The sequence below is a fragment of the Adiantum capillus-veneris genome, chromosome 7 (genome assembly GCF_014529385.1).
Source record: "Adiantum capillus-veneris isolate H3 chromosome 7, ASM1452938v2, whole genome shotgun sequence".
NCBI classification, from domain to species: Eukaryota; Viridiplantae; Streptophyta; class Polypodiopsida; order Polypodiales; family Pteridaceae; genus Adiantum; species Adiantum capillus-veneris.
The window spans coordinates 46898527-47042705 of NC_140937.1; the positions used below are offsets into that span (position 1 = coordinate 46898527).

The 144179-nt window shown below is 43.4% G+C and overlaps 2 protein-coding genes across 2 annotated transcripts; both read left to right on the forward strand.

The window, feature by feature from the left end:
* Window positions 1-4890: 4890 nt before the first annotated feature.
* On the forward strand, window positions 4891-5662 carry LOC147453791 (uncharacterized). The gene is made up of 3 exons (XM_086515891.1): window positions 4891-5242; window positions 5386-5492; window positions 5599-5662. The coding sequence occupies exons 1-3, from the start codon at window positions 5156-5158 to the stop codon at window positions 5660-5662; spliced, it is 258 nt and encodes an 85-aa protein (XP_086372017.1). The 5' UTR covers window positions 4891-5155.
* On the forward strand, window positions 5254-99828 carry LOC147453792 (SPX domain-containing membrane protein At1g63010-like). The gene is made up of 12 exons (XM_086515890.1): window positions 5254-5792; window positions 5872-5995; window positions 37347-37504; window positions 37589-37763; window positions 96809-96943; window positions 97021-97194; window positions 97285-97547; window positions 97673-97829; window positions 97899-98288; window positions 98392-98480; window positions 99069-99208; window positions 99286-99828. Exons 1-12 carry the CDS (start codon window positions 5740-5742, stop codon window positions 99522-99524), a joined length of 2097 nt encoding a protein of 698 aa, XP_086372016.1. The 5' UTR covers window positions 5254-5739; the 3' UTR covers window positions 99525-99828.
* Window positions 99829-144179: the final 44351 nt, after the last annotated feature.

Here is a 144179-nt window from a genome sequence, read left to right on the forward strand (position 1 = left end):
CTCTAGGTCAGCTCCCCCTCTCTCTCTCTCTCCTATCGGCACCTTCCGCTTCTCTCTCTACTTGCTACCGCCGATCACGTTCCTCTACGACATGTCAGATTCTGTCCAGGCTTAGTTCTCACTAAGCCTCGCGTGACCAGGGCCTAAGCCTTCTCCTTCCCTTCGTGTGACCACAAATAAAACATAATTCTCAGGTAAAGTAACCGATAAGGGCATGGTCACGCGAGGCTTAGTTTTTGGTAATTCGCGATAGCATCTGACCGCGGCAGGTACGGTAGCTCAGAGGGTGACGGGAAGCAACCTGTAGTGAGAGGGAGTGTGAGGCGCAGTCAGGGGAGAGAGAGAGAACTCACCGGCACGCAACGGGCTTAGTTTGAAAACTATGCCAAAAAAGGCATAGTTACAAATTCTATGCCGGTGGAAAACTGCGTCCTGTCAAGCTTTGTCGACAGTTGTCTGTGGAAACTAAGCTTCGCGTGACCATAGCCTAACTATGCCTCGTGTGACCACCATTTTAAAGTACTATTTTCAATTCAAGTGGTGCTCTTTTCATTTAAGGACCTCCTTATACTTCCTTTCAAACTTTATGTTTAAAGATGCCAGCGTGGGCCCTTGGGCCTTCACCTTGTAAGGATTGGAATCTGGGATCCTTTGCAACGTGACCCTTCACCTTGTTAGGATCCTTTCAAATAAATGTGAGATATGAGGTACATGTCCTCAAGGAGAACCCACCCCAATCATACTCATGAGTCATACGTTCATAGCGTTCCCTTAAACGACTTTTTGCTGCTTTTCATGGCACCAAAAGCCACAAAGTGACATAGTTGAAACTTGAGACCAGGTCTCGGGAAACATTTTATGTGGACCCGGCTTTAGAACCTTTTCACATGCATATACTCTAACTTTGAGAGAGATAATCACACTAAAAATTTCATAATTTGAACTGGTTTGAGAACCTTCTTGTCCAAATTTGAGCCAACCATTTTTCGTTTTGAACAGGCTTTGGATACAGCAAATCTATCTTTTCCCAAGCTTTGCTTGAGACTCATCTCGCTCTTGTTGCCACCACATGCCAAGAGTTGGGTAGCATTGAGTCCAAAATATATTCCCCACAGCCTTTAGAGCCCGTAGCATCACCCTCTTTCTCAACCATGCTGCCTAGTCACCCGGTTAAAGGGAAACACAATGATTGGATAAAAATGGCGGGTCAATTTTTCAGAGGGAGGGTTGAAAAAAAAGAGAGTTTTGGGAGCGGGGCAACTCCTCTTGTTTAGTGAGAATCTCATTTATTTTAAAGTGATAATTGCATATCTTACAGGTTACGAAGCCCAAACACAACATTTGAGGCGATGTGATTGCATTCTCTCTCTATGACTTACTTGCTGATAATCGAGTAAGGCGGGCAGCACACGCGACCAGACTCTTAACGTTTGCTTTTTGGTAAATTAGATTAGGTGTTGATATTAGAAGAGTGCAATATTACTACATCAAGATTTCTTGCGAAGGAAACATCTCGCTATACACAATTATCTTTAATGGGTTAAAATTCCAAAATCACGTATAGATTTCAAGATTGTCTTGAGAAAAACCAACAAAATTTTATACATTGTAGTGTAAGAACTAGAATTGGTGCCTTTTGGACACAAAAATTGGAGAACTTTCATTGTGTCCTTTTTTTCACTATTTGAATATGTTTTTGATGTATGAAATTCGAGATTAATAATTGTCAATTTTACATAATGCATTGACACTTCATGGTCCTTCATATTGCCTATTGTAACTATTGTAAGCCTTCTTCATTTAATCGTATGCATACGGTGGAGGGTACCCATTGTAAATATCCTTTACGACTGGTACACTTATATATTTCTAAAGTATGGATCAAAATGAAAGTTTCCCCAAAATTTTAAAAACCTTCCCCTCGAGGAGGTCTACCACACAAGGTTGTCCCATAGCTCCTTTACTGTAATGCTATCTGTTTAGATGCTCTAGGATGGTCATTTTAGAATGTAATACTAAAGGGCCTCATCAAGGGCATCAACATCCCTCGTTCTGATAAGGATCTAGTACTTCAACAGTTTGTTGGTGACACTAACTCTATTATGTCTAATGATTCTCAACGTGTTGAACATTTTTGGCACTATTTAGATAGTTTCTGTATGGCCGGTGGATTTGTCATCAATCACTTTAAGATTGGTTACAGGTCCTTTGATGGCAAGATCCCCCAAATTATTACAGTTTCTAGATGCCAGCCAGTTACAGATGATCAGATTTTCAGATTGGTTAGCATATCGATGGGTTTCAAGGCCTCCTTTGGGCAAAGATGGGACTGGGTTGTTTCAAAGTTCATGCAAAAGATCATTAGATGGCAGTCTCATCAAGCACCGGTCTTTGCAAGAGCTTTCATTTTCAATCATTACCTGCTTCCCTCTCTAATTGATTTCTTGTCTTGTTGGAGTCCAGCTAATACCAACTTCAACAAACCATAGCCCTAGGTAGGAACTTCCTATGGGGAGGTGAAGTAGATCAATTCAAAATTCCTAAAGTAGCTTAGAGCACCTTAGATTTAAGCTTCAAAAGTATAAAGCATTGTCAGTTGGATCCAAACTTGTTTGCAGGATGTGGAATGCTTGGAACACTATCAAGCAGTCTTGGAAACCTTCAAAGGAGTTTTTAACTAACCACTTATCTTTTCTTTTTGACTCGTTTTGGTTTGGAGTTTTTGTAGTCAAAACTAAAAAGGGCTTATGTAGAAAATGCTTCAAAGTTGTCTTGGGGAGATTTACATCCAAGGGAAACTAAAGACTCCCCACTGTCTACAAACTGAGTTCTCACTATCTCTAGCTGATGCTACCTGGTGTCTGGAGAGAGCAAAACAATGTATGAAGGTTCCTACCGAAGCCAATCAGTCCACTAGCCAGACTTCATATGTGGCAAAGGAAATTTACAAACAGTTAAAGCCCAAAGACATTGCTGAAGATAGTTTAAAGAAGAAGCTCAACCACTAGCGGAAAATCAACTCAAGATGCAAGCAGTGGACCTATAGGCTTAGATGCCTATGGGCCTATCCACAGGCCAAAAAAGCATAGTACACTCATGTGGTTAGTCATCCATCAAGGTATTTGGAATGGTGCCAAAGCTGGCATCAACAATGATATATGTTCCAAATGTAACTCTCAAACTGAAGACTGCATTCATATTTGGTTCAACTGTAAAGACAATAAGACTATCGTAAACTTCCTACAATCTATCTTCTTTCAAGTTAGTGCTAGGCATGTGGAGTTCCAAGACCTTCTTCTTTGTAACAATAAAGGACTTGATGTGCCTTTGTGGAATTTGATTTCTGTGGATTTTGATGAGTGTTACAGTGTTCAATCATTCCCCATTTGGCATGACCTTCAAATCTCTGCTCTTAAACTCTATAATTTGATGTCAAAAGCCCCCTTTGAGGGTTCCTCACCCACTGACATACAAAGAACCTCTAGATGGTAGCAATGGAAGCTGATTGTACCAAATTCTATCATTCCTCTAGGCTTAGGATGAAGGACCTTGTATCCTAACTTTTCAATCTTGGGGCTATCCCACCCCCTACCTGTCCGATCTTGTACTCCTTATATTTTTCTACTTAATTTAATTTCCACTTTCCTATAAAAAAAGGAAAACCTTTATGTAGAAATTTCTTGAGATATAATGTGAAGTTTTTCACCTCCTAATTCAAACACGGCTAGAGAGATTGGTAAAGCAAACCAATCCTTCTTTACTCCACTCACAAAGTTTTGGTGTAGCTTTTAAGACTCACGCCCAAGAAGGCTCCTCCATGGTTCATACGTGACCAATTGTTGCAAATTCTAAGGTTGGGTTCATACGGAACTGGTGAAAGAAACAAGCCTTCACAAATCTGCCGCCGCCTAGTGTGAACAGTGTGGAGGAGGAAAAGTGAAAAAGTGAAGGGGGCTGAGAGAGGCCATCAACTCTTCCGACGAGGGGGCGAGAGGGGGGGGGGGGGGGGGGGGGTCGGAAGAACAATGGAGGGCTCGGCGGAAGAGTTCCTCAACTCCAACCAATCAAATTTCGCCATGGAAGATCGACGTCCCTTTGCATTTTTCTTCCGCCGCCTAGTCTGAACCCACCCTAAGCTAAGGATGTTCAGATTGCGCAAGGATCTTTGCTTCCATGCTTATTCGGCGTGCTGACTCACGCCCACTCTATGTGCTGGTCTACCTAGCTCGCTTGCAGCTTGTGCTTTGCAAGTCTGGTCAATCACATGAATCTACAACCTGCACATGCTTGCTTTTCCATGGTTGTGTGTGAACATTGCACTGGACAGTCCACTGGTGGCGGACTTTGTCATCCCGCCTTGCCTCAGCTATATCTAACACGAGCATGGGAGATGGGATCAAAAGCTCCCATCACTTTTGGGCCCCGACATTAGGCGCGCGCCATAGATCTTGTCGTAAAAGTAAACTCGGATATTTTTGTAAACTCGAGTACCCGAGTTTACAAAAATACCCGAGTTTACTTTTGCGAGCTCCGATACTTTTGCACGTCAAAACTCCATGGAAACGTGTACATTCCACAGTGACGTGCACGGACGTGGTGGATAGGCCACATGGCCCTCAAACCCTAGGTTGTGGGTTCAATCCCGTGGGACGGGGAGGGAGGGGCGAAGTAAACTCGGGTACTCGAGTTTACATTGTACCCGAGTTTACATTGTCCACGAAGGCTCGGGATCTGCGGTCTTCAATCATCCCACCGTAGATCCCATCTCCTCCCATGCCCATGTGAGATATAGGCCAGGCCTGCCTTGTGCTTTGCTGCAAACTGGCATTTTATGGCAGGGACAAATGTTCCAGGCTATAGCCTAGCCTATCATCGGCAATTTAAAATGATCTTTGGAAAGCGAAGTCCGACAGGTTCAATGGGCATGTGAAAGGCTCAGCGAATCAGCAGTACCAAAATAGAATTCTGTACACTTTGAAAAAGCAGTGAAAGCGAATGTAGCACAAAGCCACGAGTGACAAAGGCGAAGATAAAAGCAGCAGCACGAGGGGACATGGTGAAAGGCAACGACACAACTAGATTCCCGTCGTCGCCCTTGTAGGATTTCTTCAGAGCTGACTGCAGCCTTGCGTTTCTTTTGGGCTTGCCAAAGCTAATGTCGGTTTCCGTCAAATTTGACGAGAGCTTCCCCGCCATTGCCATTTTAAAGCCAGAAGCCACATTGCCAGTCGCGATTCTGCACGTGGGTCTGAGTTGAAAAGACCTAATTCTTATCCTAGCTGTTCACCCCGCCCCTTCATCAGCAATCGAGCTGCAAGCGAGCTGAATTGGCAGCTTTAATCACCTCTTTTTCTCTAAAAATCCGTATACACTTCTCGCAGATAGGCATTTGACAGGTTGCATGTCGCATTGCAAACTTATGCATTAGCTTTTTATTTCTTCCGAGGTCTTGCAGCGTTATCCTTTACACGCACGCACATCATCAGCCGCAGGTGATTTATCAAGGCTTTCTCTGTCTAATCATTCCAACTTCTCATCAAAAGGACATCGGACTTGTAGTTTAAGCCTACTTATCAAAGCTTACTCGGGTGTGCTTAGAAACTATCGAGAGTTGCCGATGCATGAGCAAGGAGTCTGCCAGTTGTCTGCTCAAAACACATGAGTCCCATGTGAGCAGTCTATGAAAATCCAAAGAACATGTAAATCTTCCTAGTTTCTACCGTTGCCATATTTAGCACAATGGTGCATTTTGGGCGCTACATCAAGTCACATCAAGTACCTGGGTGGGAGACGTAAGCTTCTACCTCATCCATGCTATATCACCTGTTTTCACCTGAGCTGTAGATCTTATAGAGGCGTCTAATTGTGCAGGTATTATATTCAATACAAGCAATTGAAGAAACGAATAAACGAATGTGCCATCCATGTAGTTGAAGGATCTGAAGAGGAGAGACAAGAGATTTTAAGGAGATTCTCAAAGCTGTTAGACTCACAGGTTTGTCTTGTTAATTCATTGACGTAGTATTTATTATCATTACAGATGTAGTATGCACATCATTGATGCATGAGAGTTTGCTACAAGAAAGTCTGTATAGCTACAGATGGAGACGTGGACTTTGATCTTGTCAAATTGTAAGGCAAGATGGGGACAGCTGATGAGTGGCAAGCTCCAGTTATTTTAGGAACTGGATGTGTAGCACATATCTCTACTTTTACAGTTGAGGAAAGCATTGCTTCAATGGTATTATCTAAGCATATTCGCCCATGTCCTTAAACATTGGAGAGGTTTAGGGACGGTGGCAGGATTTGTTCAGTTCTTCATGACAGACTATGAACTCACCACATCAAGCAATTTTTTCATGTCTACTAGGTCTTAGGTGACATGCTTGGATGGAAGAAGGATCGCTTCACATTCTTGATGACTAATGACTCATGGGCATGAACATTTCGCTAGTTGGCAGGTAGATGGAACAACAATGGCTAGTGCACATGTGCTGAACACCACTTCTCAGGGGTAAGACTTGGGCGAAGAGGGTGGTTTTGTAATCATGCATCAGCGAAACATGGTTAGTGTGACCTGTTCTGGTGCATTCAATTTGTTGTGTCCCAATCATTGCTACTAGTTTTGGGGAGGAGTTCATAAGAGTTGCTCTGACTGGGATCTGCAATCCAACTCTTAGTTGCATCTTTGCAGGCATCGTGCAACAAAGGAAGATTGTTGCTCATCAGAAACTTCATACTCAAGTCACCTGGGCTTGTTGATGTGCTTCACGATTCATCAGAAAAAATATTAAACGTTCATTGTAGGCCTAAGGCTAAAACAAACAGCTGAAATGGGAAATTGAACCTATATGAGGGAAACTTCAAGCCACATAAAATCTTAATATGTTCTCTTTGTTAGGAACTTTTTCAAGGTGAGACACCCGAAATATTCACCCCCCAATGATTTAGCAAACAAGCCGTTAGTGCCAGCAAGTACGTACTCGTGTGCGGTTGGAGACTAGAACACAATTGAGATAAGAGTGTCTGGTCCTACCATTGTAGCATTCGCCACAATAAATCTTTGCGTTGTTTGTGGGCTTTCTCCTTTTATGCATCATCATTCTTATTGTTTCCAAATTTTAAATTGATGTTTCCTTAATAGCTTTCAATATATTGCGTCTGCATATTTTTGTCTTTATCTCGAATACCACACCTTGCAACATCCATCACTTGAGCCTTTTTGTTCCTTGTGAGTGCTAGTTTTTTTTGATGATTCAGCAGTATTGTAATGCTTTCACAGAATAGACTAGGGATTTCTTTTCGCTGTGTCTTTCAAAGTCTGCCAATTGATCATCGCATTAAGCAGGCTCAAATGGCATGGCGGTCATGAAGGACATGCTCTTCTATTGTCACGTGCACATTCAACCCTATGTGTACGTGGACAAGCTACTTCATGACATGGGTTCAATTCAGTTTAGTTAGCCTAGCTTAGGAAGTGATCTGGCACTTTTGTGAGTGCTCGCAGAGCGTGCATGTCCAGATACTTAAGAGTAGATGCATATCCTCTGGTTGCACACAGCATGATCATCAGAACCCATTAGGAGCATTTTTACAGTGCATAGACCTATTCCCCTTATTTTTGACATTTTTCACTTATTATTTTTAAGTGACTTTTGTTGGGAACTGGGTAGGGCAAAATGAGCAAGCAAGTATATAAGCAAACCTAGCGCTAGCACTTTCTGGCAGAAGAGGCAGCAGGAGCACGACGTTCAACATGCACCTTCTCAACAAGACTTTCCCCCGCCACAACCTTAGCGTTTTCAACCTTCAGAAGCCCTTGCATTGCAGAATAGCCCCGGCAACCGCAATACACAGCAGATCAGCCCTAGTGTAGCAGATTTCCTTAGCAACTCAGATCAACCCTAGCGTTTTTGATCAGCAAGAGGCCTAGCGTTTTGCAGATCTTTAGCGACAGAACCCAAAAGAACGCCAAGGTTTTCAATTTTCAGCATAGACTCACAGCAGAGCAAGTCCCGAACCTTCAGACCTCACCTTCCCGCAACAAATCCTCGCCTCCTCGGTTAGATCCAACGAAGTTTGCAGATTCAACCCGAGGAAACGCAGACTTCGCATTTGCGTTTTCAGCGCGTCGTCGTCGCATCGTCGCCATCAACATCGTCACCGACTTAGAGCCAGAATTCGGCAGATAAAGATTTGCAGATTTCAGCCATTAGCGTCTTCAGATTTCAGCCCGTCTCGTCATCGTCCTCATTGCCGTTGACATCGTTGGCAAGTCCAAAGCATTTTAGAAATTTGTGCGATCAATAGTGGACCGCTCTTGCCATAGAGAGTGGAGCCTTCGGAGGAGGGTTTGACAACTTGTATGGTGTCGTATTCTTCTCTCTCTATCTCTCAGTCCCAGCACCTTCATTCACAGTGTTTATCCACTTTGTTTGTTGATCACTTGCACTCTCATAAAAAATGGAAGGCTCTCTTCTCTAAGTAAAAGGAATCTTGAGCACAGTTCAGAGCACTCATCTTGAGCAAAGTTCAACATTCACTTCCGCTGCACCTAACATCTACCTTCTTGACATAGCACAATTTTCAAGTTCCCTATAAGAAGCTTTTCGTGCTACAAAATAACGTTTCTGTAGTATTTTTTTGGTGCCATTGCATTCATTGATAGTTGCACCTCTTTACTTGGCTTTAAAGATTTGATTATCTAACCGTGAGTACGATTCTCCACTGTGGCATTCAAGCAGGAAAACTGTGAGGCTTAGAAGTAGGTAAGTGAATCGTTTCTTGTTGACTTATCTATTAATGGTGAATGTCAACTTGAGTTGGTGTCAGGTGAACTTCCTGGAGTTAGAAGAGTTCTGAAAGTTTTTTTTTCTGCTTTTTTTTGGAGGTACAATTAAAATTTGGAAGATGCCTCTACGTATCGAAGCTGGGTCTTTACACACCCGCACATTCACCTTAGCCACAAGCTCATGATCTCATTGGCTAGATATAGATGCCTCTAGGTATAGAAGCGGGGTCTTTACACACCCGCACATTCAGCTAGAAGATGCCTCTAGGTATCGAAGCTGGGTCTTTACACACCCGCACATTCACCTTAACCACAAGCTCACGATATCATTGGCTAGATATGGGGGTATTCTTCTTTTACGAAGGATCCGATCGCTTTTTCCGCAGCACACATGGATTCTGGCAGTGAATTCACCGGGGAGGAAATAGTTGTCCCTACTTGCCCGAGTGAGGATCTAGTGGGAGTCGCACTTCTTCTTTTGAGACTTCAGGAGAAGTGTATAGCCCTCTTTCGCCAAACGACACCGAGAAGATGGAAGCGCATGCAGCTTCAGGTTGACGTCTGTTGTCACAAAGTGATGACATGGCTACCTGAGAGCAGAAACTCTAACCCTAATTTCTGCCAAAAACCCTAACTGCTGAAACCCTAATTTCTGGAAACCCTAACTCTAAAACCTGCAAACCCTAAAATCTGCCAGAAACCCTAACCCTAAATTCTGCCCTGACCTAACCCTAAAAGGCAGCACGTCTGAATCCCGTGAAATGCACTGGCATACTGACGTGGCACCGTATGGCAGTGCGGCAGATTTTCAGCCTTTGCGGCAGTTGCTTTTCTCTACACAAGTATGAGAGAGAGAGAGAGAGAGAGAGAGAGAGAGAGAGAGAGAGAGAGAGAGAGAGAGAGAGAACGTTTTTGCTTTATTTTACAACTCAAGAGATCTTGAGAGAGGAAAGAGCCTTTGCTTTTATTTAGGCTTTTGATTTTGAAGCTTTTGGGGCTCTGCTTTTGGCAACCCTTGTAAACTTTAAATAAGTGGTGAGGGTTCATACTTTGCAGAGCATTTGGACGCAGAGTCTGAGAGTGAAACTTGAACCACTCTCTTGTACTTTGAACTGATTAATACATAAAGAAATACCGAAAGGTGCGCCGGTCTTTGGGGCCAATATCTCTAGGCATGGAACTCCTCCGGGCCAGTGCAAATCTATTGTGAACTGTGAACTGTTTTGAAGTGGTTATTTGGTGCTGACGTGATTGATTCTTAACTTGGAGTGTCCAAGTCTGTTACGGTGGTATCAGAGCACAACCGATTTCTCTTCTACGGGAAATCCGATCCCCATTTTTTTTTTCCGTGGCACCTATGGCTTCACGCAAGGATCAGTCGACTCCTTCTGCATCTGGAGATGCGGGCAGGGATCACAACGAAGATTCCGGCAGAGTATGGCCCGCCTCGGCCTACTCAGGCGGAGCAAAGAGAGATGAAGCGTCGTCAATTGATCGGCGATGCAACAAAGATGATGCTCAGTTTTGCGAAAGATCCGAAATTGGCGAAATATATGAGCGAGACTTCTTTTCAGGAAGTGCATACGCAGTGGTAGAAAACCACTACACCACCCTTGAAACCCGCTCTCAAGAAATCTTCTGATCACAAACTGTATTCATAGAAGGAATCACAAGAGGTGGTTGATGCACGGATTGCTCAGTTTTTTTGACGCGCAAAAGAAAGCCAAAAAGCACGGCAAAAAGCAGAAGAAAGGCACTGACTTCCTGGGATATTTGGGTCGTCTGTCGACATTCGACAAGGCAAAGAAACAAAAGAAGCGTGTTCGATTTGAAGGAGTATCCAGTTCTTCTTCTTCTTCTGACAATTCTTCTAGCTCTTCAGATTCGAGCGAAGAAGACAGAAAAGGTGAAAAGCGAAGCAAGAAACAAAGCTTCGGAAAGGGCAAGAAAAAGGCAAAGAAGGCTAAATCTCGCCCAGAGACTGACAGTTCTATTGAGGACTCGTCTACAGACGGCTCAGATTCCGATGACGGAAACTTTTATGCGAACAAGAAGAATTTTTACAAAGCCAACCAGTATGACTGTCTCAAAGATAAAAGCAAGAAAGTCCGAGAGTTTAAGGAAGGTGGCCACTCGATCAAGTTTGATACTTTTTCAGGATGCTCAGATGCCTCGAAGGCTTTGTCTTTTATACCGCAGTTTGACATTGCTTTCGCAGGAGGACGCTATTCAGAGCACTCCAAGATTCGGAGAGCTGCCTCTTATTTTAAGGGGAATGCTCGTACTTGGTGGTCCACGCTTCTTTTAAACATGACTGCGCTAGTTAAATGGCTGAAATTTAAGAAGCTTTTTATTTCTTCTCGGTTGACGCAAGAATATGAAACGAGATATACGAGCTGCTTGGAACCATCTTCTGATGACCAAGAAAGATGGTTGAAACCAAGAAAGAATATGAACGAGATATACGAGCTGCTTGGAACCCATCTTCGGATGACTATAAGAAACCTATGCTTTGGCGAACGCATCCCAAACCCGAGTTAGTTCTCCCTTCAAGTCAGTTTAAAAGAACTTGGATTCCTAAAGGTTCTTGTTCAGATCCACCTTCTATCCCTGAAATCAATCAAGTTGTCTTGCACAACACTATTTCTAGTAGAGTACAAGGTCTCCCTAGGGCTTCAATTTCTAGAATTGAGAGTGATGACCCTTCTAACCATAGAATTTTTGCTTTAAGGATCCTATTTTAAGCTCTTGTATACCCTTGAGAACTACTCTTATGAAGATTTGGAGCTAAGAGAGTCTCATAGCACTCAACTTCGAGTACTGTAAGGCAAATTTCTGAAGTCCAAGTGTCCTAGTTTGAAAAATCCCTTGGTTGGAAAGAAAGATTTGTTGATAACTATCTTTACCTCCCTTGACTTAGACAAGATTGGATTAAGCTCTATTTTGAGATCTCAAGAAGCTTTGGATGCTCTCCCTCCTTTGTGTGAGAAAGGTATGGAACCATCCCCGTAGCTTTCAAATATGTGAAAACTTTGGGAAAAAAATCTTTCAACTATGGTGACATAGGACGTAATCTAAAAAAGCAAGAAAGGCTAGCAATCTCAAGTGTTGATTGCCCTTGTAGTAAAATTGCCTTTACTTCTTACGTAAATGGAGCTTTGGGTCATGTAGTTACTGCCGATTGTTCTATCCTTCCTTTGGATTCCTTGAAAGACCTTTTCTCAAGAGGTACTAAATATAGGCTCCCTTCCTCAAACGACTCTTGCCTTCTCAAAGCCATAGAAAAAGGAATTTCTAGTTTCGTAGTAAAGTTTGAGGAGTCTTTAGGAGTTCAAGGTATTTTTACCCATTGGAAGTCTGTAGTCCTCAAGAAAGCTTCTTTGAAATTAGCATCTTGCTCTCGGAACGTTTCTTCAGGAAGGGATAGCTTATCTTCTTCTGATCGTGATGCTCTTAGGAACTTTCATCGTGATTTTGTAATCTCTTACGTAGATAAGTGCTCTAATAACTTTGTTGTTACGTGCAAAAAGTTCTATTTAGAATGTTTGTTAGGTGAAGTAAACTCTCAGACTTACAATGATTGTGATCTTTCAATTCAAGAGGTTATCTTGAAACATCAAGACTTTTGTAAGTCTTTTGGTTTCAAGTGCCAACCTAAATTACCTTTTTTATATACAGTTTGGAAGTTCCACAAGAACCCTATAAAGCTTAGATTTATAGCTGCTTCTTGTAACACCTCTTTGACTGAGGTTTCCAAATGGCTTAGTTATTGTTTCAAAGCTATTTTACCGAGCGTAAATGAATTGTGGAAAAATATGCTAAAGGAAGCAGACGTACCTACCGATTCAAGTTGGATTTTAAATGATTAAGTGGGTGTGATTCCTGTTTTAAAGTTTTTGAACTCTTCAAGAAGCCTTAAGGAGAAATCTTCTCATTTAGGTCTCCAAACTTTTGACTTTACTACGCTATACACGAAGCTAAATTTGGAGGACCTTAAATTTAGAGTCAAGTCTCTTATTTCAAAAGTTTTTGCGTACAAGCTTGAGAAGGATAGGTACAAGGCATTGCTAGTAGAAAAGTAAGCCTTGAACTTTGACTTCTTATGGTTGAAAAGTAAGAATGTAGATGTAGACAAAGGAAGAAAGAGATTCACCAGGATTGTAGATGACATTGACATCATATCTTGGTTAGATTTTCTTTTGGACAATTTATATATAACCATCGGCGACTCTCTTTTCAAGCAAACAATTGGTATCCCTATGGGCACTAATTGTGCTGTTTTTCTTGCTAATTTCTATCTTTTTACTTATGAGTTTGATTTTGTGGAGCGTCTTGTCCTTGCTAACAGTTGCCCAATATTTTTGCACAAGTTATGCAATGTAAGACGCTTTGTAGATGATCTTTTTGTCCCTGACGTTCCTTCTTTTCAAGATTTTATGTACTTGAATTCGAGTTCCGTAGGCGGAGGAATTTATCCCAAGGAGTTTTGTGAACTCAACTGTACCATAAATAGTGATTGTTGTGCCTTTTTAGACCTTAAGATTTTTTAGACTCCCTTAGGATTAGAAGTAGATATCTATGATAAGCACCTTGAACCAGAATATGCCAATCTAAATATTATCCGTATGCCTCACATTTCTTCGAACATTTCTCTTTTAGCTAAGTACGGTGTCATTTGCTCTCAACTATTCAGATTTTCTTGTCTTTGTTTTAGTAAATCTGCTTTTGTTGGTCAATCTTGCAATCTTATTTCTTTACTAGTTGAAAAAGGATACTCGTTCAAAAGAATCATGAAAAACGTTCGTTCTTTTTGCATCTTAGTAAGTTTATTTTTAATGTTTTTTTCTTCGGAATGTTCAAAATAATCAGTAGTAAATTCAATAGAAGTGGGGAGCTAAAAAGCCCACTTATTGTTTGACTTAATAACACCTTATGTTGTTGTTTTGATCTTTAGCGCTTCTAGTATTTTTACTATAGCTTGACAAATGCTAGCCTTTATCATGGCTAAATATGCCCATCACCTCTGGAGGGTGATAGAAACTCAGCTCGTTGGTTTTGTAGAGTACATTCAAAGCATGAATGACCTCTATATAAAACTGCACCTACTCTTGGGCACTGACGACGTGAGTAGGGATGTCATAGCTGTTGTCCAAGCTATGCATGATAAAGGTGATAATCTTATTCTTCCTGTTTGGACAAGCAGCGAAGTTGAGATCACATATTGTCAAGTTTGGTTCTTTGCTCTTTGTAGGTTTGTAGTAGTATTCATTTTTCGATTTCGTATTAGCTTACCTGAGGACTTAAGAATGTGTTCCGTTAGAAGTTGTTGTGTGAAGTTTGATTTCTAGGATTAAGTTTTTAAGATGTCTTATTCTTTTTTGCTTAAAGTTGAGTACTTGTTTTAAGCCAAGTAAGTTGCGTCAACTTATTTTACACATGCCTTTTCTAAAAACATTTTTAAGTTAATAATGTTTTGTTTTATTTAGTTTTGTTTCGTAGCAAACAAAGTGATTTAGTTAGTTTGTTTGTTTGTTTTTGTTTTTCTTTTCTTTTCTTGTGTCCCTTGCTTTTATAGTTCTATGAGTGCTTTATTCCCTCTTATAATTTGTGAGTTCAAACTTTTCTGAACTTATGAAGGTATGTATATATATATATATATATATATATATATATATATATATATATATATATATACACACACACACAATCAATGCTTACTGTGAAAGATTTTGGAGCTCTTTTCTACCCGCCTCTTCATTCAAGAAGATCTCGTTCAGAGAACAGATTGAGCGGTTTACCTTGGGTCTACCTACAGAGATCCAAGATCATTGCTTGGAACAAAAGTCAGCTTCTATTCAGAAGTTGATGAGTCATGCGAAATGGGGCTTTGCCATTCACTCTGGCAGTCTGAACTACCCCACCGATGAGGTCATGACACAACGAGCCGAACAGACTTCAGCAAATGAAAGTAGAAATAGAAAGAGCAACCCAGAAAAGAAGGATGCACGACCCAAGCTTACTCCTGAGGAGAGAGCTCGCTCATGAGGGAGGGGAAGTGCTTTGGATGCGGGGAACATGGACATATCTCCGCGAAGTGCCCTAACAAGGCACCGGATGAACAAGATGAAGAAAGGAGAGAAAGTTCTAAGGCAGCTGAGGAATGTGGCAGAAAAGGCAGATAGAAAAGCAGAACTAGTACCACATGGCGTGGGACCTGCACCGAATCAAATGAATGAACGTACAAACTTTGCCGCTTTTTGGGACAAAGTGAAGGATCAGGGAGCTCTTTTCAAGGAGCCAAGGCCAACTTCTTTTCACTTGGAATTGGCGGCTCGATTTGGAATTACGCCCGACAGACTGACGCCACAGGCGGAGGTAGTTCGACTGGCACCCGGACGGGATGTTGCCATTACATCGAGCATTGGTAAACTTCGTTTGCAATGACAGGGGTGTTCAGGGCACAAGAGCGACGTTCTACTTGGAATCCCTTGGTACCACCAGAACTACGCCGTGGTTGACTACCGGACCGAGAAAGCGACCTTGACAAATGAAGGGCTCAGAGATTGTACTTAATGAACTTCAGTTTTTTTACTCACTCTTTTGGGAGAGAACTGAACGATGGATAAAGGTTGAATCTGTTTTGACTTGAACAAAAGAACGCCAAGATTTTTCTCCACACTCATGCCGATTGCTTTTTAGAGGCCCTGAAGATTAGACCATTGACCTAATACCTGGAAGCACATCACCGAACCGGCCACCTTACCGTGTGAGCCGAGTACAGAATGAAAAGATTATGAACCCATTGAAAGTCCTCTTGGAAAAGGGTCTTGTCCAACATAGTACTTCACCGTATTGCTCTCCACTTTTGTTGGATTTGAAGAAAGACGAATCTTGGAGAATGTGCATTGATTATAGAGCTCTCAACAAAATCACCATCAAGAACAGATTTCCGATTCCTAGGATCGATGATATACTCGACAGGTTATAGGGATCCTCGTGCTTCAGCAGGATTGACCTGAAGAGTGGATATCATCATATCCGAATCGCGCCGGGAGACGTCTACAAGACAGCTTTTCGAATGACTTTTGGGTTATTTGAGTTTTTGGTGATGCCTTTTGGTTTAACCAATGCTCCTGCGACATTAAACCGGATGATGGACAAAATTTTTCGAGAGTACAGGCTATTTGTTGGCACTTTCTTTGATGATATCATTGTTTTCTCCAAGAATGAGGCAGAACACAGAGATCATCTGCTGCAGAGATAACACTTTTTGGGACACATTGTCTCAGCAGCAGGAGTGTAAATGGATCCAGCCAAGATAGATACTATCCGTGATTGGCACGATTTGAAGAATGTCCATGAAGTTGGAAGCTTCTTGGGATTGTGTTTGTACTACAGGCGGTTCATTCGAAAGTTTGCAGAGGCTGCTTCCCCTTTGCATATCTTGACACAGAAAGGAGTCCCTTTCTCGTGGGGATCCACAGAGGTGACTGCCTTTCAGACATTAAAAGAGAAATTGATTACAGGACCAGTTTTGACTTTGCCGGACTTGTAGAAGTCATTTGAAGTATATTGTGATGCTTGTGGTCGTAGTTTGGGTACGGTCTTAATGCAAGAAGGTCATGCCATTGCTTACGAGAGCCGATTGTTCTCAAGGCCGGAAATGTGTTCTCAAGGCCGGAAATGATAGCACAAATTTATGAGAAAGAGCTTTTGGCGGTTATCTATGCTCTTACTTAGTGGCGGCATTACCTACTTGGAGCAGATTTTATTGTCTTTACAGACCATCAGAGTTTGCGCTACTTCTTGTCACAGAAGCAGCTTTCGGAAAAGCAGATGCGGTGGGCGAACATCTTGTCACAGTTTCACTTCCAAATTGTCCATGTGCAGGGACAAAAGAATGTGGTGGCAGATGCTTTGTCTCGGAAGCCGTTGGTTTTGGCTATTTCCTCGATACATCGTAGGAGCTTCAAGGATATGGTCGACCAGTATGCCACATATACAGATTTTGCAGATATTTTCACACGGATACGGGATGGGGAGACAGTAGCAGGATACTCCATTCGGGAAGGCTACTTGATGAGAAAAACCATGAAGGTTATGACTGAATGCCACTGTCCACCTTTTACGGGTCACCACGGCATTGCTACCACCATGAAGGGGGTAGAGAGATACTTCTTTTGGCCGAGACTCAAAAAGGATGTGGAAGAGTTTGTGTGCAGTTGCTTAGTATGCTAGAAGGTCAAGTTTGACAGGCATAAGGCACAGGGATTGTTACAGCCTTTACCCATACCCACCCGCCCCTGGGAAAGTATTGCAATAGATTTCATTTTTGATCTCCCGAGAACACAGAATGATTACGATGATTTTCCGATTACATGGCATGCCTGAGACGATTGTCTCCGACAGAGACCCCAGATTTATGAGTTTGTTTTGGAAGGCAATTTGGGAGAACATTGGCACGCGATTGAGTTCTCGTCGTCATTCCACCCGCAGACTGATAGGCAATCTGAGATTGCAAATTCAGTGGTTCTAGATTTATTGAAGTCTTATATCTTAGATCAGAAGACTCAATGGGAAAAGTACTTACCTTTGGTGGAATTTGCCTACAATAACACGATACACTCTTCGACGGGGAAGGTGCTGTTTGAGATTGTTGAAGGTGCTGCGAAGGTTCCACCCTTCCTAAGCACGAAAGATAAGATTTTTGAAGCGGATGAATATATGCAAGACTTAGATACGGCTTTTGCCAAGGTTCGCGAGACTTTGCAGAAATCTCAAGAACGATAGAAAAAGGCAGCGGATCGCCATCGTCGCAACTTGAAATTGAAGGAGGGTGATTGGGTGCTCTTACATTTTGGGAAGGCACGCTTGAGAAAGAAAAAGGGAAAGAAGAGGCTTTTCCCAAAGCTTAGTATGCGATACTACGGACCTTTCCAGATCACTGAAAAGATAAATGATGTCTCCTTCCTATTGAAACTGCCAGATACTTGGAGGATTCACAATGCATTCCATGTGAGTCTCTTGAAACCTTTTAAGGGTGATGTGCTTGATGATGGGGAGCCTGATGAGCAACCCGAAGTGGAAGAAAACGAGGAGATCCTTGTTCCTGAACAGATTCTTGCACATAAGGATACGAAGAATAAAGGGAAAGTCCGAAGGCGGTTCTTGGTTAAGTTCATGAACTATCCTGCATTGGATGCGAAGTGGATGGAGTAGGAGGACCTAGCAGATATTGCTCAGATTGTGAAACTTTACCTCGATGCTTTTGGTTTAGCATAGTCTACTCCAAACGGAACCCATAATTTAGCTTGGCCGGAGATCTGGTGCAGTGGGATGCATAAGAGGGGAGTGACTCCGCTCCTTTATCAACAGATGCCTTGATTTTGATACTAAAGTCATTGATGTCTCTTTGAGCTTCAGGGATACTGAGAGCTGACAATATTCTGTTGGATGACTTTATGAAATGGAATTCATGATTATGATACTGATTTGTTCTTGACTTCTTTTAAGTGCAAGAACTGATAGACGAAATGACTGCAACATTTTGGTCTGATTGATCTCGAATAGCATGGTTGCAATAGGGGTTAGTCAATCGGACATCGATGAGGTCCCGATTGGATCTAGATGCGATTGCTAGCTACATTGCCGATAAATCATGGTCTAAGATACGAATGAATGTTGAATGTCATGTGATGTCTAGTGATGTTCTGTGATGTCGTGTGATGTGACTGTCGATTGGTACATGTGCTAGATGTGTGTTTCTAGTACGTAGGTACTAACAGTCGGTGTCTGCTAAGACGGTTTATGGCCTTTGTCTGTTTTGCAGGCGTAATCGAGGGCGATTACAATGCTTTCAAGAGGGGGGTATGTCACAAAGTGATGATGTGGCTACCCGAGAGCAGAAACCCTAACCCTAATTTCTGCCAGAAACCCTAACTGCTGAAACCCTAATTTTTGGAAACCCTAACCCTAAAACCTGCAAACCCTAAAATCTGCTAGAAACCTTAACCCTAAATTCTGCCCTGACCTAACCCTAACCCTAACCCTAAAAGGGAGCAGGGCTGAATCCCGTGAAATGCGTTGGCATACTGACGTGGCACCGTACGGCAGTGCGGCAGATTTTCAGCTTTTGCGGCAGATGCTTTTCTCTACGCAAGTATGAGAAAGAGAGAGAGAAAGAGAATGTTTTTGCTTTATTTTACAACTCAAGAGATCTTGAGAGAGGAAAGAGCCTTTGCTTTTATTTAGGCTTTTGTCATTCGGGATTGCAGGCGGCCATTCACTCACCTCTCAAGCCGGCCATGAATTAGAAATCGAAGCCGAGTGCAGACAAGCGACGACTATACTCACAAGATGAGTTTGACAGGGTTGTAGAGCAGCAGGTCAACCAAATTATGAAGTATTTGAACGACTCGTGAAAGAAATTGTGGAGTGGATTACCTCGGCTACATAGGTTGGAAATCCACATTCGAAGCAGTTAGCAGATCCAAGAAGCATGTACGCTTTGAATATGACCCCAATTCATCTTCATCGTCAGACAGCTCAGAGAGTTCCTCTTTCTCCGACGCTAGCAAGGAGGGCGGGAAGCACTGGAAGCGTTGAAGGACTCGAAAGAGCAAGAACGGTAAGGACAGACGATCCAAGAGAAACAAATCTGAAAAGGATATCGAAAGCACAAGAAGCATTCCGAGGATACCTCATCTTCATATAGTTTTGATTCGGATGAGTCAACGTTCAGAACAAGGCAGAGATGAGGCTACAGATTGAGTCAGTTTGACCGGCTTGAACAGAAGGGGGGGTAGACCAAGGATCTGAAAGAGGGTGGGAAAGCATTTAAATTTGACACCTTTACACAATATAAGGACACCCACGGCATTGTTTTCTCGGGAGGACGCTTTTCCAAACACTCTAAAGTACGACGAGCGCCTTCCTATCTGAAAGGCAGCGCCCAAACTTGGTGGTCTACCTTGCTTTTGCAAAAGGAAGCACCCACCATATGGTTAAAGTTCAAACGAGTTTTTACCACCGCATGGCTCTCCGAAGAGTACGATGTCACGTGCATACTGCACTTGCGCCACGTGGACAAGCTTCTGCTACAGTCTAGTGTCAGCCATAGTCTAGTTTAGGATCTAGCCTGGCACTTTGTGAGCCTCTAGCAGGACACGCATGCCTAGGTAGGTCGTAGTTGCATACCCTCTCTTGCACAGTACAGCCAGTTCAGCATGTGAATCACCTCTTGTCAGTAGGCTCTCAACTTATATTAGATGACTTTCTAGGCCATTTATACTAAGGTAGTGAGTGTCGTGTAAGGTGCAGCGGAAGTGAATGAACTTTGCTCAAGATGAGTGCTCCGAACTGTGCTCAAGGTTCCTTTTTCTTACTGAAGGGAGAGCATTCCGTTCCTTTTAGTGAGAGAGTGCAAATGATCACAAACAAAGTGGTAAACACTGTGAATGAAGGTATTGAGACTGAGAGATAGAGAGAGAAGAATATGACACCAGAATGTTGTCAAACCCTCCTCCGAGGGCCCCACTCTCTATTGCGAGAGCGGTCTACTCTTGATTGCACAAATCTCTACAATGCTTGGACTTGCCGACGATGTCGACGACGATGAGACGGGCTGAAATCTGAAAATGCAAATGGTTGAAATCTGCAAATCTTTATTTGCTGAATTTTGACTCTATGACGGCGATGACGACAATGCAACGATGATGCGCTGAAAATGCAGATGCTGAAATCTGCGTTTTCCGGGCTGAATCTGCAAACTACGTTGGATCTGACCGTGCGGCGAAGATCTGCTGCGGGAAGGTGAGATCTGCAAGGTTCGGGACTTGCTCTGCGGTGTCTATGTGCTGAAAACTGAAAACCCTGATGCTTCTTGGGGTTCCGTCGCAGTGAATTTGCAAAATGCTATGGTTGCTGCATGATCCAAAAACGCTAGGGTTGAATCTGTCTTCTGTTGCAAAAACGCTAGGGTTTCTGTTGTCTTGCTGCTTCCGGGGCTGATCTGCTGTGCAAAAACGCCAGGGCTGAGTTGATGTAAAAAACGCTAGGCTTACAGATGGCTGAAAGGACTAGGGTTGTTGTAGGTTGGAGTCTTGCTGAGACGGTGCCTGTTAAATGCTGTGTTTCCGCTGTCTCTTCTGCCAGAAAGTGCTAGCGCTAGGTTTTCTTATATCCTTGGCTATCAAAATCGCCCTACCTAGTTCCCAACAAAAGTCACTTAAAAATAATAAGTGAAAAATGGCTAAAATAGGGAAAATAGGTCTATGCACTGTAGAAATGCTCCTGATGGGTTCTGATGGAAATCTGATGATCATGTTGTGTGCAACCAGAGGATATGCATCTACTCTAAGTGTTTGGGCATGCACGGTCACCGGTGTGGAAAGAGACTCACAAAAGTGCCAGAACACTTCCTAAGCTCACTGAACTGAACCCATGTCATGAAGTAGCTTGTCCACGTACACATAGGGTTAGATGTGCATGTGACATGTCGAAATTGGCTGCTTGACCCAGCTTTGCTTGCATATATAGGTGGCTTGGGGGCGTTTCTCTTAAGGCATGGAAGAAGCAGAGGAACTAGAAGTCAGCTCCGCAGCACAAGTACCTCAGGTCCTCAGCGTTTTTAGCAATCAACAAATCGCCATGTAGCAGCCAACACTTAAACGTTTTCCACTTTACCTCAACGTTTCCACCCACTTCAGATCAGCGTTTCCAGCCCACAGTAGACCAGCATTTTGAATCATGAAGCCTCAGTACATTGAGCCAGCAGATCAGTATTGTCAGCCATGGAGATTTCAGTCTTCATCGCCAAGTAGCTTCCAGATTCCAACCTCATGACCACTAGCGTTTATAGCATTCAACACTTAGTTTCGTAGTACCAAGCATCTTCACCAAGTACCCACAAGCATCTATAGGAGTACCCTTCAACATCTTCGCCGTACCAAGCATCTCTAGCAAGTACCCATCGGCATCTCAATATCATCAGCATCTAGGATTATTGTATCAACATTTGTGCAAGTAATGAAAGCAAGTATTTGCTCTAGCAACAGAGCAAGGGGGCCCTTGAGGGTGGTTGGGACTCGAGATGCCGTGTTGTCTCTCTTTGTCTCTCTCCGTCATTGTCTTCAGTTCAGTTTCTCATTTCAAGTGAAGCAAAGTAACCTTGTGTTTGTGCGGAGTATTAGATCCAAATTAAATCCTTAAACACTTCCGTTGCACTGGACATTGGTATCAAAGCTCTGTGCGTGCTTCGGCTTCGTCAACTCAAGGTCAAGAACCCGAGAAGAACAAAGAACCAAAAAAACCTCTCTCAATTCTTTTTGTCAAAGAAGCTTCGCGTCCCTTCCTCGGACTTATTAGCCACTCCCACCCTTAGTCCATCGCGCATCGGGTGTGCTCCCGTCTTCATCGCTATGTCTTTGAACGAAGATTGACTGGATACACGAAAATCTAGATCTTGAGTACTAAGATCTACTTGCAGCGTATACGGATATGGAAGGAGTTAGTACAAGGATCCCTAACCCTCTTCTTCATTCGCATTTGCATGCACATTGCACAAGAAGAGGGGACAACTTAAACTCTCACCTCTTCTATTGTCCCCTTGATGTGTTTGTAGATGAATTTTCCCGTGACCTTCTTGCCTCTTGCTCCCGCATCAACCGCTTGCAAGAAGTAGGTGCCAAGAGGGCATGACACGAGTATGTTAATGATGCCCCTCTTCTTACAATCACTCCACCCATCGGAGAGAATGGAGCACCCATATAATTGTGAGTGCGCGTGTGCGGAACTGTGAGAGAGGAGAGGAGAGAGAGAGAGAATAGACACAAACGCAAGATATGGTGAAGAGGGGGCGATCAACTCCCCACTGACTACCAGAGCAGAAGCCCCTACAATCAGATGTGTGATCTCTGTGAGATGAGAGATGTGGAAGTGGGTACCCCTGGCACCATCAATAGGTGCCCAAGGGGAGGTAGGGCAAGGCCTGATAAAAATCCCCACGACCCAACAGAAAATGATATATGGGAATATATGTGGGCGCCCGGACAAAAGTGGACGGCCGGCCCCAAACTCGGGCGGCTGGACTAGTAGCAACCTAGGCTATGGGTGGCCAGCTTGGAGACATACTAGCCGTACAAGTATTCTCTTGTAAGGTGCAGCGCAAGTGAATGTTGAACTTTGCTCAAGATGAGTGCTCCGAGCTGTGCGAAAGGTTTCTTTTACTTACGGAAGGGAGAGCCTTCCGTTCCTTTAGTGAGAGAGTGCAAATTATCACAAACAAAGTGGGTAAACCTTGTGCATGAAAGTAATGAGACTGAGAGATAGAGAGAGAAGAATACGACACTAGAATGTTGTCCGAAGGCCCCACTCTCTATGGCGAGAGTGGTCTACTATTGATTGCACAAATCTCTAGACGGGCTGAAATCTGAAAATGCTAAGGGTTGAAATCTGCAAATTTTGTATCTGCTGAATTCTGACTCTTATGTCAGTGACGATGTCAATGGCAACGATGCGACGACGACACGCTGAAGACGCAGATGCTGAAGTCTGCGTTTTCTGGGCTGAAACTGTAAACGCTCGTTGATCTGACCATGCGGTGAGTATCTCCTGCAGGAAGGTGAGATCTGTGAGGTTTGGGACTTCTAGTGCGGTGTCTTGATGCTGAAAATGCATAACGCTAATGCATATGCCGGTTGTGTTGCGATGAATCTGCAAAATGCCGAGGCGGATCTGCAATCCAAAAACGCTAGGACTGAATCTGTGTTCTTCTGCCAACGCTAGGGTTGATCTGTGATCTGCTACAAAACGCTAGATGATCTGCTGTGTCGTGCTGTAGCCAGGCTGCTGCAAATGCAAAACGTTGAGTTGAATCTGCACTTGAAAAAAACATTGGTTGAAAACGCTAGGTAATCAGCTTGGGGGGGGGGGGGGGGGGATCTTGCTGAGAAGGTGCACTGTTGGATGTCAGGTCCCTGTTGCCTCTTCTGCCAGAAAGTGCCAGAGCTAGGGTTTCTTATATACATGCTTGTCAAAATTGCCCTACCGAATTTCCCAACAAAAGTCACTTATTAATGATAAGTGAAAAATGGCTACAATAGGGAAAATAGGTCTATGCATTGTAAAAATGCTCCTGATGGGTTCTGATGGAAATCTGAAGACCATGTTGTGTGCAACTAGAGGATATGCATCTACTCTAAGCGCCTGGACATGCACGGTCTGCGAACAGGCTCACAAAAGTGCCAGAACACTTCTTAAGCTAATTGAACTGAACTAAACCCTTGCCATGAAGTAGCTTGTCCACGTACACATAGGGTTAGATGTGCACGTGACATCCCCTGCTTTTCAAAGTGAGGTACTGGTACCGAACTGTATGGCGTCGAGGGAGATCGTCAACAGCGTCTAAAATCCTGGAAAGGACTCTTCGCCGGCCCACTTTGTTGCGTGGGTCATTAGATACTTGAACTTCATAAAAGTCTGCAAAGCTTGCTTCTTTGGGCTGCGCCGAAAGTGACAGAAAGACATTTGTGGCTCCTTCAATGCTTCAACTTCATCTATAGTTATGCATCTATCTTCTTCAATAATCTCTGAGGTTGAAAATTCTTGAAACCACTTCCAACACAAAAACATGAACATACCCATTCCATGTAAAGTATTCTAGTCTTTTTTAAAGACTGTGCATGCAATGTAGATGAACATATAGACGGATTGCCAAACCATTCATCAAACACACGCAAACAATGGAATCGAAACTTGTCTTTCTGATCTAAATCTATCAACTGTGGCAAATCACAATGGAAATGCCGATGCTTGATGCTCAATCCTTCTTGTGCTCTTTCGGATACCGTGTCATGCTAAGGAAGAGACATGGAATTTGAATGCAAACATTTCATATTTTCATGAGTAATCCGCATACATCCGTGCTCGCCTCTACTTGTTTTGTAGTGCTTGCACAAAGATTCCTTTTGTGCTGAAACTTGATGAGTGTCAAATAGTGAAAGGTCAAAGTTAGAGAGGTTAAGTGTTACTCTAATGAATGAAGCCCTCTTGAAAACAAAGCAAAGGGATTCAATAGATCCATCTCCCACCCCGTCTTTCAGTTTGCAGTTAAGAGAAAGACATTTGGTGGCTGGGTGCTATTGAGGTGCCCAAAGAGACCAATTGAGTACTTTCATGGATTTTTGAGATAACTCCAAGGATTACAAAGGTAATACACTCCCAACTTGTACGTGAGAAGCTGGAGCTTGAGGGTTTAGGTAGCTCTGATGTGGAGTGGCACCTGGGTAGGGACTTAAAGACCATAAAGTGTTTGCTTGGCTACAAACAAGGGGCTTATTCACTCTATCCTTATCCATTTTGCACTCGGGGGTACCAACCTAACAGACAAAAAGCGCAAAAGAACTCTGGAAAGGGTAGTTCAATGCCTCCATGGCAAGAGGATGGAGACAAAGCATTGGACAATTTTGATGTTGAAGATGAAGATAGGGATGGTAAGTGTCTATTTTGAGATGCCCCATGCTCAATGTCCTAGGTCATGCACTAAAGCACAAGGCTTGGAATCCCATCTTTCCATTTTCTCTATCTAATGTACATTTTTGTACATTCCATGCATTCATGCACATTTTCAATAGGCTATTGAAGCTCACATTGACTATGCTTTCACAATGAAGCCATTGAAAAATTCTTAAAGAGGCAATCATTAGGGTGGAGACACTTCTCAATTCCATTGGCTATCATGGTGGAAATGTGTCAATTGTTGCTGCAAAGAACACAAGGAAGGCCCATAAGATTGCCCAACAAGTATCAATGAGTGGAAAAAAAGCTAGACACTTCTTGAAGAAAGAAACATAGGGAAACTCATGCTAAGATGATCCTCAAAACAGCTCCTACCACAATCCAACTAACCTTTGCGAACTCTAAAACAAGAACTACTCAAAGCTACTACTGACAATGACGCAAATGGTAAGCTTGCAAACAAGTGCAAGCAAGTTTGGGCAGCTTTTGATAAAATGGTCAAGCCTATGGGTCTTACCAACACAACAAAGGACAAATGCCAATCATCTCAAGTGGTGTTGGTGGATTACACCAAGGTCTTTACTCTTTCTTGGGGCGAGAATAACATCACACATTACATGGTAATCCATGTCAAATTGTGAAAAGATTGTTTTCAATTCATAATTTGCATCATTTTCTTGTTATGGTTATGGTTCTAAAATCTTCTTATGGTAAATGGTTTGGTTACAATGTCTATCTATTACAACGTAATGTAAAGCTTGGAAGCGCCGTCTTACTCTGTCTGCTCTTTGGTGGAACAGAAAAGAGCAGACTGAACAACTCCAAGCACTTGAAATAACAACTGAACTGAAAGAGAGAGACGACACGAGACGGGGAGTGGCAGAGTTCCACCCGAGAGAGCACTGGCCCCAAATGATGGTGCCCCTTTTCATATTTCTTAATATTGCTTGAACTTAGTACAACTCCCATGGCTCTGCTCTGCATCCTCGCGGGTAGACTGCGAGAGTGAGAGCCCATGGGTCATATTTAAAGGCCCTTGGCCTCTAAAAGCAGTTTACATGAAAAGCAATCAAACTCAAAATTTTATGGTCCAAAAGAAATCAGTGCCAACTGTGGAAATCCGTACATCTACCACGTCAGCACACATAAAATGCGGAATTCCGTACTGTTTGCTACGGTAGTATGTCAACGCAAATTGCAGGGGTTCCGTACAGTTGCCACGTCATCCGCTTCTACACAAGAGATTTGTGTGCGTGTGTGATCCTGCTTTGTTCTAATGCCTTTAGGTCACTTGGGCCCCATCGGACAGGGTCCCATAAGCTAGCGGGAACTCCTCTTTAAAAATAGGCCACTCGGCAAAACTTTGCAAGTTGGTAAAACTTCTTTTGCTGCTTTTGCTTCTTCTTCTTAGGGTTTAGGCCCCTCGGCCGGGATCTGCAAGTTGGCTCCATTCTTCAGTAACTTGACACGCCAGCAATTTGTGACATGCACCCTCTAAACGATCAAGAATATTATCAATCCTTGGAATAGGAAACCTCTTCTTGATGGTATTCTTATTCAACGCATGGTAATCAATACACATGCGCCAAGAGCCATCTTTCTTCTGCACTAGGAGCACTGGAGAGCAAAAGGGCGAAGAACTAGGTTGAATCAACCCTTTTTCTAACAATTCCTCTACTTGGCTCATAATCTCTTTCTGTTGGGCCACACTAACTTTATAGGGAGGTCTATTTGGTGGGCTATAACCTGGCACCAAATCTATCGCATGATCCTCAGGTCTCTCTGGCTGCAACTAAGGCGGTAATGAATGAGAAAAACATTCACTGAACTCTCGCAAACAAGTTGACCTTTCTTTATCTAACAAAGATATATTGACTGACAATTATTTGAAACATCACAACGAAAATCAAGTACGCTGAAAGATGATTTTAAATTATAGAAGTGATAGCAGAAGCTGATACAATAGGGATAGACTCTTTTTTTAGCTTTACATCCAAGATGTGAGGTTTGTCCCTATGTTGCAAGATGATCCTTTTGTTGAAGACATACGGCATTCCATGTACACGGAAAATCCACGGGATTCCCAACAAAGCATCGCACCCTTTCAAAGGCATGATATAAATTTTTCTGTGTCCACATATGACTGAATATGTAGATGCAACTTTCCAATGATGGGAGTTACACACTCTGAATGGCCAGGACATGCCAAACTTGCCTTAGCTGTGTACCCCATTTCTTTAGCTTTAATGCCCAACTTGATAGCCAACTCTGGTGAGATAGTTTGCCTTTGCACCTGGATTAGAGAAAATAAGCGGTGTTTGATCCCACGCTCTGCATAGCTCACTAGCACCAGAATTTGGCCTATTCCCCACATATCTGTTTGTTAGGTGCAACGAAATGAATGTTTGAACTTTGCTCAAGATGAATGCTCCGAACTGTGCTCAAGGTTCCTTTTGTTCTTATGGAAGGGAGAGCCTTCCGTTCTTAATGAGAGAATGCAATGGACACAAACAAGTGAATGGACACTGTGTGTGAAAGTGTATGAGACTGAGAGATTGAGAGAGAAGAGAAATACGACACCAGAGACGTAAAACCCTCCTCCGAAGGCCCCACTCTCATCGGCGAGAGTGGTCTACTATTGATTGCACAAACTGGTACAAACTGAATGTATGTGATTGATGCACGTCTAGGCTATGTCGGTGTCGATGACAGTGATGGCGAGACCGACGCTATGGCTGAAATCTACCACTCTTTATCTGTTGTCCAAAAACGCTAATGGGCAGAAATCTGCTATCCTTCTACTGTTGTCCAAAAACGCTAATGGCTGAATTCTCCTGCGGCTGAAAACGCTATGGAAAACGCTGCCCTTGCTGGTCTTTATGGCTGAAAACCTGCGGGTTCTTGGGCTGAAAACTGATGTTGCTTATCTTGTTTGAAAACGTCATGCACAAATGAGGGCGATTTGAGGGATTTTGCTAACGCTAGGCTGAGAAGTTCCTTGGCGATGAAGCTTGATGGAAACGCTAGCTGACTGAGGTTCTATGGCGATGGTGCCTGTTAAAAATTGCTAGTGCTGATGTTGTCTGCTTGAGGGAAAATGCCCCCAAGGGGTTCTTGCTTGAGAAGTTACCTGTTGAGCGGTGGAGCTCCTGCTGCCTCTTCTGCCAATTAGTGCTAGTCTAGGTTTGCTTATATACAAACTTAGCCAATTTGCCCTACCTACTTTCCAACAAAAGTCACTTAAAAATAATAAGTGGAAAATGTCAAAAATAGGGAAAATAGGCTAAATGCACTAGAAAATTCCCCTGAAGGATTCTGATGGGAATGCTTATGATCATGTTGTGTGCAACCAGAGGATATGCATCTAATGTAAGTGTTTGGAATTGCACGGTCCGCGAACAGACTCACAAAAGGGCCAGATCACTTCTAAATCTAGACTGGCTTGACTCACTGAACCCTTGTCGTGCTGTAGCTTGTCCACGGACACATAGGGTTGGATGTGTCACGTGACATCCCCTCCTTTTCAAAGTGAGGTAGTGGTACCGAGCTGTATGGCGTCGAGGGAGATCGCCAATAGCATTCGGAATCCTGGAAGGGACTCGTCGCTGGCCCACTCTGATGTGTGGGTCGTGCGGTACTTGAACTTCATAAAGGTCTGCAACGCTTGCTTCTTTGGGCCGCGTTGAAAGCGACACAAAGTCTTCTGAGTTTCCTTCGATGCTTCAACTGCGTTTAGAGTCATGCTTCTTTCTTCTTCAAGAATCTCCATGGCTGAAAATTCCTGAAACCATTTCCAACACAAAACCATGAACATACCTATTCCATGTAAAGTGAGTGGAAAAATCTTGCCGTCCTAATAGATTGTGCATGCAATGTAGATGAACAAAGAGACGGAGTGCTAACCCGTTCACCACACACACGCATACAATGAGATCGAATCTTTCTCTTCTGATCTAAAGCAATCAACTGTGGCAATTCACAACGGAAATGCCCATGCTTCGTGCTCATACTTTGATGTGCTCTTTCTACTACTGTGTCGTGCCAAGGAAGAGACATGGAATGTGACTTTCTTGAATGCATATTTTTCAGCTTTTCATGAACAATTCGCATACATTCGTGCTCATTCATGAGTGAAACGTGCTCAACGTACAATATGTCATGCCTAGGAAAATTGATCACATAAAGATGCTGACGAAAATACAGGAAACGATCACGAATGAAACACTCGAACAATGCGTGCGTACTAATCATGCAAACACATAATACTTCCTGTGAGGGTTCTTTGGACCTAGGCTCGAGAGCCAAGATTGATCCTTCGTGATTGATCGAATCTGCAATGAGATTAGCTTCGCTAGAAAAAGCATCCACTAACACAACATCCTTGTGGGTGACTACCATGGGTCTATACCTTGGACTTTCCTTCAAGGGTGAATCTGGGCTTATCCTGGATTCATCTAGGTATATCCTTGTGAACAATGACATCATCTTCATGAAAATCCTCATGCTTGTGAGAAATGACATCTTGATCATCATGAAAATCATTATGCTTGTCATTGCCAACCAAATCATCATGCAAATCATTGGCATTCAAATCATTATGCTCATCATTGTCATTCAAATCATCATGCTCATCATTATCATTCAATTCATCATGCTTCTCATAATCATGCAAATCCTGTGTGTCATGCTTGGGAGAAGAAGAGACCGAGAGAGTCTCCTTTTCCTGATTCTCTGCAAAGTATGCCTGCACTTGAGAAAAAAGTCGCAACATCTCTTCCATGTGTCGGTCGTTCATTGCCTTTCTTGCTTTCTTCTCGTGATCAAATTCGGCATCTCTTTCTTTGGCTTCCAAGCGTGCTTGCTCGCTCTCACGTGCCATGGCTGCCATTCTTTCTTGGTGTTTGTGCTCCATTTCTGCTTTTCTTTCTGCTCTTCTTGCTTCGCGTTCTAACTTCCTGTCCATAAACATCTGGTCCAACTCCTCTATAGGAGTTAGTGCAATCCTTGACGTAGATGGGGGAGGGGGAGGGTCAGAAAAACCTCCTGGTGGGGAAAATTCTTCTTTGCCTCTCTCATGCTCATCACCTCCAAGCGAAGTATCCATTCTGCTTCGAGTGATGACCATCTGAAGTCGTGGGTTCTTGTGGGTTATTGTGGTCTTGGGTTCTTAAGTTTCACAAGGAACTTGGGTTCTTGCGCGTCTTGAGTTCTTGAGGTTCTTGAGTTCTTTTTTCGCTTGCAATCTATGTTTGAGAAGGATCTTCTCTTCACCCGAGTTCTGCTCTTTTCCGCGGGCGCACCCCTTGGCGGCCTTGCGCTCACACCAAGGTTGCTTTTTCCCACCTCACGTCGATTGGCCGGCACGGTCCGCTCTCAATGAGTGAAAAGAGGCACAAGGGAAGGCTGGACAAGCCCTTCTTTCTTGGGATTCCTGTCACTCTTCAAAAACACTTCAAAAACACGATTAGGAATCGACATGCCCAAGAGAACTTGGGTTACGTGCGACCACAACAAGCAAATTTTTTTTTTTGTGGTTCTTTCCTTGAGTGATATAGAACACTGCCAAAGCTTTGATACCAATGTTAGGTGCAGCGGAATGAATGTTTGAACTTTGCTCAAGATGAGTGTTCCGAAGTGTGCTCAAGGTTCCTTTTGTTCTTATGGAAGGGAGAGCCTTCCGTTCTTAATGAGAGAATGCAATGGACATAAACAAGTGAATGGACAGTGTGCGTGAAAGTGTATGAGACTGAGATAGAGAGAGGAGAAACACGACACCAAAGACGTTGTAAAACCCTCCTCCGAAGGCCCCACTCTCGTCGGCGAGAGTGGTCTACTATTGATTGCACAAACTGGTACAAACTGAATGCATGTGATTGATGCACGTCTAGGCTATGTCGGTGTCGACGACGGTGATGGCGAGACCGACGCTATGACTGAAATCTACTACTCTTTATCTGCCGTCTAAAAACGCTAATGGGCTGAAATCTGCTGTCCTTCTACTGCTGTCCAAAAACGCTAATGGCTGAATTCTCTTGCGGCTGAAAACGCTATGGAAAACACTGCCCTTGCTGGTCTTTATGGCTGAAAACATGCGGGTTCTTGGGCTGAAAACTGATGTTGCTTATCTTGCTGAAAACGCCATGCACAGATGAGGGCGATTTGAGGGATTTTGCTAACGCTAGGTTGAGAAGTTCCTTGGCGATGAAGCTTGATGGAAATGCTAGTTGACTGAGGTTCTATGGCGATGGTGCCTGTTAAAAATTGCTAGTGCTGATGTTGTCTGCTTGAGGGAAAACGCCCCCAAGGGGGGTTCTTGCTTGAGAAGTTACCTGTTGAGCGGTGGAGCTCCTGCTGCCTCTTCTGCCAATTAGTGCTAGTCTAGGTTTGCTTATATACAAACTTACTCAATTTGCCCTACCTACTTTCCAACAAAAGTCACTTAAAAATAATAAGTGAAAAATGTCAAAAATAAGGAAAATAGGCTAAATGCACTGGAAAATTCCCCTGAAGGATTCTGATGGGAATGCTTATGATCATGTTGTGTGCAACCAGAGGATATGCATCTAATCTAAGTGTTTGGACATGCACGGTCTGCGAACAAATTCACAAAAGTGCCATATCACTGCTAAATCTAGACTGACTTGACTGACTGAATCCTTGTTGTCTTGTAGCTTGTCCACGGACACATAGGGTTGGATGTGTCACGTGACACTGTCACTAAAAGGTTTTGGGCTTCTTTCCTTTCCTTTCCTCTCTATCATCTAAGTCAGCTGGCCTCCTCTTCTTTGGACAATCCGAAGCAAATAATGCATTTACCCTCAGCCAATTAAGCCTTCTTTTCCTCGAAAGACCTGCGCAAAAAAGGCTTCTTTTGTTTCTTGGCCTGTACCCTAGACGTCTTAGCTGAGTCTTTAGGTTTCTTTGCTTTTCTTGATTCCTGGGAAGCTTCAGGAGTTGCTTTTGCAAAGGGATTCTTTACATTGACGACCCCCTTTTATGTTGCCTTGGAATCCATTGTCTTCTCCTTTCAACAAGGCATGACCAGTGCTGGCAACCTCCATTTCTTGAGCAAGGGTGGCCACTCTGTTCTTTGTACAGTAATTCTTGAGCCCCTTAGGCAGCCCACAACAATAATTCTCTATCTGCTCTGTCAATGGCACATATCTGTAGGAAGTTATTGAAAGCAGCGCTATACAAAACTTTCGATTGAACTCTAATTTGCAGGCAGCCACATGAGTTGGTGTCAATCTGCCATAACATCAACTTCAAACTCATTTGATAGCCATGCAGATTCAAACATATCTTTAAAGTTAACCCATTTGGTGGGTGCTTGTCCTTGCATTAACAAAGTTGTTCACCATGAACCCACATTTCCTTTTAAAAAAGTGGTAATTTTTGGACCTTCGAAGCCTCTGTAAAATTCCCCCCCTACATATGCAATATTAAACTATTGGAGGAAGGTAAGAGCCTTCATCTTGTCTTCAAAGCCACTGAAAGTGTCAAACTTCACAATTGCACCACCTTCTTTGCATGGTTTTGGCTTGTCAAGCAATAAGGGAAGTGTCTACAACATGGGTACTGTGGTTGGGGATCATTTGTGCTCCTTGGCCATTAGCATTTTGGCTTCGTGGTGCCATATTTTCTTGTTGATTGGAAAAACAAGCCATACCAAATTTCCCTTGGCACCCCAAACTAGCCCTGAGTACTCTAAACCCTTGCCGTAAGCCGATATTACCATACATGGGGTTTGGCATCATGCCTTGCATACCCCCAAGCACTGTTCCTAGCATGTACTGCTGATTTCCAGGCGCATAACTAGCCATGCTTTGAAACATAGATCCACCGAGGATGTACTGTAGGTGGTGGAAATACTTGATGCATAGCTTAGAAGGTAGTTCCGGGTCCATTTAGACCGACACTTGGATGCTCAAAGGTGGCTGGTTGAACTGGTATACCGCGAGGAAATGGCGTCCCAGCCACCTGTTCATGGACAAAGAGTTTACTTTGGAGCCTAAAGTGACTTTGCAACATGTGAATGCTCCGTGCCTTGCTAGGTCACATTTGGAACCTATCCATGAGCCTCACCAGGCTCTACTGAAAATTGAAGAAGAACGATTGGGTGCTCTTACGTTTTGAGAAGGCATGCCTGAGAAAGAAGAAGGGAAAGGAGAGGCTTTTTCCAAAGCTTAGTATGAGATACTACGGACCTTTCCAAATCTCCGAAAAGATCAATGATGTCTCCTTCCGATTGAAACTGCCTGACACTCGGAGGATTCACAATGCATTTCATGTGAGTCTCTTGAAACCTTTTAAAGGTGATGTGCTCGAAGATGGGGAGCTTGATGAGCAACCCGAAGTGGAAGAAAACGAGGAGATCCTTGTTCTTGAACAGATATTGGCACATAAGGACAGAAAGATTAAGTGTAAAGTGAGAAGGCGGTTCTTGGTTAAATTCAAGAACTATCCTGCATTGGATGCAAAGTGGATGGAGGAGGAGGACCTAGCAGATACTCCTCAGGTTGTGAACCTTTACCTTGAAGCTTTTGGTTTAGCATAGTGTACTTTAAATGGAACCCCAAATTCAGCTTGGCCGCAGATCTGGTGAAACTAATTTGACTATTTTGTTTCTAATTTCTATTTTCTAGAATTAGGACTTTAATAAGAAATGTGCACAAGTTAACTAATAAGTTAAGGAATCACATATCTGTAAGAAAAGCCATTAGGAAACAGACAACTCTGGTGTGTCATATGATGGGTGACAAGAAGCACCGTGAAGGAGTTGGCCTGTTAGTTCGGTGGAAGAAGACCAGGTAATGGTGGTCCCTGATGAGTCACAAGATGGGTGACAGGTTCATCGGTAAGGGGACACACTAAGGGTCTAAGGAGGAAATCCGAAATGAGTAAGAAAATACGCGTAAGAACGCAAGCACAAGAATAAAGATGGGTTCAATGAAGCTTTTTACGAAAAGCAGGAACAATCGCGAGAGGGCAGATGCTTTCCCGCGAGGAGTCTGTGTCTGCATTGCATCTGTGTCGTGTCCTGCACCCGGGGACGCGTGGAATGTGTCCGCGTAGCATTGTTTTCACTAACGGAGTGAGTTTTTAAAGTTTGAACAGATTCACACTTTATTTTATAAAGTGACCGGCCTCTTTATTAATAAAATAAAGCAGCCACTTAGAAGATAAAGCAACAAAACCAGCCAGCGAATTCTCTCTCCCTATTTCGGGTAGAACAGCGCAAAAAAAAAAAAAACAAAAAAAAAAAAACGGCCGCTATCTCTACGCGAGCAGTTATTCGTGCCGTGGCCAGGGAGCTATAAAAGCACCACATGCCCTCACTCACGGGAGGTACCAACATCAGCAAGAGAAGACTCCGCCGCAAGAGATCGCGAGACTACGAAGCACGGATGTCGCTTTTCCCGCGCAAGAGTGATAGGTATCTATTGTGGATTCGTCATACGAATTGTTGTCGCGTGTTTGTGTGGTTTGTTTTGCAGGAATCTCCCGTCTTACGGAAAGGCCCTTTACGGGGAAGTACGGCTTTACGCCTAAGTCCCTTACGGGAAAGTACGGCTTCGCGCCTAAGTCCCTTACGGGAAGGAACGGCCTTGTTCCCAAGCCCTTTACGGGAAAGCACGACCTTCGGGTCTAAGATTACAGAACGGAGGGGTTTCCTCGGGTTCTTGTGCTTGTATAGGAATTCTCCCTAAATAAAAGAATACTCTTTACGGGGGGGGACCAGCCCATCTTCTGGTCCCCAATATTGTGTCGATCTTCTCCCTTCTCTCATGTTTTTCAAAGAATTATAATTTTCAAATTTTCGTGTACGCTCCCGTTTTGTGACAGTGGTATCAGAGGATGGTCTCCTCTCTTTCTCTGTAAAGGAGGACGACTCTGGGAAGATACGGGAAGAAGCCATGACAAGCCAAGAGAGAAGCAGGCCGAAACCTAAGTCCTGCAGGAAAAGCTCGCAGAGTTCGAAATTTTTTTTCTCTCTGCAAGAAGGCGACACAAGACTTGGGATTCTCTGGTCCCCAATACTGTGTCGATCTTCTCCCTTCTCTCATGTTTTTCAAAGAATTATAATTTTCAGATTTTCTAAGTGCTCGTGTACGCTCCCGTTTTGTGACATCTGGTGCAGTGGGTTGCACAAGAGGGGAGTTACTCCGCTCCTTTGTCAACAGATGCCTCGATTTTTTGACTACTAGAGTCACTGATGTCTCTTTGAGCTTCAGAGATACTGAGAGCTGACAATATTCTGTTGTATGACTTTATGAAATGGAATCCCGGATAATATGAAACTGACAATATTCTGTTGTCGATAGACATGGTTGCAAGAGGGATTGGTCAATCGGGCATCTATTAGGTCTTGAGTGGATCTAGATGCTATTGCTAATTGCATTGCCGATAACTCATGGTCTAAGATCCGAATGAATGTTGAATGTGATTTGTCATGTGATGTCCTATGATGTGACTGTCGATTGGTACATGTGCTAGATGTGTGTTCTTAATGCGTCGGTACTAACAGTCAGTGTCTGCTAAGACAGTTTATGGCCTCTGTCTGTTTTGCAGGCATAATCTAGGGCGATTACAATGCTTTTGAGAGGGGGGTATGTCACAAACTGGTGACGTGGCTGCTATACACACACACACCCGCTTGTGACTTGATGACGTGGATGCCCTGTAAGAGGCTGAAATGCTGATGTGGCGAGGTTGCCTGGAAAAGGTGCAATTGCTGACACGTGGCAGGCTGTACAGACGCCCACATTTTGCAACGGATTTTACGGCAGCAGAAAAGCAAGCTTTTGCTTTATTTATTTTACGCCATGTGGAAAGAGAGAGAGAGAGAGAGAAGCTCTTTTACTCTTGCTTTATTTTGGCTCAAGAGAGAGAGCTTGAGAGAGAGAAACCTCTTCTGCTTTATTTTAAAAGCTTTTGATTTTCAGCTTTTGGGCTCTGCTTTTAGCATCCCTTGTAAACATTTAAATATATGGGCAGGGCATCACAACTCAGGGCATCTAGACGTAGAGTCTGAGAGTTAGCGCCTGCCTACTCTCTTGTACTTTGAACACAGATTAATACAAAAAGAAATACCGAAAGGGGCGCCAGTCTCTGGGGCCAATATCTCTAGGCACGGAACTCCGCTGGGCCAGTGTCGAATCAATTGTGAATTGTGAACTGTTTTTAAGTGATTGTTTGTGGTGTCGTGGTAGATTCTCGACTTGGAGTGTCCAAGTCCGTTACAACAGGTCAAGCATTGCTTACAAATTTCCAACTAAGTAGGACATGGCTCTCTCGAGAAGAGAACCCCCAGCCACGCACCACACCTATTGACAACAAAGATTAGAAGAAAACAAAAAACAGGCAGATAAAAAATATGCAAACATAGCACACACTCACCCACACCATAACACATTAACACAACCAGAAAGCGAGACAATTCACCAGGCTAAGCAAGCACAATGAAAAAATCACTCAGCAAAGCATACATATAATCAGCAAACAAGAGAACGAAGGAAGGAAATGACGTAAGAAACAAGCAGAAAGAAATCAAAGCAGGTGGATTCTCATAAGAGAAAAGAGGTGTGGGCTTCCCCTCGCATGCGCCTCCCTGCACGCAAGGCCCTTCGGGCCCCTCTCTCTCTAAGACTCTCAGAAAGATGAGCTTGTACCCATTACTATATAAGAGCCAACATGATGGTTACAAAGTATGGGTGCAGCCAACATCCTAATACATCCAAAGGTGAAAATTCAAAAAACTCATACATAATACATGATAGTCAAACAAGAAGAAAAGCTGAAAAATCACGACAAGGAGAAATAATGCGTGCAAGAAGGGAACCGAGAAGAATCCAAAATGGCGCTGTATAAATCTGCCTGGGACCAGCCTTTGAAAATGATGACTGAATGAAACAATTTTCTTTGAAGGTGGCAGCAAATAATCTCTCGTTTCCCTCTCTTTCTTGCCAGCCTGTGTTATGATTTCTTTGACTCTTCTGTTATAAAATATTGTAGTATTAAGTGCAGATGTGTTTTTCAGGTGGAGAAAATTGTGCTGTTTCTGATAGAAAGGCAGGGATTACTTGCGGGGAGGTTGCAACAGTTGCGAGAAAGAGCCGAGTCTGAGTTAGAAGATGAGAATATGGAGTTGATGGTAACCCTTATGTCAGATAAAGAAACTGTGATTGAAGCGTATAGGTACGTGTGGATTCTGATTGTGAGCTTACATAAATGTAGCAGATGATCATTCTATAAATGTTTATGACGAGAGGACAATTTCAGGCAGGTAGGAAAGGATCTTTTGAATCTCTTACAATATGTTGAGATGAATACAATGGGCTTGAGAAAGATACTTAAAAAGTTCGACAAACGCTTGGGGTTACGACTTCGAGAACATTATTTGCTTACAAGGCTCAATCATCCTTATTCTCAAGTACAACAAGTTTTGCGCCAAGTGGTACGTTTTTCATCGTGTGTCTGCGTGTTTGTTGGGGCTGAAGAGGATGGGGGTGGTTCTTATCTGTTAAGCTTTGCACAACAACAATGCATTTGCGCGCACTTCAGTAGTGTTTTGTATATGTCACATTGGTTCCTTGCCAGATGTATGTGCCTTGGAACTCTGACTCATGGGTTCAAACACTGTTAACAACTCCGACACATGGGTCCAAATCATGTACAGAGAGCTCCTTTTGCCCCTCTTTAACACTTAGAAGCCTCTGTCTTGCTGAAGCAAGTTGCAGCACCTGACTAGTAGGCTGGAACTGAGGTCATCGTGGCCACCGCCACGTGTGCCTTGCCAATCCCCACACCAAGAACATCTGCCCATACTGAACATGAGAGGCTGCACCACCAACCCACCATTGACACCCCACTACCACCAAACCAACATTAAACGGCTCCAAAAACAAGGGAAGAAACAACAGACAACTAAACAACACACACATACACACACCCAGACCACAACACATGCATACATGCAAAACCCACACATCCACATGCGCGTAGGCAAGCTACCATGTAGAGCAAGCACACCTCACACAAGAAAAAATTTCACATGCCAAATTACATTCAACAAGTAGCAAACAGACAAAGGGAAAGCGAAGCTCGCGTGAAGATGTAAATGAAAATGAAGAGACAAAGAAAGGCACCTCAGGACGAGCCCAGATGGAATTTGGGGAGGTGGGGGGAGGGAACCAACCATTGATCGAGCAATGCTGCATTGTGAACCATGATAGGGTGTCACACGACACATGCGGCTGGCCAATTCACAGGTGGCATGCAATAGAAATCTTTGGCGCAAAGGAGGAACCCATAAAAGAAACATTAGCATGAGCGTTCCATGCATTGCAGCCATTGATACATATAGCACGCAAGGACGAGCATGCTAGGTACATGTGCGTGAGACTGAAGTCAGAGACAGGCAGATATCTCTGTATTGCTAATTGTTATTTCCCTCTTAGTACGTCAGTATATGCACCACCTAGAGGACAATCCCCCTTTTCTATCTTGGATGTGACATATGGGAGTTTTCCAAGGATGGTGACATTATCATACTGGGGGATTTCAATGCTAGGACTACCCATCATCAGACAATATATGCACCACTAGAGGACAATTCCCCTTTTCTATCTTGGATGATGACATATGGGAGTTTTCCAGGGATGGTGACATTATCATACTGGGGGATTTCAATGCTAGGACTGCCCATCATCAGACAATATTTTATGATACTTCAAAGGAGATTCTTTGGGAGCTTGATGTTACAGAGACGGGCTTATCCAGACTATCATAGGATGAGGAGCACACTGAGTATGGCAGGTACTCGATAGATATGGGAACTGCACATGGATTGACCATTTTGAATGGCATACAGAGATTTCCTACATCGGGAGGTTTCACATGTTTTCCACACTAACATGGGGCTAGCATAGTGGATTAAGTTATTATGGTCCAGCCATGCCTCATTCCATCCTTTTAGGATTTCATGGTGGGCACTAGGCCAGTTGTTAGGTGCAGCGGAATGATTGTTTGTGCTTTGCTCAAGATGAGTGCTCCGAATTGTGCTCAAGGTTTCTTTTCTTTTTTATGGAAGGTAGAGCCTTCCGTTCTTAATGGAAAGTGCTATGATCACAACAAAGTGAATGGACACTATGCGTGCAAGTGTATGAGACTGAGAGATAGAGAGAGAAGAGAGATACGACACCAGAGACGTAAAACCCTCCTCCGAAGGCCTCACTCTCGTCGGCGAGAGTGGTCTACTTATGATTGCACAAAATGGTACAATGCGTATGCAATGGACTGATGCAACTTTGGACTATGCCGATGATGACGGCTTTAGGGCTGAAATCTGGAATCTTCTAATCGCTGAAAATCTGCTAATCTTTGGGCTGTTTTGGGTGGCTGAAAATGACTGTTTTGGCTGCGTTTTTATGGCTGAAAATGGAGGAACTTCTGCAACCAACTGGGGCTGATTCTACTGCTGTACCATAGGGCTAACTACGCTGATGTTCTTCTGCAGTATGGGCTGAAAATCACTAACGCTGGGTTGCTTGCATCCTTATCCAAAAACGTTGGGATTGTTGGACTCCAAAACGCTGATGCTTGCTGAGCAAAAATGCCAATGGGCTGATTTGGAAAACGCTAGCAAAGCTGGGATTTGATGGCGATCATGGGGATCTGCAAACGCTGGAATGCTGAGGGTGATGCGATTATGCAAAGGATGGAAACGCCATGGATCTGGGTACTGTTGCCGTTGCGGAAACTGTCAAGACAGAAAACGCTAGGGGTGCTGAGGGGTTACTGCTGAGAAGCTGCCTGTTGAGCGGGAAGGTTCTGTTGCCTCTTGTGCCAGAAAGTGCTAACTTGGGTTTGCTTATATATTAACTTAGCAAAATTGCCCTACCGACTTTTGTTGGGAAGTCACTTAAAAATAATAAGTGAAAATACCAAAAATAGGGAAAATAGGCTAAATGCGCTGGAACAGTCCCCTGACTGAATCTGATGGATTCTGAAGGGAATACTGATGATCATGCTGTGTGCAACCAGAGGATATGTATCTATACTCAGTGACTGGGCATGCACGGTCTACGAATAGACTCACAAAAGTGCCAGATCATTGCTAATCTAGACTGACTGGATTGACTGAACCCTGATCATGCTGTAGCTTGTCCACGGACACATAGGGTTGAGATGTGTCACGTGACATCCCTTCCTTTTCAAAGTGACGTACTGGTACCGAACTGTATGGCGTCGAGGGAGATCGCCAATAGCATCCGGAATCTTGGAAGGGACTCTGCGCTGGCCCACTCTGTTGTGTGGGTCGTGCGCTACTTGAACTTCATAAAGGTCTGCAATGCTTGCTTCTTTGGGCCGCGCCGAAAGCGACACAAAGTCTTTTGTGGCTCCTTTGATGCTTCAACTTCGTCGAGAGTCGTGCTTCTTCCTGCTTCAAGAATCTCCATGGCTGAAAATTCCTGAAACCATCTCCAACACAAAACTATGAACATACCCATTCCATGTAAAGTGAAGGAAAAAATCTTGTCTTCTCTAAAGACTGTGTATGCAATGTAGATGAACATAGAGACAGAATGACAACCCGTTCATCAAACACATGCAAACAATGAGATCGAATCTTTTCTGTTTGATCGAAATCAATCAACTGTGGCAAATCACAATGGAAATGCCCATGCTTTGGTGCTTATATTGTCATGTGCTCGTTCGGAAACCGTGTCATGCCAAGGAAGAGACATGAAATGTGACTTCCTTACATACATACTTTTCAGCTTTTCATGAACAATCTGCATACATTCGTGCTCATCCATGAGACAAATGTGTTCAACATACAATATATCATGCCTAGGAAAAGGGACCACATAACGATGCTGACTAAAATACAGGAAACGATCACGAATGAAACATTCAAACAATGCGTGCGTATCAATCATGCGAACACACAATACTTCCTGTGAGGGTTTTTTGGACCTAGGCTCGAGAGCCCAAATCGGTTCCTCTTGAATGATCGAATCGTCCTGTGGGGGTTCTTTGTACCTCGACTCGAAAGCCAAGATCGGTTCTTCGTGATTGATCGAATCTACAACGAGGTTAGCTTCGCTAGAAAAAGCATCCACTAACACATCATCCTTGTGAACAATCACATCATCTTGATGCAAATCATCATGCTTGTGAGAAATCACATCTTGATCATGCAAATCATGCTTAGCAATATCATTCAAATCATCATGCTTATCTTTGTCATCCAAATCATCATCATGCTTCACACAATCATGCAAATCCTGTGTGTCATGCTTTGGAGAAGAAGAGACTGAGAGAGTCTTCTTTTCCCGATCTTGTTGAATCTGTGTCTGCATTTGAGAAAAGAGTCGCAACATCGCTTGCATTCTTGCTTTGGTCTCGCGGTCATATTTTGCTTGTCTTGGTTTGGCTTCCAAACGTGCTTGCTCGCTCTCACGTGCTATGACTGTCATTCTTTCTTGGTACTGGCGCTCTATGGCTGCCATGTCGTCTTCGTAGGCTTTTCTTTCTGCTTCTCGTTCGGCATCTCTTGCTTTGTCTTCTAACTTTTTGTCCATCATCCTCTTGTCGAAAGCCTCCATAGGAGTTAGTGCAATCGGTGTCGTAGATGGGGAAGGGTCAGAAAAACCTCTTGGTGGGGAAAAATCTTCTTCGCCTCTCTCATGCTCATCACCTCCAAGCGAAGTATCCATTCCGCTTCGAGTGATGATCATTTTGAAGTCGTGGGTTCTTGTGGGTTCTTGGGTTCTTAAGTTCACGAGGAACTTGGGTTCTTGGGAGTCTTGGTTCTTAAGTCCACGAGGAACTTGGGTTCTTGTGGGTCTTGAGTTCTTGAGGTTCTTGAGGGTTTCTTTCGCTTGCAAATTGCGTTTGAGAAGGATCTTCTCTTCACCCGAGTTCTACTCTTTTCCGCAGGCGCACCCCTTGGTGGCCTTGCGCTCACACCAAGGTTGCTTTTTCCCACCTCACGTTGATTGGCCGGCCGCTAAGTGCACAGTCCGCTCTCAATGAGTGAAAAGAGACACAAGGGGAGGCTGGACAAGCCCTTCTTTCTTGGGATTCCTATCACTCTTCAACAAAACACGTTTAGGAATCGACACGCCCAAGCGAACTTGGGTTCGTGCGACCTCAACAAGCAAAAAAAATTCTTGTGGTTCTTTCCTTGAGTGATACAGAACACTGCCAAAGCTCTGATACCAATGTTAGGTGCAGCGGAATGATTGTTTGCGCTTTGCTCAAGATGAGTGCTCCGAACTGTGCTCAAGGTTCCTTTTGTTCTTATGGAAGGTAGAGCCTTCCGTTCTTAATGGAAAGTGCTATGATCACAACAAAGTGAATGGACACTGTGTGTGCAAGTGTATGAGACTAAGAGATAGAGAGAGAAGAGAGATACGACACCAGAGACGTTGTAAAACCCTCCTCCGAAGGCCCCACTCTCGTCGGCGAGAGTGATCTACTATGATTGCACAAAATGGTACAATGCGTATGCAATGGACTGATGCAACTTTGGACTATGCCGATGACGACAACGGTGATGACGACGACAACTCTAGGGCTGAAATCTGGAATCTTCTAATCGCTGAAAATCTGCTAATCTTTGGGCTGTTTTGGGTGGCTGAAAATGACTGTTTTGGCTGCGTTTTTATGGCTGAAAATGGAGGAACTTCTGCAACCAACCGGGGCTGATTCTAGTGCTGTACCATAGGGCTGACTACGCTGTTGTTCTTCTGCAGTATGGGCTGAAAACCACTAACGCTGGGTTGCTTGCATCCTTATCCAAAAACGTTGGGATTGTTGGACTCCAAAACGCTGATGCTTGCTGAGCAAAAATGCCAATGGGCTGATTTGGAAAACGCTAGCAAAGCTGGGATTTGATGGCGATCATGGGGATCTGCAAATGCTGGAATGCTAAGGGTGATGCGATTATGCAAAGGATGGAAACGCCATGGATCTGGGTATTGTTGCCGTTGCGGAAACTGCCAAGACAGAAAACGCTAGGGGTGCTGAGGGGTTATTGCTGAGAAGCTGCCTGTTGAGCGGGAAGCTCCTGCTGCCTCTTCTGCCAGAAAGTGCTAACTTGGGTTTGCTTATATATTAACTTAGCAAAATTGCCCTACCTATTTTTGTTGGGAAGTCACTTAAAAATAATAAGTGAAAATACCAAAAACAGGGAAAATAGGCTAAATGCATTGGAAAATTTCCCTCACTGAATCTGAGATGGATTGTGAAGGGAATACTGATGATCATACTGTGTGCAACCAGAGGATATGCATCTATACTCAGTGACTGGGCATGCACGGTCTACCAATAGACTCACAAAAGTGCGAGATCACTGCTAATCTAGACTGATTGGACTGACTGAACCTTGATCATGCTGTAGCTTGTCCACGGACACATAGGGTTGGGATGTGTCACGTGACACGAGTTGGAGTAGCAGTTGATCATGCTATCTTGTCTTTCACTCTCACGTTTCAGTTCAGCACAGCTCCACTAGGAGAGATCTCCACACATACTCGGTATACCTTCCATGAGGGAAACGAATTCCGTGTACATGGATGAGATATACAGGCAGCTATGCACTCAGGAGCTAGGACGGCCACTAGATGAGCTCACTCAGATACTACCGGAGACTCTCCATGATGTAGACACCATTGCAGGAGGATCTACTGTAGCTTTGTGGATTTCCGCAAAGCTTTTGGCACAATGCCGAGAGCTAGACTTATACGCAAACTACAAGACATTGGTGTGCCCACAAAGATGATTTGGGGGATCTTGGCTTTATACAGGACCCCCTCCCCCCCCCCCCCCTTCTCTCTCTCTCTCTCTTTCTCTCTCTCTACACACCTCTACCATTTTCTTTCATTCCCTCTCTTTAGGGAAGGTAAAAGGAACCATCTTTCATGCTAAAAGCAATCCTTAACTCAAGGGAAGAAGTAAAAGAATTATGGAAGTGTAAAACTTAGATCTTCACCATCTCAATTCCGCTGCACCTGCTGACAGTGATATCAGAGCTTTAAAGATTTTGCACTAATCCGCTAATCCCCAAAAAATAATTTTCTCTGGTGTGTTTGGTTGTGTTTGCAGCCATTCAGTGATACTCCTTCCGCTCTTGGAACAACAGGCCTGCCATAGCGTGTGGGACCATGTGCCTTGAGCTTCGAAAAATAACAACCAATTGTATATTGGATGTTGCATGCGGGGTGCGTGGACGAGGCGGTAGATAGTCTTCCGAAGATTAGTCTGCGACCTTTCTTGAACCAAGATTGGAAATCCTTACATGGTCCAGACTCGTAGCGATATGGAGATCTCCACCAATTCAGAAGGCGAGCAAGTTCATCCCCCCTGCCCCTCCATCCTTGCCACCCAATCCCATGGATTCCATGATGTGGATGATGATGCGGCAAGAAGAAGCACGTTGAGTAGAGTGTACAAAAACGGCGGAGGGAGAGGAACGTCGATTGGCGGATGAAGCCGAGGCCCGTAGATGGGAGCGTAGGGCAGAGGCCGAGGCTCATAGGCAAGAAAGGGAGACCATGCGTGATCTCATCACAACTTTGGTGGTCTGCTCCCTTACCTCTTCTTTGGAGCCGGATTATGAAAAGCTTGCCAAGACCATCGAGGAGACGACCAATGCTACATGGACGACCAATGAACCGATTCTCGAAAAGATTACGTTCAGTAAGTATGATGGTAAGATGGATGCTATTGTCATTTATTCTTGGTTGCATCAATTTACATCCTATGTTGCGGTTTTAAAAAGTCTGATAATAACAAGGTTCTCTTGGCTTTCATGCATCTCATGGGTGATGCCATTACTTGGAAAGATGAGTGGGAGAGGAGGAGGAGGAAGCCCACAAGGTGGCCTATCCTGAGTCTCATCATTCCCCTCTCGAGCTTAGTTAGGAGAAGTTCGAGGAGGATATAAAGGCTCGCTTCTTGCCTCCACAGTACCTGACGCGATTGAAAGAGGATTTTCGGGCTTTGTCTCAACAAGGTAAACTTATATGCTAACCGTGTGTCTCAGTTAGGTGGACAATTGGGGAAATTAGAGATGAAGCTAAACAAGGGTAAGCTCAAGACGGCCAATAGTAATGGTTAACTCTTCCTCTCAAGACTCCTCTAAAGAAAAGGACAAAAATTCTAGTGGGAATGGTAACAATAAAAAGAACTCTCAAAATTTTTCTTCTCAATCCAATTCTGCATCTACATCTCAATCTAAGAGTGACAAATCTAAGGAAAATTTCTCAGGGAGTCATAGGTGGTCAATTAAGAACAGGCATTGTATGCAAAGGAACGTAGGTGCTTCCATTATCATATAGTAGGTCACATGAAAAAGGATTGTAGAATCTAAAAAGGAAGCCTCTACTGCGTTAACTTCTGACTCTATTCCTCAAGTGAATGCTATGAGTGTAGTAGAGCAAGAAGCTAAGCAAGAGGGGGCTTTCGAAGGATGAACTCATAAAATGTTATGGACATGTGAATAATCAAAGGGTCATTGTGTTGTTTGATTCTGGAAGTCCTCATGATGTGATAAGTGAATCTCTTGTGAAATGTGCACGTCTTTAGACTGCTTCTATCCCCACTCTCCCGGTGCAAGGGTTCTCTGAAGGCATGGACGCTTCGATCTCTCAAGAATGTGATGATGTCAAATTAGTCATTCAACAAAGCCAATTCACTTGTCATTTTGTAGTCTCTAAACTTAGAGGATGTGGTATCATTTTGTGCATTAAGTAGTCTCGTAGGTTTAACCCATTATCAATTGGGAGAAGTTTACGCTTCTCATCAATGATAATGTGTAGCAACCAATCCTCATTCGAGGTGAGAGCGGTATGCCCCCTCTTCCCCTCAACAGGCTAAAAGAGAGTTACGTTGAGGAGCCCATGCGGCAATCATCTATGTCAACCCCACATCAAGGAACTTGTGTATTCCTGACAGGTATGTTGAGTTGTTTGCCAAGTTTGAGCACTTGTTTCTCCAGGATGATCTTTGCCCTACACTCCCTCTTCAGCGATCTAAAGATCATGTCATCGGCCTAGTGGACGGAGCACACATGATAGGAAGTTTCTATATCGTTTGAACAAGGCTAATGAAGAGGAGCTAGAGCTCCCAATAAGATGACAGTCAAGACTATGCCTCACATTGAGTACATTTTGGAGCGTCTCATTGGGCTTTAGTGTTTTCGAAGATCGACTTGAAGAGTGGCTATCACTAGGTAAGAATCACAAAGCGAGACATCTACACGCCTTTCAAGCGCGGGCATTATGAGTTCATAGTTAGGCATTTGGTCTGACAAGTGCTTCTTATACTTTTAATTGTATGGTGATGCGTATCTTCATTGACTTGGTCGATAAGTACGTGTTTATTTTTCTGGATGACATTCTCATTTTCTCTACTTGTTGGGAGCAGCATGCTATAGATGTAGAGAAAGTTTTGGCCCAATATGATGCTTACCGTCTTTATATTGTAGCAAAGAAGTTGGATTTTCTTTTAAAAAACTACTGTGTGCTAATTGGGCTACATCATTGTCACGTGCGCACTTCACTTGTGGAAAACACGCTTCTGCATAGTCTAGCGTCAGTCTTAGCGTAGGACCTAGCTTGGCACCTTGTGAGCCTCTAGTAGGACGTGCATGTTCAGGCTGGTCATAGTTGCATACCCTTTCTTGAACAATACAGTCATTTCAGCATGAGCATTTCCCAGAGTAGAGAACCCTTTTTTCCAAAGTACACATTTTTTCATTTATTTATTAATAAGTGACTTTTGTTGGAAAAGTAGGTAGGGCAAATTGCTCTAGACCTATAAATAAAGCCCCTCGGGCACCAGTGGAAGGCAGATCACCTGGGAGCTAGTAGGAGCACAAGACATATCAGCTTCAGCCCAACGTTTTCTCACAGGAACCAGTTCATGAAAGCCAGTGTTTTTAGATCAAACCAGCCAGTGTTTTCAGATTAGACCAGGATCAGACCAATCAGCGTTTTCAGATCAGACCAATTAGCGTTTTCAGCAGATCAGCCAGTATTTTGTAGTTTTTAGCCAGATCAGCCTGGCGTTTTTGCGTTGCAGAACCGCATCCTCATCAGTAGTTGCAGATCAGCCCGACAGTAGCAGAATCCCTAGTGTTTTGCGTTTTCAGTTTCAGCCTTGATGCCGTCATCATTGACACCATCGTCGACGTCGTCATCATTGGAATTTTCGTCGACCTCCCCATCTTCAACATCAGAACCGTCGTCAACCTCCCGGTATTCGGCAACAGCATCGTCGTCGACCTCCCGGTCTTCGGTGACAGAACCGTTGTCGACTTCAGCGTCTTCGACATAGACCTCGTCGTTGGCCTCACAGTTGTCGACATAGAACTCGTCGTCGACATCTCCGTCTTCGACATAGTTCCAAGCACCTCGTCGTCATCGACATCATCGTCCTCGACATAGATCATCAATACCTCAATATCCAACATCAGTAGTATCAGTATCCATTAGCATCAGCATCATTGTAGTAGCATTTGTGCAAGAATAAAGAAAGTACTTTCTCTGGCAACAGAGCAAGGGGGCCATTGAGGGTTGGGACCCGACATCCCTGTGTCGTCTCTTTTCTCTCTCTCGTCTCTCTCTCTCTTGTCTCTCTCTTTCTTTCAGTTCAATTCAGTTCTTTCAAGTGAAGTAAAGTGTCCCTTGTGTTCGGGTGCGTAGTACTAGATCCGAGCAAAATCCTTATTCTCTTCCGTTGCACCTAACATTGGTATCATAGCTCTGTGCGTGCTTCGGCTTCCCGAACTCAAGGGAAGAAGCTAAAGAAGAACCCCAAAAGAATCAAGAACCTCAAGAACCAAGAAGCCCAAGAACCTAAGGAACCTCTCCCAATTTTTTTTCGACCATGGACTTACCAGATCCCATCTTCATTGCCATGTCTTTGAAGGAAGATCGACATGGATATACGACAACCCAGATCTTGAGTATGAGGATCTACTACGTATATGGAAGGAGTTGGAGATAGGATCCCTAACCTCTTCTGCATTCGCATGTAGCGTGCATCTATTTTCCTCGTCATTGAACCTTTGGAAAGGACTCCGGAACCAACCTCAGTCCATCAACATCGGTAATGTTTTCACCACAGTCAGTGTTCGGCGAACAACTCTTGCTACAAGAGGTAGAGTTAGTACTATTTGGTATAGAGCCCAGGCTGATTTCGACAATCGTAGTAAGGCTAGACATTGACCCTTACATGGTGTTTGCATCGCCAGCAGTACCCACAACACCCACAATACCATCACCCACAATACCATCAATCCCTGGTTTTGGAGGAATTTTCATTGATGATTCATCCACAGCATCAGAAGCATTCATCAGTCAGCATCAACAGTACAAATAGGTCGGCAGCTGTGCCTCACTTTCAACAGGAGGGGATGTCACGCGCACTTCACTTGCGCCACCTGGACACGCTTCTGCCATAGTCTAGCGTCAGTCTTAGCGTAGGACCTAGCCTTGCACCTTGTGAGCCTCTAGCAGGATGTGCATGTCCAGACTGGTCATAGTTGCATACCCTCTCTTGCACAGTATAGTCATTTCAGCATGAGCATTTTCTTGAGCATAGAACCCTTTTTTCCAAAGTACACATTTTTCACTTATTTATTAATAAGTGACTTTTGTTGGAAAAGTAGGTAGGGCAAATTGCTAAGGACCTATAAAGCCCCTTGGGCACCAGTAGAAGGCAGATCACCTAGGAGCCAGTAGGAGCACAAGACATACCGGCTTCAGCCCAGTGTTTTTCTCACAGGAACCAGTCCATGAAGGCCAGCGTTTTCAGATCAGACCAGCCAACGTTTTCAGATCAGACCAGCCAACGTTTTCAGATCAGACCAGCCATTGTATTGCAGTTTTGACTAGGTCAGCCTGGCGTTTTTGCATTGCAGAATTGCACCCTCATCAGTAGTTGCAGATCAACCCGTCGCCGTGCGACAGTAGCAGAATCGCTAGCGTTTTCAGTTTCAGCCTTGACGTCGTCATCATCGACACCATCATTGACGTCGTCATCATCAGAACCATCGTCGACCTCCCGGTCTTTGGCATCAGAACTGTCGTCGACCTCCCGGCCTTCGACATCGAAATGTCGTCGACCTCCCTATCTTTGACACAGAACCGTCGTCGACCTCTCGGTCTTCAGCAACAGGACCGCCATCGACCTACCGGTCTTCGGCAACAGAATTGTGGTCGAGCTCATCGTCTTCGACATAGACCTTGTCGTCGGTCTCACGGTCGTCGGTATAGAACCTGGTCGTCCTCGATATAGATCATCGGTACCTCAATACCTAGCATCAATAGTATCAATACCCATTAGCATCAGCATCATTGTAGTAGCATTTGTGCAAGAATAAAAAAAGTACTTGCTCTGGCAATAGAGCAAGGGGGTCCTTGAGGGTTGGGACCTGACATCCCTGTGTCTTCTCTTTTTACTCTCCCGTCTCTCTCTTCCTTTCAGTTAAGTTCAATCTTTCAAGTGAAGTAAAGTGTCCCTTGTGTTTATGTGCGGAGTACTAGTTCCGAGCAAAAATCTTATTCTCTTCCGCTGCACCTGACAATTATCTTTCGCGACGACATTTGGCTTGATCCTGCCAAGGTAAGTGAGGTAAGAGCGTGGCCTATGCTTGAGAGAGCATATGATGTTCGCTCACTTTTGGGTTTGTGTCAAGCATACAGTTCTCATATCAAGCACTTTGCACATATTGTTGCACCATTGTTTGATTTGTTGAAAGGTGTCAAGACTCGCTGTTAGTGTGTAGTCATGACCAATGCCGCTAAGAGTGCTTTTGAAGCGCTCAAAGTAGCAGTCACTGAGGCACCATACCTCATCTTTTGGAAGAAAATTTTTGAGATTTGGACTGACGCTAGTAACATTGCCATTGGTGCAGTTTTATAGAAAAACAATCATTCAGTGGCATTTCTCTCTCGTAAACTAAATAGTTATGAGAAAAAATATTCTGTCTATGATAAGAAACTTCTCTCTATCATTCATGCATTAAATCATTGGACGTATTTCATGTATGGGTGTGAATTTGTTGTTCGTACAGATCACCAAGCTCTTAGGTGGCTTCAATCTATGCTTAGTGCACATTGGAGTGATAGACAAGCACACTGGTCTCAATTTTTTGAGCAATTTGGTGGTATGATTGAGTACGTACCTGGCAAAGTTAACCCTATTGTTGATGCTTAGGGTAGGAAAGGTCAAGTTGTCTCATTAGAAACTCATTCTTTTCTCTATTCAAGGTGTTGGTTTTGATGATCTAAAAGATAATTACATGGGTTCTTTATTTGAAAAGCACTAGTTACAAGGACTAATGCATAAGATTCGTGCAATTATGTCATTCGTGATGGTTTTCTTTTGTGTGTGCTATCTTCTCAAAGAGCACATGATGCATTAATGGGTGGTCATAGAAGTATTAATGCTACATTCGAAAAAGTTGAACGATTTTTCTATTGGCCAAAGATGCATAGGATGTGTACAACTATGTTACTAAGTGTGCTGTTTGTCAAAAGTTATAGATTCTCACGGTAAGCAACAAGGGCTAGTCATGCCGTTGCCCTTCTTGACGGACCGTTCGAGGACATAAGTACGGATTTTGTGACTACTTTACCTCCTTCCTCATCTGCACGGAAGACGCGATGTTTAACTATCGCTGATAGATTTTGTCACAAAAAGTGTTGAGGTGGCTTACCGAACTGGAAATGAAATGGCTAAGAAGACTAGAGAAATTGAATCCAGAAGAACAAAAGAAGAAAGAACCTAGAAAGTGTGGCCGAGATGCCTAAAAAGAAACCTAACCCCTAAGGACTTCAAGAAATTATGGAGTAGCGGCCGGGGGGCCTACACCCAAAACGATCAAAAGCTTGCACTCTGTGCTGATTTCGTAAATCGCGTTGGTTGCCATGTGGCATAACTGTATAGATTTTCGCGTTTTGCATTGGAAAGAGGGTTGGCAGTTTTGCGTGAGCTTTTGGTAGTAGACGTTTTTGGGGGAAAGTGCTTTTGAATCTTATGCTTTTGGGGCTTTGCTTTTGGGCATCCCTTTTGTCCCATTGCGTGCGGGAGCTCTAGAGACACGCATAGATGTGTTCGCTCTGCTCAAACGGATCCAAAACAGAAAATTACAGCCTGCTGTGTTTATTTGCAGGTTTAATGTTTCACATCTAAACTGCAAGGTAGCACTATAGGAGCCCCAGGAAAGCCTTGGGATGCTTTTACAGGGATTTGGGCACTTGACAGTGACCAAAAGAGGGAATTACAGCATGCTGAAATTGACTTGCGGCTCACTGGAAAGCTTCCAAGTTGCAAGGGAAAGTGTCCTAGACATGTACTTTTGACATATAGGGGTTTTGGCGCTGTTATGCTCCCGAAATTGGGTCACAAACCTGGAATTACAGCCCTTGATAGGTTTGGACAGCTTGGTGAGAGTTAGGTGTAAGTGTTTGGGTCGTTTATTTGCAATAAGAATAAAGAAATACCGAAAGGGGCGCCAATCTTTGGAACCTACGGGGTGTCGTTTGCTTGGGTGCACTCTAGCTACCAAGTAGTGGACTGTCTTGAAGTGGTGAATTCCAATTACATGTTTATTTGTGAAGTTATTTTGTGTCGAACAGTATAGGTTAAGTTGAACAAAGTATAGATTGAGTGACATCTAAAATTTACCGCCCTTTAGTGAGGCTATAGGCCGGTTTCATGGTTCCATCCTCGTGACAATATCACTTTTTCTTTCTTCAAGAACCAAGCCTTGATCCGTTTTTGGCGAAGACAAAAAGTACAGAAACTTGGAATTCCATTATGGCTGACAGAGCGAATGACACCAAAGGAAGGGGGCTGCCCCTGTCTACGGGCTGCCTTGCCTGCGTCTAGCTTGCGCGTTGACTAGCCCGCTCCCCCCACATCCAACTGCTCGCCAGCATCCCCCCCCCCCCCCCCCCCCCCCCCCCCCCATTTTTCTTGTGAGCTGTCCTCACTGCACCTGCATTCGCGCCACCATCTGTGCCTCTCGCCTTCGCCCTTTTCTCTACCAGCAGTAGACACGGCCCTTGCTCCATCACATAGGGACTCCTCAGAAGCCCCTTGCCCGACCCCGCTGAGCCGACCCTTCGACTTGCTCTTTTGCTAGAAGAACAAGAGAGCTTGATGGCCGAGGTGGAATGCTTGCAAGCCTCCTCGGTTATCTGCACTATCATTGGCACTCGACCCAGCTGTGGCGAGGTTCGAGATTTACTCCACGCCCGGCTCCTCTCCAATGTGGGCAAGATCACCGATGTCGAGATCCTCGAGATAGGGTACTATCAGATAGAGTTCGAGTCTCCAGAGATGGTGGTCAAGGTGATTTCGATGAGCCAGCTTGGTATCCGAGCAGCTCGAGCCTACTTCAGACGATGGCATCATGGTTTCGACCCGGCTACAGATGTGCTTGAGGAGAAGGCCAGCTTGCCTATCTCGGTTTGCTTCCCAGGCTTGAGGAAAGAATACCTCCCTCTTCTCCCCAGAATTGGTTCCATGTTCGGGATAGTTCTAGAGTCTCCACGCACTGCAGCTCGAGTAGTGGCCAAGGCCGCAAGTTTACCTACTGTGCGGGTTCTTGTTCAAGACACACACTCCCTCCCAAAGGTGATTGGGGTTGGATCAAACAGAGTGTGGAGTATTTGGGTCTCCCGAATTAGTGCTTCATTTGCAAGCAGATGGGCCATTTAGCAAAGGCCTGTCCTCGCAGGAGATCTCGACCCACAACACATACGCAGCCTCCCAAGGCTGAGCATGCCCAACCAGTGTGACATAAAAATGCGTTTCATGCAGATGAAACCCCAAAACCCCGAAACCTATGAAACGTTTTACCGAAACGCATGAAACGGACATGCATTTTTTATGAAACATTTAAAATTTGGGCTTTTTTTCCAGAAACTTTGTTCAATAGAAGTACTTTGCTAAATGAATCAATGATGCATCAATTATGATTCATGAAACTAGCGGCTGTGTTTTAACTTTCATCAATACTCAACATCTCTTTGATCGTGCTCGCTTGAAGTCGCTTCTAAGCAGTGAGCAGTGAGCAGTGAGCGCTGAGCAGTGAGCACGTCTCTCTCTCATGAAACCTGTTTCATGTTTTTGACGCTATGAAACGAAACGTTTCAAAACTTGGAAAGCCCGAAATGACCGAAACCACGAAACGTTTCATGTCACACTTTGCCCAATAGCTAGAGACTCAAGACACACAGGCCAGTACCTCGGTAGAGGCGAGCGATCAGATAGCTGACGGTTGGCAGTAGGTGCCTGGCCGCCGCCGACAAGGACGGGCTCACCACACTGCTCCCCTTGGCGGCCGATCTCCTGCAGCTCAGCAACATTGGGTTCTGACAGGGAACCGTTTTGACCCCCTTCAACAGGACCTCCTAAGGAGGCTCTATCCACTTTCACTCCGCCGCCCCCACCTCCTCCCTCAGACGCCGCCGCTCCGCCTGCCCCACTTCCTCTCCTCCACCTTCATCCCCACCTCCCGCTCCTCCTCTTCCCCCGGTGGGGCCCTCAGCCTCATGTCCCGACCCCTCCCTCACTCCTCAGACGCAAGGGACTGGACAAGTTTGCAGGGAGGCGTTCTCTTGGTGTAGTGCTTTCGCTACGAGCCGTGTGGCTCAAGAGGGACAGCCCCATCTGAGGCCGCCACTCCTGGTTCAGACTTCCCCTTTTGCAGCGGTCCCTCGGGGTTTGACTAGCTTTGACATTCGCAGACGATGGGACTTCTTCGACTACAGCTTCACACGATTCCTAGGTGATTCTTCTCCCGACCTGGAGGAGGCTTTATTTCAAGTCCACGACCTCTTTCTTGCGGCTCGAGGCACTGAGGCTCTTGACACAACGGTAGGTTTCTCCTTTCCGCTGTGCAATAGGGACGGTGCACATAGTTATTGACTGGCTCCAGATCTAGGCCATTGAGTTCTCACACCACATAGGGGACCTAGGGGTGACACATCTGGTACAGACACTTTGGCCATTAGCCAAGTTCAGCGTGACGCCCCCAGATGGAGCAGGTTGCAGATAGATTGTGGTGCATTTGTTTGCTGACACTCAGAGCCCTTCCTGCTTTGTATTTGTACAAGAGGATTCTTGGACAGAGGACGAAGCCCTACGGGCTGCACGCTCGGTCTCGGCCTGGGTGGAACACTCACTCCAAACGTGCTTGTCTAGAGGTCGCTTGGATATGGATTACTCCCCATCCAAACCGGCCTCAAAGATAGCGAGGTTGGTTGCTGTTGCAACTTCTGTTATCTCTCACTGACCCCATGAGGATCATCTCATGGAATGTGCAAGGATTAGGAGGGTCCCGGTTTCAGCGTCAGAGGGGTGGGTTGCGCTAGGAGCTTCAGCGATGCCTTATGGGTGGTGAGATTGATATTCTTATGCTAAAGGAGCATCATTTGTGTGAGAGCCGCATTAGACGATGTGGTCAGATTTTGTGTGGTTGCTATGAGCCGTTTTGGTCAGCTGCATTTGGACCTGGAGGTATCCAAAGAGGGGTATATATGACTATTGCGGATTCTTGGCAGCAGGCCATTGTGGGTAGAGGCATTATTGTGCCAGGCAGAGCTTAGTGGATTACTATGTAGATTCAGGGTTGCCTCATGGGTTTCCTGAACATATATGCGCCAAATGTGGCAAGTGCACGAGCAGAATTTGTCACAAGACGGGCACCACGTGCCAATAGAAAGAATAGACTGAATAGACTTTTAGCACTTCAATAACAACCAAACTGAAAGAGAGAGACGACACGCGACACTGAGTGGCAGAATTCCACCCCAGAGAGTATTGGCCCCAAACCTTGGCGCCCCTTTCGGCATTTCTTTATATTGCATCAACACAGTACAAGTCGGTACCCCAGACTCTGCACCTTCTCCAGGAAGCATGCCAAAGAATGAGTCCTAACCTCATATTTAAAGGCCCTTGGCCTATGAAAAGCACTTTACATGAAAAACATTCAAACTCAAAAGCTCCTGGTCCAAAAGCAATGCCAAAAAGCTGGCGGCGTAAATCACGGAAATTCGTACAACCTACCACGTCATCAGCCAGCGTATTTTTCGGAAATCTGCCAACTTTTCTTGTGTGTGTGGGTCTTGCTTTATTTTAATCCTTTATGTCACTTGGGGCCCCATCGGACGGGGTCCCAATAAGTTTGTAGGACTTCTTCTTCTATTACTTGTTCTTCTTAGGGTTTTAGGCCCCTAGGCCAGCATTTGCAAGTCGGCTCCATTCTTCAAGGCTTTGACACGTCAGCAATTTGTGACATATCCCCTTCTTGAAAGAGAGTAATCGCGCAAAGAGTAATCGTGCACGATTACAACATATCTGTAAAACAACTCAAGTTAGCTCAAAAATTTCCGAGGGTCATTCCGAGGGACAATCAATTTGCTCTTTCTGTTAAGGAGTTAGCTTCTCCTTTCGTCCAGATCGGAACTCTTGATATTCCGGCGTAGTAAAATTAGCCATCACACCCAGACTGTACTGATCTTCCACGGGTGTCTTGATGCACTAAAATTACATACCCAGGCAATCTCATTCAATTAGGAATATTCAGTGGTTGGCACATCACAATGCAACACAAATGCTCACATATGCATGTTACAAGACATAGAAACATAAAGCCGCCGATGAACGCTCCTCCCGCATAACCTAACAAGGTCCGGGTCGAGAGATATTCAACGATTCCCTCATCACTCCTCCCGCATAACCTAAAACAATTCGGGCCAAGAGATATAGAGGCCTTTACAACCAAACGCCTCACAGACCGCAATCTGCGTCGTTTGGAGGTGCTGAGAGTAACCACTGCTCAGACTTCTTAATACTCCTCTTGCATAACCATCCAGGTCCGGGCTGGGAGTCACAACAACAATACTCCCCCCGTAAATAACCACAAGGGTCCAGCCCATGAGTAAAAACAACACTTTGCAATTATCAAATACCCCCCCCCCCCCCCCCCCCCCGCAAATAACCACAAGGGTCGGGGCCATGAGTATGAACAAGCATTCTCAAACATAATTTCTCACTACTCCACCCAGGAGTAAAATCACCCATCATTGAAACCTAAAAACCAGAGTCAAACAATTCAGATCGGCACCAAGACAGGTTCAAAACAGATACCATCCATTTCAAACAAATTCCAAACAGGATCACCAAACAATTTCTCAAACAGATTTCAAACTTAAAAAGCAATCTCGACATCAGTCGAGCTCGAAAAGTCGGCTGACTTTCCATCCTGAAATCTGCACCAAAAAATTAGGGTTAGGTTCATTCCATAGGGTCGTAGCCAAGCACAACATGGTCCATCAGCAGCTCTTGGACAAACGGTGTCTCTTTGGCGGCAATGGTAGTCCCAAGATAGCAATCGTACCGGACCTCCAAGGTCATCTGATCGTGAAGAGACATCTATTGGGAGAGGGAGATGTCGAGAAACTTCAAGCTATAATCTGCTAGGGTTTCCATGGCAAGCATTTTAGGATACCCCACTCTGCCAGAAGTTGCACTCTGAAGGAAGATGTCAGAACCCTATAACTTCGGGCAAATTTTTTTCTTGAAAGCTTGCCAAGTCCTTGGAAGTGTGCGGCTTGGTAGCTATAGACATCTGCATGGTATTGTCTCTGAGAAAAACAGCAGCTTGAAACAAATCTTGGATCCTTCTCTTGCAAGTGATCTTAATGGCTTATGCCCTGTAAGACATGAGCGCGCCTGATGCACAATGAAGTAAGGGTGGGAGTGGATAATAAGTCCGTGTTAGAGGGCGAGGACAAATAAATTCCAAAACTCTCTGGTTTGCTTTGTCTGCTCTTTTGTGGGACTGGTATGCTTTCAAAAAAGCACACGCCTGATGCTTTGATACCACTGTCACAAGATGGGCCCCACGTGCCAATAGAAAAGAATAGACTGAACAGACTTGTAGCACTTCAATGACAACTGAATTGAAAGAGAGACGACACGCGACACGGAGTGGCGGAATTCCACCCCAGAGAGTATTGGCCCCAAACCTTGGTGCCCCTTTCAGTATTTCTTTATACTGCATCAACACAGTACAAGCCGGTACCCTAGACTCTGCACCTTCTCCAGGAAGCATGCCAGAGAATGAGCCCTAACCTCATATTTAAAAGCCCTTGGCGAGGATATCTCGAATAAATTCCCAAACTCTCTGGTTTGCTCTGTCTGCTCTTTTGTGGGACCGGTATGCTTTCAGAAAAGCACACGCTTGATGCTCTGATACCATCGTCACAAGACGGGCGCCACGTGCCAATAGAAAAGAACAGACTGAAGAGACTTTTAGCACTTCAATAAACCTGCACCTACTCTTGGGCACTGACGACGTGAGTAGGGATGTCATAGCTGTTGTCCAAGCTATGCATGATAAATCTTTTTTTTCCTGTTTGGACAAGCAGTGAAGTTGAGATCACATATTGTCAAGTTTGGTTCTTTGCTCTTCGTAGGTTTGTAGTAGTATTCATTTTTCGATCTCATATTTAGCTTACCCGAGGACTTAAGAATGTGTCCCGTTATAAGTTGTTGTGTGAAGTTTGATTTCTAGGTTTAAGTTTTTAAGATGTCTTATCCTTTTTTTTTGCTTAAAGTTGAGTACTTGTTTTAAGCCAAGTAAGTCGCGTCAACTTATTTTACACATGTCTTTTCTAAAAACCATTTTTAAGTTAATAATGTTTTGTTTTATCTAGTTTTGTTTCGTAGCAAACAAAGTGATTTAGTTTGTTTGTTTTTTTGTTTTTGTTTTTGTTTTTCTTTTCATGTGTCCCTTGCTTTTATAGTTTTATGAGTGCTTTATTCCCTCTTATAATTCGTGAGTTCAGACTATTCTGAACTTATGAAGGTATATATAAACAACTGAATTGAAAGAGAGAGACAACACGCGACACGGAGTGGCAGAATTCCACCCTAGAGAGTATTGGCCCCAAACCTTGGCGCCCCTTTCGGTATTTCTTTATATTGCATCAACACAGTACAAGCCGGTACCCCGGACTCTGCACCTTCTCCAGGAAGCATGCCAGAGAATGAGCCCTAACCTCATATTTAAAGGCCCTTGGCCTATGAAAAGCAGTTTACATGAAAAGCCTTCAAACTCAAAAGCTCATGGCCCAAAAGCAATGCAAAAAAGCTGCTAGCGTAAATCACGGAAATCCGTACATCCTGCCACGTCATCAGCCAACGCAAAATGCGGAAATGCATACAGCCTGCCACGTCATCAATCAACGTAATTTTCGGGAATCTGCCAGCTTTTCTTGTGTGTGTGGGTCCTGCTTTATTTTAATCCTTTATGTCACTTGGGGCCCCATCGGACGGGGTCCCCATAAGTTGGTAGGACTTCTTCTTCTATTACTTGTTCTTCTTAGGGTTTAGGCCCCTTGGCCATCTGCAAGTCGGCTCCCTTCTTTAGAGCTACGGTGCACGGGGCTGAGCTGGCAGCTTGGGAGCGACTATGTATAACTGAGGGTTTCTGATGTTTTGCAGCACTCGGGTTTTGTGAGACTCCCAGACAACTTGTCTTTCTCTCGCTCTGATCACAGTGTTGGAGGAGTGAATCTATCTAGGGTAGATCGCTTCTACGCCAATGACACTTTTGTGACATGGGGAGATATGTTTGCATCCTTGCAGGGACTACTTTTTTTGACCATGCGCCAGTGATTCTCATAGTGACGGACAGAGAGAGGAGGGACGGTGTGATGCTACGCATCCCCGAGCGGGCAGAGAGTTTAGACTCGCATGACACCCTTGTTAGTAGAGTGGCCTTTGGACTGGCAGAGCTTAGTCACTTCTTCCTTCAGGAGTGTGCAGCTCGTTTGGCTGTATCCAAACGAGCGGGCAGAGAGTTTGGACTCGCATGACACCCCTGCTAGTAGAGTGGCCTTTGGACTGACAGAGCTTAGTCGCTTCTTCCTTCAGGAGTGTGCAGCTCGTTTGGCTGCAGCCAGGGAGGATGAGAAGCGTCTTCGATGGGGCATTGTTTCCTTACAGAGGATGCAGGAGCAGCATCCAGACAGCCCATGGTTGGAGGAGCAGATACAACAGGCTGCTAGGCAGGAGTTGACTAGCATTGAGGAGTGGCACCATGATCAACATGCATCTCAGTGGACCCAGGTGGGTGACCGAGTTACTAGGGAGTTTTTTGAGACAGTCGGGCCACGTCATGCGCACATCGGTGTAGTCAGCTGAGGAGACCCGACAGATCAATTGCCTCCGAGCCTGAGGATATGCGCACAGTTGCTACTGACTTCTACTGCAATCTGTTGTCAGCTGAGCCTCAGTCATAGCGCCAGGATGCATGCAGGGAGTAGGTTTGGGCACAGATGCCTTGCCATGTTACTGAGGAAATGCAGCAGAGACTTGAGCTTCCCCTCTAGCTAGAGGAGCTTCATGAGGCCCTCAGAGAAGCCCCCCGTGGTATTGTCCAAGGGAAGATGGTTTGACCCCCAGCTTTTTCTTGGAGTATTGGGACTTCCATGGTTCAGATCTTTGCAACGCATTTTAGTACGTTTTGCACATTGGTGAGATGTTTGATAGCATGAGTGAGGGTTTGATCTACCTGATTCCCAAGGAGGGGCCTAGGCTCCTTGGATGAGATTTGGCAGTGGCGACCCATTATCATCCTCAACTCATCCTACAAAATTCTAGCAAAGGCTTTGAGTTTGAGGATCCAATCACTACTAGAGAGCATTATACATGGGACTTAGACAGGTTTTGTCAAGGAGCGTAGTATCCTTGACAACTTCTTCACTTTTTGGGAGGCGTCTGCCCTTGCGCGTCTCCGAAGAGAGGATTTGGTGATACTCCTTGACTTTGAGAAGGCCTACCACAGAGTTGACTGGGACTTCCTGGAGGGCACTCTACGCAGGATGGGTTTCATAGATGCTTGGATCAAAGGTGTGTCAGCTCTCTACAGGCGTGCGCACAGTCAGGTGCTCTTGGCAGGGGCCGAGGGGAGCGTTTCTTGCTCACGCGCTCGGTCAGACAGGGTTGCCATCTTGCCCCCTTTCTCTTTCTGTTCTATGTTGATGTGATGAGCAGGTTTTTGACTTCTCAGCATGTTGGTCTGCGTGGCCTTGAGCTCCCTATCAGGGCAGATGAGCTTCTTGACACTGAGTTTTCTAACGACTCAGCCTTGTACTTGGAAGGCCAAGAGGCCAATCTGCATAGGTGTGCGTAGGCTCTTGAGGTGTTTTGTAGTGCATCAGGCGCACTGGTCAACTGGAGAAAGATAGTTGCTTTCTAGGTTGGCAAGTGCTTCTACACCTTCTTGGTTGCCAAGTGAGGGGTTCACATGGATTCCCGCAGAGACTGCAGTGCTGCTTGGGCTGTCAAGTTGGCCTGGACTTGTCTCCTGAGCAGCAAACTGCTCCCCTCCCGTCCATCAGGAGGAAGTTGCTACATTGAAGTTTGGCACGGCTCTCTTTGGAAGGCTGTCACCAGGAGGTGTATTTTTCCTGTTGCCTTCCGTAAATAAGTATTAGATATATTTATTTTATTTTTACTTGTTTGTCCCGGAACCCTTGAAAAGGTGCAAGTGGACATTGCATGGCCAGTGTGAAACGGCTGCAGCCAAATGGGTTTCTCACATCGAGGATCTAGGTCGGTCAGACAGGGACTGCCCGGGCCAGTTAGCACTGAATTCTGATGAGTATGGAAGCTCGTGTGCGCCAAACTGGAATTTGGGCTACTCGTCAAGTCACTGCAACTTTATAAGTTGAAAGGGGCCAGTAAATTAACCCACATTGTAGATGTTGGTCAAATGGTAGTCTTCAATGATGGTCAGGAGACCGATAGGGACGCCATGGAAGCATCTCCTAAAATTTAGGGAACTGCTATTTTTGACCGGAAAATGTGTTCGCGTCATTAGCTCTGGAATGACAAGGGGAACATTTTATTGCTCTGCTGCCAAGTCAACTGACGCACCAGTTGAGATATTTTTAGCAGGGAAAGCCCAAACTCGGAAACTGGGCGACGTGTCAGCCTGTGAGCGATTTTGCCACTCTGGGAGGCAAAAACGAGCTGCATATCAACAAAGGGGGCGCCATTTTCAGCCTCAGGTGGATTGTAGCAGGTACAGAAGCTATGGAATGCTTACCTTGCCCTCTATGCACAGTATGGTGACGGGAGTGATGCCCCGCACGCTACATACTGCTCTGTTTCTCCAGTGCGTACAGTATGTTATGCCCCACTAGTGGGCTTCTCATTTGACCTATGTACAGTTTTGGGGGTTTATGCGTGTTTGCCAAGGCAAGAGCCTTATGAACAGGAACCGGATTAGCTAATTGCTAATCCCCCACAGGTACGCACAGTTCCATCACGAAAGATTGCGAGTTTGGAGAGTTTTCTCGCGTGAAAACTCGTCCAATTCACAGGGGAACTGTCCCATTGCGTGCGGGAGCCCTTGGGACATGTGTAGGCGTGTTCGCTTCGCTAAAAACGATCCGAAACAGCAAATTACAGCCTGCTGTGTTTTTCTGCAGGTTTAGGGTTTCGCACCTAAACTGCAAGGGAACACCGGGGGAGTCTCGTGAGAGCCTTGGGATGCGTGTACAGGCTTTTGGGCACCCGGCAGTGAAAAACAGGGAATTACAGCCTGCTGAAATTCTGTGACAGCTCACCAGAAAGCTTCCAGATAGCGAGGGAATCCGTTCTAGACAGGTGTTTTTGACCTACAGGGGTTTTTGCACCGTTATGTTGCCAAAATCAGGTCGAAAACCTGTGTTTTCAGCCCTCGCCAGGTTTGGACAGCTTTGTGAAAGCTTGTGCGAAGTGGTCGGATCGTCTACCTTAATTTGAATAAAGAAATACCGAAAGGGGCGCCAGTCTTTGGGGCCTACAGGGTGTCGGTCTCGTGTGCGCAGTGACATTCTAGTCGCTGGACGCAACTGTGTTCTCTTCCCTTCTCAGTGCTCTGTGTAAAGTTAGCAGGTAATTGAAATAGTACCGCCCTCTACGTTGTACGGGCCGGTTATATGGTTCCATTGACGGGATAGTCACTTTTTCTTCAAAAAGTGCAGCGTGGATTGTTGTGGGTGAAAGCAACACAGAGCTTGTCGATATGGCAGAGAAGAGAGACCAAGTACCTGAAGAGGGATCTTCCTCTCATGGCACAGAGAAAATTCCTTCAACTCTTCAAGAAGAGGACAGGTTGTTTAGAACTCAACTGCGTTGCTGCATGGACATGTTTCAGCAGTTGGCTAACAACCCAAGGATGCAGGAATTCTTACAGGCTCCGACACAGGGTTTTCAGCCTCCTACACAGGGCATGACTGAGCCGTTGCAGGAAAAGGAGATTTCCAATGCGCAGAGGACTCATGATGCTCGAGGGAAAGCCCATGTGGTTGAGCAACTAGCGGTGTCCAATGATCCAAAGCAACTTGCTTTAGCTGGACATGAACCGTTTGTGAATGGTCAAGGGAGCAATGAACAGGCTATGCGTCAGACCCTGCCATTACCTAATACTTATCCTGGTTATTTTGGAGGTGGTTCAGTGTTTCAAGCTATGGCTAGACCTTCCCCAGGTTATATGCCAGGGAATGTGTTCGAGACAATGCAAACAGGCATGGGTAACCCTATGTACGCGAACATTGGTGTTAAACCTGGTTTTCAGGGTGCCTATGGCCAGTTTCGAGTGCCTGGAACACAATTTGGTATGGCTGGTTTTTCACAACCATACGTACAAAATGTGAATATGACAAGTAAAACAGTTGATGCGAGTGCTGGAATGAACAATCATGGAGCACCACTGTTACAGGCACCTTTTTATGATAATGTGGCTCCTTTGAGTCAGCTGAAGGATTACAAGGAAGGTGGGCAGGGAGTGAAGTTTGAAACTTTCAGAGGAACCGAGGATCAATTGAAGGCTTTGACCTTCATACAGCAGTTCAATGCAGCTTATGCTGGAGGAAACTACACGGAATCTTCAAAGATACGCAAGGCTGCCACTTTCTTGAAAGGGAATGCGCTTCAATGGTGGACCGCATTGTTGAACCAGGGTCAAGCCCCAACAACGTGGGTCCAATTCAGACAGCTTTTTGCGCTTTCATGGCTGACAAACACTTTTGAAGTGGATGTGATGACAGAATGGCACGAGTTGAATGCTAAACAGTGTGCAAATCTGGAAGAGTAAAATAAACAGCTTTGGGCCGCACTGTTGCCAGTCACCTCTTACAGGTTTGTGCCATTGTCAGAACCAATTGAGAAGTATTGTTGCAGATTGCCCATGAAAATCAAGGACTATTGCACAAAGACTACTGTCATGAATATGTTTCAATTGATAGAGAATGCAAGAGTGGCCAGCAATCTGTCGAAGGGAGATTCCGATGGATTTAATAGCCACAAGAAAGGGTCCCAGGGCAAACAGTTTTCAGCCAAGGGCAATGTTGCAGCAAAGCCTTCTGAGCCTCCCACAAAGAAGCCCTCCACTGAAGAAGCTGATACGTTCAAGAAGCAGTCTAAATCTTTCTTCGGAACGAGGACAAGGACAAAAAAGGCATTTTTCTGGCAAAACTTTTCAAGAAAGGAAAGCTCTTAGGGAGGCCAAGAAATGCTACATTTGTGAACAGGAAGGACACTTTGCAAATGAGTGCCCACAGAAGAAGTCACAGGATAAGGATGACAAGTCAGACCATAAAGGGAAGAAGCCAAAGCCGAGTGCAGGACTTGTTCCAGATTTGGTTGGAGACCAGCCAAACACAGATGCCACGGAGCTGTGCAGAGCTTGGGGCAAAGTTAGAGACCAGACAGTGCTGGTTTTCTTTGATCCAGGAGCCCGTGCAAAGTTCATATCACCAGAATTGGCATCAAAGTTGGGCATTCGTGCAGAGGAGATGGGTATGACAGGCGAAGCAGGTTTGGCATGCCCAGGACATTCAGAGCTTGTTACTTCCATTCTGGGAAAGCTTTGTCTGCACATGCAGAGTTATGTCGATGCGGAAGAGTTTCATATTATGCCACTTGAGGGCTGTGATGTGTTATTGGGTATCCCATGGTGTTACAGGTTGCATGCTATGGTGGATACTTACAACAAAAAGATTACCCTTGTACATAGAGGAAAGACTCATGTCCTTGATGTAAAGCTTAAAGGCGAGTCTGTTCCAGTTGTTTCTGCTTCTGCTATTTCATCTGTAATAAAGAATCATCTTTTTGCGTACTTGATCTTTGCAAAAGAAGTACCTCAAGTTGTATCTAATTTGTCTACCTTAGATAAAGACAGGTCAACTTTTTTGAGTGGTTTCAGTGATTGTTTTTCGGACTCTTTGCCAGGGGAGTTACCTCCTGAGAGACCTGAGGATCATACTATAGATCTTGTGCCAGGTTCTAGTCCACCGAATAGACCACCATACAGGGTTAGTGCAGCCCAGCAGAAAGAGATTATGGGTCAGGTCAACGAGCTTTTAGAGAAGGGGCTGATTCAGCCCAGTTTACACCCCCTTTTTGTTTGCCTGTACTCTAATGAAGAAGGATGGTTCATGGCGCATGTGCATAGACTATCGCGCCTTGAATAAAAATACCATCAAGAACAGGTTCCCCATATCGAGGATAGATGACATTCTTGATCGGCTTGAGGGAGCGTCATTGTTTACAAGAATAGACCTAAAGAGCGGGTATCATCAGATACGCATTAGACCAGAAGATGTCCATAAGACTGCGTTCAGGACAACATTTGGTCTCTATGAGTTTCTTGTCATGCCATTTGGTCTCACAAATGCTCCTGCCACATTTAATAGAATGATGGACAGAATTTTTAGACCACATAGAAACTTCGTGGGTACCTTCTTTGATGACATGATTGTCTACTCAAAGTCTGAAGAGGAGCATAGGGATCACTTGACCGCAGTTCAATGAGCTACGCAAGAATAGGCTACTCATCAATGCGAAGAAAAGTGAGTTCTTTTTGCAAGAAATTCACTTGCTTGGGCACATTGTTTCAAAGGATGGGGTACGCATGGATCCCGCTAAAGTGGAAGCAATTAGGTCATGGCCAGACATGAAGTCCGTACTTGACATTCGAAGCTTTCTAGGCTTATGTTCCTATTACAGGAGGTTCATCCGAAATTTTGCTGAGATTGCTTCTCCACTCCATGCACTGCAAGGAAAAGGAGTTACTTTCAAGTGGACAGCCAAGGAAATTTTAGCGTTCAAACACTTGAAAGAGAAGCTGATTTTAGATCCGGTAATTATTTTGCCAGATCTTTCTAAACCTTTTGTGGTTCAATGTGATGCGTGTGGCCATAGTCTTGGTGCAGTTTTAATGCAGAATGGCCGAGTAGTCGCATATGAGAGAAGAATTCTTTTGAAGACTGAAAGGAACTTGCAAGTCTATGAGAAAGAATTGTTGGCAGTAATTCATGCTCTCACTAGTTGGAAACACTATTTGCTAGGGGCTGATTTTGTTGTCCAAACGGATCATCAAACCTTGCGATATTTTCTTACACAGACGAAGTTGTCTGAGAAGCACATGCGATGGGCAAACATCTTGTCAATGTTCCATTTTCAGATTGTGCATGTGCAAGGGAAAAAGAATGTGGTGGCGGATGCGTTGTCAGGAAAGCCCCAAATTTCAGCAGTGTCAATTCCGTACCATTGTGAACTAGACGAAATGAAGACACAATATGCTGAAGATTCAGATTTTGCAAGGATCTATGACCAGCTTGTTGATGGGCAACATCATGAGCACTATATGCTTAAGAATGACTTTCTCATGATGCATGGAAAGTTATGCGTTACTAAACAGTTACGGCCAAAGATTTTGATGGAAAGTCATGCTCCACCTTATGCTGGGCATCGTGGAATTGATGCGACCGTGAAAGGGGTTGAGGCATTCTTCTATTGGCCAGCTTTGCGTCAAGATGTTGACACATTTGTAAGATCATGCTTAGGATGCCAAAAAGTCAAATTTGACAGACAAAAGCAACCGGGATTGTTGCAGCCATTGCCGATCCCTGATAGGCCATGGGAAAGTATAGCAATGGACTTTATCTTTGATCTTCCAAGGACGCAAACAGGAAATGATGGGATTTGGACTATCATTTGTAGGTTCAGTAAGCAGGCCCATTTCATTCCTATGAGGAAGAAGATAAAGCCAGAACACATGGTCAAGATATTCATGAGCAATATCTTTAAATATCATGGGATGCCTCACTCAATTGTCAGTGACAGGGATCCACGTATGACGAGTCTTTTGTGGAAGGCATTGTTTGAGAACATGGGCACTACGCTCAAGTTCTCTTCTTCGTTTCATCCGCAAACTGATGGATAGTCAGAAGAGGCAAATTCTACTGTCTTGGACCTACTCAAATGTTATGTCTCAGAGCACAAGGCAATTTGGGAACACCATCTCCCATTGGTTTCATATGCTTACAATAACACTGTGCATACATCAACTGGTAAGGCACCATTTGAGATAGTGGAAGGAGGAAAGAAAGTCCCACCCATTTTGCAGACTAAGGACAAGATATTTGTGGCAGACAACTATGTGCAAGATATGGATGAAAGATACAGGAAGATAAAGATTGCTCTTGAGAAGACTTAGGCTAAGCAAAAGAAAGTTGCTAATCGTCACCGTCGTGAACTTGTATTTTCACTTGGTGATTGGGTACTTTTGCGCTTTGAAAAGGCCAGGTTAAGGAAAAGGAAAGGCAAGGAACGCTTGTTTCCTAAGCTCAGTATGCGATATTATGGTCCTTTTCAGATTTCAGAAAAGATCAGCGATGTAGCTTACAGGTTAAAGCTACCAGAAGGCTGGAAAATACATAATGCTTTTCATGTCAGCCTTCTAAGGCCCTTTGTTGGTGATGTGCTAGAGAATATGCTTGATGAGGAACAACCCGAAGTGGAAGAATTGGATGAAATCCTTGTTCCTGAACAGATATTGGCACATAAAGAAAGAAAGGTTAAGAGGAAAGGTTGCAAGACGCTATTTGGTGAAGTTCAAGAACTATCCATCATTAGATGCCAAATGGATGGAAGAGTCTGAATTGCTTGATTCACCTCAGCTATTGCAATTGTATCTTGAAGCCTTCCAGATGGAACCCACAGTGACTTGATGCAGCCTTTTTGGAGCAAGGCAAGAGCATGGTTCATGATGCTCAAGAGAGTAGTTCAGCAATTGTATCTACTCTTTCCATACAGAATTTAGCTAGAGAAGTTTGTGCTCAAGAGTACACTAGAAGACTTCTATGCTTGATATATGTGTCGTAGCCAGGTTGGTGGGATTGTTTAATCGTCCAACGCTACATTTCCGGAAGCATGTATATCTTGGATTCCCATCATAGAATATATGTGATATCAGGAGATATCTGCATGTATTATTGGCATGCAAGCGAGGTCGCTTGCAGTATTCCAAGGGTGGGGTGTGTCACGAGGAGGTGTATTTTTCCTGTTGCCTTCCGTAAATAAGTATTAGATATATTTATTTTATTTTTACTTGTTTGTCTCGGAACCCTTGAAAAGGTGCAAGTGGACATTGCATGGCCAGTGTGAAACGGCTGCAGCCAAATGGGTTTCTCACATCGGGGATCTAGGTCGGTCAGACAGGGACTGCTCGGGCCAGTTAGCACTGAATTCTGATGAGTATGGAAGCTCGTGTGCGCCAAACTGGAATTTGGGCCACTCGTCAAGTCACTGCAACTTTATAAGTTGAAAGGGGCCAGTAAATTAACCCACATTGTAGATGTTGGTCAAATGGTAGTCTTCAATGATGGTCAGGAGACCGATAGGGACGCCATGGAAGCATCTCCTAAAATTTAGGGAACTGCTATTTTTGACCGGAAAATGTGTTCGCGTCATTAGCTCTGGAATGACAAGGGGAACATTTTATTGCTCTGCTGCCAAGTCAACTGACGCACCAGTTGAGATATTTTTAGCAGGGAAAGCCCAAACTCGGAAACTGGGCGACGTGTCAGCCTGTGAGCGATTCTGCCACTCTGGGAGGCAAAAACGAGCTGCATATCAACAAAGGGGGCGCCATTTTCAGCCTCAGGTGGATTGTAGCAGGTACAGAAGCTATGGAATGCTTACCTTGCCCTCTATGCACAGTATGGTGACGGGAGTGATGCCCCGCACGCTACATACTGCTCTGTTTCTCCAGTGCGTACAGTATGTTATGCCCCACTAGTGGGCTTCTCATTTGACCTATGTACAGTTTTGGGGGTTTATGCGTGTTTGCCAAGGCAAGAGCCTTATGAACAGGAACCGGATTAGCTAATTGCTAATCCCCCACAGGTACGCACAGTTCCATCACGAAAGATTGCGAGTTTGGAGAGTTTTCTCGCGTGAAAACTCGTCCAATTCACAGGGGAACTGTCCCATTGTGTGCAGGAGCCCTTGGGACACGCGTAGGCGTGTTCGCTCCGCTAAAAGCGATCCGAAACAGCAAATTACAGCCTGCTGTGTTTTTCTGCAGGTTTAGGGTTTCGCACCTAAACTGCAAGGGAACACCGGGGGAGTCTCGTGAGAGCCTTGGGATGCGTGTACAGGCTTTTGGGCACCCGGCCTCTCGTTGGGCGTTCTGGAACTGAGAGGCTACACCCCAAAGCACTGCCTCTCGTTTCAATAACAGTCTCCTAAGAGTAGGGTAAATCGTTTTTTCTTCCACCCTTAGGGTTCTATACCAATCCCCAGCCTTCCCACTTAAGGTTAGGCTTAAAGCATTGCTCTTATGTAGGTCATTGTGTTCTCCTAGAGAATCGTATATTTGTTCAAACACTTCGATATGCTTCCTCACATCTCCGTCTCCACTAAATTTTTGTGTGAGCTTGGCTATTTGTACTGCCTTACTTTTAGGCTCTCTATCAGGAGCGTTACGCATATTCTCAGCGAAAGGTTACTATTTCAATTACCTAGTAACTTTACACAGAGCACTGAGAAGGGAAGAGAACACAGTTGCGTCCAGCGACTAGAATGTCACTGCGCACACGAGACCGACACCCTGTAGGCCCCAAATACTGGCGCCCCTTTCGGTATTTCTTTATTCGAATTAAGGTAGACGATCCGACCACTTCGCACAAGCTTTCACAAAGCTGTCCAAACCTGGCGAGGGCTGAAAACGCAGGTTTTCGACCTGATTTTGGCAGCATAACGGCGCAAAAACCCCTGGTCCGAGTAGGAGATTGGAGGATCGATTTGCTGCGAGCCTGCTTCGCTCTTGGGAGCAGCTACTGTGTGGCCTCGAGTAGCACCAGCCCACTTGCACGGAGGAGCGCTTGAGATAGCGGAACCCCATGGTTAGCACTCAGAGAGGCCACTTGGTTGGTAGTAGGCCTCATGTTTCTTGGGGTCCCATGACAGAGGGTCCAACACGCACTCTAGGTGACTGGCTTCATTTCTCAAGTTTGCCAAAGGAGGTACACAGTATCCAGCTACATGGCGTGAGAGGTACAGAGCATATGCCAGGACATCACAGAGGCTCTACCAGCTGAGTGGCTCACTCCTCTAGAGACAGACAATAGCTCCTTGATAAATGGGGGCCTTCATGTGATTGGAGGTCCTCATTGCAGTTCACGCTTGCTTAGAGTCCGTACCCTCCCATGTTCTTCGAGATCCGGCGAGGGTCGACTACACAGAGTTCCAGTAGGAGCCCATAGGTTGCAGAGTGTTGTTTTCAGAGGATTTGAGTACTAGGCATCTGTGGGAGAACTTGTCATAGATCCTGACCCAGCAGATCTTGAGACAGGCCAGTTGAGGCTTTGGGCTTGGGAAAGCTGCCCTCTAGCACGAGCGGAGTGGGATCTTGAAGAGTGGTTTTGGAGAGACCCCTTCTCTTCAGCCGACCACCGTGGGATCCCTTTCTTTCAGTATACTAATCGACTGGGGCGTCACATACTGGCAGCACGGAGAGACTCGTCCTGGTGCAACACTTCATTGGCAGGAGGAGGGTCTCACAGCTGAGTTCTTGTCAGGCTTTTGGGCAAGGTTGTGAGACTCTAGACAGCCGTGGCGAGTCACTTTGTTCAAGTGGCTAGTTGCACACACAGCTACAACAGTGGGGATCTGGCTGGTACATAGTGGCCTTTTGGCAACATGTGAAGCTTGTGACTATCATTTGAAGAGTCAGTGTCATTGTCTATGGGAGTGTCCCATGGCATAGCAGGTTTGGCTTCGGGTTCTTCGGCTGATGCCAACTCTTTCCACATGATAGTACACTTGGGGTGCAGCTGCTTGGTCCACCCTCACGTGCCCTGCGCGACAGTTTGAGCTATCTTCCACCAGCAGGATGATAGTGATCTAGGGGGTTCAACCTACACTCTAGTTTGCTACAGAGCTTCCCCCCCCCCCCCCTCAAGGAGTGGTGCAGTGAGAGAGAGGTGTGTAACACGCACATGAAGGGCTCTAGTCTTCCTCTTTTGCTCTTCAATTGTCATATTGATGATAGTGGATGTCGTTGTGGCTTCATGCATCTTATCTTTTCCCTTCTTTGCGTCCTCGATCCACTTTTCAGCTTTACCAGCCTCTCTTGTCTTTTGAATAGGTGCTCCGTCCATGAAGAGGTTGTTCGTGCCTTCCACTCTTCCTCTTCACGTAGTGTTTTCAGCTGCTCCTTAATGCTTTCGAGCTTCTTTATCATTGAGGGTTGATTTTCTCCCTCCTTTGCAGGTGCATTTCTACAAGCTGCGAGTTTTCCCTTAAGTGCTTCGATGAATGCATCCGTTTTCATTCATGCGTTCTTCCACTTTTTATTTCTAGGATTCAAAAGCAGCAAGTGCATCCTTTAATCTTTTTTGCATCACGCATTCCATTACATTCACTTCTGCCCTCACTATAGTCTGCATTTCGACCTTCAATGATGTGTACATCTTGTCACGCTTACCAAGCATCTCTTTGTCCAACTCTTTCCTCATATCTGTATACATAGCTTTTTCGTAAGTCTCCACATTTTCATACATCTCTTTTTCAATGTCACCTCAAAGGCTCAGCTCTGCAACCTGGCGATAGTGTGCTCTCTCAAATCCTCCGCCTAAATGTCGCTTTCGATTTAGGCGGGGTTTCATAAATATCCTCCTCCTCGAGAACAATTGATTGGTCTATCCTCGGGCCCCTCGTGTGAGGCTTCGCATAAAGTACCTGTACCCCTCTCCTTGAGTTGTAGCACCCGCCCTCTGTGTTCTAGGGCTGATTTGCTACGCCCCTTCTGTGTGTGCTGGATGTCGGGCTGATTGTGCAGGCTTAACTTGCCTCTGCCCCACGCAATTGCAATGTCTAGTGTACAGGCTGATTGCCTTTTGCAATCCTTTTTGTGTGTGCGATTAGTTCTATGCTACCTCTTCCACGATGAGATACTCTCCTCCCCCAGGGGCTGCGTCCCTTGTGTAATCAGCAGCTGTACCTTGTGCCTGGTCTGAAATTAGTGGGCTGATGTGCAGACACAAACTAAGCCCCCTTGCAAATTTTCTCTGCCCTCTTGTGCTGATGACAAGTTGCTTGTTGATTGCGCAGCAATTCCCTGCATTATCAACACAGTAATGATGTGGTGTGATGTGGTGTTGTCACCAGCGTGTGACTACTATCTATCCTTTTTGTTGATTTCTTTCTTATTATCTATTTACTTTCACTTTTTGGAAACACCCCTCGGGAAATCTAACTGCCGTGCATTGCATAGCTAGTGTGGAACTGTCCAGAGGGAGTCCAGGCCTGAGGGCAAGAGAGCACTAAGGTTGGACAAGGACTATGGTTAGCCAAGTGGGGTCATTGACTAGCCAAAGTGGAATCCTTTGCTACAGAGGCTACATTTCAGTTCTGGATGTGGCCGCAGTGTACAAAGAGGGTCGGATGACCTAGAAAGATACAATGGCAGCATCTCCTAAAATTTAGGGAACTGCTATTTTGGGACCTGAAAATGTGTTGACGTCATTACCTCCGGAATGACAAGGGGAACATTTTCTTACTCTGCCGTGAAGTCAACTGGGCAACCGGTTGGGACATTTTTAGACGGCAACCCCGAAACGGGAAAATGCTTATAAATGTGCCAAGTGGCACCTTCTGGTGCACTTGCCTCATGCAACAAGAAGTGGCGCTGAATTTAGGAGGGGGAGAGCCTCATTTTCAGTTTTGTCACAGGTTAAGAGCTATGGAGTGCTTGCTTTCCCTCTTATGCACAGTGCGGTGCCAGGAGTGATGCCCTGCACGCTACGCACTGCCCTCTCTCTCCCCTTTGGCAGTATGTTATGCCCCTCTAGTGGGCTCTTCATTTGACCAATGTACAGTTGTGTGGGTTCATGCGCGATTGCCGAGGCAAGAGCCTCTTGCACAGGTACTGGATTAGCTAGCGGCTAATCCCCCCGCAGGTAGAGGTGAATTCGGAAAGGTTTCACGCCAGAAATCTCGTCCGATTCAAAGGGCAAGTAGCCCTACAGGTGCGGGAGCTCGAGGACTTGCTAAGGATGCGACCGGCATGCGAAACGGAGCCCGAAACAGTGAATTACAGCCTGCTGTGTATTTTTGCAGGTTTAGGGTTTTGGCCCTAAACGGACCCTAATACCCCCAGGAGGTTCGGGGACGCAAGGGGACCGCTGTACAGGTGATCTGGCGAATTTTCAGGGCTGAAAACAGAGAATTCAGCGTGCTGCAGATTCTCGCCAGGTTTTGCAAAGTGCCCGTATGCGTCGGGAAAGTCAGCCAATAGTGACTGTGAAGGGTTCGAGTACAGTTATGCTACCGAAATTGGGCTGGAACAGTGGAAATTCAGCCGAGTTTGTGCGGGGCAGCTTGTAGGGAACCACAACGTTTATTCCCTCTTTTGAACAATAAAGATAGGTGCAATCTAGCAGCCTGTATCCCTCTCCCCTTTGTTGTGTCTTGAAAGTACAGGTAAAATAGACGACTAATAATGGGTGAAAGCTAAATCAAGGTTTGAAGTAAAGTCTACCGCCCGTTTCGGATTGAACAGGCCGGTTTCAGGTGTTGACATGGATGCCATGTCAATAGCCTTTGTGTTTTGGCTTGTTTCTGAAGTATGCATAGAAGAGGGGGGGGGGAGAGAAATAAATGTTATATTAACGTCTTCAAAAAGCCAAAGTGACCTATGAGACCAGAAAGTTACAATGTGGTGGATCTGATACAAAGTCAGAGTAACAAGATGACAAAATGACAGAAATGACAAAATCACAAAATAAAACACTATGGAATCCTGAACTGCTAGGTGTGAACTAAGCAGCTAAACAACTAGCTAGGATAGCTAGATCACAGGAGATCCAGCATCAGTCGTTGGCGGATCTCATCAATCTCCTCCATGGTCAGTCGTCTAACCGGGCATCGTGCATGTCGAGCCAAAGTGATACGAATCCTCTAATGCAGCTTCCGTCGATGCTGTGTAGTCCTCCGTAGTCGTGGGCGTCTAGATCTCCCCAGCTTAGTCGCTCGGTCGATCAGTGTGCCTCTGGTGTGAGGCGACGAGCTCTGCTGTCGTAGTAACTCCTCCGGGTGTCTAGTGGCAGCTCTAAAGAAGTCTGTGATCTGTCTTTGAGACTGGCTAGCCTCTCCTCTCATCAGGCTCTCTCCGTGTTTGTGCAGCTCGAGCAAAAACAAACCCAGGCATCTCTGATCCTCGTACCGCATGACTCTAAAGAATGGTCCAAAGCCCTCTCTAAACAAGCAATGGAAGCGGCCTCGTATCTCGTAGTAGACGGGGCAGTGGCATGTGTAGTGCAACTCTGTCTTAGGCTCGATGTCACACAGGGGGCATGTCTTGGCCTCTGCTGGTGCTCTGCTATATCTCCCAGTCTCGTTCCGCAATTGGTGTGAGGATGTGCGTATTTGGTCAATAGCACATCGTATCCCATGAGACAAGTGGGTGTCCATGTATCTGGGCCTCATCACAAAACCATCCTCCGTAAGCTGGAGGAGATGCTCTCTGTAGAAAGCCATCTTCGTGCCCAGCTCCTGTGCTGGCTGTATCCATGTCCTCTTGGTGTCTAGCTGAGTCAAGTCTTGGCGAATGAGCCTGGTGATCTCGGACTGTGACCCCAATAGTGGAGTAAACTGGTGTGGATAGACACTTTGGGGTGCGTACATGCCCTACTACTGACTTGTATAATGCCATGACCCCCCAAATGAACTCTGTGGGTACTCCCCATCTGCTGTAATCTGCACATCAATCTAGCTCTGGGCACTATGTCAAATGCTTTGCGGAAATCCACAAAGCTACAATAGATCCGTCCCCCATGGGATCTGCTGTCACAAACGGGAGCGCATAACAATATAAAATACATTCGGATAAATAGAATTTATCACTTATTACTGAAGCCAAAGGATATAGAGAGAAATGGATAGAGAGAGAGAGATAGAGAGTGAGAAGATCGACACAGTACTGGGGACAGAAGATGGGCTGGTCCCCCCCCCCCCCCCCCGTAATAGTATCTTTATTACTGAGGAGAAGTCTATACAAGCACTTGAAGCGAATGTATTACCACGTTCGTTCTAGAATAAGACTTGATGGTTCCCGGAAGCCTCAGCTTCCGATTCCTAGGGCAAAACCCTATTCCAAGGAACTTCCGTTCCTTATTCCAAATCCTTGAGAACCAAGGTTCTCGCCTCTGGATCTCACCTTCCAGACTCTAGGCATGACATCCTTGCAACTCTTTTCTAACTCTATTTCCAGAGTCCTCTTCCTGCACATTAACTCCGCTTTCCTGGACACGAAGTCCTTCCCTTGGGAATTTCAACTTCTGGATCACATCTCGAGAGTCTACCACTCTTCGATCCGTGGATTTGCTTCCCAAACTTGGGTACGAAACCCTTGGGCTGATCTGGCTCTAGTTCCTCAGAGCGCTTTTCTCTTGCAGAGGCTCATGCCTTCCTCTGCTCCTACTCCCTCACGAAGAGGAAGTACACCTGCAATCAAATACTTAGAGATCATAACATGAAAATCGTACCTTCAAAGTCTCAACGCTCGTAACGCAACTCGGTTCTCGAAAAAGCAATTCCCCGGAAGAGATCTCTACATAGAAAATCCTCTCTTCCAATCCTACACACAAAAGAGGTGTGTTCTTGGGTTCCTTCTCGTAAATCAGCCCCGTCTACAACGTTTATGGGCTGAAAACTGAGAAAAACAGCAGCTTGTCGGGATGGAAACATGCTCCGTAGGCACTTCTTCGCGAGGGAACTCGCGCATTGGGTCTTGGCGACATCGGGTACAGTTAGGACAATCATGGGCATCACCGGCAAACGTCTTCTTTGCGGGTGAACTCTGCAGCAGCATCTCCTTCTTGCAAAAACTGATCCTCCCTCTGAGTGAGGGCATGTGATGCTTTTATAGTTCCTAGCCACGGGCACGAATAGCTGCTTGCGCTGAGATCGCGGCCGTTTTTTTTTTTTTTCCAAATTTTTTTCAATTTATTTTTTCTTTGTTCTGCCAGAAAAAGAGAGAGAGAAAACGCTGGCTGATCTGTGGCCTTATTTATCAAATGGCTGCCCACTTATTAAATGGGCGGCCGGCATATTTTAAAAATAGTATGAATCTGTCCAAAAACTCAATAAAACCTTATAAGTTAAAAACAATGCTTTCACAACATTTCCTAGGCGTCCCTGGATGCAATCACACACACAGTTGCAATGCAGACATCGACTTCCTCGCGGGAAAGCATCTGCTTTCCCGAAAAGCAATCCCCCTTTCTCAGAAAGCATCTGTTTTTCCTCAAAGTTTCCTCTGAACCCATCTTCATTCAAGTGCTTGCTTTTCCTTGTGCACAATTCTAACACAGTTCGGAATTTTCTCTCGACTATGGATATCCCCTTTCCGATGCACCCGTCACCCACGTTGTGACGCATCAGGAATACCCATCACCTAGTCCTTTCCTACCGAACTTACGGTTCAATCTCCTTCACGATGCTCTATGTCACCCATCTATGACGCATCAGAGATGTCTGTTCCCGGATGGTCGGATACTTCTTTCCGATGTTCCCTGTCACCCATCCGATGTGACGCATCAGAAGTACCCGTTCCTGGTGGCCTTATAGATATTCCCGTTCTCAGTGCTCGCGTCATTACTTTGAATGACGCACTAGGAATAGTCTGTACTCGGATGTCTCTAGTGAGAAAAGCTCTCTCACTTAAAATTCCAATAATTCATTTAGAATTATTTTTCCTTGGTGTTCCAAGCGAGAAAACCCTCTCACTTATAAATCCAATAATTCATTTAGAATTATTTTTCTGTAAGATAAAGCCAATTTAGCAACATCCCTCTCACTTATAAACAGTTGTCCTCAACTGTAGAGGTCCAACTGAACTGCCGGGGAGAAACCGGAAAGATTCCAAATCTTGCTCAATGGTGAGTTGAGCTAGTCCTTTCTCAAAAGAGAACTTAAAAATAAAAAATTCTAAAATTCAATACCTAGCTTACCGGTTCATGTCCTTTCTCTAGTACCTCGAGGATATCCTTCACCATCATCAAACTTACGAGCCGTGGAAGAACTCATCATTCGCGTCTTTCCAACAGATCGAATGTTTCCTCATTCGAGAGTCTGTTAACTCAATTCCACCTTCTCAATCCGACAAGAATAATCCTCCTAGAAATGAATCTAGGTATCTGTCCTTGCGCATAATCCTGCGCTGTTAGTCTAGAGGGTATTAAACCTCTTGTGTCCTCCCACATAGGGAATGCTCAAGTCATAGAGCATTAAGCTCGATGTCTTTCTTTCACAAACAAAGTTTGCGATCACCTTAAAGAAGGTTCTTGTTTCGGGCCGTGGCTCAACGTAGGCGGACGGTTCCAATCCGAAGATTCTTTGTGCACGGCGGCACTTCCTTCCAATCTTTTCCTCCTGCGAGTTATTACCACCAGCAGTGATTTCCCGACGCCCATTAGCGTCTCTTCCTTACAAAATCATAAAAAATGATTCACCTTGCGAGCATCAATGACGATTTGCAAAATCTCAGGCAGATAGGATTCTAGCCATAGCATTTTCTGAACGTACGTTCAAACCCGGTTCACAATAGAGCGAACCCTCTTTGATTCTCAGGGATATTCTCTCATTTATAATCCTTACCATTTTGAACGGTTGGCGAATTATATTCTTACGAACAAAATAGTTCAAATTTATTCCAGCAGCGTGTAAATGCTACTTGACCTGCTCATGGAGAAACATATACCGCAACCAAAAGTTGCTACTGTAATGGTAAAAGCACATAGCGTACTCAATGATCAACGACCATCGGAAAACCTCTTCTCCGTAGAGAAACTCAAATTCCTTCTACTAGACATATCTCAAATAGAGATTCTCGTGTCGGAATATTCTTGCGCGCAAAAAGGCGCTCAAGAGAGTATAACAAACTCTCGTCCAGTTCCTTGGCATAGGTCTGCATCTTCGTGTGTTATCCATGTACTCAAAGGTGTACATAATTCTTAAGTTGTGTTAGTGTTTCGATGAACCTGGGAAATTACCTTCCCTTCATAAGATCCTTAGAGCGAAGACGCTCAACTTGACGATCCCTTGGCTCGATTCTTAGAGCAAAACCCGCTCATCAAATAATCTAGGATTTCAATCCTTGGATTCCTCGAGCACAGGCCGTAGTCGTCGCTTGTTCCTTCCCTCTTAATGAGAGTGTTCATTCACTTGTGCGGAAAAGCACTACCATATCTTCCCTTACCGGGTAGGGGGTGTTGATTCATAAGGTACTCAAGCTTAGTGAATTTTCTTGGTTGAAGTCTTGGAATGGTTCCTTCCTTTTTGCCGTCCTACCCGCAATAGCAGGTAATTTGTTGGTGAACTACCGGATACGAAATCAATAGTTGACCTTCCGGATGGTTGAGCAAACCAATTCATTGCATAAAAGCAATGTTTCAATTCAATTCTACTCTCATAAACACTCGAGAGTGATCAGTCCTGGTTAGACACATACATATCTCGTGCATAAAAGCAATACGCAGTTTATGGGTTCGTCAAAGATTTAACTTTGATCAAAGACATAACCTCTTACTTAAAGTTTGAGGGTCTTCCTTTCAAAAAACTCAAGAGTTGGATTGAATTCCCGTACTCCAAACTTTCTCCGGATAGCAACATATCCTTCGAGGAGAGGTAACAAAAGTTCGTTGTTTTTGTGTTCAATGGTTCCCGTCCCACTGTGGGGATTTGGTTCTATGTACACTGAGGTGTACACTTTCAGCTTTTATTGCTGACTCCACCATCTGCTGCAAAGTATCTTGCAAATGGGATTACAAAATTCGGGCAAAAGTCTTTCGTTAAATTTGTTTATCTTTCCTTCCTCAGAGAGGATCAAGAGTGGAGCTACCTTGGCAAGAGTGAACCACTACTTGCTTTGACTCGCTCGTGCTCCTATTGGGCAAACCAATCCCAAAATTCTTGGATGCCTTCCTCAAAGCGTAGAGAAAAAATATTTGTCGGAAAATCAGCCTTGAAAGTTTTATTTTAAGTTCCTTGCAGAGCTTTGGTATACCACCAAGTACTTGCAATCCCCCTTGAGGTGTTTGGTTACATGCCTCACCTTCGACGCTTTTCAGAAATTGCCGCTTGCAAAGGCAACTTCAAACTGTCAAATGAAAGCGTTAGCTTTTGGGACATTTTCCCATCCGTCAAAGTATCAAACTTGATTGGAGTGTTCTGAGGTCTAAAACCATCTTCATATCCTTCCCGGAATGACGGGATTTCTTGGCTATGGTTATGGATTGATGTTCATGGATATTTTTTGGATTCTGAAGGATCTCGAGCATTCCGCTCCTTGGATTCTCTAGGTTCTTGAGCATCATGCTCTTGTTGCCTTCTCAGAGAATCCCAATTCTTGTGTCAACTTCTTGCAGAGAGAAACAAAAATTTCAACTCTGCGAGCTTTTTCCTGCAGGACTTAGGTTTCTGCCTGCTTACTTCTCTCTTGGCTTGTCATGGCTTCTTCTCGTATCTTCCCAGAGTCGTCCTCCTTTACAGAGAAAGAGAGGAGACCATGCTCTGATACCACTGTCACAAACGGGAGCGCATAACAATATAAAATACATTCGGATAAATAGAATTTATCACTTATTACTGAAGCCAAAGGATATAGAGAGAAATGGATAGAGAGAGAGATAGAGAGTGAGAAGATCGACACAGTACTGGGGACTAGAAGATGGGCTGGTCCCCCCCCCCCCGTAATAGTATCTTTATTACTGAGGAGAAGTCTATACAAGCACTTGAACCGAACGTATTGCCACGTTCGTTCTAGAATAAGACTTGATGGTTCCCGGAAGCCTCAGCTTCCGATTCCTAGGGCAAAACCCTATTCCAAGGAACTTCCGTTCCTTATTCCAAATCCTTGAGAACCAAGGTTCTCGCCTCTGGATCTCACCTTCCAGACTCAGGGCATGACATCCCTGCAACTCTTTTCTAACTCTGTTTCCAGAGTCCTCTTCCTGCAGATTAACTCCACTTTCCTGGACACGAAGTTCTTCCCTTGGGAATTTCAACTTCTGGATCACATCTCGAGAGTCTACCACTCTTCGATCCGTGGATTTGCTTCCCAAACTTGGGTACGAAACCCTTGGGCTGATCTGGCTCTAGTTCCTCAGAGCGCTTTTCTCTTGCAGAGGCTCATGCCTTCCTCTGCTCCTACTCCCTCACGAAGAGGAAGTACACCTGCAATCAAATACTTAGAGATCATAACATGAAAATCGTACCTTCAAAGTCTCGACGCTCGTAATGCAACTCGATTCTCAAAAAAGAAATTCCCCGGAAGAGATCTCTACATAGAAAATCCTCTCTTCCAATCCTACACACAAAAGAGGTGTGTTCTTGGGTTCCTTCTCGTAAATCAGCTTCGTCTACGACGTTTATGGGCTGAAAACTGAGAAAAACAGCAGCTTGTCGCGATGGAAACATGCTCCGTAGGCACTTCTTCGCGAGGGAACTCGCGCATTGGGTCTTGGCGACATCGGGTACAGTTAGGACAATCATGGGCATCACCGGCAAACGTCTTCTTTGCGGGTGAACTCTGCAGCAGCATCTCCTTCTTGCAAAAACTGATCCTCCCTCTGAGTGAGGGCATGTGATGCTTTTATAGTTCCTAGCCACGGGCACGAATAGCTGCTTGCGTAGAGATCGCGGCCGTTTTTTTTTTTTTCCAAATTTTTTTTCAATTTATTTTTTCTCTGTTCTGCCAGAAAAAGAGAGAGAAAACGTTGGCTGATCTGTGGACTTATTTATCAGATGGCTGCCCACTTATTAAATGGGCGGCCTGCATATTTTAAAAATAGTCTGAATCTGTCCACAAACTCAATAAAACCTTATAAGTTAAAAACAATGCTTTCACAACACTTCCCAGGCGTCCCTGGATGCAATCACACACACAGTTGCAATGCAGACATCGACTTCCTCACGAGCAATCCCGCTTTCTCAGAAAGCATCTGTTTTTCCTCAAAGTTTCCTCTGAACCCATCTTCATTCAAGTGCTTGCTTTTCCTTGTGCACAATTCTAACACAGTTCGGAATTTTCTCTCGACTATGGATATCCCCTTTCCGATGCACCCGTCACCCACCTTGCGACGCATCAGGAATACCCATCACCTAGTCCTTTCCTACCGAACTTACGGTACAATCTCCTTCACGATGCTCTATGTCACCCATCCTATGACGCATCAAAGATGTCCGTTCCCGGATGGTCGGATACTTCTTTCCGATGCTCCGTGTCACCCATCCGATGTGACGCATCAGAAGTACCCGTTCCTGGTGGCCTTACAGATATTCCCGTTCTTAGTGCTCCCGTCATTACTTTGAATGATGCACTAGGAATACTCTGTACTCGGATGTCTCCACTGAGAAAATCCCTCTCACTTAAATTCCAATAATTCATTTAGAATTATTTTTCCTTGGTGTTCCATGGGAGAAAACCCTCTCACTTATAAATCCAATAATTCATTTAGAATTATTTTTCTGTAAGATAAAGCCAATTTAGCAACATCTGCCCTCCTCAATGATGGCTCTAAGTGTCAAGATACGGTGAAGAGTAGAAAAAACCCACCTAAAACCTACCTTCCGAGCTGTGCGTATCCCCTCCCTCTCTACCCATCTACTCAACTACTGCTCAAGAATAGATGCGTACAACTGTGCCAATGTGTGTCCAATCATGATAGTCCGATAATTCCCAGGCTCCATAGGGTCTCCCGACTTGAAGATAGGTACAATAGTAGATAGGTTCCAAGTATCAGGCAAGCCCTCACACATGGCACGGTTAAACATAATTGCTAGAAGCTCTGCTAGTAAATCTCTGGCATGCGTGAAATGTTCAGCCACTAAGCCATCATGATCATATGCTCTCCCAGTCCTCATCCTATCAATGGCCTTCTTTACCATCTCAGTGGTGAAAAAGCACATGTGTGTGGGCATGGATCGGGGGGGTCGGGAAGGGGGGGCTGCTCAGGAACTGTGTACAAAGATGATGCATACTGGCCCCAGGCCTCTGTAGAAGTGATGGCAGGGGGGGGAGGGGGCTCATGAAAGAGCTGCCATGCCTTATGTGAGTCTTGACTCAAGAATAGCTGGTATAGATCCTGCTCTAGGCGAGCCAAAATGCCCTCTTCTTCCGCCGCACTAGGTGTTGGAAGTGAATCTGTGACTGTCTGTGAGTGATGTCCCCCAAAAGCACCTCCCTCTGAAGTCTAGCTCTAGTATCCCGGCATTCCTCATCATACCAACTGTTCTTGGGCATGCTCCCCGAACGGCGTCTCTGCTCAGGCTGGGTATATGGGTATGCTTCTGCTGCTGCATCATGTAGTGTCTGTGTCAATATAGTAGTAAGCTCCTCTGGCTCCTCTGGGCATAGGCGTTTGTGGATCCCATCTATGTATATAGAGTTCGTCTTCCGCGTGAAGGTGTAGTGAGCAGGGACTGCTGTCCGTAGCCTGTGTGCTACACTAAATTGAAAAGAGATGGTCAACGAGACAAGAGCATGGTCCACTGCTACACCAACAGTGTGGGTCCAACCGTGAGATCTTGGATACTAGAGATGAGGCTCGGTTGTGCCATGACATAATCCACTGTACTGGCTCTGAAAGGGCAAGGGGACTGGAACATACTAACCTCCACCCAGCCATGCCGTATATAGGCCCTTGGCCTGCTAAATATAGGGACCCCCTTGACTGCATGTCCATCCTGGCCCTTGGCCGTGACTGGTCCTACCCTTGTCCTGACATTACTCCCCCCTTAAGAAGAGTTTTCATCCTCGAAAACAAAAGTGGGGAACTTCTTCTTAAGAACACTAATGTTTTCCCAAGTGGCATCCCTCATGGATCCAGCTGTTTGGTTGCCCGGAACACGGTTCCGCAGGAGGTTCAATGAAACCAAGAGTAACATCTTGATTTTCCACATTGTTGTCCATTTGCAATCATCTAGTGTGTAAACTCCATTTAGAACGCACATGAGCATGCTAAACGAGTTATCACGATAAAGATGTACCTGAAAGAGTACTGCTTTTCCCTTTCTGTGAGGGTAACTTGCTGACTTGACTCATCAGCCAAGTGTAAGTCCTTAACTTGTTCTCAAATTTCATCAGTAAACAACCCCACCCTAAACGAGTGTCAAGGTTGAGAACCTGACTTATACATGAAGAGACTACCTAGTCGCAACATGCGTTAATTGATAGTAAGTAAACTCCAAGAAGAGCAATAAATGCTTATTATTTGGATTGCTTGGTACTAATTTACGCACTTTGCATGTCTTTTAGCCCAATATTACACTTTGTAATTTGCCTATCCCCTTGGATACTGACAATATTGAGGTGTGTTTCCCTCACGGTTTACTGACAGTTGTCCCAGATGACTGGTAAACGGGGAATCACAGTAGTGTATGACATTGGTGAGGAATCAATAATTTTTGAAATAACCATCGTGGTTAAGTTGAAAAAATCCACAAACACCCAAACCGAGCCGTGATGTCTATTGGTGATTAGTAGACCTAAAAGTAATCTCCTAGAGAGATTGCTTAGAGTGTAAAATGCTTCATAAGCAACAACTTAAGGAATATGCATGCCGTTCCAAATCAGCCTTTGCTAAACACTAGGGCCCATAACACCTAGTGTGCATGCATTTAGCAAAAACAAACCCGAACCTGTATATTCATAATGATCCTTGCCAATACTTATTGCAAATGTGATGCGCCTAGCACACATTAAAAAGGAATGTAAATAGTTTTGAAAAGAAACTAAGTACTTTTAGTTGCAAGCTTTTGTAAGCCTTGCTGAAACGTCTGAATCACAATAGAAGGTGAAACATTGATCACTTCTAGGTACAAACAATGTAACTTTTTCATGAACAACTTATAGCCTTGCTATATGTATAAACAACCATTTGTAATGGTGTTTAGCAATACTCGTAGCTGAACAAGTCATTGTAAGTATCCGACAATTTTTGGCCACTGAAATTGCTCCTAATACGTTGTGTTGAAAATGGTCTAGAAAACAGATTTGACCAGCACTTACGGACTTTGTCGTGACACATATTTGAAATAGGGGCGCCAGTGTCAGTCCCAGAGACTCATATTCGCCACATGTGGAACATGTCTCAACTAAGGATGTCTGAAAAAAGAACATCCTACAAGTACAAGATGTACTTGTGTGTGGAGGTAACTCTAAACACTTTGCAACAAGAGTGAGAGGGACCCTCATTCATTGCTCCACAATGGCTAAACCGAACTCCTTGAGTTCCTAGACCATGTTGTATCCCATGTGACAACATGTGCCAAATCGAATCCTACAAGTGGATTCATAACAACATTATTGTACTTTGGTCACTACGGCCCAAAATACTTGTTTTGACATGCCCTTGGCATGGCCGTGGGGATTCAACTGAAAGTTCAGTTACTCGTATTCAAATGCACAGGAGTACATCTCCCCCCTGTGAAAAAACCAAGCAACATTGCACTAGGAACCCTGGGTGTTGCCTTCGCAATCCAAACCCATTGGGTAGAATCTACGTAGTTAAACCCCTTGGTAAGACCCTTTGTAGAAACTGCTCAACTAGCAGGTAACGATAACGAACTTAGTTAACCGTGTATACAATGACAAGAATCAACTTGAAAAGTTGAATTTTTCCGCTACCGCGTGGTAAATTGCAGAATTCTTTCCTTGAAAGTATAACGGGAATAGATCAAACTGTGATCCTCTATGTGTATGGGGTGATGTAGCAAGCACCCGATATGGGTCGTATCCCAAAACTGTGATGTCATAGACACTCGTAGTACTATAGAGAGAGCAAGAAATCGACACAAGTGAGATGCCTAGCTCGTATCAACAGCCATGCTGTCTCAACTGTTTGTTGCCTCTAGACTCCATGGTATAGATCAGGTGATGTAAGTGCAAGAGTATCAAAACCTCAACTTGAGCATTGCACTAGAAACATATAGTGCAAAATGACGCCCTAATCCCCCAAAATGACAAGACTCTTGCTCATCTATTAACGTCGATGTATTCGATGTGTACTCCACTGGCAGATCTGTTCGATCATAAGAACAATCACCCAAGGAATGTCAATAGTTGGGTCCTACCCAAAATCTGACAATGGCTCTTAGCCAGCCTGTGTGTGGCTCCTAGCTCTTACAGCAATTAGTGTTCACTCAATAAACCGATGAAAAATAATGTAAATGGCATCTTGACTAATTTGTACCTGAGAGTTAGAGCACCTTGGCGCATGTTGACTCCCAAACAAAACATGTATCAAAAGCTTCTTAAAAGATTTTCATTATTCCCTTAAAGAGAGAGAGAAAGAGAACAAGAGCATGCTGGGCCGAGGAACTTTCCTTTAGGTTTTAGAAAACTCATTGCGACCCACCTATCATGCAGGGGTCGTGATTGTATGAGGACAACGTAGTCTTGGCACTTTGCTCGTAAGTCCTAGATTTAGGTTCCTTTTAGTGTTGTTTTGTGTTGATAACAACCGACAATCATAGTAAACAATCCATTACTTAGTCTGTCCTTGACAGAGTTGCGAGTGTGATAGCAGAAGCGTAATGCAAGAAGTGGTAGAATTGAATCCACCTCACTAGCATGCCTTACATGCAGAATTCTAAGCCCTTGCGGAGAGTGATGGCCTCAACCGTGAGAACCAAAACCATAAGTGCCTTGCACAGTTTAGACTGGTAGGGATTCTGTGAGCTGATATTCCCTATTTTTCTAGTTACCCGTAGCCTTGCTTCCTATAAAATTGCCAAAGCACTTTGCGTTGCACAATGACAGTAATTGCCAAGTGAGGTGTAAACAGAGAAAAACAATAAAAATTTAAACTTGGCTAACCTGGTCGTTGATGTAACCCCTTGGCCCGATATTCCGTGGAAGAAAACTCGCTTAAAAATGGCGCATAGCCCTATTTGTTGCACGAGTGGGAGCTGTCGTATGTACAATTAGGTCCATTGTATCATATACGCTCGTCTGTCACGTAATGAAATAACCTGCAAGCATATTGTCAAGTCCGTCCCAAGTTTTTATGCTCATAGCATAGACCAACCATGGGGAGTCGCAATGCAAGATGCATAAATAGAAGCCTTGCTTCACATAAGTTCATGAAATGGATGAGACCAGAATGTAACCTGAGTGCTCATAGCTAACAGCTACTCTTGTCCTAGCAGAAAAAGATTGACCTGGTCAAGATTTCATAGGGAAATGGCCTTGCCAAATTGTGCTACGGATTGAGAATCATAACATTACTCGATGCTCATCTACAGCTAAGCTATCAAATGTCAGTTAGTATCAAATATTGCTTGATCAAAGCAACAAGTTAACATACCTATTGACTGCCCTTGGCAGTGAAAGGTATAACATCCTATATTATGGGTGTTGACTTGGGTTTTAGCGCATAGCTATGGAATTTTGCTTGTCTTTTACAAGCTATAGATGCTTGGGTGGGATCATGCCCCCGATACATATAGAGATATTGGCAGACGAAGCCTCACAACAGTTTTGTATGCACTTAATGAGCCTTGCTCAACGATTAGAACAACACCTTGGAGACCAAGTGAGCCGTGCTCCAGTATAACCGTGGACAACTGCATACTAAGAACTAATTAAACAAGAAAAGTGCAACGAATAGTTATACCTTGTCTTTGAAGAAAACTTGAACCGTTGATGGGCGTGCTCTATCAAGGCACTCAGTAGAAACTATGCTTTTGATCGAGACTGTCTGTATTCAAGCCGTGCTTGATGCGGGCTTGCAACTAATAATTGGCCCTTGCCAATAATGTAGGCAACAATATTTGAATGCTTCAGATAACTGTCACAAGCAGTGCTTGTGCTTGGAGTGGTCGAAGTGTGCTCACTTCTGTTGCATGAGATAAATACGCAGCATTTTGAAACATTGACCAAACAAACAGAAAATCTATGCATACCTTGTTAATCATGTGACTCGATTTGCCATGCTGTCGATCTTTTGCATGATGCATGCGCATGCATGCTAAGCTTTTCGTTTCCGTGCAGATGTTCCCTACCGCCGAGTCTCGAGCGGTGCTCAAGGATATACCATGTTCCCTACCATGGTAGGCTGTAGACTTGCCGATCAATGCTTCGATGATCCGCGAATCAATAGCAATATTGTCCTTGCCGTTGTCTCTGTGTCGGGGTTGTGAAAGTGGAGGGATGCGAGAAAATTGCCCCGAATCAACTCCATCGAGTATGTGGGCCCGAAGACTTATGGGCATTTTCTGCTTGCTTGCGGTAAATCCCCCGAATAAGCTCTGTGGAGTACAACCTGTGGGCACTTGCCCTAAGTGAAATTAAGTCCTAAGGCCAAGGGCCTCAGGCGTTTCAATATGAAATGAAAACCTCGCAGAGCATGGCGGTCGAGCAGGTAGCGCGCGAAGAAAGACGGCGAGTTGCCGAGGGGGGGGATGCAAACCAGGCTCTGCGCCTGAGTCGAGAATTTCCCTCAGTGCTGTTGCGCTCCTATCGAGCCCACCTGCGACCGCTTTCATGAACGTCGAACCCGATAGCTTCCCCTTCCCAAGCCCCCCCTGCATGCAAGTGTTTCTTCCTTGCTTCGTCGTCGGCCCCCGCCTAAGCGGCCATGCCCCTAGTGTCCCTGTTTTCATGTCAAAATCGACCTCGACCGTTGCATGGCATAGCATGCAAGCATGGTCTCCTCCTCCGTCTAGGCCTGAGAGAGAGAAAACGCGCATGAGAGAAGAGAGGCCTTGCTCTCGCATGATCGAAAGAGAGCGAGAAAAGCATGCAAATCTTCTTCCCCTCCCCTCCATGGCTGCTCTCCCTTGTGCTCTGACACCAGTGAGAGGGCAAGGGGACTGGAACATACTAATCTCCACCCAGCCATGCCCTATATAGGCCCTTGGCCTGCTAAATATAGGGACCCCCTTGACTGCATGTCCATCCTGGCCCTTGGCCGTGACTGGTCCTACCCTTGTCCTTATAGGCTCCATGTCTGTGTGGAAAGCATGTAAAACCTCCCATAGCGGGAAATCTCTGTAGGCCATTCAAGATGGCCAATCCATGTGCGATCCCCATGTCTATCAAGTGTAGTCCATACTCAATGTGTTCTCCATCCTGTGATAGTCTGGATAGGCTTGTCTCTACAACATCCAACTCTCTCAGCATCTCTAAAGTATCATAAAATACTGTCTGATGATGGGCAGTCCTAGCATTGAAATCCCCTAGAGTGATGATGTCACCATCTCTAGAGAACTACCATATGTCATCCAAAGTAGAGAAGGGGGACTATCCTCTGGGTGGTGCATAAACTGACGTACTCGGGGGAAAGTAGCAAATAGCAATGTAAAGATATCTGCCTGTCTCTGCTCTCAATCTCACCCACATGTACCTAGCTTGCTCATCCCTGCGGACTATATGTATCAATGGCTCGAACACCTCCATAAGTAACACTGCCACTCCTCCTGAGCCCCGCCCTCTGTGCTCTGATCGTGTCTCTTGTCTACAGGCTGTCTCCCATCTATATCCACTAATGTGAGGCATAGATTGCCCCGGGGCCTGATGTGTCTTAGAGTAGAAGACGATGTCTTTTCTCGTAAAACTTTCCTCAAAAGCACCCACATCAAGGCGCATAGATCCATTACAATTCCAGGTGGCAACTTGTGTGGTCCCATAGGTCTCACACCATCATGTGGAGCGCTCGCTCTACAATCACCACCCGGCCATCTCTGTAGAAGGCCGTCTTTCCCTTCTCCCTTGCCGCTTGAATCTCTGGCATTACCTCTCTCATATGCGCAAGCTGTGTGAGAGTGAGGTCATCTCCAAGGAATATGCCCGTTTTCTTTAGTGTAGGGCGCTTCTTCAAGAAGTCCTTCTTTGCCTCCATGGATGGGAAACAGATGATTAAAGCTCTCCCTTTTGAAGTCTCCCCATTGCCTTGTGTCTTCTTCCCTACCCTCCATGCCTTTGTATGAGTAGCCTCACTGCCCATCATGCGGAGAAGTTCTTCGACTTCCCCTTCCACATCATCTCGGTCTTTTAGACCGGCTACTCTTATATGCAAGGCTCTAGTTTTCCTTCGCTGCTCTTCTTCTAGAGTCATGTTGATGATTGTAGGAGTGGGGACGGATGTGGTTTCTTTCCCTTTCCCTTTCTTAGCGACTTCTATCCATTTCTCGGCTCATCCGCCTTCTTCTGCGTTTTCGTGATCACATCCATCCACGAAGACGTCTTTACCACCTTCTGTTTTTCCTTCTCTGTGATCATCCGTACCTGCTCCTTGATGACCTTGATCTCCTCTATCACCGAGGGCAGGAATTCCTCTTCTTCCAGTCCACTGCTTACTCTATCCGCAAGCTCTCGCTGGAGGGCTGTGACCTCTTCTCTAAGTGCTTGTGAATCCGCCTTAAGCGCTTGTAGCTCTGCGTGCAAGTCCTCTTTCTCCTTCTTCCACTACGCGCCTCCGTTGAGGAACATTTGAAGAAGGTTGGCCTTCTCTTTCCACCATCCCTCCGTCTCTGCTTTCCATTCTTTCATCTCCCTTTCCATTTGTGTTATCCGCTTGTTTGTAAGCACAAAGGTTGCCTTCGTATGGGGCTTACATACTGGCGAAACGATCATGGCCTCCACTAGCAAAGCGCTCATGGCCTCCATTGGCGATGCAGGTATAGCTCGACGCTCTGGCTCGGCTGAGTCCAAGAGGAGAAGTAATAACCACAACCCGAATGCGGGTATATGCACTACCACAGCCCACTGCGGGACACTCAGTCTGCTCTGCCAAATATCCAGAGGCGAGGTGACTTAGCATTGGCACTTCAAGCCTGGTGGCATAGGCTCAAAGTCACAGTGGCAGTGGCTCATCATCAGAATGCAAGCATATGCACATAGACCCCTGTGGCAGGGTCATGGGCAGCGTGATAGGCTGTCCCTCGTTCAAACCATGCAAACCCAGCATCATCGAGCTTAAAGGGTACAAAGGAATGAAGAATGTACAGGGAGTGTGATCCTTGACACGAACATCGACGGCAAGTGCAGATTGTCTACAAGGGCTTCGAACCCGAATAGCAAACAAGCTTGGACGGCATCTCCAGCTCAAGAACTCACAGGTAGGAAAGAAAAGCAAAGCAATTCAGCATCCTAGGCCGGGGAACCTTGGTCGTCAAAACAGTGGAGCTAAGTGAAGCTCACCAGAATCTCCTGGGCAGCCCCCATGGGAAATCGGAACAGTAGCGCCTTGATGGAGGGCGCGTAAGGAATACTCCACCGTCATGCGAGTGGGAACCAAAGGACTGGAAAGAGACCACTTCAGAGGAAGTAGAATCAGGTACAAGGATGCTACCACAAAATGTATCATCATCTATGAGCACAACGAAGCCGCGAGTTCTAAAGCACCCGGGATGGGACGGGGTTGCTCATCCTTCTAAGTATCTCCTGGATTGTGATGGGCGCAGTTCAGAGACGTGGTGACTTGAAGTAAGACAACATTCAACAGCCAGCCGCCAGCCAACGTTTATCCTAAGATGACCAAGGCCTGCTTCGACGCAGTCAGAGCAAAGGAGCAAGAGCCAAGGCTTCTTCACCGTTAGGGGACAACGAGATGTCACCCTAGTGAGTAGTCCAGTGGGACTCGTCGAGGTCAAGCCAGACAGCCCCCTCATTCAGCAGCATTAGCAGCAGCGAGGTAGGTGCCAAGGATGGCCCTCCTTAGCATCGGCAAAGACAAGCCGGCAGGGAAAGGCTGCGCTAGATCAGCGTGAGGTCAAGAGTACCTCTTGAGGAGAATTCAATCAGCAGGTGAAGGCAAGGCGATCGGATCCTAGCCCCTATCTTCAACAGGTGAGCCAAGCAAGGCAACAATCCCCCAACTCAATCGAGACGCAAGCAGCAACCAACCAACCAGATCATCAAAAGCAGGACCGAGTGCCTGTGGACTATCAGGCTACATCAAGAGCCTCAAAGCAATGATTTGAACTTCAAAAGCAGGACCGAGTGCCTGCCGAACATCAGGCTACACTAGAGCCCCAGCACACAAAGAGACAGGATCTTCACAAGCAGGACCATGTGCCTGCAGACCATCAGGCTATGTAAGGGCCAGTTAGCATTAGCAAAGTCGGGGACCCAATTTCGACTCGGGTGGACCGTGCACCTTGACACAGCAGCTAAGTCGGGGACCCATAAGTGGTGGACCGAGCCCCTTCAGCCAAGCTGGGGACCCAACTCGATTTGGGTGGACCGCGCATTTCTTCTTCGAAGCCGGATGACCCAGAAGTGGTGGACCGAGCACTACAGCGAAGTTGAAGGCCTGTGAGCGGGTGGGCCATGCATCTTTTTCCAAGCACACAGATTCGGGGATAAATCCCACAAAGATGGCTCAACGCAAGAGCCACATGAGGAAGGCCCCCTCACAAGAAGGCCGGAGGTTGAGTGATGCCTCCCGCAGTGACGGTCTTAGAGATAGCACTGCCATGCAGCAAAGCCAATATCAGCCCAATCAGAGTGGGCTCACCTTCATCTGAAGACAGGCAAACAAGGCTATGTCCACTTAGCGGTGACATAGACCCAACAAGCAAAGCCACCTACATCTGGGCTCAGACAGGAGCCCCTCCAAGGTAAAGACAATGAGTGTGCCTACATCCGGCTCACAAGGAGCCCATCCAGATACCACGAAGCGTACACCTAAACTCGGCTCAGACAGGAGCCTCTACAGGTACATATGAAGTCAAGCCCCTCATTCGGCTCAAGATGGAGCCTCACGGGCACACAAGAAAAGGTATGTGGTGCGACCACATCGGGTTCAAGAGGATGAGGGCCCCACCATCAACCCTCTTCTTTCAACCGCACTTTCATCCCTTCATCCAGGTTGCAACGGATCTAAGCAAGGGAAAACAAGAAGACCCAAGATGAGTGATTCTTAGGTTTGTTTTCGCTGGCCAACGAAGGCAGGTTTGTGAAGAACAAGTCAAAGTTCTTCCAGAGCAAAACAGAGACATGTGAGCATTCAGGCTCAATTCAAGCGACAAGCTTCAAGCAGATAGCAAGGAACATAAGCGGATCGGCCAATCCTCTTCTCTACGAGTTACCTACTTCAAGTCTTGCCCTTAAGTCTGCAAGACTCATATCAAAACATTCAGGTTCAATCGAGTCCTGAAGTATGCCAAAGCTTCAAGGTTTCAATGGGATTGACTCTCTAGCAGTCTCAGGAAAACCTTGGTTTGTATGCCTAGGAAGCAATCAGATAGGCTTCATCTTTTTGGTTCAGGGATGGACCGGTGCTCAATAAGCCTAGAAGGTAACTTCCGCAACGTACCTTATTTCAACGAGAAAGTAAGCTCATATCAAGACTTCCAGGTCTACCTGAGCACTCAGTAAGTGCTTCAAGAAGGAAAATCCAATGGCCAAATCTTTAGGAGGCTGTGGAGCCCCTCGGCAATCAAGCCTAAGGATCCAATTCGGCAGAGTACCTTACTCTCCATGGAACGCGAAGCGAGCAAATCTTTTCGGTGCACTCATACATTCTCCTGCACCCATGCAATCGACTCAGCTTAACGCGAAGTGGACCTTCGTTGCCATTCAGGAAGGAATCAGCACGAAGTCAGTCAAATCAGCTTCAGAAGCAGTGGGAATCAATGCGACTTGGTTCTCACCCGCAAAAAAACGAGTGCTACACCGTCACTGTAGCTTCAGGTATAAAATCCGGAATAGACAGGTTCCTCGGCATGGATCAACGCAGCACCGTGGTCTATGCCACTCAATGTATATTCTTACCCTCAAGCCCCATCAAAAGTACCAAGCGGACTTGGTACCCACAACTTTTCTGCCTTTCATCAAGCACGGCTGTTTGAGATAGACACTGCCTTCTCGGTAAAACCGCTCATGCAACCCATTTTGGATTTCATAAGACGCACTAGGTTCTACACCCTTCAAAGCATTAACCAGGGAGTTTCTTGCCCTAACAGTGCTACTCTCGGGACGAGAGTTTTCTAGGGGGGGGGGGGGGGTGTATGTTAGACTCCGCTCGAGCGGGGGTCTCCGGAGTGACGGTGGAAGGTGACCACCTGATCTTGGCAAACCATGGCTCGGTGTCGTGGGGCGCGCGATGGACCCGGTATGGGGACGACGGACGATGGGACATAGTCCGGACCTTGATTTTCTCCTCATCTCACCGTTCGGGTACTATGGACGCGTGAGGGGGTTTGAGAGTGCCTGGTAACGGGAGTGTCCCCCTTCACTTCATCACGTGGAGGTAATCGGGGGAGTCTGCCACGCACGGGGACTCCATGGCCCAATTTCGGGGCCGTTGGCACATAGTCGGCGGGTCTCATCGGCGAGTGTCGGCAAGCCGCTACCCGGGACGGGTTGTCCGTTTTGGACGTTCGAGTACTCCACGTGGAGGTTTCGACTTCCTCTTCGAGCTCAGCCATGCACATTCACGAACGTGCGCCAGAGGCGCTCCTCGTTCGCAGCCGACGGCTGTCGGCAGATTCTTAATTGGGTTCACGTCGGCGAGCGTCGGCTCAGCGCTACACGCAGACGGCTTGTCCGTTTTGGACGTTTAGGTACTCCACGCGGAGACCTCAGCTATCTCTTCGAGTTCAGCCATGCACACTCATGAATGCGCGCCCGAGGCGCTCCTCGTTCGCAACCGACGGGCTGTCGGCAGGTTCGGCTCACCCCGACCCGAGGCGGTCCGGGGCATTTTCGGCAAGTTTCCAAGTTAGCCCAAAGGGGCCTGAGAGAGTTCCAGGGGGACCTCTTAGATATGCACTCAAGGCTCGAAGAGAGAGAGAGAGAGAGAGAGAGAGAGAGAGAGAGAGAGAGAGAGAGAGAGAAGAGAGTCGGCAGATTTCTGTCCCAAGATGCATTGGCCCCAAAGATTGGTGCCCCTTCCTATTGATTGCCGATCACAAAGGTACAACTCCCTGAGGGTCCAGCTCTCTGAGATTTCGCGTCTAGATGCTCTCCGAAAGAGTGTCCCAAGGGGCTTGTATAAACAGTACAAGGGCTGCCAAAAGTAGAGCCCCAAAAGCATCCAGTCTAAAAGCTCTGATCCAAAAGCTACTAGCCCTCCAAAAACATGGCGTAAATGCCACGTCAGCACTCAGCAGTGCCATGTCAGCAGCAGCCTGTAAATTGTAGAGCCTTCAGCTAGCCTTTACGCTTTGCAATGTAACAGGGAACTCGCGGACACAGCCCAAATGTTCCAAAACGGCGTTCCAGACGAGTCTTGTTCCTGAAACGGAGTCAGGAACAGAACGCCGTTCCGGAATGGGGTGTAACCGGAACGGGCGGAACGTGATGCGAAACGGGCAAAAGTAGGCATTTGGGGGCAAAAAAGTAGGCATTTGAGGGTAGATTTGGGGCTGTTTGGGGGACATATTTGGGGCAGCTAGAGGGCAAGTTTGGGGGCAGTTTTGGGTTGTTTACGAGTTAATTCTGAGTAAGCTGAATGGAGGTAAGTCAAACCTTACTTTAGTTGGCCGTTCCAGCCACGTTCCCGTCCCGTTCCGGACCCTCCTGTTCCCGTTCCCTGTTCCCATTCTGAGTAACTATGACGCTTTGTCATTTTAGGGTTTAGGCCCCTTGGCCGGAGTCCATAAGTTGGTCAAAGTTAGGCTACCCTCTGTCTTTTGTGTATGCCATTTCATGAACTTGTGACATAGATGTTAATAAAAAGTAGTAGTGCAAGGGGGGCGGATTATGGAAGAGTGCATCTGATTGGGGAAATCCGGCAACTGTGTCTTGTCACAAGTGTTCAGATTCTCTCTTTTCAAGCATTTTCTGTTTTCAGCCAGTTCGTGGTGGTGTGGTTTTGTTTTAACGCCTTGTCAGGTGACTTGCCAGTTAGTGGTGTCAAAGAACCCGTTGATTCTTCCCTATAAAGAGTTCGATTTGATTTGGACGCAACACCTCATAGTCATCACGGCTCAAAAAGAGAATACTTCTTTCATTTTTTCGGGCTTAAAAATGGGTCTCTTTCTTACTAACTTACAGCCAACCGCCACATGGTCCATAAGTTTTTGCATAGATGTCAGATGTTTGGAAAGCAATACTCATGTAATGGTGAAGGTAACCCAATAGTGCTTCTCTCACATTGATACTCCAAAGTTAAATTTTTGAGAAAAGAAAGAAATTGGCAAATACGCACCCCAAAATCTATGATTGAAATCCTCTAAGGTGTCATTAGAGGCTATCTTTAAATTGCCCCACTTTGGACGAATTTGTACTTCAAAAGAGATGTGCAAGCAAAAACTGACTTGAAGGCTTGCCATGTCCTCGGAGCATGAGTTTTGGTAGACAGACAACTCCACCACTGCATAACATTGCCCTTGAGAATTGCTGCTGGAGAAATCATGGATTCCTTTGTGTGATCGTCAAGATAGTAGATATTGCAAACTGTTGCAAAAACTGAAGACTTTTTTCCTATCTTTAACACTAGAAAAAGCAAAGGACTGGACTGTGGATCCACCATCCTTGAAATTCTTCGGTTGAGGATGAGTAGCCACATACTGCGGATAATAACCATAACGATTTCAGATTGGATATGGTGTTGGCAGTGGACGAGGAGGCAAAGGTGTCCCGCAACCATTTGCCACCGAAAAACACTGCCTAGTGGAATAGTTGCAGTATCCCCTAGATTATGTATTGAATCCCTTGAACTGCTGGGAGGATTAGGTGGTAACACTGGCTTTATATATGTATAGTTTAGAAACTGTTGAAAGTTCTGCATGTGGGGTAAACCGCCTTGAGGATGCTTGGAAAGAAACTCCTGCGATTCAAATCTTTTGTATTCTTTGGACAACACATTTGAAAGTTGTGGGTAGGACCGGTTTGCTTGACTTGAAAAGCAAACAGTTGTCGCTGTGATACCACTGTAATCATACGCCTCACTCGAACACGTAAAACTGGAACACGATACGGAAGAGGCCCTCAAGTCGAGCCCCTTGGCGATGTTTCTTTATTGATTTTAGTACTGTTCTGTGGGGCTACACACAATCTGTCTTACAACTGATACCTTGTCCTTGAGTCTATAGGCACTTGGCCTTAAAGCAACTTAAAAAGCACAAGTTTCTTACAGGTGCAAAAAGCACTAAATCATCCAATCACTTTATTGGTGCTTCTCAAAACTCCTTTGCTCTTTGGTGCCCAAAAGTCTTCTCAGTTTGAAAATCTCCACACCAGCCCTACTGTAGTGCTGCCCGCTTCCTCCGCCGCAAAATACAGCACGTTTTGTGGGTGCTAAGGTCAGATACGGTTCCTTTGACTTGGGGCTCAAACTGCTGCTCCATCGGCTGCGTCTTCTGGTTACAGCACTCGCACGGGGGGATTTTTGGGGTTCAATACGGCAAGCTGCGAACAGATTGCATTTTTCTCGATAGGGTGGCACATAGGACACAGCATGCATCAGAAAATTTCCTGCAGTAGAGACATAGTCTGAGGGTTCCATGTGCTTTCTCCTATGTGTGTGTGCCTGCATGCATGTTGCAGGAGGGTGCAAGGGGTCATATCTAGCAGGAGGCTGGAGCACATGTTTGAATCATGAATGTAGGCAGTACCATTCTGCATGATTCATATGTAGAAGATATTGGGAGGATTTAGTTTGTGATCATCACCATCCTTGTTTATGTCTGTTTACGGAGAAAATATGTGCAAGAGAGAAAGGGAACTAAGCACTCCATTAAGTTGGTCAAAAGATTTATATTTTTAGTAATCGGAGTTGCTTGTCTCTCAGTATTCATTTGAAAGACTTCGGGAGCTGAGTTTTGATCACATTCAGATCTTGTTTATTTAGCTGTTTGTTTCAGTAGTTTAGTCATTTTCTTTAGTAGGGGAGGAGAGTGCAACAAATGTGCGTGAACATATTTATATGCATGGAACGGTTTAGCACACATGTAATGACACACATGTATGCATGTGCACTTGCAGGTGCACAGCATTGTGCATGATGAGTAGCAGAATATAGGCACAAATATAAAAAAATTCTGGTCCTCTGTTTCCCACTTTTCTAAGGGTTTAAGAATTGTGAAGATAATAAGAGTAAGCATTTCTCAATGATATAAAGAAAGTTTTCCACCACGGGTCAACAAATCTCATGCTTTCTACAGGGGATTGGAGCTATTATTGCAACTATTTCTCGCAATCTTGCTGAATTGCACAGTGAGAGATGGCGTAGTTACTCATCTCTCACACTGAGCAGCCATCTTCCAAAAGTAGTTGCCACAAAAGAACCCATTATCAAGGTTTGAGTTGCTCGATTATAGTCGCACATACTTGCCACAACTAGTTTTGCTAATGTAGCTTCTTGTTGAGTGTTCAGGCAATAGAGCATGAGTATCAGAAGCTTACTAGGGAGGCCAGTCTTTTGTCGTTTATGGCAAATGCCTTCTTATTGCAACCATCAGACGGAGAGCTCTCTGACTCAGTTTCTGAAGAGACAGAATATCATCCTTGGTCTGCTTACCTTAATCAATTGAACACCTTTCTTTACATGGTACATATTTGAGCATGATTGAGTAATGATTTAGCAGAGGGAAGGTGTACTCTTTAGAAATGCTTACACATTGGTCTTCTGTTCTGTCAGGTCAACTATTACATAATTGTTCCAACATCCGATGACTATGCTCAGTTGTTGAACACTCCAGCAACTGTGAGTGGTGTGGTCATTGGCTCTATGCCTTTGACTGCAACTGTTTCAGCTGTCATTTTCACTTTGTGGTCTAACAAGACTTACAAGGCACCTCTTGTCGTGAGCACCGTGCTTTTAATAATAGGGAATCTCTCTTATGCATTGGCTCTCCCATTCAATTCAGTCTGGTTGTTGCTTCTCGGGCGTGCTTTGGAAGGGTGAGGTCCCTGCCTGCATGCGTCATAACAGTGAGAAGGCTATGGATTTGAATGCATCACAAATGTGCCACTTATGCTTGCACCCATACGCTTTATTGTTTTATTTGTTTTCTGATTGTGTGCAGGCTGGGATGTGCGCGTGCAATAAATCGAAGATATATCATGCATGAGGTGCCACAGGCAAAGATCCGTAATTTTTCTGCTGCGTTTGTTAGTGCCAGTGCATTAGGGATGACGGTAGGACCAGCTTTGGCAAGCGCCCTGTCCTCTGTCAATTTTGAGGTATGGACTTCATAGAAAGACGTCAAGTTTACAGTCTCTTTCTCAGACACTAACTTTCATCTTGTGCAGGTTGGAGGCGTGATAGTCAATTACTGCACTGCCTCTGGATGGGTTTTAGGATTTGCATGGAGCCTTTACCTTTTACTTGTTTTATTTTTTTTCAAAGAGCCCAATAAATTTCACCATGAGGAGTCTAGAAAGTTCAAAGAAGAATCTTCTAGCCCAAAGGAAGAGGACTTTGGTGCATTAGCTCCTTTGCTGGGCAGCAGTCTACATAAGGAAGGGGAGACTAAGAAGAGTAATCAAAAGTCAGGGTCATTTGTAGAGGTCCTTAAAGAAATGACACTACCTATACAAATTCTTCTTTTGAACTGTTTTATGCTGAAGTTTGCGTCAGAGATGCTGATCTCTGAGGCCACCCTTGTGACGGGCTACTACTTTTCATGGAGTTCAAGCACGGTACGATGCCCTTTCATTTTTTCTTCTTTCAAGTTGTTTACACATAGGTGGATTGGTTTGGTTTAGTTTTAGCATCTTATTATAACATGATCTTATAATGCAGGTTGGTTGGTTTCTTGGAGCTCTGGGTGTCACAGTCCTACCCAGCAGTGCAGTTGTCGCAAACTACATCAGCAATAAATTTCAAGACAGGTACAACGCTTTTCTAGGTTCATGCTTGCCATTTTTTGCACTTAGATGTAGCAATACAAACTCAACAATGACCGTGTTGATTTTCTCTGCTCCCCATATCCGCATTTGGCCACATATTCCGAGTTTGATTTTCTTAGAGGGCATGCTGAAACTGGATTTCTGTCCGTCCCTTTGATCAAAACATTGCTTCTGTTAGTTGCACTATTTTGGGTCTGATTTAAGGGCAGACTGCTTGATGAGTTTCAAACTGGAATAGTTTGTGGTGGTGATGAAGGTTTTTTCACTAGTATAATGCGCAATTATATCAAAGTTAATGTGCCATGCTTATGTCGCAAATTTGTCAGATGGTCATAGTGCTTTTTGTCTCTCAAGGACTAGGCCAGACACTTAAATATCAGTGCATTGGCACTTCTTAAAATGCCGACTCCGATGGTGCGTTTTCAAATTTGAAGTTTACCCTTGTCTAGGATTCTTCTATCCTGTTGTGGTGATTGTAAATTTGTATGCTATGTTTTGTACAAACAAACCAACTACTGGTTTTTATCTGTAATATGTAAGTTTGTCTTGACGACACACTACTTTGTGCAGGCTAATCATTATCTGGACTATAATGTTAACTGCTGCTGGGGTCATTGGAAATCTCTCTTTTGCCCCACTAATTCACTACACACAGGCACAATACGTAATATCTTCCTTGATTTTGTTCGTCTCAACAAATGTTCTCGAAGGTAAAAAGCGGCATTAGTCCTTCACTCACTGATTAAGATTGTTTGAAGAATGTGCAAATGAAGTGGTTACTATGCAGGTGTGGACATGTCGTTGCTTGCGAAAATGATGTCCCCTCGCTTGTCCAAAGGATTGTTTAATTGTGGCTTTCTTTCTACGGAGGCAGGAACGATAGCTAGAGCTTTGGCAGATGGTTTGATCACTTTAGTGGGTAGAGCTGGAATGGCAAACCTTTTAAATTTCACAATGCTTCCTACACTGGGTATATCACTGGGAACTCTCTTTTTTACATGGTTTGGCTACTATTCACTATATTAAAGGAACTGATGATCGGAGCCCATCGAGTTCATGTACCATAGTTATTCAATTCGTTCGATTACCAATGAACCGACGACCAGTGTCAAGCAATGATACCTTCATTGGACAAGGATGCTTGTGCCAGTTAAGGGTGGCATGCATAATGCACAGAGGTGCCCAATGAGCTCATGATGTACTTACAATCATAATTTTTCAATTAATTCACATTCACGAGTACTCATTGGTAAACATTTTGACTTCGACTTGCTTCTGGCACCAGTGATTGTGCAGAAAACTCTCTTATATATTCATTGGCTATTTGTTACTTTACTTTGTAAACTAGATATCTGCGTCAAGTGACGATGCTTGCACCAGTTGAGGATGGCATTCTTAAAGCATAGAAGCGCCCATTGAGTTGAAGTCCAGAGGCTTTCGTCTAAGTCACATTCATGAGTACGTTTGTGCCATTTCAGTTTATGATGGTGAATTTCATTTTTATTGAAGTAAAGAAATGCTATGTATGTGATGCTTCCTCTCATAGGAGTTAGCCAGTTACCATATCGAGTAAGAAGCTTTAACAAACTACATTTTGCAAGTTTTCAAGTTCAAGACATCAAATGTCTTGCGTCCCATGGCAACATACCTTGCTCTTCAGAGTCCTTTTATTGGTGACAATTTGTACCCAACTTGGGAATATGCTGACAAATTGTCTAGGTCTCTTGCTGGGTGATGAGAGTATGCGGGTAGATATAGGGTGAGATTATTCCCATAGTGGCACATTTCTGTTGACAGCACTATTAGTTAGGGTTTGCACTGTTGATGGGCTTTCTCCTTTCTCGGAGGTTCTTGGAGACAGCTTCAAATCTTGCAGAACTCGCTCGCTATTCTACTTGACGTGATCTTCACTGCAACTTGGTCAGCTCTCTCCTGCTTTGCCTTGAGCTGCTTATAGTGGCACTTTTTCCCCAAACTTTGCAATGGAGCCCAGGGCCTCAAGAGTAATATGACCTTGTTCTATGGGTAATATGGAGGGCTTATTGCTTTGGTGTAGTTCTTCATGCTTGTATCTAGAGAGTGTCCTATAGTGCCCCCTTCACTTGTATGGAGCAGTGGTCTCATGAAGCATAGGTACCTGCTCTGTGGATTACTTTGCTCTGTGGATGGTCACATGCACACCATTTATTTGTCATTTGTAACTATGTGATGCTTTTTTTCCATAGTTGCGCCATTTTCACCTTATGGATAACTAATACATGTGTGATCCCATCCTTAGGGACATGTTAAGGTGTTGATGGGTTTATCTTTTGCTCGTTTACACACAAATTAATTGCAAAGGGGCACATGGAGTTAGCTTTGTGGTAAGACATTGTACTCAATGCTAACATGTGTAGTTTTATTCATCTGAAATGCGCGGGGTAAGACAATACATTACAAGCGCATGTTTGACTTGACAGGGTTATCTAATATATGTGGACATTACCATTTTGTGAATCAACGGCGGTCTTAATTGCATAAGTTGTTATTTGCTAATGCTCTTATTAGTAGAGGTTTTAGATGTTTAAATTATAATGCAATAGTAGAGTTAAAGGAGTTAATATGGGAGTACAAAATTTTCCCCAAATCGAGGATTTCAATGTGTTGTGCTAAAACAAACGGTAAGAATCTATGTGAGATAACGAATGAAACCAAGAGCTTTGTTGGAGCGATCAAAGACTAAGTCTTCTCTAGTCTCGTAATCTCGTTCCACATAAATGTGTTGGGAATGTCCCTAAGTAGAATGTTTAGCCCAAAATATGCTTTTATCATGGTGAGATCTACTTTGGCTTGGCCTTGGTCTCTAGTCTGGTAATTTCTTGTGTAAACATTTACAATTTAATTCTAAAAATGACATGGTTGACTTGTAATGGTTGTACATAACATTAAGACTATTTATGGACTTCTCTCGGCAAGGCTTCTATTGACACATATGTAAACCTCTTTGCCCTTTTTTAAGAGTCCTATGGTCTTAGTATGTCTACTTTCTTCATAGTAGTTGCTTTTGGTTGAGTCTAATGGTAATTTCCTCAATTCACAAGAATGCCCAGGAAATTGTCGCCTAGATCTTTTATTGTCACTTACATATCTTAATGTAAGTGGTTCCTTGGTAGACCTAGCTTATTTTGGCCTATTCAATGCAATGGGCAGAGTAGAAGCACGCTCAAAGGTACTCCTCAAGGGTAGCTAAATAATATAGAATAAATGATGCCATTCTTTATGCATGTCTCAAGATTTTTTCACAATTCCAGCAATCAGGCTAGACTCTTCGTTATTATTTATGAGAACAATGATAATGTTATTGGCGTTAAATGCAAGGAATGCCAATAGGTACATCTAAGCAAGGTGGGCATACAAAAAATGTATAACGGAGGGGATTATCTCCTCCTACACATACAACATGCCCTCACTCTATGCTAATACTCGGAGAAAGTGCAACAAAGGGAAGTAAAAAAAGTGGCTTGCATTGCAAGTGCATTAGTCGACCTCTCCACCAAAAGAAGCCTTCTAACTGAGGGTCGCACGAGGGTGCTTAAAGGTCTCTAGCTCCAAAATATATTCTCCATGATCTAGCTAGGCAACATGATGCAAATAACCAAAACAAGAAAGTCTTTATGATTAATGCATGTCTATAGTGGTTCACTGGTTGTCCAAGAACATGTCCATGCCCAATCAATTTCACATAGGTTAGGAGACCACTAATTATAACATTAGCTAGGGTTTAGTAAAGGTGATTCGCAATTGGGAGCTACAAATCCCCTCTAGGCTTTGATACTAATTGTTGAATTAGGGCGAATGACATAAACAAATGTTCATAATGAGAGAGAGGAAACAAATGCATTTTATATTATTTTATCAAGGTGAGTTCCTTACATAAGAGAAGGGTTAATATATAGGGCTGACAACCTTGATGATATCAATCTACAAGGGATTCATCCTTGGAATCTAGCACATGGCATAGATGCCTTGATATCATTATGACTCATGGTGGATACACATCATGCTCATGCTCATATCATGGCACCAAGTGCAAGTTCACCACAAAAAATTAGGCTCATAATTTATAGCCAATATCCAAATGTCAATGCAAGGGCCTTGTCGTGCACTACATGATTGTGGTGCCAATACAAAAAGACAACATTGATGTGCCACTCACCTCCTGGCATCATCATCGAGTAATCCTCTCACCACAAAGAAGAAGTTGTACTCTACCTTCTTCACATAGTTCTAGCTTTGAGATTCATATTATCTCTTTTTTGTACCAGACATGGTATTAGATTCACCAATTTGTAAGGGATTGGTCTCATGGGTCATTTTGGACTTTTGAAGTTGTTAATATATCATTTCATTTCATTTCATTTCATCTCTCTCTCTCTCTCTCTCTCACACACACACACACACACACACACACACACACACACACACACACACACACACACACACTATGGGTGAACCCCCCCCCCCCCCCCCCCCCCCCCCCCCCCCCCCCCTCTCTCCCCCCCTATTGGCAAAGTAGGGCCTACATTACTAGCATTGTGCCACCGACTTGGGCATTGGGCAAGGAGCTCGTAAAAAAATCTTCAAAACTATCATTACAGAATGAAGGCGGCTCCTTCCATCCTCGGACCGTGTAAAGGTGAGCTTTCTCCCGTGGCAGTAATGGCATCTGACGGACGAGGCGCTCTCACAGCATGGGGCGGCTCTACTCTCTTCACTTCAGACACTCAGGAAAGCGTGCATACCAAACCTATAAAGGTGAGGGCACTCCTTAGCCCTCACTTAGCTTGAGATTCAGTGTGTATATTGGGTAAACCCGTTCTGTGTTATTTCCGCTTGAAATACCAAAAGCAATGGAGCTTGCTACTCAGTCACCACAGGTATTATAAGTCTTCCTAAACTGTCTTCTTTTTCGCCAGAAACCGACTGCTGTTTTTTTTGTAGCATGAGGCCTGATCAAGCTTAATGGTTATTATCCCTTGACCGACTGTGGTTCTGGAGATGTTCTAGCATAGCATATGGTTGCTAAATACTACATAAAGCTCTCAAAGGCTTTGGCAATCGTTTAAATGACTGCAGAATAGGTGTCTTTGGTTTTTTTCTCTCTGACTAAAACGTTTTTTCCCCTAAAGAAAGATTGTAGCAGCATATGGGTAGTGCTACCTACTCTTTTGCCCTCAATTAGGGTGGGACATATTTAGATGGGCTGGCATCTCTTGGGCAGATCAAGGGAAATGACTGGATGTACTAACTAAGGCATACTTTGATGGATAGTGGTTGTTCTGCTGCGGAACCTTGGACAATTTTTTTGTTACTGCATATAATTTATTTTTTTAATCACCAAGCTCCTATCTACTTGTTTTTTCTGATAGGCCTAGGCATTATTGATGACCTTGGAATCACTTATGCATAGGAAATGAAGGGAGGTATTTTCTGTTTTCGGTTTTTTTTTGAAGAGAAAAACTTGTCATAGAAGCCGAGGCTTGCCACAGTATGATGAAATGGCTGTAAAAAAAACCATGGAAAGACTTCACCTCTGCATAAAATTATTAGGTAGATATGGGGCAGTATGTTGGCATGTACAGGTGTATATGGTTGGGAGTATATTGGTTGGCTTGGCTTCATGGCCGTTCTTAAACATCTGTTTCAACTGACGGAAAAATTGGTTTTTTCCAAATATATGAATAGAAGCAGCATTTGAGTGTGAACCTAATGGTCACTTGGCTCTGGGAAAAAAAACTAGCATGATGGATTGGTTATGTCGCTGTTTTTTTAAAAAAAACTGGTTTTTTTCTGGCTTTTTTCTCAAGCTGTTGCGAGTTATCTCAAACTTGTGGCTTAACTAATCTTTTGACGTTAAAACTGGTTTTTAAAAAAAGCTAATCTTAGCTTTGTATCATTCAAAACATGGGGTACTGTGTATGGATTCACAATGTGAGGAAGGATGACCTCTTGCTTGGCATAACCCTGGGGTTTTTTTAGGGGAACTACCAATCTTTGGATATTCTGCTCTTTATGAAGGAAAGTATATGGTTTTTTTAGCATGTGGAAAGGAACTGATAAAAAGACGCTACACTTAAAAGTATCTTGGCTAAAATAGAGCTGAATACTGTCGAATTGAATGGAATACTAAGGGCTTAATGAGAAACTCGAAGTTTTTTGAAGGTAAGAATGTGGGGATTACTCTCAACATTGCGGAAAAATTTGACCTCTTTCTCATAAACATAAAAGCTCCAATTGAATAGGTTTTTTTGATACTCTTTTTGGAAAGAGAATAGTTGCTACTGTTATTTTTAAGCATAGCTACCTAGCTATGGAGAAATCTTGGGAAATTGAAGGTAAGTATATGGTTGGTACTCTCAAAACTTGGCATAAATACCGAGATATGACTCGAGAAATGTGGTCTCACGTGATAAGAATGGAGTTTTTACAAAACTTTATTGACTAGTAAGTATATGGCTGTTTCTATGAGCTCAAGCATAGCTACCAAGCTATGGCTTAAACAAGTAGACCTCACTGTTTTTTTTAAAAAATCTCTATAACTTAGCTTGTCTAAAGTAATTAAATTCTGTAAAGATGGACATGGATAACAACTGATATAGTCCATTAATACCTGTAAAACACATCCAAGGCTAACTGAATTGTTGTCTTGTTTGGATGGATGCAGGTAAGGACTCTATCTTATCTTGGAGGGTTTCTTTTCTTTGGCAAGCAGCACTTCTGTTATGAAATATCCATTGAAAAACGGGGAAGTTTTTTTACTACCGAACCACATTGAAAGAGGATCTCTTTCTCACAATCTTTGTACTTAGATAATTCTGATACTGAGTTATTTTTGTACAAATCAGCTCATTGATCCTTGGCCAGTTGTCTTTTGAATGTAAAAGTTCAATTATGTCTTATTAAGTAAGATTTAATACAGCTACACACACACACACACACACACACACACACACACACACACACACACACACACACACACACACACACACACACACACACACTCACACGCTCTCATAGACACGAGCACACGATTGAGAAGGAATGGAGCAAGAGCACTGTGTATTGCACATATGAGAATGAGAGTTTTAAGTTTACAATGCCTTATCTACGTGTCACTCCCTTTCACACACAGATGTTCACACTTGGCCAGTCAAAACATATAAACCTAATTCGGTAAAGTTTATGATGCGCTTTTCATCGACGATCACCCAATCACCTGCCATGCACATACGGAATTGAAACTCCCAATCCATGACTAAATATAAGAGTTAGCTGTCATCATGGGTTAACATGCCCCCCTTCCTAACGTAAATTCCATCCTCAGAATTTATGAATGTGCCAATTGGGGCAGGTACCCAGGATGGTAAGCAAGAATGTAGAACATATGTGAACTCGATCAATCCACTATGTATGAACCTCAAAGCATTTAAACGTCTTGATGCGAGTAGTGGCACATGGATGTGCTCATAATCAAGAAGTTAAACACTTCAAGACTATGCACTCATCCTCTGCAATAACAAAACCCGTTAGCTGTATGTGAGCATTGCAAAATCAATTAAGCATTGTGAGAGTATGCTAGTTCCACATAAGGAGAGTCATTGAAGATATGGAAATGTAAGAACAAGAAAATAATGGAAAATATGAGATGCATGAAATTATGGAAGTTGCATTGCCAAGTAGAGAGTAGAAATCAAGTATCAATTAGGGACCGGCATAAATTAACAAGCTAGAGTGTTGGCATTATTAGATTTTCTCACACTCCATAGCTACACGAAAGGGTAAAGTTTGATATAAACCTACTTACCAAGTTTACAAAATCCCTTATTAAGAGTACTTGAATTGTGCTTGCCAGTCTCCAAAAACTAGCAATTTGTGTATTTACAAAAGTGATATGATGAGTGTTTTGCAATGCCTTGTACTCAGCCTCACAACTTGAAGTGGCCACAGTAGGTTGCTTCTTGCTCAACTATGATATACATGAACTGCCAAGCATGAAACAAAAACCACTTGTGGACACTCGTGTGTCAAAACAACCAGCCCAATCTGAGTCCGAAAAAGCATGTAAGCCTGGCGGCAATGATCCCCCCTTGGGATAAAACAAGCCAGGATGTAAAGTGCCACTAAGGTAGAGGAAAATCCTCTTGACAGCCTGCCAATGCTTAGACCCTGGGCTATGCATAAATCTGCTGACCTGTGAGACTGCAAACTGAATATCTGGTCTCGTGTTGCATACACAAATGAGGCAGCCAACAACAGTTTGGTAAAGAGTGACATCAGCAAGATCGCCAGCATCATGCAGACTCAACTTCAAACCTGTTTCCATGGGAGTGGCAATAGGTTTGCAATCCTCAAGTCCAAATTTACATAGCAATGTCTCTATGTAACTTTTCTGACACAAGGCAATACCACCATCACACTGCTTACACTATATACCCAAGTAATGATGCAACAGCCCCAAATCTTTCATCTTGAAAGTAGCATTCAAATCAGCCTTAAATTCAACAATATATATCTCATTTGGTCTAGTGATTAGCAAATCATCTACATAAAGAACCACAATAAGAAGTACATCACCCTCATGCTTTACATACATTGTGCTTTTTGTTGGACTATTACGAAAGCCTTGTTTGACCAAATGAGTGTCAGCTTTCTCATACCAAGCATGAGGAGATTGCTTCAACCCATACAAAGCCTTGTTACATTTGCACACTTTGTCCTCTTGTCCTTTCTTGACAAAACCGCGAGGCTGCATTACATAAACTTCCTCAAATATGTTACCATTCAAGAAAGCAGTAACAATGTCTGGTTGATGTATATCCCAACCAAAATGAGCTGCCAATGAACATAGAAAACGCACAGTAGTCATACGACAATTGGGAGCAAAAGTCTCTTCATAATCTATGCCTTTTTGCTGTGCATAATTCTTTGCAACAACTCGAGCCTTATGGTGATCGATCTCACCATCCGGCTTGCGTTTCAACTTGTAAACCCACTTCGTACCAATGGCCTTTTTGCCAGGAGGCAAATCACATAAAGTCCATGTGTCATTTTCTATAAGTGCATCATATTCTGATTGCATGGCAGCCATCCAATTTTTTGAATTCTGTGCTTCATCAAAAGACAGAGGCTCCTCAACATCATGTAAGCTAGACATAGCCAAAGCATAACAATTTGATGCATAAGATGCATGGCGAGAGCCTGAACGAGTACGACTAGACAAAGGTGCATCCAATTTACTGTCACGCAAAGTGTGCACCAACCATTTTGGCATACCTCTAGCCTGCTCATTTTTAGCCCTTTCCTCATCAAGTACATCATGTACATCTGCATCAGTAATATGCCGATTTGTAACATTTTCAGAAACACCCATAGGCTGTACATTTGCCTCATTGGAACTTACATTCGTATTTCCACCACTGGAAAGAGGCAACAAAGTGTCATAAATGTCCTGTGAGCTTACACTACTGTCTCTAGTACATGACAGCAAGGGCTGAACAGAATCTTCCACAAACACTACATCCCATGAAACCAGAATTCGTTTTGTTTGTGGATGATACAACATGTAACCTTTGCTTTTTTTCAGCACTAGAACCAACAAAAATACATTTGACAGCCTTATCATCCAATTTTCTGCACTGTGTTTGTGGCACCAAAGCATATGCCAAACAACCAAAAACACGCATGTGCTCCATAGAAGGCTTTCTATCATGCCATGCTTCATTTGGAGTAATAGACTGCAAAGCTTTTGTAGGGCACCTGCTTAGTACATAAGTGGCACACATGATGGCCTCAAGCCAAAAAGAATGCGGCAAAGCTTGACTTTTGACCATACATCGTGCCATTTCCGTAAGTGACCTGTTTTTCCTCTCAGCAACACCATTTTGCTGAGGTGTATAAGGCACTGTAATTGGTGCTTTATCCCATGACTAGCCAGAAATGCATTGAATTCATGAGACATATAATCCCCCCCTCGATCAGAACGGAGGGTGCCCATAGTACATTTCGAGACATTTTCAGCCATAGCCAAAAATTGTTTGAAGCTCATAAAAACTTCATACTTCGCTTTAAGCGGAAATACCCATGCATGTCTAGAGTAATCATCAATGAAAGTCATGAAGCAAAGATAATTGCCCAAGGACGGAGTTTGCATGGGTCCACAAACATCACTATGCACAAGCTGCAATCGGTATGTGGTCCGAATTGAACCATCCTTTGGATACTTAGAACGTTGCATCTTACCCAAAATACAGCCTTCACAAACATGTTTGACAGGTGCTTCAAGAGGTGGCAAAGAAGCAACCATATTAGATTTTTGCAAATGCAGCAAACTGGCAAAATTCAGATGACCAAAACGTGCATGCCAAAGTTTTTCATCTGAAGTAACCCTTGAATTTGCAACTGCATTTGCAAAATTTTGTCCACACTTGTCATACAAAGTGATCTTATACAGCCCACGGCACAAAAGGCCAGATGCAACAATTTCATCACCAAAATTGAGATCATGAAATGTACATCTGTCATCCACAAATTTGACTACAAGTCCAAGTCAGCAAGTGCAGATACAAACAAAAGATTCTTCTTGATCCCAGGTACATAAAGTGCATCAACAAGTGTGAAAGAACTGCCATTTGCAATAGTAAGCACAATATTTCCAACTCCTTGAACCGGATAAGAGGCATTGTTGGCACAAGTGACTGAATTCGCATGAGGGACAGACTCGAGAGAGGTAAACAATTCACGGTGTGAGGTAATGTGCTTTGTAGCACCACTATCAAAATACCATACATGTGAATCTGCAGCAACTGACATGCATGCATCATGGACAACAGGATTGTAAGTGCACTCTGCACTAAAAGCCCATTCTGCATCAACATCAACATTACAGTCTCCTTTTACAAAAGACTCAACAATGGCTGCATTTGTAGTGGAGCCAACATTTTCAGTGGAACCACACTCTTTCTTCTTAGCCTCTTTGCCTTCAACTTAGGACACTGCTTGATCAAGTAATCATTAGCTTCACAATAATGGAAACGCATCTTCTTTTTGTCCTTATCACCAAAATTGCCAGACGATGTGCTGCGAGCAGAAGCATTGGGAACAGAAGTTTTGCCACTCGCAGCAGAACTATAAGAAGTGGCTGCATTGCTATTACCACCCTTTCTTTGAGAAGCAATAAAAGCCTGTTCAGCCGCACGCTGTCTAGTCCTATTTTTTCTGGAAAGTGACTCTTGCAACAGCAATGTGCATAATGCATCAAACTTGACAACTTCTGGATTTCCTTGGATCATAAGTCTCCAAGTACTAGCAAAAGTCTGGTAAGAATTTGGTAAGGCATCAAGAATAGTCTGCACAAGGGAACTGTCTGAAATGACTTCACCTGTAGAAATAAGTTGCTGATATCCTTGACACCAGCAAGGAAAGTGTCCTTATCATCTTCCTCATGCATAATCTTCGACTCCAGCTCTTTACACAGCAAAGCAATTTTAGCCTCATTGCGACTTGCATAAAGACCAACCAATATATCCCAAGCTTGTTTTGCAGATTTTTCTGAACGAATGTAAGGAACAATGGTGCGCTTCATAGACAACGCAATCAATGTATGAGCCTACGCATCCTTTACATCCCAACGAGCTTGTTTTGCCATAGGCAAAACAACTCTAATAGCAGCAATCCTTGTAGCAAGACCTGCAACATCCTCAACATCGCCTGCATCCTTAGAACCAGGATGTACATCAATGCCCTACACAATATTCCAGACGCCCTTTGACACAAGAACATGTTGCATCATGTAAGCCCACATAGGGTAATTGTCCCCATCCAACTTGTCCCCATCTAACTTGTCCTCAACAACAAACATCTTGAAGACATCTGTTTTGTTGTTAGCCATGGTAAATGTTGCACCTGATGTGAAAACTGTCGAAAAATAGGAGAAACGGAGCGGGAACAACACATGCTTTATAGCACAAACCGTAGAAGACTGTAAGGCACCTGTTATGCAGAAAACGGCAGCAGTGACATAAATTCTGCACAAAATGACGAAATAGACTTTGCAATCTACCTAAAAACTATGAGCAGACTCAACTCTACGAGCTTACCCGAAATTTTTATCGACCTGCGAATGCTCGCCAAACCCCACTGTAATCGGAGAAAGTGAGCAGGCGTGTGCTGGAGCAGCTAGCGACTAAGCCCGGGAGGACATAACCTGCTCTGATACCAATTGTTGGAATTAGGGTTGCAGAGAAACACACACAGCTTGGAGAAGACGAAGGAATCTCAAGGCACACAATAGAGAATGTATTACTTAGTGTGCAATGGAAAAATAGATAGCCCTAGAGTGATGGGCATATATACAATGCACGGGGGAAAAAACCTCCTAAAGAGGGAAAAAATGCCCCGACGGTCCTAGTGTGTTCACACACATCACTACCACCTATATATGGTAACAGGTTCAGCCCATTAGACTTCCAAAATGCTAATGTTACAAATTCAAAGGTTAGATCCAATGGTCAAACTCTAGGTAATATTGAATGCTTATGTGAAGACCAAAAGGTCTTCACATATCCCTATTAGGAGGGGGCTTGCACTTTTAGTAGGGGATGAGAGAGAAACACACACACACTCTAGCAAGCTCCCCTTACACAAAGGTAATAGGGGACACATGTCAGCTCCCTAGGCCAGTTGCCCACAAGGTGCATTCAAATCCTATTGGATGGCAATAGAGGTGGACCAATGAGAATTATGCTAGAGTACAATTGGTTTAATTCATTTAAAAACACTTGATAAAAGAACCAATAGAAAGTAAGCTCTCTAGAAGACTATTGGACAGTCCCCCAAGGGGTCCAATGAGCATTCAACAACCCAATGGCTTGCCTGATTCCTATTGGCCAGAAGACAAAGGGGTTCAATGAGAGTTTAATTGCATTAATTAAATACCTAAAGCTCTCACAAAAGGGGGAAGGGGGATACATGTCACAAGGCTATCACTTATGCTTCTCAATTATCATTGGCTAAGCTTTGCATGGTCCAATGGGATGCCAACATGAGTAAAATGCAAGAAGGGTCAACCAAGAGAGAGAGAGGGGGCTGATTTTGGCAAGACATTTTCACACACACACACACACACACACACACACACACACACACACACACACACACACACACACACACACACACACACACACACACACACACAATCTCATGTGTGAATTAAAGAAGATTCTCTCTCTCATTCTCAAGCTTTAATGGAAAGCTCATCATCTACTCCAAGCTCGTGAGAAGGGAGGCCTAGAACAACAACTCTTGGCTTTGTGATGCAAATCCAACCAAGAGCCAAGCTCCAATGCATGCTCATCTCCTCTACCATGCTAATTACTAAGCTATGCTAAGCTATTATGAGTGATTATGTGAGGAGATATACTTCTTTCACGTAAGAATACTCCTTCTTCCTCTCAATCTACTCTCGTACCCCGCTAGCTCTCACCATCTTTGAAGGTGTGTGAGGTCTTGGGTCTGAGACCATGAGGGAATTGATGTCGTGTTTAACAAGTGTTAGCTTGGTGCTTGAAGCTTCCATCTTCATTGCACTAGCAAGTTATTGAAGGAACACAAAGTATTGTATTGTAAAATGTCTCCCTTGATGGGGCAAACCTATAATACAAAGTCTTTTGGAGGGGTAACCGGCTCCATGTAAATCCGGTCCTCAACTGTTGTCAATAGCTTAATTTCTCTCTCTTTTTGAAGTATTGTTCATGCCTATCTAACTAGGTGTTATGCTTTTTGTTGCTCTCTCCATCCAAGAACTCTTGCTATGCTCATTAGGAATTTATTCTAATGAAATTCTCACTATGTTTATGCTATTTTCCACTACATGCAAGTTACTAGGCCATTAAATGTTACATTGGTATCAGAGCACAAGGTTTCTCTTTTCTTGCTCAAGAAGGAGGTCCTCAACCTAACTATAAATGGTTGGTATTATTAATTGCAATTGAGTAAGTAGAATAGGGTTTTTTCAGCCTTGTAGTGCGCCTGCTTTGTGCAGATAACAGGGCATCATTGTCGAGAGCTATGGTCTTAATAGTGTAGTCCTACGGGGCTTGCCTATGGGTTAACCACTATTGAGCTATTAGAAGCTTGACAAGAGCTGGTACTATTTTGATGTTGAAAGACCCTCTCTTCTATTCCTTCCAATTAATGCTATTTGAGCCACGAGTACAGGAGCTTGAGTGCTTTTCTAAAGGGGTAAAGAGGAGTACCAACTAGGGCAAAAGTGCCAAAGTACACTTAAAAATTTACACCTAAAAGTGTTAGAATGGCTGACAATAGTAAAGAGAGTGAAATTAATGTTGATAGCTTTGATTTTGCTAATGAGCAGGCTATGAATGCTGCCCCTATGCTTGTTAACTACCTTGTTTCTAGGCTTCAACAAGCCATGGGTAATCCATCCCTGCAAAGTGAAGTGCAACGACAGCTACGTGCTCATGGGATTCTCCAAACTCCCCACCAAGAAGAGAGAGTACCTAGGAAGCCTCCTTGTGAGACTTCCAAAAGAGGCCTCTCTCCGATTCGGGAAGAAGAAGAGGATCCGTACGAACGGCTCAAAAATCTACTACTTGAGGAGGCATCTCCTTCTCAAAGGAGAACTCAAGATCCCCCACCAAAAGAACGAGAAAGAAGTGAGTCTCCTGCCACCTCAATGGAGATGGCTCCACGAAGACGGCGGGCAAAACACTCTCCATCACCCCATAAATGGAGAAGACCATCGCACACTTCTCCACACCATAATCAAAGAGGGATGACAAAAAACAAGAGAAGAAAAAGGCGTGAAAGAGGTCACCCTCTTCTTCTTCATCCTCTTCCTCTTATGAAGAAAGTGATGGTGCAGACAAGGAGGACCAAGGGAAGAAAAAGGCAAGAAAGAGGTCACCCTCTTCTCCATCCTCCTCAAATTCTTCCTCCGCTGAAGAAAGTGATGGTGCAACTTTCGAACCACCAAAAAGAAGAGGCCATAGGAAATCCTATGCCGCGTGGAAGAGATCATCCAAGCTCAAGAAGTTCAAAGAGGGAGGAAAGAGCATCTCTTTCCTTACCTACGATGGCACCTTTGGTGCTACGGACAATGTCTTGGCCTTCATTCAACAATTCAATGCGGTGTTTGGAGATGAGGGCTTCACTGAGTCCTCTAAGCTACTCCATGTAGCCATGCATTTTCAAAAGTTCGTAAGGCAATGGTGGTCTAGCCTACAGGCAAACGGTGAAGATCCACGAACATGGAAAGATTTAAGAGCTTCCATCATGAAGCAGTTTTTGGCTACCGATGCCAAAGACAAAGTACTCACCGAATGGTGAAGCTTGAATCTCTCTCCCTACGAATCTATTCACAAATATGTAGACAAGTTTTGGGACTTACATTTCAAAGCCACTGTCTTCAAAAAGATGGATTTTGGAGAGCAAAAACAAAAATTTTGTGCGGGTCTAACCGAAGATATGGCGGAGTATGTCAACTCCCAAAGGCCACGCACCATATCTGCGATTATACACCATACCATTGTGGCTTCACGAATCAGTTTCCAACAAGGGGCTAAGAGAAATTTTAAGCCCACAAAAAACAAGGACCGTAACAATGAGCGTAAGGGGAAGGACAATGTCCAAAAGTCTCCTAAAGGCAACACAAACAACAACAAAGCTAAGGAGAAGAGAGTTTATAAAGGCAAAAATAACCTCTCTCCTGAAGAGCTTGAGCATTATCGTAAAGATAACCACTATTTCAAGTGCGGGGAGCAAGCGCATGCTTATCGTGCTTACCTCCACAAGAACACAAGAAATGAGCCTCCTAGAGCTACCTTGTTTGAAATCCAAGAAGAGGATTCTCACCACAAAGGATCTCCTCTATGCCATGCTTGGGGAAAGGTAAGAGAACATAATGATTTTATTCTCTTGACCCTGGTTCTACTCACAATTTCATATCCACAGAGTTGGCCACCAAGCTAGGCATCCAAGCCTATGAGATGGGAGATGTCCTACCCGTCGATGGTGCTTTCAAGGGGCAAGAAGCTTCAGTCACTCCCTTAATTGGGAAATTGAGGCTCCATGTCCAAAGCTTATGTGGACAAAGAGGACTTCTTTATCTCTCCTCTCAAGCACGAGGATGTAATCCTAGGGGCACATGGTTTGATCTCATGGCTACCAATGTTAAATTCCCTGAAAGTAAAATTTACTTTAGGTTCAGGGGAAAAGATATGTACATAGATGCTAAGGATTTGGGTAACACCATACCCATTGTACATATGCAAGCTTTCAATAAGGCAATAAAGAGCTCTATTTCCGTGTACATAATTTTTGCTAAAGATTCTCAAAATGAACCTAATGCTTTAGCAAAAAGAAAATAAACAATCATAAGGAATTAGAGTTATCCAATTTTCTCAAGGGATTTAAAGATGTTTTATTGATGACATCCCTTGTGAACTACCTCCTAAACGAGGCAATGATGACAATGCAATTGAACTTCTTCTAGGAAGTTCACCACCTAATAAACCTCCTTATAGAGTTCCTCAAGATTAACAAGAGGAGATTATGCAGCAAGCATGAGTTAGTTGAGAAGGGCATGGTTAGGCCTAGATCATCTCCATTTTGTTCACTTGTGTTATTAGTGCAAAAGAAAGATGGCACATATCGTATGTGTGTCGACTATAGAGCACTAAATAGGATCACTATAAAGAATAGGTTTCCCGTTCCACGAGTAAAAGACCTATTTGATAAGCTGCAAGGGTTGACCTACTTCAGTAGGATTGACCTAACAAGTGGCTACCATCAAATAAGTATAATTGATCAAGATATTGTAAAGACCACATTTTGCACTACGTTTGGTCTTTACGAATACATTGTCATGCCTTTTGGCTTGACCAATGCACCATCCACATTCAACCGCTTGATGGAGAAGCTATTCAAGCCTCACCGAACCTTTACTGGTGTGTTCTTTGATGATATAATCATCTACTCTAATGAGCGAAATCAAAATGTTTCCTTAGGCGACAAATTTACAATAGAAGACATAGATTCGTTTGTATTTTTGTGAAGATTGACAGTGGTAGGTGGACGTTTTGTACATCTATGGATGCATTACATGACGAGCTAGAAGCTTCATGTGACTCTCCCCTTATTGAGCTAGGTGGAATATATCGTTTCTACTTCAGAACCCAAACTAGCGTGAGAACAGGTGTGGAGTACTCTGTGATCTTTCCCTTCCCACAATCCTCAATTGACTTTTGAGTTACAAGATTTGGCTTACATGGTTCCATAGGTGACATGGAAGAACATAATTTACATCTAGGTATCCAAATTTGATAATTTTCGTCGTAGTAGCCCTGGGCTTCTAATAGTTGTTTGGGAGCCCAATGCAACGTAATCTTGGATTTCTTAGACTAGGTGGACACATTTTTGCAAGGTTTCTTTTTTGAATGAGATTAAACCTCATAGGAGGGGGTTGTTAACAAAGCCTTTGGGACCCATTGATATGTATCCATTGTCAAGTCATGTTGAGTCCTGGCTGCAACACTATTTGTCTTCGCCATGGAAGTTTAAGCTTTAGAGGGTTGTGCCACAGTGATGTTCTAACTTCTCGAATCAGCGATTTTTTCCTATTGTGTGTTCCCTCAAAAGGTGATAGCTCAGGGTCATATTTTGAGTGGTAGAATTTGTTAAGTATGATGCTTGATTCATCCCTTGTAATTTTTAGTCTCAGAAACACATATTTGTAAGGTCCTCGTATGAGGAGAAGGCATCGTACGTGAGGAAAAAATTGGCCAGTGGTGGTTGGTAGTCACCACCGGCAGTCAATGGTCCGTGGCCAAACTCAATGGCCGATAGCAGAGTTTCAGACGAACTTCGCTACGACTACACATAAGTGCATGGATGTATCTTAGACAAACTTGGCTACCTAAGGACGGCCACACATGGGCACATGGGAGAGTGCCTCGTATTGCATAAATAAATAAGGAATCTCATAATAGCTTGATAAAGAGTGACATTAGCAAGATCTCCAACATAATGAAGACTTGATTCCAAGCTTACATATTATTATTTCTATGTATCTTGCTTGACACAAAGCAATATCTCCATCACGCTGCTTAAATTGTATGCGCAAGTAATGATGTGAAATCCCCAAGTCTTGAAATTTTCATTCAATTTAGCGTTGAATTTAGCAATGTATGTCTCATTCGGAACCATAATCAGCAAATCATCTACATACAAGATGCCGATGAGAAATACATCACCCTCACATTTGTGACATACAAAGTGCTTTCAATTGGAATCTACAAAAGCCTTGTTTAGCCAAATGAGTATCAGCTTTCTCATACCAAGCACGAGGAGACTGCTTCAACCCATATAAAGATTTCTTATATTTGCCCTCTTTCTTTTCTTTTCCTTTCTTGACAAAACCATGAGGCTTGTCCTTTATTTCTTTTCTTGTCCTTTCTTTACAAACCACGAGGTTGCGTTACATATACTTCCTCAAATATATTACCACTCAAGAACAATGTCTAATTAATGTACATTCCAACCAAAGTAAGTTGCCAATGATCATAATAGATAATGAAGAGTATTCATACGACAAGTGGGAGAAAAGCCTCTTCATAGTCAATGCCTTTTTGTTGTGTATAACCTTTTGCATGCAACAAGTCTAGCCTTGTAGTGATCCAGCTTACTTTTCAACTTGTAAATACACTTTGTGCCAATGGAGTTTCTTTCAGGAGGCAAATCACATAAAGTCCATGTTTGATTCTCTATATTTGTATCATAGTCTAATTGCATTGCAACCATCCAATTTTTTGATTAATGTGCTTCATTAAAAGAAAGAGGTTCCTCTTCATCACATAAGCTAGAAACAACCAAAGCATAACAATCTGACACATATAAAGCATGGAAAGAACTTGAACGAGTACGACTAGACATAGGTGCATGTTTACTCTCATGCAAAGTATGCATAGACCATTTTGAGACACCCATAGCCTCTTCATTCTCAGCCCTTTCCACATCAAGTACATAATGTACATCTGCATCAACAAAAGACGGATATGTAACATTTTTGGAAACCCCAATAGGTTGTACATTTGCCTCATTGGAACTTATATTCAAGTTTCCACCATTAAAAAATGTCTCTAGTACATGATAATAAAGGCTGAACAAAATCTTCCACAAATAGAACATCTCATGAAACCAAGACACATGTTGTTTGCCAATGGTATAACTTGTAACCTTTGCTTTTAGGACTGTAACCAACAAAAATGCATTTGATAGCCTTATCATCCAATTTTTTCATTGTATTTGTGGCACCAAAGTATAATCTTAACAACCAAAAACACGCATATGATCAATAGATGACTTCTTATCATGCCATGCATTTGTGGCACCAAAGTATAAGCTAAACAACCAAAAACATGCACTTGATCAATAGATGGCTTCTTATCATGCCATGCCTCATAACAAGTCATAGACTACAAGGCTTTGGTAGGATCCCTATTAAGTACATAAGTAGCACACATGACATCCTCAAGCCAAAATAAATGTGGTAAAGCTTGACTCTTGAACATACATTGTGCCATCTCCGTAAGCGACCTATTTTTTCTTTCAAAAACACCAATTTTGTTGAGGTGTATAATGCATTGTAAATTGGTCTTTATCCCATGACTAGCCAATTCATGAGACATATACCCCCCCCCCCCCCCGGACCTAAACAGAGGGTGCCCATGTACATTTAGAGATATTTCCAGCCATAACTAGAAATTGCTTGAAACACATGAATACTTCAAACTTCTCTTTAAGCGGATACACCTATGCATGTCTGCAATAATCATCAATGAAAGTCATGAAGAATAGGTAATTACCCAAGGACGGAGTTTCCATAGGTCCACAAATATAAATATGCACAAGTTATAACCTGCATGTAGTCCTTATTATTGAACCATCCTTTGAAAACTTTGAATGCAATATTATCCAAAATACAGCGTTAAGAAACATGCTTAAAAGGTGTTTCAAGAGACGACAAAGAAGTAACCATATCAGATTTCTACAAACATAGCAAACTAGCAAAATTTACATGCCCAAAACATGCATGCCAAAATTTGGCATCTGAAATAGCCTTTGAATCCGAAAATTCATTTGCAAAATTTTGTCCACTCTTATCCTACAAAGTGAGCTTATAAAACACACATCATAAAAGTTTAGATGCAACATTTTCATCACCTCAACTAAGATCATGAATTGTACATCGGCCATCCATAAGTTTGACAACAAGAACGAGTCTTGGAAGTGCAGATAAAGACAAAAGGTTCTTTTTAATCCTTGGTACATAAAGCGCACCAACAAATGTGAAATTATTGCCATTCGCAATAGTCAGCACAATCTCTCCAACTCCCTTCACTAGATATTAGACATTGTTGGCATAAGTGATCGTCCTTCGATAAGGGGGGACAACCTTGAGAGGCAAACCACATCAATGTAACAAACATGTGAATTTGTAACAACTGACATACATGCATCATGGACATGGACAGAAGGGTCATAAGTACACTCTACACTAAATGGCCACTTTGCATCTACATCAACATCACAAAATCCATTTTTAGAAGATTCTATAATAGTTGCACTAGTAATAGATCAAGCCTCTTTCTTCTTAGCTTCTTTAACATTGCTTTATCAAGTGATCATTAGCCTTGCAACAATGGCAACACATCCTCTTCTTGCCTTTTTTGCCAAAATTCCTAGACGAGTTGCTGTTAGCAAAAGCACTAGACACAAGTGATCTGCTACTCACAGGAGAACCATGAGAAGTAGCTGCATTGCTATTACCACCTCATTTTTGAGTAGCAACAAAATCTTGTTCAATTGCACGTTGTCAGACCTATTCTTTCTTGAAAGTGATTCATGCAACAATAATGTACATAATGCATCAAACTTGATAGCTTGAGGGTTTCATTGGGTCATAAGTCTCTAAGTACTAGCAAAAGCATGGTAAGAGTCTGACAACACATCGAGAATAGTATACACAAGTGAATTGTTAGAAACAACTTCACTTGAACAAATGAATTGCTCATTGACATCCTCGATGCCAGCAAGAAACGTGTCCATGTCATCTTCCTCTTGCATAATCTTTCACTCCAGCTCTTTATGCAACAATGCAAATTTAGCCTCATTGCAACTTGCATAGAGACTAGATAGAGTATCTCGAGCTTGTTTTGCTGATTTTTTAGAGCAAATGTGAGGAGTCCCAACAAGATTTCCCATCGATAGGCAAGGCAACTCTAGCAGTAATAGATCTGTTAGAACCTATAACATCCTCAAGAGAGCCTGCATCCATAGAAGGGAGATGTACATCAATGCCTTGCACAACATTCTAGATGCCCTTTGACACAAGAACATGCATCGGTATATAATCCCACATTGGGTAGTTATTTCCATCGAGTTTGTCCTCAGCAGCAGCAAGCATCTTGAAAAAATTTGTGTTGTTGTTAGCCAAGGTGAGTGACTGCACCCAATGTGAAACTACTCCCAAAGATGAAAAATCAAGTAGGACTAACACGTGCTATGTAGCACAAATTGAAGAGAATAGTAAGGGATTTATTTTGCAAATGACAAAAATTCTACATAAAAGGAAAACATTGCTTGGCGCAAAACTGCTTGTAGTGAAAATGGAGGTAGAAATGAGCCCGAATCAAAATTTTGAGCACATCAAGCTCCATGAGCTCACTCAAAGTATTACTTGACTTGTTGATGCTCACCTAAACTAACTCAATTCAAAGAAAGTGAACAGAGGGTGCTGGTGAATATGCATGAGAGGATGCAACCTACTTTGATCCAGTTGTAGGGTTGGAGGGATGCACACAACTTAGAGAAGATGAAGAAGCTAAAGGCACACAACAAAGAGTGTTTTTCTTAGTGTAAAAATAGAGAGATAAGTCACCCCTAGAGTGATGGGAGTATACACAATTCATAGGGGAAAAACCTCCTAGTGAGGGAAAAAGTGCCATGGCGGCCCTGAGTGTGTTTACACACATCACTGCGACATATATGGTAACAACCACAAATGGGGAACAACAAGGATAGATTTGGAACAAAGCTGGGGGGGCTCAATTGTCCACACAAGGCCAGAAAGGGGGAACAACTAGGTCAACTTTGGAGAAAATATTCCTGCTTTCTCTTAGTCTTCTTACATCCAGATAATTAAAGTAGAAACCGAAAAATTAATGAATATGATTGGACTATAGTTGAGTAGTAGGAAAACTAATTTTTGATTAATTGAGTGCAAGCCACAAGATTCTTGAAATCTTATAAATTGATCAACCCATGGTCATTGTGCAATTCATCCTTGCTGGTTGCTTTGTGGGTCTGAATGCTTGAAGTAAAAATGGTGGTCAAGAGCAGCACAAGCAACTAAGAGAAACCAAAGATACCACCCTAGTGGAAGAAATGGTGTACGAGATAAGGTTGACAAGAAGAGTAGCCAAGTCCTTTGCAAGAGGTCAAGGAAAGAATGCATATGCACAAGCAACCATAGGGGAGCCTATTCTTGGTGAAGAAGAAGAGAGAGTAGCTATTCGTGGAACTATTGGGCAACCCCAAAGCACAACAATAGTTTGCTAATATCTAGACGCAAGCCACACATCAAGGTAAACGTTTCAATCTCATCATCGATTGTGACATCACTCGGTCCATTCTATCTCTAAAATTCTTTCAAAAGTTGGGCCTAAATCAAGAGCTAGTTAGAACTATGGTTATAAAATTGGCAAATGGGAAAACCTTCATGGCTACATGAGTATGTTGATGCCTTTCCTAGAGATCTCACAACTCTTTCTCCTACTCAGGAAATTGACCAAAAGAAAAAGATTCGCCTAAGAAATGAGCCTATAGAAAAGAGATCTTCCAAAATGGCCCTATAAGAGGCCATCAAACTGAAGCAACAACTTTGCTAACTTCTAGAACAAGGATTCACTACACTAAGAAAATCAAGTTGGGGGACACCCATACTCTTCCAAAAGAAGACAGATGGAACTCTTTCACTATGAATTGAATGTGAAGGATTGAACCATGTAACCATCAAGAACAACTATCGTAAACGACACATCGATGAACTATTGGACATATTACATAAATCCAAGGTCTTCTCAAAGATAGATCTAAGATCGAAAAATGAGAATACAAAATTAGATATCCCAAAGAAAACCTTCAACATGAGATATGGCTATATTGAATTTATAGTAATCTCATTTGCTCTAACTTATGCACCTGTCACATTCAATAGATTGATGTAGGATATTTTTATTAATACCTAGACAATTTTTTTTCTTGTCTTATTTGATGATATTCTAATCTACTCAAGTGTGATTGCTTCACCCTTGACTGATTTTCTGAAGAAAGGGGTGAAGATTAATTGGGGAACACAACACCAAGAAATGTTTGATAAACTTAAGTAGTATGTCACTACTACACCTTGTTTAAAGCTACTGAATTCTAACCAAACCTTTGATGTCATCACTGATGCTAGTGCGATAGCAGTCGGAGGAGTATTGGTTCAAGAAGACAAGTAGATTTTACCTCACCAAAAGCTTAAGGTTCATGAAAAGATCTACCTACCCCATGACCTTGAATTCCAGCTTATAATTGACCATAAGAGCTTAAAGTGGATCGTCACAAAACTAGCCTTGAATATGTGACAAATGTGCTTGGTAGAAATTTTGCAAGAATATTACATTATCTAATGCTCAAGAAAGAAAAAATTAGTTGCAGATTCACTTAGTAGAAAACCCTTTTTGAGTCTCATATCTATACCCAACATCCCCATGAGTTAAAAGTATTAAGAAAGCTACTTTATCAGATCCAAAGTATCAAAGGGAGCTTACACTTGACTTTCATATTGAGAATCAAAGGCACCTTACCCTTGACTTTTAGTTGGAAGTTGGAGTTATCAAAACATTCACAATGCCCCCCAGCCAATCAATAAGAGGGAGGAGACCTTATTTAGTATTCACTCAGTAATAACAAGGCCATATCAGCATGATGGATAAAGAATCAAATAAAGTCTCTAAGGATGGACCTGGCTTTCAGAATGAGGAGATAGATGCCAACCCCGGCCAAAGATATTGGGGGGCTTGGGGGCTCCCAACACATTTCTCAATCAAGGAGGAGGCATTCAAAGAGGGCTAAAAGACACTCTCATTCACATGGGTCTCGTAAATTGGACAATAAGGGCAAAGTGAAGGTCTAGATCGATGTCAGTGATGGTAGTAGGTGAAGCAAAAAAACAACACATTAGAAGACAGAGAAGAGGAATGGCACGAACACCGTAACTGATTTAGATGATGAATATAATGATAAAGGGATGTTGATACTAGCCACTATAGTAAAGAAATCCACAGGGAAAGAAAATCTAATCATAAAGAGAAACCCAACCATAGGAAATGGAACTTTGATCACCACGCATTCAAAGATGGAAAGGAATGTGATCCATATTTACACATATAAACTTTCGAGCAATATGTGGAGCTAAAGCTCATTGATGTAGATGAATGGGGAGAATAATTCCCACAAATTTCAAAGGATGCTACTTAAAAGCGGAATTACCATGTTACACAACATGCAAAACTTTGCACATACAATAAATTGAAAAAGGAATTCCTTCTGGAATTCAATGGATAATTATGAGAATATCCTCTATAAACCGGACAAGATCAAACAAGGCAAGTTGTTAGTATGTATAAAATATCAAAGAGCTTACAAGACAATTGAATGAACCATCTTTAGAAAAAAGATTGCATGCCTAGTTTTTTAGTGGGTTTAAAAGTACAAAGCTTAGAGAGAAGGAGGTACCATTATATACCAAAAAGTTCAATGATCTGGTGCAAAGAGGCCTAAAGTTGGAGCGGTACATATAATACTTGAAAATATATAGGTAAGGGATTATTTAAATACCTCTTGTTCGCATGTGCTATATGAAGTTTTTACATAGTGCACTCCCCGCGGATTGCCTTGTGTCAAGCAAGATACATACAAACATTACTATGTAAGTTTGGCCTTGAGGACTACAAACCTATTGCTACTCCCATGAAAAAAGGTTTGAAATTGAGTCTTCATGATGTTGGAGATCTTGTTGATGTCGCTTTTTATCAGTAGATTAGTATTGGATGCCTTATTTATGTATGCAATATGAGGCCAGATATTCAGTTTACAGTCTCACATGTTAGCATATTTATGCATAGCCCAGGGTCTAAGCATAGGTCAGTTGTCAAGAAGATCTTTTGCTACTTGAGTGGCACTTTACATCGTGGGTTGTTTTATCCCAAGGGGGGATCATTGCCTCCAGCTTTACATAATTTTTTTGACTCAGATTGGGTTGGTTGTCATGACATGCGAGTGTCCATATGTGGTTTTTGTTTCATGCTCGGTAGTTTACGCATATCATGGTTGAGAAAGAAGCAACCTATTGTGGACACTTCCAGTTGTGAAGCTGAGTATAGGACAGTCTTCACACCTACGGAGGAGTGTGTATGGATCAGATGCCTTATGGATGATTTGGGTGTTGGACAAGACATTGCCAACAACATCTACACTGATAGTGAGAGCACATTGGTAGTTGCAGGGAACCTAGTTCTTCATGCTTGCATAGGGCACATTGAGGTGCATTATCACTACGTGAGAGAGAGGCTCTCTGCAAGAGAGATCAACTTGGCTTATGTGCTGACACAAGAAAACCTTGTAGATCTATTCATGAAGACATTGCCTCATGAGAAGCCAAAGCTTTGGGCTTGATTCCCTTTTTGGATTGATCATGTCCTCAAAGCATGGCACTTACCCATACACTATGTGTACATGGATAGAAATGAAACTCAGTATCCACAAGTTGAAAACCCTGACGTGATAGACAAATGGGGGTTAGAAGTAAATACCATAATTCCAGATATGGCAGCAAAAGAAGGACCACCAACTTTAGAATTTGAGGGATACAATCAAGTTGATTTGAAGCCTTTGAAATGGCTTAGTACGGATAATCCTAAGATTGGGGTCTATTGTTGGGAGGATAGAAACGTCAAAGATCTTCTATGGACTTCTCATGCCAAGTCAAGATAGCAACACCCATGAAGATCATTTATATCTTCAAAATCAAAGATAAGGGGTCAACAGATCTACCAACCTACCTGTTTAATGATTGTTATAACAATAACTATGTTATGATGACTCCTGAAGAGGTGGAACAAACCAAATATAAAGGGTACTCCATAAGGGATTGGATATTGGGCCAAGGACCAGAAACTATTCCAAGAGATGAACACCGTGAGAGATCTTTTGAGAGTAATGTTAAGAAACCAGAAACCACCTCATCACGAAGAAAACCAGGTGACACTAAAGCCAGTCCAGGTCTACATGAGTCACTTTTTCCAATAGACTGGTTTGAAGGACTTGGAACAGGACCAACTGCCAAGAGATCAGGAGTTGAACCAAATAGACGTGTCAGACCAGCTGATTTTTAAAAATGGATCAAAAAATACAGTGGATTTGGGGATCCATATGACCATTTAGAAAGTTTTAAACAAGTTCTAAGAGCAAAATGCATATTTAATTTCCATACTCAATTCGAGGGTTTTGAAATGACATTAGAAGGAAAAGCATTGACATGGTTCCAAAACATTCAACCAAGGTCAATCCTGGACTTAAACACATTAGCTCAAGGATTTGTAGTTGCATGTTCCAAAAGGGGAATCAAACACAATATGATATCTCAAATATACAGCTTCAAACAGAAACAAGGTGAGTCTGTTAGGGATTGTGCAACTAGAATGAAGCAATATATTGCAAGATGCCAGAGCTGGAGATACCTCCAGAGAAAAGACTAGTATCATTGTTTCTAGAGGGACTGCTAAACAAAGAACTTCATGCTATACTGTATAGCAAGAAGCATACGGCCCTAGAAGAGTGTGTGTCAGACGCTATTGACTTAGGAGACAATTGTGATATTTTCAACAAAGAAGATGTCCCTAAGGATAACCAAAGTGAGAAAACAACATCCACCAAACCAGCACAAGTGTCAGCCATAGAAGACATGCTCAAAAGGATGAATGACATGATGAATAACATGCAAAAATCACCTATGAGGGGGACAGGGCAAGGGATTCCTCAACAGGGACAACCAATTAGGCCACAAAAATGGTGTGCAATCAAGCGTAAATGGACCAACCATGAGACCAATGAGTGCTATTACCGGGCAAAGTATGATGGAAACATTCAATATGTGCCTATGAGGCCACAAGGACAACCATGTACAGATAACAACCTAATATGGCCCCAGCTCTAAGACCACCGATGGGTATGGAAAGACCTCAACCTGTGTTGGGTCAACAACCTCCATATCTGGGGCATAATGCAGTGCCTTTAAAGTACATATATTCAGAGGGAGTCATAGATGAACAAGTACTAGTGCCTGTTACACCCTATGCTGAGCCTAGTCTATCTACAGTAATGGTAGAAGGAGATTGGTATAATTCACATCCACCACCAATGCAAGAACGTGTGACGTATGTTACACCAGAGCTTGCACCAATGTACTATGTAGCTAATCAAGGTGTTAGACCTCCTATGGTAAGACCCATGATTAAGCCAAGAACTGGAAACTGTCATAAATATGGTGCATATGATAATTGAAAAAACGAATGCCCAGAGCCTGTCAAGAACCTCAAGCCAATTGAAGCTTATTGCATACAATGTTGCAAAAAGGGAGGACACTTCTCTGAAGATTGTCTAAAAAATCCTTTGACCAGGGGTAAAACAGTAGTGAACATAGTCCAAGTGATACCTAGTAGCTCATCCGAGAAAGAACCGATTGTTCCAATCAAGGTAATCACCAAAGCCCAGGCTAAGAAAAAGAAACATAACTCCTCTGATGATTCGGGGAATACAAAAATTTCCTCTCCAAAGACCAAAAGAAGCAGAAACAAAAGGTATGAGATGAGAAAACAAAAACAAAGGGCTGAAATTGAGGAGAAAGCAAAAAAACTATTCCAGGAAAAGGTGAAAGAAACTGGAAGTGAAATCAAGGAAACCACCGTGAAATTTGGAGGATCAATTTTGGTAGACAGAATTTTTGATCCAATTAATGCAGCTTTGGAAGCTTACCAAGCAGGACTTAACGCAGGCCAAAACATGGAAAACAAATGGAAAAACTATCCTTCTCGCAGCTAGCTTGAAGCTTATCAAAATTTGGTAAGAATCACTCAAGAGATGCTGGAAAAACAAAAACCCAAGCTCGAAAGTATGGCAAAACCTGAGGAGCTTGTGGTAGGAACTAGTAAAGAAAAATCCACAGTGGTGGTAGAACCCCACCTTGAAACAAAAGACCCAGAACTTATAGTGCCGGGAAATAAAGATGCCTTAGACGGAATTCCATTCGTAGAAGAAGACTGACTAGGACACTTATGGAAAAAATTTAGAGAGATTAATGAGGGGAGCTTAACTCTGAAGTCAGCTCCTATAGAGGAAGTTTGGTTAGACAACCTACCTCCTGATATGGACATGGATGTACAATCCTTGTATGGTGATTGCGGATCTGAAGCTTGAGGAATGTCTATACCATTGACCTTGTAAACACTACCCTCATACTTGGGAGATAACGAAGATGAATCCATAGTGTGTAAAATCACTCATATAAAGAGAGAGGAACAGACCCTAGAAGTAGACAACCAGAATCAATCATGTCTACACCCATCCAATGCACTCTAATTTTAGGAAAACTGTTAAAATTAGACCATATTTATGGAATAATCTATAGAAAACTCTAGAGAAGGTGGGAATAATGGGACTAATCGCAAGAAATCTGGGAAAATTGAAGCACAAATTGGATACCAAAGAGATTAGATCTATTCCAATGAACAAAGCTGGAGAATACTACAAAGGGGAAGAAGGAAACACAACCCTTCCAGTGAGATATGATGACATAGAAACCATGGCAATACTGGATAGTGAGGTAGGCATAGCCATAGCCATGAAAGCAGTATGGGAATCCTGGGACAACTAGCCATTAGACAAACTCAAATGAAATTACAATTGGTTGATGAACACATCGAAAGACCCTTAAGACTACTTGAAAAAGTGATAGTTAATTCTTGTGGGATTGAATATCAGCACATTTTGGAAAGAAACTCAATTATGAAATCATCTTGGGAAGACCTTTCATGCGATAAGTACAACTCATCCAGGATTGGAGAAACAATTATCTATACTTGAAGCATGTGGGATCAATAACAAGGGTTAATCTAAAAGATCACACTTATAGAGATGTCATGAAACCGCCCATACAAGTATTTGATTCAGTCTCTTCAGTTGACACTAAGCTTCCATCTTGGTTGAACAAAGACACTCCTATTTGGATGTGCAAAGCCTCAAAAAACGGGAGCTTAAAACGAGAAGAATGTATCTTAGAAAAGGATTGCACAAATGAAGCCTATGTACCTAAACCCTTTCCAAAGCATTTGTTTGAACCATTTGATTGGACTCAAGTTTTAGCAACAATGGATGTATGTGTAAATATGCCTATGCCTACTCAATTTTGCAATGAAGACAGCTATGACATAATTCCCATACCAATGATTTCAACCCTTCACATTGAAGACAAAATTCAAGAATCCAAGGACTTGATGAAAGCTCAACGAGTCTTTTAAGACCTCTACTATGATGCAACAGATGAGTTAAAAGAACATTCAGCTACCTCAAATGATTTGGGGCCAGAAAAAGAACATGTGAGAGCTAATCTACTCATCAAAGGAGGGGAGGAAAAGTTTTTTGACTTTCAAAACCAAAAACCGAGAAGGCAGAAATGGTATAGAAGAAAAAGAGACACAAGAAACTTGAAATCTAGACCTATGCCATCAGTCTCTAGTAGAACACAGTTCCTGATGCAGATAGATGCACGTGATTGCGTCAAGGGCAAAATCACTGGTAGATATCATTTAAACAAAAAACAAGAAATATCAAAAACATCAAGAAAAACGACAAAGGAAACTCAAGCAAAACCTAAAAACTAGGACAAGGGTTCAACAATGACACGAGTTGAATGGAGAAAGAAATATCAACAGTTGAAAAAGATGGCTAAAGGAGATATATACAACAGAAATGGATATTACTGAGGAGGATAGTAAAGATGTAGTGAGTGTTCCATCCCATTACAAGAAATATACTCTCCAAGATCGAAAAATCATAGTCGAACAACCTGTTAGGGAATTACAAAAACAAGGTGAATCCTACGAAGGACCTGAAAACGCAAATAAGATAGATCTGGCCGAACCAGGGGAAGAGCCTAGACCTGCTTACATTGCAAATGACCTTACGAAAGAAGAAGAGCATCTTTTGGTAAGCTTATTGAAAGAATACCGAGATATCTTTGCTTTGGTCTTATAACGATCTCAAGGGTGTTGATCCAAAAATTTGTCAACATACCATACCCATGAGAGATGATGCAAAACCAAGTAAACAAAGACCATACACATATAATGAAACATTTGCCAGGAAGATCAAAGAAGAGATAGAAAAGCTAAAGGAAGCCGAATTCATTTATGAAATTGAACACATAGATTGGGTCTCTCCAATAGTACCCAAGAAAAATAAAAAATTACGTGTGTGTGTCAATCTCAAGAAACTTTCCTCTTCCAATCACTGAGCATGTTTTAGAGCGAGTTTCATGAAAAGTTTACAGCTTTTTAGATGGCTTTTTGGGATACAATCAACTTTTGGTTGATCCCAAAGATTAGCATAAAACTGCCTTTGCAACCAAATGGGGTATTTTTTCCTATTGGGTTATGCCTTTTGGGTTCACTAATGCTCCCGCCACCTTTCAAAGATTGATGAGCCATGCTTTTAAAGAATACCTCTTTCTTGGAAGTATATATGGACAATCTATGTGTACACTCATCAATCCAGGCTGATCATTTATGGGTAGACAAGGAAAAATTCTTGGATATATAGTGTTCAAAAACGGCATAGCTACTGATATGGATAAAATTTATGTTATTGCTGATTTGCCTGGACTGACAACAGTCAAGGGGATACAAGCCTTCATGGGACATTGTGGATATTATAAATGATTCATTTACATGTACTCTATAATTGCAAAACCCATGTATAGCTTTATTACACACTTTGAATGGACTGATGATTGTGAAGAATCCTTCATGAAGCTTAAGCAAGCTCTCACTTCAACTCCAATATTGAAAGTGTTGGAGCTTTAGTTAGGAAGCCATGGTGGTGCAGAGCAAGAAGAGGGATGAGAGACAGAGAGAAAGAGGAAGTCGACACAGTAAAACAAAAAAAAAACACGCTACTCTCTTTTTAATTCTATTAACAAAAGGTCCTTACATAGCTTTTGTAAGGTGATATCAACCACACCTTTTTCCTCATGCAAACTCAACTAATCTAATGGTCTATAGCTGCATGCCTTGAGTCTTGTTCTCATGGGTTGACCGAAAGAGGGCTTGAGCACAACAATCCCCCCCTCAAGCCTGAACTAGACAAGCAACTCATGATACCTCGAGTTTTTGGTGTACGCATCAACCGTGAGTTTTAGGTTTTCTCACAACCAAGGATTTTTGGTGTATCCATAACCTGGTGCTAGATCAGTAACCCCCCCTTGAACAGATGGGGTGTAGGTCAAAAAAAGTTAGCTACCAAAAATGGAGTTTTTGGTTCACTGCCAAACCTTGGGTTTATGGTGTACCTAGGTAATCTCATGAGAGTGCAACAAAAAAAGGGCTGAGAACTGATAAAAATTGGGATGTCTTACCACTTATCTTTGTGGCAGTGTCTATAACCCGTACAATTTATTTTGACTAAACAACATGAAAAGAGTTGATCTAATAAATTTCCTTGTCAACAGAATATATTGGAGATTCATTGTCTCCCTCAACCACATGAATTTAAGTTTTACCCTTTTGAAAGCACTTATTTGACGGATGATTTATTTTACCACAGTGAACACAAGGATTCTTCTTGAAACAGTCTTTCGTTTGATGATTGTTGCGCCCTCAAATGGCACAAGTTCTGGTTCCATTGAATGGTCGAGATGAAAGCTGCTGTAGCAGCACATTTAGTGAATGCATATGCACTGGAAGTATCAAAAGAACTGGTGGGGGGTACGGCATTCGAGACTGTATATGCATTGGGAATAATAGTAGAATTGGTACTAGGTACCCTGCGTTCTTCTTCCTGCAATGAATTGATGATACCATCCAAGGAGGGCAGCGGATCTTTCTCCTTTAAAACAGTAACAATCTGATGAAATTTGTCAGTCAAACCTTTTGACAAAATGGCTATGAGATCTTCTTCTGGTACTGAAGAAGATTTGACATAAACAAGTTGAGTTTTAATACTCTTCAGTCTATTGGCTAAAGCTGCAATGTTTTCATCTTCATGCATGCGGATGGAATATAATTACATTTTTAAACTCATTTTTGAATACTTAGCTTTGGCACCGAAAAGCTTCTCTAACTCTATCCAGGCAGCACTTGAAGAATCAACATCATCCAAATAATGAATAAAATCGTCTTCTAAGGAGGTTAGGATGATACCAAAAGCTTGTTCGTCTTTCCTTTGTATCTCAACAGATAATGCCCTTGTGACTGCATCGGATGTGCTGGATTCGTTGACTGCGAGAGGCTTGACCACATTCCATAAGTGTTTCCGCATCAAATAGCCTTTAACTTTGATCTTCCAAGTATGGAAGCCGGATCCATTGAACTTGTCGAATTTTGATGCCATATTCAATATGCAAAGGATAGCAGCGTTTTGATATGTCGCAAACACGCCTTGCCAATTCAGCACCTGCAATCTGGAAATTCACCAATACTTGATCTGCTAATCGATTGTCCAATTATTATGCTTGATCTGCTAATCGATTGTCCGATTATTATGCTTGACACACACCTTGCTGCAGGGGCGAGGGTACCCAAGTGTGGGAATGGTGCCTTGCTTGAAATATTAATTGGGTGGCCACTTGATTAAAGTGTGAAAATCAACACAAAAATAACCTTCTGTAATACAATAATGGCGCAGGCGACAATCGAGCAACAGAGATGCTTAGGGCACGTTGTACATGCCGAACTGGGAGCCGATCAAGTGACGTATTTTTTTGCTTAGGCTAGGGCGACGCTGTTGATGCCCTATGTGTGCAATTTGATGCAAGTCGACATGTTGCTCATCCTTCCCTAAGCGGCTATATCCGCGCGTGGCTTGTCGAGCGTCGAGGCCCAGTAGGGCTCTGATACCAGTTGTTGGGGCTTAGTTAGGAAGCCATGGTGGTGCAGAGCAAGAAGAGGGACGAGAGAGAGAGAGAGAGAGAGAGAGAGAGAGAGAGAGAGAGAGAGAGAGAGAGAGAGAGAGAGAGAGTAAAACAAAAAAAAACACGCTACTCTCTTTTCAATTCTATTAACAAAAGGTCCTTACATAGCTTTTGCAAGGTGATATCAACCACACCTTTTTCCTCATGCAAACTCAACTAATCTGATGGTCTATAGCTGAGTCTTGTTCTCACGGCGGGCTGACCGAAAGAGGGCTTGAGCACAACAGAAAGCACCAGATTGGAATAAGAATTCCACATACATGTAGATGCTTCCAATTTTGCCATCGGGTGTATACTAGCTCAACCACAAGACGGGAAAATTGATTTTCCTATTTCTTATGCTAGCCGCCGACAGTTGAATATGGCAGAGAAAAACTATACAACCACAAAAATGGAAGGGATTAGGAATGTTCTATGCCATCAAAAACTATAGACATTACCTATTAGCAAACAAATTTGTGTTCTTTGTGGACCACCAAGCCTTATTGTACTTGGTCAACAAGCCATGCAACATAGGAAGAATAATGAAATGGTTCATCATTCTTCTGGAATTTGATTTCACTGTAGTTGTGAAAAAGGGCACCACTCATCAAAGAGAAGATCATTTTTCAAGGATTGTTTTAGGAGAACCACCTAAGGGGGTAGACGATGATCTCCCAGATGCATATCTGTTCTCAGTGGAAATGATACCTCGATAGTTGGAAAACATGGTATCATTGATGACCATAGCTCAAGTGGATTTGCAAATACCACTTCCTATTACAATTGGATTAATTGAGCAATCGGCTATGTATCAATCACTAGCTAGAAGGTTGTACAAAAGAGATCAAGATGGAATATTTCTTTTATGCATTAATCCTGAGAAAAAAAACCAATACCTAAGTCAAGCACATATAACCATAGTAGGACTTCACTTTGTGGAAGACCAAACTATGAGACGAATCTTGAGACTTGGAGTATTTTGGCCAACTATGAGGAGTGATGTTCATTCTTTTGTGAAAAATTCTCCTCAATGTCAGAAACAAACACCCACACCTCATGTAACATTGTTCCAAATATCACTTGTTCCTAAGTGGAGTAACTATCTAGTTACTTACTTATCAAGCCGAACATTCCTTGAGGACATGAGTAAATGCCGTCAAAGAGCAATTGAAACTGAAGCAAGAGACTATGCTCTTATTGGAAACCAATTGTATCGGAGAGGTAAGGATCAACACTTGCATCTTTGTGCAAATGAAAACGAATACATTCCCATTATAGAACAATCACATGCTGGATTAGCTGGAGGTCACATTTCTAGTGAGACCACCGCACGAGCAATCTTAATGGCAGGCATATGGTGGCCAACACTTTTTGCAGATGCCAAAGAATATGTTCGAAGTTGTGATGCATGTCAACGAGCAAAAAATCCAACCCGTGTAGATAGCATGCCCTTAAGACCAATGATGGGGGCTAGAGATTTCGCAAAATGGGGTATAGACTTTGTTGGGCCAATACAACCACCTACTTATAGAACGCAAGCTCAATATATCATTGTAGCTACAGACTATTTGACCAAGTGGGCCGAGGCTTAAGCAACTCAAAAGAATGATGCCGGAACCACAGCCGCATTCTTATATGAGTACGTGTTTACGAGATATGAATGCCAATAGAAATTGTCAGTGATAGGGGAACTCATTTTCTCAATGAGGTAATTGAGTATCTGCTCAATGAATTTATGGTCATCCATAACAAATCAGCTCCCTATCACCCACAAGAAAATGGACAAGCTGAGCATACGAATAAAATTCTTAGCTCGCTATTGACTAAAGTGGTTGGTTCAGGAAGGGCAGATTGGGAAATGAATCTCCATGCTGCTCTATGGGCTTATAGAGTTATATTCAAAATAGCGTTAAATGCTACACCCTTTAACCTTGTTTATGGTCTTGATGCCATACTGTCAATAGAATTCCTATTACCGACATTGAGGGTAGCTAAGGATCTTCAGTGGACTAGACATGAATTGTTAGAGAGGCTTGAATTTAGAAAAGCTTGATGAGCAAAGGCTAACAGTTGTAGCTCACATCTATGCACAAAAGTGAAAACAAAAACAGTTTTTTGATTCCCATCTAATAACAAAAATCTTCAAAAAAGGGGACTTAGTTTTAATCTATTCCCTTAAGCAACACATTTCCAAGTTTAAGAAAAAGGGAAACGGACCGTTTATCATTGAAGATGTATCTCCAAATAGAGTTGTTAAGTTGTCCACCCTAGATGGTGAACCAATGGCTAATTGGATTAGTGGATGTGGTTTAAAGAAGTACAATTTTCCACTAACCAATGAATTGCTAGAAAGGATGCATGCAGCTAAGCAAAGAAAGATAAAACGACAGTAGGTTATTGATGAAGCCCAAGAGGAAGCTTAGCTTCAAGTACTCAAAAGGAAAGCTGCTCTCAAGAATCAACAAATACCTATTCCCATCAACACTCTGAAACCAGATGACTGATAATGGGAATTGAAGAAAGATGCAGTGTCAACAGATGATGAATGTTTAGATGGAATGGACCTTCGCATCAAAGTACATCTGAACAATCATAGCACAAATGCATTGGTCAACACAGGAGCTCGAGTAGAAAATGATAATTTATTCCACGTACAAGAAATCAACAAGTCAGTCTTTGACAGCAGGAATTGCGCCTATTAAAGGATGCAACAAGAACCCAACACCAACATTGGGAGTAGTCAACTTAAATGTGATAGTACATGGATGTTCATGCCCTCATCAATTTGTATGCTTACCAGATGAACACGATGGAACAATGATTCTTGCAATCTCATGGATGCGGACGTACAAGGCAGTACTAGATTGGGATACCAATAAGCTCAAACTATCACCTAAAGGCGGACAACTCATTGTTCCAATTGCACCAAGCAGGGAGGAATGGAAAGGAGGTTACCAGCAGCGCAAACCACGAAGCAATCAATCTTCTCCATCCTATAGAAAAGAAAAATCTACAAGTAGCATGCAAGGAGTCAGGCAAATTTGGGTACCAAAGGCACAACTTAAGGACAAGCCAATTCAAATCTAGGTGCCCAAAAAATCATCTACAGTACCAAAGAAGGTTCCAAAGTTCAAAGAACAAAGAGGAGCATCTTCGAGCAGAGAACCTAAAAAAAGATAAATATAAAAGAAAAAGGAGCACTTATCTTCTCCGCAAACTGTAAAACCAATCAAGAAATGTAGAGTTAAGTCTCAAAAGACTCAACCACATCATTTTGACCCAAGCAAACCAAGATACCAATGGCGGGTAAAAGCTCGACAACAATCACTATTGATACTGACAGCTCAGGAAATCAGTATGCCAAAGCATCCTGATGGTACAATCAATCAAAGAGCACACAAGCTACAAGATTTTCTCTTTGGAAGACAACAAAAAATAAACTCTACATTAGAAACCCTTGAGTTAATTACTCAAGACCCAACTCTTGCACAACAATGGTTTGAACTGCATTGATCTTCAAAGCATGGTAGAGCCAACCAAGGATATACATAGACTCGATTGTCCAACCCATGCACACGGTCGTCCCGGAGTATGCCATCTAGGAGAGGTGGAAGGGAACTAAGTAATTAAGGTCAATGTTTGAAGAAGGAGGAAAAAGTTTGATGTTAACGTGTGATTTTTTGCAAAATTACCTAATAATGCCCTTACAAATCATCCACAGGGAAAACTGATAATATTGCCCCGATAAGTGTAAATAGTATTTTTGTGATTTAACTGACAATATCACCCCGATGAGTGTAAATAGTATATATACTATGAGAAAATCATCAAAAAATAGTCTTTTTTGGTTATATTTCATCAATTTTCTTGATATTGGGACTTAATAATGGAGAAATCCAACAAAAAACAATAAAGCTGTGTTTTTCAATGAATTTTCTTAATTATGAGATTTTCACTTTGCTTTTTTAGGGCATTTTGTTTTTTTTATTAATCAATAAACATGTCAAAAATTAATAATAAATTGCAAATGAGCTCAAATGGAAAACCTGAAGATACACTGATGATCAGAAGGACAAGGCAGACATGCACAAAAAATTTTAATCAAATTGGCAGACGAAAGTGGGAAGCCTAAAATAGGCGGCCAAGGCCTACTTTTACAAAATTCTTACAGAATTGAGCTACAGAAATCCGATTGCAGAAATTTTTGAGTCTAACATAGATTTCACAGCCTAGTAGGACTAACAGAGGAATTTGTGAAAAATGGTTCGAAAAGTCCCAGTATAGATATCCAGGGTAGTCTAAAATCACCTCATTTCCACTTGTCGCCCTTGGAGAGAGAGCTTTCTACCTTCTTCACGCGCGATCTCCGGAGTCTAGTCGCCCGTTTATAGCGTCGTCTCACACGAGACATGAGGGGTAAGTTCTATACTTATCAATGATCCATTCTGTATGGCTGGTAGCTAGTCTAAACCCCATGAAAAAACCCTAGAATCCGAGCAGTGCACGAAGTCCTACGACCAAAAATTGACCATACTGGCCTGTCAGCTTAACCAAATCAGACAAGACTTGAACTGTAGCATGCCCCTACATAATAGAACACTTCTATATCAACAGTTGACCATTCGACAGGGGTCGAGGGGGGTCCCAAGTAGAAAATCTAGGTTTTTGGCAAATGCCAGAATTGGATTCTGACTCTACAAACAGCTTATAGACTGGGTCTATACACAATGTGTATGGTTGCTTTCATAAAATCAATCAAGGAAATCTCTCGAAAAGCAGAAAACAGCTCGAAGGCTACAAAGCGTCACATTTGACATACGAAGTCAAACTGACTCCAAATGGGCCAAAATTGGATGAGTAGCTTTTGGACTATGTAGCGGACACGTCCATAGCTTCAAAAGTGACTAACCAACTCCTATGTTTTCTCAATGTCAAGCATGCAATTGCAATAATTAACTCAATTCCTAGCACATTGTAAGTACATGTTTTGAGAATACAAAGCACATTAACTCAATTCCTAGCACATTAACTCAATTCCTAGCACATTGTAAGTACATGTTTTGAGAATACAAATCTGGGTGTGAAGTCACAGTGAAATGTTTTTATGGCTTGTTAATTTTGTTTTGGCTTGATTTTGCAGTCATATTTTCATCTACATTGGTGGAGGAGTAGCCACTTGATAGCCTCTCCAACACATTCAATGCTATACATGCAGATATTGGAGCAACAATTTTTGCACACCTTTGCCCAACCAAATTGGTTCAAGGAAGAATTTTCTTCAATTCTCACTCCTATATTGTACCTACTATATGCAAGGTTATGGGAAGCTCGAACCCATCAATGTATCTTCCTTATTAAGTATGGAGTGCCCACAACTAGATTTATGGTTGATAGCATCTTTTAAGCAAAAGATGGTAATAGATGTCCCAAACTCCTTGAAATATTCTAATGCTTCAAGGTCTGTGGTCTTGAGTTGGTGTTTGCCTATTCATTGTTTTGTGCATATCTTTAAAGAGTTTGCATTTGCGGAGACAACCACCATGCTTGTATGTAAATCTGTGCATTGTGAGGATTTAAAGAGGATTTTAGAAGAGAACTGGGGTTTTGTGAGGGCATGCACAATGGAAATAGGTATTGTTGTTATGTTGGAGCATCAGGTATTGGGATGCACTATTTAAAATCCCACACCTCCTTGTACGTACAATTTCATTATGATCATTGGTTGATGTCAAACCTTGGAGTGTGGATTCCCTTACAATGTGTAGATGGAGCTATTGAAAGCTTTAAAATTATAGTGAGGATGCCCAATGACACTTTGGAAGCTGTCCAAGTGAACAAGCATTGGACTCTCAGAAACGTGCGAGAACATTTGGCCATTATGGGTTTTGAGGACCTTCAACAAGCTCAATTTCGTCTCCAAGGTCACAAGGTGAGAATCCTTCCACCAAATTTTTAGTCCATCAAAATCTGACAATCATTGCCTACTTATTATTGAATGTCTGCAAATTGGAAAAAGAATCGAAGACAAAATGAAGGTCTAGGATGATTGGGACATGGATGGAACTATGCTATCATTGTTATAGCTTTGTAACTCTTACATTCTTGGAAACAATCTCCTCTGTAATTAATTTTCTTAGCTTTGGTAAATTTTGGACTTTGAATATAATGTTTTATTCTACAATAGCAATCCCCAAGACATCGGAAACCCTCAAATTTTTCTTGACATAAAGTGTCCACACACCCATTCTATCCCTCCCCCTTGACTGCGACCCCACTTACAATTAATTGTTTGGCAAATAAAAAAGGAAACCCCTTAGTAAATCACAACACCAAGTTTTGGATCTTAAAAAAACTTTCAAATGTAATTGAAAAGAATGTACAAAAAAGAGAGGCAACTCCATATATTTTATTACTTTTGAGAAGATGGAAAGTTAAATCATTCATTTGAGGTGCCTGTAATTCTCTTAGCCATTCTTGGCATCTCTCTTTTGCATATAAGGCAAGTCCCCGGCCAAGAGGAAGTGTGCTATCACCTCAGGGTCAGTCTAGCCAACAGAGGATACATCAGAGGCATGTATCCCTATCTGGGCAAGCACCTTTCCACAGAAGCCAGTGCCAAATGTAGTGCATACAAGGGATTTGCACACTAGAAACGTAAGATGAGAACTTTGGGCAATGGTGCATAATCACAAAACTTTTCTCAAATATTTCAAAGACCACATCATAAGCATAAGCACAAAACTTTGCTCAAATATTTCAAAGACCACATCATAAAATGACCCTGAGGAGTAAAGTTTTGTGCATAAGCACAAAAATTTTGTCTAATCTTTCAAAGACCACATCATAAAATGGCCTTGGGGAGTAAACTCATTGTGTACAATGGAAACATCACAAGGGGGAAGATTTCTTATGTAATATGGAAGGGAGGGTTGTGGTCCAAAGGTTGTCCGCTTGCCACTCGTCTATGCTAAAAACTCATCAAGCTCCATGACATCCTATCAAACACCAATCAAGGGTAAGAAAAAGATAATTAAGGTGAGAACAAACAACTTTGAAAGAAGGGTTGAATCTACTTCTTGCTCCTTGTCCTCCTCCTCTCTATTGCCCTTGGCATCCAAGTCAATGCATGACTTCACCGCATCCACAAAATGTGGCTCATTAGAGGGTTTTTGCACTAGAATAGGCATCCTTACCGCCACAACCTTGGATTATGTGGCTTGGAAATCTTCCTCGGCCACGTGCAACTGCTTAGCTTCTAGAACTTCCGGACACACAAGTGCAATAGTGTGAGTAAGAGTCATCAAGTTGCAAGAGCTTTTTTTAAAGGGCACCTAGTGTGTGGTCTAGGGAAAATTGGGCATTGGTGCATAGCACACACAGGTACTCATCCATGGTAGGCCAAATGATTTCTCCAAGTCATGCAAAAAAAGAATCTCCTCCCCATCCACTACCACTGAGGATAAGCGGTTGAACTCTACTTTTGGGATTGCCTCATCCATTATTGGTGCATCCTCTGGAGTGTCACTAGTGCTAGCCACACTGATGGGTTTTTCAACCACATCCTTGAGCCCCCTACGGTACTCAAGTTGAAGTGTCTGGACTGTTGAAGGGTTGATGGAGACACTCTCATGCTCCTTGGCGTCCTTGATGATGGACCCAACCTGAAGGTGTGGCAGTCGTAGCTCCTCCAAATTCGGTTCCTCAATGACAAGAAAGATGAATGTAGCCAACCAAGAAAGGTACTCCACCCCCAATTTTCACGTCTTCAGTGTTGGCATCCCTGGGCTACTTGTCTAAGAACCCCTCCCTCCCCCCCTCCCCCCCCCGACACTGATGGAGCGTGAATGGGTGCATAAACACTTGAACTTAAACAAAATTTGTGCTTTTCTAGTGTCTTGGGGTGTAGACAAGGCCAAAATAAGCAAAAAGGGGGTGACGACAAGGGCGCACAGATTAGCCAAACAGGGATCCACGTGCTCTAGTTGGCTGATCTGCACGTCCTTGTGGACACCCCCCTTTTTGATTTTTTTGGCCTTGTCTGCACCCCAAGACACCAAAAGACCTCATATTGCTTGAATTCAAGTGTTCATGCACAAACACACCCCCATGGACTCATAGGTTGGTCAATACACAGATATCATTTAACTTAAATACATTAAGAAGCTATAAAGTTTAGATGATTTTGGACACAGAAAATATAAAACTCTCAATCCTTTGATCATTGTCAAAATGTTTGGATACAAAAGTAGGATCAATAATACAAAAAGATAGGTTCCACTGTGGCTAATGCTCAAAGTCTTGCCTCAATCAGTGCACAAGTTGCATATCCTTTGGTTGAATAGTCACTCTCTTTGCATGCATGGTACAGAGGTTGGTATCCTCTAACACAACAATGATGTGGGCCTCCGCAACTTCTTGAATTGCCTCCGATGCCATTTCTTGTATTCTTTATTGATTACCATAGCTTTGGAGCACCTCCTTCATTGTGTGAGCAAGGGGGCTCATCAAATGAGCAGCTCGGTTGTCTTCTGGTAGTGTCGAATTTCCGCAAATTCCCTTGGTATTTTGCGATGATGTTCAGGTTGTATGGGGGGAACTTGCACATTTACTGGTGGGTGGAACTTGGGCTTATTTTAAAAAAATGATTTGCAAAAATCTACATGCTTTGCTGCTAGTGGTGCCGCCTCCTTCGGCTCCTTGTCATCCTCCTCTCCCCTTGCCTCTTGATCTTATGTTGTAGGGAGAGCTCCTTGCCCACAGGGTAGTGTCTTCCCTGCCACTAGCACCTGGTGTGTGTGTGGTATCTTAGTACACTGCCATGGTGGTTTTGTCTCTGGCTCCCTGTCTATATGCACCACTCAAGATCTAGACGGTCCTTCTTGCGATTGTTAGTGTGGTGGCTATTTCCTGTCACTTTTGGATGATGATTCCAATTCTTCTTCTCACCATTTTTTATTGCTTGAATCTTTGACGTGGTGCGTACTCTCCTTGCTACTACTCTTGTGCCAGAATGACTCCATTGCTTGACTACCATGCCCTGTGCTTGAGGAGCACCAAATAACCGTTAGGTGTTTGCAAGGGCTTCTTTCAACCTTGAAGAGTGTTTTTGTAAGCATAAAGATGCTCTTTGGTGGTTTCTTTGGTACGCGCCATGGGGTTTGGTGGGAGCTCACCCGTGGAGAAGAAATAAGTGACTAGTGAGTGAATCTTATATTTATAAGGCCCATATTAAAAGATCCTATTTTAAAAGGGCCCATTCACACTAGAAAATTTTTTTAAGAAATTAATTTTTAAAATAATACCCCCAAAATTTAATAAAATATATATAACGAAGAGTAGTTATTAGTGCCAAATCCACCTCGGCCCTTGTCAGTCCGAACTCTGCATTGGCGTGTACTTATTGCCACTAAATCCACCTTGACCCTTATCGAAACCTACGTTGGCACCATGCAGCATGCTTGGTGGGACCTTGTGACATTCACCACTTGTTGATGTGCTCTTGAAGACTCAATTTGTGCACTTTCCTTACAATCTTAGATTGTTGCGCACGCTCCATTGTGAGCTTACGAACAGATGTCGTGCAAAAGAACTAGTTGAGCATCTCTTCCAAATAATTAGAATGTACCATACCACCACCATGTCAAGTATTTTTAAACTACACTCCCTAGCTCGATAATGGGACTTCTCCATGCCTTGAATGCTAAAAATCTCAAGCAAACCATATTTGTGCATAAAAAATGTTCCATGCGCAAACAAGATATGAGAGAAAACGATGCTAATTATGTAATAAAAACAATCTCTTATAATACTTTCACTATGTGACATGGCTTATCATGTAATGTGTAATGTTATTTTCACCCCAAGGAAGGATAAAGACCTTGGTGAAATCTGCCAACACTTCTTGAAATGATTGGCGTTGCTCCTCTGCTGTGATGGAGGTAAGACCCATAAGCTTGACCATTCTATCAAATGTTGCCCAAACTTGCTTGCACTTGTTTTCAAGCTCTTCATTCGAGTCATTGTTAGTAGTAGCTTTGCATAATTCTCTCCACAGTTCCCAAAGGTTAGCTGCCTTGTGGTTGGAGCTGTTTTGAGCATCATGTCGACATGGGTTTGCTTGTGTTGCTTTCTTCAAGAAGTGTCTAGATCTTTGTCCACTCATTGACACTTGTCGGATGACCTCATGGGCCTCACCTGTGTTCTTAGCAACAGAAATTTACACATTTCCACCATGACAACCAATGGAATTGAGAAGTGCCTCCACCCTAATGATCGCCTCCTGGGACTTTTGCAATGCCTTCACTGTGAAAGCATAGTCAATGTGAGCTTCAATAGCCTATCAAAAATGTGCATGAATGCGTGTAATGTACAAAAATGTACATTAGATAGAGAAAATGGAAAGATTGGATTTGAAGCCTTGTCTTTTAGTGCACAATATGGGGCATTGAGCATGGGGCATCTCAAAATAGACGCTTCCCATTCCCTTCCTTTATCTCCAACATCAAAATTGTCCAATGCTTGGTCTCCATCTTCTTGCCATGGAAGCATTGAACCGCCCTTTGCAGAGTTCTTTTGTGCTTTTTGTTTGTTAGTTTTGTACCCCCAAGTGCAAAATGGACAAGGATAGAGTGAAGAAGCCCCTTATTTGTAGCCAAGCAAACACTTTATGACCTTTAAGTCCCTGCCCAGGTGTCACTCCACATCAAAGCTACCAAAACCCTCAACCTCCAACTTCTCACTTGCAAGTTGGGAGTGTATTACTTCTATAATCCATGAAGTTCTCTCAAAAATCCATGAAAGTACTCCATTGGTCTCTTTGGGCACCTCAATGGCACCCAACCACCAAATCTCTTTCTCTAATTGCACATTGAAAGATGGGGTGGGAGATGGTTTGATTGAACCCCTTTGCTTGATTTTCAAGGGGCTTCATTCCTTAAAGTGACACTTAACCTCTATAACCTTCAACCTTTCATCAAGTTTCAACACAAAAGCAACCTTTGTGCCAAGCATTACAAAAACAAGTAGAGACAAGACCTTAGACTTCAAAGTCTATGATAAGAAGAACACAACCAAACGTGATAAGTATATTGTGTCACCTTCTTGAGGTAACTCATAGAATCTAAGTGTAGCTTTTTGAAGCCTTTTGAGGTCCACAAACATATTGTTCCACATTGTGTAAGAGAAGCCCTTCTCCGAAGATCTTTTGAAAATTTTCCCAGCCTTTTCCCTTGCCTTTGGTGTGCATGAAGCATAATGTGAAGCTAGCATTGTGTCTCAATGTGTAGGTATGCCCCAATGCAGGAGAGCACATCTTTGTTTGTGGCTTTCTTTGCAAGTTTGACCTTGTGCAAAATGGGAAACATGTTCTCCACAATGCTATGCTCCCGCAGGGCATTCTTTAGGAGTTGAAAAATAGACTTGTAGGCTTTGATGCTGATCCTATCCTCATCACAATCTTGTTGCACATCATCTTCACTAACCACATTTGCCAATTTGTGCATAATCTCTTAGGTGACCGCATCCCTAATGTGCTTCCCTTGAGGTGAATGTAAGATAGAAATCACATCATGGGTATTGAGACAACTAGTGAGAAGGTTGACTTGATCATCTTGGCTTGTTCCACCGCATGTCTACTGAATAAAGTTTCTAGCAACCAACAAAATAAATGTTAGCAAATAGTGTGAAGTAGAAATGTCTCCTGCAAGTGAAGAAAAAATCACCTTGTGGCTGTCACTCGTTGTTTGCGTACTCCACCCGTATGTGCAAGCGTTTCAATGGATGAAAATGTACGCTTGCGCTCCCTTGCACGAAGGGATGTTTCTTTCAAATGTGTGATGGTGTTTCCAAGCTTCACATGTGGGCATCCTTTTCCTACATTTGTTGTTGGAGAGTTGCAACCTCCCTCTCCCAAGAGGCAATTCTTTCTTGTAATGCAAATGTCTTGAGCTGAAGAGCTTGACATTGGTACATCCACAAATGCAAAGAAGCACCTGCATCCATAGACAACCGCTTGCAATAGCCTAACAAGCCTTCTTCTCCTCTCCCAAGATATTGAAGAAACTTTGAAAGGCTATTAAATGATGGATATAAGTGGCTTATAGGATTGTAAGGAAAAAAAATGGCCATCCCACCAAATGTTGACATTAGTCTCACCAGCGGCGTGACGTTCCTGTGATGACCTCTTCTCACCCACAGGTGCAGCCTTTAATGCAAACTTTGTGGGCAAGCGAATATGTATGCTTTTGGTGTGTGGAGTATGTGGTGGTGGAGGCACATGATTTTTTATGTCCGTGAGC

Bases quoted from the DNA above. Each gene is read 5' to 3' on its own strand.
- LOC147453791 (XM_086515891.1), top strand. From the start codon at position 5,156: ATGTCGGTTTCCGTCAAATTTGACGAGAGCTTCCCCGCCATTGCCATT. The intron at 5,243-5,385 runs GTGGGTCTGAGT...TCTCGCAGATAG, and splicing joins TGCCAGTCGCGATTCTGCAC to GCATTTGACAGGTTGCATGT. The intron at 5,493-5,598 runs GTGATTTATCAA...GGGTGTGCTTAG, and splicing joins ACGCACATCATCAGCCGCAG to AAACTATCGAGAGTTGCCGA.
- LOC147453792 (XM_086515890.1), top strand. From the start codon at position 5,740: ATGGTGCATTTTGGGCGCTACATCAAGTCACATCAAGTACCTGGGTGG. The intron at 5,793-5,871 runs GTAAGCTTCTAC...CTAATTGTGCAG, and splicing joins CAAGTACCTGGGTGGGAGAC to GTATTATATTCAATACAAGC. The intron at 97,830-97,898 runs GTATGGACTTCA...CATCTTGTGCAG, and splicing joins TGTCCTCTGTCAATTTTGAG to GTTGGAGGCGTGATAGTCAA.